The sequence below is a fragment of the Pelobates fuscus genome, chromosome 13 (genome assembly GCF_036172605.1).
Source record: "Pelobates fuscus isolate aPelFus1 chromosome 13, aPelFus1.pri, whole genome shotgun sequence".
Taxonomy (NCBI): Eukaryota; Metazoa; Chordata; class Amphibia; order Anura; family Pelobatidae; genus Pelobates; species Pelobates fuscus.
In genome coordinates, this window is record NC_086329.1 from 101,453,901 (window position 1) to 101,575,796 (window position 121,896).

At 42.9% G+C, this 121,896-nt stretch overlaps 2 protein-coding genes across 4 annotated transcripts; one reads left to right on the forward strand and one right to left on the reverse strand.

Moving 5' to 3' along the window:
* Window positions 1-40,545: 40,545 nt before the first annotated feature.
* CA14 (carbonic anhydrase 14) lies at window positions 40,546-90,845 on the forward strand. 2 transcript variants are annotated; one of them, XM_063439507.1, is made up of 10 exons: window positions 40,546-40,807; window positions 59,821-59,841; window positions 62,780-62,959; window positions 75,205-75,347; window positions 81,420-81,515; window positions 83,310-83,385; window positions 83,953-84,110; window positions 85,346-85,484; window positions 87,447-87,534; window positions 90,083-90,845. In XM_063439507.1, the coding sequence occupies exons 1-10, from the start codon at window positions 40,561-40,563 to the stop codon at window positions 90,183-90,185; spliced, it is 1,251 nt and encodes a 416-aa protein (XP_063295577.1). In that variant the 5' UTR covers window positions 40,546-40,560; the 3' UTR covers window positions 90,186-90,845. The 2 variants fall into 2 exon arrangements, with proteins under 2 accessions (XP_063295577.1, XP_063295576.1); XM_063439506.1 differs by lacking the exons at window positions 87,447-87,534; window positions 90,083-90,845 and adding an exon at window positions 86,840-87,083 and having other exon boundaries at window positions 85,346-85,469.
* Window positions 90,846-94,994: 4,149 nt separating this feature from the next.
* On the reverse strand, window positions 94,995-121,513 carry APH1A (aph-1 homolog A, gamma-secretase subunit). Of its 2 annotated transcripts, none has more exons than XM_063439473.1 (7): window positions 121,347-121,513; window positions 114,269-114,439; window positions 109,022-109,095; window positions 101,002-101,124; window positions 100,158-100,285; window positions 99,006-99,129; window positions 94,995-96,816 (listed from the first exon to the last, which is right to left on the reverse strand). In XM_063439473.1, the coding sequence occupies exons 1-7, from the start codon at window positions 121,457-121,459 to the stop codon at window positions 96,752-96,754; spliced, it is 798 nt and encodes a 265-aa protein (XP_063295543.1). In that variant the 5' UTR covers window positions 121,460-121,513; the 3' UTR covers window positions 94,995-96,751. The 2 variants fall into 2 exon arrangements, with proteins under 2 accessions (XP_063295543.1, XP_063295544.1); XM_063439474.1 differs by having other exon boundaries at window positions 94,995-96,769; window positions 121,347-121,511.
* Window positions 121,514-121,896: the final 383 nt, after the last annotated feature.

Sequence of the window (121,896 nt, forward strand, 5' to 3'; positions counted from 1 at the left end):
CCCTAATCCCATTCCATAATCCAAAACCCTAATTCCACTTTAGAGGGATTCCCTCTGCTGGCATCAGTACGGACATCAGCAGAGCTCGCACTTTGTACTGTGTAATTGCAGCATGAAAGAGAGATCTCCCTTTTATACTGCAGCCCCTAAATCTGTCATAGGTGCTGGACAGTTAGCAAATCAATCACTAAGGAGAGGTAAATGCAGGGAGACTGTAGCGCAGAGGCAGTATAATCCACGTATATCCACCTGGAAACCTATTAACAAGTGGTGGATACATTGTTGCCAGAATGATGGGAGACACACGACCCTATTTGTGTGGTCTCCCATTCGGTACTTTGTTCATTTCACAAACAGTGTTGAAATACACTGTTCGTGAAACTGCCATATGAATGCTGGCGGTTTTCGTGCCGTCAGCATACGAATGCTATCTAGTACATACAAACCAGGATATAACATACGGTTACACACATATCGCTTGGAGACAACCCTTACATAAAATAAACTGTAGGCAACCCTTATATATAACATAGTCTTAAGTGGCCAGGTTTGCCACAGAGACCTCACCAGGTTTTTTTCAGACACTAGTGTCTTCCTTGTCATAAGGGCACACTCAAAATCACCACGGCTAAACTTGTTATTTAAAAGGTTTTAAAGGGCCATGTGCATTGCTCACTTACAGTGCTGCACATAGCTCATATGTCAGGTTGGGTACTGGGTTAGACTGTGTCTAACCCGGGGCCTAGGCAGCTGCATAAGGTCACCGTAAGATAAAACCTGCTCTGGGCAAAGCCTGCTCAAAAATATATGACAAAGGATTTGTTTTATGAAACCATATGAAGGCAATTATGACATTTCAACTTCACATTTCATCATAGCAGCACAGTTTGAGTCCTGGGTCTGAACATATTCTAAAAACTGCTGGTGTAATAAGTATGACATTTTTTTCTTTTTTATTCCCTAGAGACCTTCAGTGATTAACACATAAGCATGTTACATAATGACACAGGTTATAGTTGTATAAGTTATAGTGAATGCATACATTGTTTCATAAGAGATATTTTGTTTTGAGATAAAACAAAAGAGCTCAGTTGCTAAATAGTTTTTTGTTTTTATAAATATTGCAGCTATATCTAATAACAAAAAAATAAATTAAATAAAAAAAAACAGAGCCTTTGTTATTTTTATTGTGCTTTATTAAATAGGGATGACAGTATTATACATTATGTAAAAAAAAAAGGAGGTAACACTATAAAAGGTAACACGGGGCGGGGCCTGACTGCCAAGATGGCCGGACGCGCTTTCTGAAAGCTCCGGCACCAGCGGGCCCAAAAACACTAATCTTGGTCAAGCAAACAATGTCAGCAACACAAGGTGCCCGGAAAACGAGGCAGGACACTCCACGGAACATGCAGATACCTGTCTTGCACCAAATCAGGTCCCAAGCGCTGGAACCGGCCACGAGGCCTAAATTGGAGCGGGGCCCAAAGCCTGGGGGAGGCGACCAATAGCCCGGCACGGGAACCGCTCACAAGCAAGCTCCAACCACTGACCTGCTACCCCCCCCCCCCTCTGGACCGGCGGGGGATATCCCGGTCCACACTGGGGGCGACCACCCCAGCAAAGCAACGAGAACAAGCGACAGAGGTGAGACGAAGTAGCCAGAGTACAAGCAAGATGGCGATGCAAAGCATCCACACCAAGCCACCCAAACATACCTTGGTCTTCTTCGACCAGCTCTGCGCAAGCATCTGGAAGAAGCTCCAGGACAGGGGCCCTGCCTTCAGGCTAGCGAGGAGAATGGCAGCGGCATGGATACGCCCGGTAATCCGGCGGCACCTGTGTGGATTCCCGCCAAGAACCACCAGAGCGGCCTCCTGACGGAGACGGCACCAACTACCAAGGGGGCGAGAAAAGGTGACAGGCCCCACGAGCAACAGCACTCACCCCCATACACACCAGAGCGTGACCAAACAATACGCCCGATCGGTCTACCACACAAAGACCACGGGGACCTCAGACCACCCTGCCAACCACACCAACCCTCAAGCGCCAGCCCATGACAGCGAGACTCACTGGAGTGGTGAACAACACACAGGGGCCTCGAAAAGGAACCAGCGAAATGCACAGCCGCAGGCCTCAACCTACGAAGCGTTGCTAAGCAGGGGAGACAGACACCGGACACCACGGCGGACCAGCGCCTCTCCAATACCCGGCTTCAGACCTGCAACCACGGCCTCCAGAAGGGGCATCGGCTGAGGGTGGGGGTCTCCCTGCACCATCCGTTTTCCAACCATAGCCCTTGCTCACACCAAGAGAACTTTGAGTCTGCCCAGACGCTCAGATAACCTAGCCTGCTCTGTATATCACATAGAATAACGCGTTGGATTATATAGCACAGCAATTAACTTTTCGTTTAATCTGTTTAATCTGTATATCATTTAGTGAGTTAAGTTTCAGTGTGCTATAGTACACCATGCCTGGCCAACCTGCTCGGCTAAAATGTAAAACACTTGTATGTTGTACAGACATGTGGGTTCAGCCTGTGTTTAATAGTTCGCCTCTTATGTTTGCTGCTATCTTAAACTCAGTCGTACGACGAGTGTTCTAGATTGTCTTCTACAAAAAACCCAAGCTTTAGGGAAGATATCCGTTACACAACGAATTGTAGCCTATACACTCACGGTGTGACCCCTCCTTGCATTACACACTACCTAGCTACTGATATAGCGCTAGACATGATAACACGATATGATTATACCAATGTAGCCAATCTAACTATTTTACTACTACTCATGTTTTATCATTACTTCACTTCACTTTAAATATAAAAACGTGCACATATCTCTGTAGACCCCACTGTAACAAATGTCATTGTTAGAAGCGAGTGGAATGCCTTTGGGGTACCACAAGCAAGTCTGTTAAGCCTATATGCACAAAAAAAATAATAATAAAGAATGTAAAAAAGGAGGTAACACAATAAAGCCTCACTTCATTGTTAGATTAAGCACTGACTATAGGTTTGTATGTGTAATCATGCAGCTTTATACACTAATACTTGATCTAATCACAAACATGGCATATGGATTTCAGGAGATTAGCGTAACAGAACATGCAGGTGACATCGTACAAAGCGACCAGGGCTGCAGAAATCATTCACATGTTTGTGTAATGAAATATGGGCAGGCGGCAGCGTTAACACAGGTGATAGTGATGAATGAGAAGGCAGGTCTGCTCAGTGTGCAGAGTCAGCCAATCACAAGCCATGCGTCTCTCATGTCTCTATGCCTTTGTGCTGATGTGCAACCCAGGGGAGGGGTTTGGGCATGTAATTCACTGATGCTCGGAGCTAGTTATGTAATAATGCATGTGTGGAACAGTCCCATGCTCTTACACATACACGCACATACGCACGCATACACTGGTTAAACAAAGGCTCACAAAAACCCTTGTCTGCTTAGAGGTACTTATGGGATTGTAGATAGCCAGTGATGCTAAGAGTTATGTTATGTAAACTACACTGATTTTCAATTATGTTACAACACTAACATTCTACGCTTTGTTACAACAAGCTAAAAGCATACATGGGTGTGTGTTTGTTATGGGCAATGCCAGTAATTAGACACCATTGATCATATCTACAAGGACTTTAAAGGGTTACGTTCGGATCCTTGTGGATCTTACCCACAAGGATCCCAACTTAACCACTTAATGACCAAAGAGATACAAAATAAACATTCCATGATGTGATGGGATCTGTCTAACTCTTTGTCATGAAGAAATCAAATAATTTATTGGCTAATAATATGTAAAAATGTATGCATGCACATTTGCAGCAAAATACTGATAAGTCATTACTTGACAGTCTTATACATAATTTGTTATTTAATATATGCAGGCTGGCATGTGAGTGGTTAATCATTCCCTGCAGGCAGTAACACAAGAGACCAATAAGTCTAATTTTGAGGGGAAAGAGTAAAAACTTAGCACCGGGTGCCTTGCTTTCAAGCAATAGAATACATTATTTTTGTTGACAATTACACAATAAGGTGCAATCCAGCTCAAGTGTAGTCGGCTTGATTGTGCATGCGCGAATATTGTGGTTGGCTCGGGAACTATGGATTGATGCCAATAAGCAAGATGGCGCGGGAGTCTCCCCATTATGCTGGCTAGTTTACCTATTGTAACGAAAATATACCCCAACACGCAGGATTCAACTAAACAGAAGACAACACAGAGGGGAGATACGTCTACCGGACCTTAGAGTGGCCGGACTCGACGTATATAGGAGAAGTACAGAGTCAGGAGCGATCCGAGGTCAAGGGCACAAAGAGACAGCGTAAACTAGGACTAGCCGGGGTCTGGTACACAGTAAACAGCAAGCCGGCAAACAGAACAGATAAGGATAAAGAGATAACGTAGTCAGAAAACAAAGCCAAGGTCAAGTACGAAGGAACACAACTGAATACAACAAGCGCTAAAGGAACTGAAACAGAAACCACGATAGGGCAAGGAACTAATGGAAAAAGGTGAGTATATATATCTTAACATCTATTTTGATTGGTCCCTGTCACATCCACGCCCCCAAAAGGTAAGTGTATGGGGAGTGTGGCATGACAGGGACCAATGGGAGGCCTATGCCAATTTAGGCTCCCACTGTCCCTTTAAGAGCGCGCCCGAGACCCGTGGCGCGCTCTTCGAGTCAGGCGGGACACGTGACCGCTTCTCGCGGTCACTGCCCGCCTTCCTGTTGCAGCCGTCCGATGAGCCGCGCGCGGCTTGAACAGAGGACCCCGGCCAGCCCCTGGAAAGGGTAAGTACCCTTACACCTATGTGGCAGGCGACCTGCTTTCCCCCATACTGATTAGCTCCAGAGTGAATATAGCCCATGCTTACATTAGCCAAGGCTTAATGTAAGGGTGAAACAAGTGTGTTTTATGGGTATGAATGTTGCATTTTTATACCTGGGTCCCCAAAAGAGGGTCATCAGGAGAACAATCACATTGTGCAATACCTAGCGCCTAGGTGTCTGCACCTGATGAGATCATTTTATTAACGGCCAGACACCTCGGCACCGTATTTCACTCTGAAAACTTGGGTTCCCTTGACCACATCCCCAATCTATTGACACCCACGGTTAGTTTTCTCCAAAACAGGTGTTCAGTCCAAAATGCACTCGAATGGAATGGGTCTAGCCCAAATAGTCTGGATGACGAGGTTTGACCGTGCCTTGATCATCCTTTGATCCAGCACAAAGTTCCATAGAGATCAGTGGAAAGCCCTGGTCATTTTAGATGACTGCACTCTCTGTTGGTATATGGAGCTCCCTCAAGTCCTTGGTGTCATATGATACCTTACCACCTCCTCTATCACCCCTCCAAAAAGCTCCGGTAACTGATCTGAAGTTTCAGGAGGTGTGTGGGTTGCCACCGAAGGTGCGCTGTGCCTCTGTGAGTTCCCTGCTAGTCTCCTATGTCTTGGCGGACATAAGAGAGGGGGGGAGCTGGAAGGCACAGTCTGTAGGGGGAATAAGCGTGTGATAATAGTCCTTTTGGGAGAAGGTGGTGACTAGGAGCCAAGTATAAGTACTTAGTAACCGGACGATCTGTCACAACCACGTATCATGTTCCAAAGGGGAGCAATCAGCAGACAACTGGCAATCCTGCACTGGCATTGCCAGCAAATATTAATTGCCATGCATTATTACATAACTAGCAAATATTCATCCTTGAGGCAAGTTTGTTAATTAGCTCAAGAGTTCTATACCACCTGGTCGAGTTAGTAGTTCATCTCTAGGATCTTTGACTCCAGAGAGGAACGGTGGGCAAGCAAAAATATCCTCTTCCACTGCCTTACCAAGGTCCCCGTCCCAAACGGTAGTAAACGGAAGGGGGATTTCTGGCCAGAATCGAGTAAGGTTCTACATAGGATAGAGTTGTCTCTATCTAAATGTTCCCCCAGGAGGCACAACTGTTCAAAACCTGTAGGCACATTGTGTAGGTTAAGTGGCAGAAACAGTGAGTTATAGTAATGTGTAAGCTGGCAATACCTGAATTGTTTGAGCAAGGGGATTCCCTGACCTAAATCCCTATGTACATTTAAACAAAATGGAGGCTCTTTAGTTTTATTCCAATGGCCATAAGAGCCTCCATTTTATTTAAATGTAGATAAAGATTTAGGCAGGAGCGAAGGTAACGTTCTCTTTTTTTTTTACTATGTATTTTGAGCTGTTGGATACTAAGCTACTGCTGCTGTAAGCACTGTGCTTTATCTTTGTGTTTGTGTAAGGTGGATTCCCTGTCAGCAAAGAGGCCCGAGATACCAAACAATTTGTTCTCTGAGCAAATATCCCCCAAACGAGGGGTAGAGGTCATTTTTACTGTCATCCAGACTTAGTTATCTGGTGTCCTGCTTTTGGGAACACCAGGGAACTGTTCCCAACAAGCAAAGCGCAAGCACTTCATTAGACACTCTTGCGCTATGTTCAGGTCACTAGAACCCTGCAGGGAGCACTTAAACATTCACATCAGGCTGACCTACCAGTCAAGGGGACAGGCCCCCGCAATCGGATCGCTAGCCCACCTCCTTTACTTCCCAGCCACCAGCATCCCAAATGGTTGCATTAAAGGTGGGTTGGTGTTCGGAGTATGCCCGACGTGTCATTTAAACAATGAGTCCCCTATGAAACAAGATCAATCAATCGAGTACCCACAGCTATCCCCTAACAAGCACGCAGCACCTAGCAAATCCTCAACCTAACAGCTGCATGAGGGCTTCCTTAGCCTGTGCTGGTAACAACTTTCAGCCGATCCTAATAGTTTCTATTTGGACCATGGACTTAATAACAGCAAGGTGACTTTTCTATTCATCTCATCAAAGCCCCCCTTGAAATGTAGAGATCAATGTCACGTATGGCTGGCTGAGCGAGCACCTTGGGAAAGGTAGTCTGCAACAGCTGGAGCTCAAAAGGCTAGCCAAATATTAACAGTATAACAGAAACATGTGAGCAGCAGCATAATCACCTGTTAAGCGTTGTAAGTGGGGTTTCCTTATGCAAGTTTGCAATGATTGTTACACAATCTTTTTTTTTTTTTTTTTATTCTTTTTTTTTGACGTGCAGTTTATAACAAACGAGCCCATGTTGCCACAACAACAGTCACAGGCGTAATATCCTCTTACATTTTCAAACATGGCAAGAATTAGGTCTGCACAATTTTATAATGTTACTACTCGAGAGTCAGTCTGTTAAGGTATGCGTGTCGGAATGGTGTATGTAGTAGTCAAAGAGTAGGTATAACTATACTTACTTATTATAAAAATAAGTACATCGAAAGATCTTAAGGCTGTGTACATTTAAATATAAGATACACGCTTATTTATCAGTTACATCGCTAATCTCAAGCTCGGTGATAGAGGCACTATGAACAACAAAACTTGTCTAGCTATCAGGCATATGGTGAAAAGTATACAACAAAACTTGTCTAGGTATTGGGCGTATGACGAGAGGTATATGTATGATCTTATCTAAAGACTCCATACAGCAATAAAGATTGCACTTGTAAAGGGGTGGGGGTTAAAATTTCAGTGGCGCAGGCTCTGTAGTAAGTTTCAGAGACCTCCGCCGCCATCTTGGTTTCTGCGGTAAGGTTGGAAGCGGATGAGTTATCAGGGGCCTCGGTGTGCCTGGATGTAGTGCCTGCATGCTTGTGCTATGATAACCCTCACCGGCTGAAGGTGGGGAACGGGGGTCCCGATGGTGTCAGCGCTATCTTGTATTACTACTCACAGGGAGATCGGCCGCCTCTCCCGCGTTTGCAGCAGCTGGTAGGCCGCGATTTGTAGCTTGGTTTAGGATGTTTTCCGAGCGTGGAATGCCACCCAGATGAGTCTTGGGATATCACCGATGCTCTGTTATCCCAGGTTATCAATTTTTAGTTCAAGTTATCTTGATTATGTCGCTTGTTTGCTAAACTCTGCTCGGAGCTCTCTCCATGTGCGATCAGCTTGGTCGACGGTTAGGCCCCGCCACCTTGTTACACAATCTTTCTGCGTAGTGCACTGATAATTGTAAATGCAGGAAATACACAGATCAGAGCGGCCAAGGGCTCGTACCAGACTCACAGCACTTGAGAATATAGTGGTGAAGTCATGTGGAGATTCAAAATCCGTATGTGTGGAGAACACCTGAGAAATATAATCTAACCAGTTACATGATGCAGAGATACAATCGTTTCAATCGGATCAGCCCTGTGAAAAGCAAATATTATCCAATCGTATTATACGGAGATAAACATTTAATCTGCAAGCTCATTATCAAACATTTAGGCTTTAGTCTGTATAATATGATCTTTTTTTTTTTTTTTAGTACACCAGTGGTTTTCCTTTTTATCTTGCCGTGTGCTTGTTGCTTCTTACTTGGCGTGAAAGGCAAACAAACGTGTTTTTATTTCAGAGCAATTATTCACTCTAGGTATTCGAACTTACATAACATGTTTTCTAAGCTGTTATTACAAAGCTATTATCCTAAAAATATGGCAATTAATTCCAGTGTTTCCCATAATTAAATGGCTTCCTTCGACAGAGTGCGATTTCTAGTGTATAGAAAGATAGCCATGGTTGCTTTTTATTCAAAACGTAACGAGTTGCTGGCAGAGTCATTTGCTGGACGCATTCACCTGGTTAGATATTAGTATTTTACTTGGGTTTTTTTCTGTTTTCATTGCAAGGAATCTGCTACTTGACGGTTCCCTTAATCATGGGGAAGAAAAAATGCAAAGAGTGGACATGGACCCAGACAGCCTGGATAAAGGCCCTTAGTGAACCAGGACACAGAAGTCAAGGGCTTTTCTGCTTGTATTAGATGATCTTTCTGTACCTTCTGGGGACACACACCTTGGGTGGTATCTGTCAGAATAATCTAATACCCAACACGCAGAACTTAAAGGGACACTATAGTCACCAGAACAACTACAACTTAATGTAGTTTTTTTTCTGGTGAGTATAGTCAGTACCTGCAAGTTTGCAGTAAACACATTTTTTTTCAAAGAAAATGCAGTGTTTACATTACAGCCTAGAGACACCTCCACTGGCCACTCCTCAGATGGCTGCTAGATGTGCTTCCTGGGGCAGTGCTGCACAGTTTGCAGCAGTGACATTCAATGTCTCCACCCTCTGCATGGAGACACTGAACTTTCCTCATAGAGACGCATCTATTCAATACATTTCTATGAGGAGATACTGATTGGCCAGGGTGGCATTTGGTACCGTCCTTTCCCCCCTCCTCCCCATTGTGATTGACTGAGATCATCACTTCTAATGATGTCAGCCAAAAAGGCAGATCCGAGGTAAAGCCAGCACCAGCAGACTGGAATAAAAGTCAGATTTTACTATATTTAGGAGCACAAAGAGGGAACAGGGGCTAGATTGTGTTGTTAACACTATAGGGTCAGGAATACATGTTTATAGTGCTATATGAATGAGTCTTTGAAATACCTGACAGGGTGAAAGCCCTAGAGGAAGATGCTAGCAACAGGCAACTGAACACCAACCCTGCTATTACAAAAATCTCAACGTCTCTTAGGATAGGGCATTGTCTGGAGGACAAGTATGAAGCATATATGCTTATGAGGCCTACCTGAAGATACCATTAAGTAGAAAGTTCTGACTCACAATGCCCACATGGGCACCTGCATCTATCACTCACAACTTAAATAAAATAAATACAATTCAACATGGATCTCACATCTGCTGCTGCTTTCCATAAAGGGATTAGTAGCAATACATTTGATGGCAAGATGCTCTACTTTTTCCTGGATTTGTCTAGAAACACAGCTACCTTGCAGAAGTCACCAGACTCAGACCAGTGTTACTGTCTCACAAAATCCAATGCAGATGGGGCATGCCACACTTCTTATTTGTAGAGTACAATGGATCAATCGTTCATTTGCTGGACATTACGGATGGCGATTTTTTTCTTCCATGTTTGTGACTCTCTTAACCCCTTAAGGACACATGACATGTGTGACATGTCATGATTCCCTTTTATTCCAGAAGTTTGGTCCTTAAGGGGTTAAAGAGCTGACCTGAAACACACAGCCCAGAGCAATTCAACAATGTACAAGATGGACTTAAAGACAAACGTTTATCCCAGGAAAGCAAACTGATACTTGATTGCTGGGACCTTGAAGGCTTTATTATGGTTTATTTTCTGCTTTTAATATTTTATGGTTTCTTTCTTTTCCTAGCGTATTGAGTTTTTGTGTTTACACTGGTCCTGAGATCTGAACGTCTCCATTCTTACCCAAAGTGCCTCACTACGGGAGGTGTATCATAACCTCTACGGCCCATATTGTGTCTTGATAACATTTCCTTTACTTGACTTATTATATTATGTGGAGATCTTTTGTCTATAAAGCTTATTCTTTTCCATGTTTTCTCTTTTTTATTTTTATAATGTTATTTATACAACCGAGCTTTGACAGCTCTTTTGTGACATCTGCTGGAGTTTTGTTTTCTCATTGGAGTTTTTTTGCCGTAGGCTCCAGCTCCCAGTCATATACATATAAAAATCCTCACTACACTTTTAAGTATTATTTTTTTTATTTTTTTATTTTTTATTTTTTGCAGTGCAGAAAATGATAACAACAGACGTGTGGTACCCCAAAGGTAATCCTCACGTTGATTTTCAGCTAGTAAAACATTGGGGTAACCGAGGTTACTTGCACATTTTTATATTAAGTTAGGATAACGTCAGTATATAGCATTCGATTAGGAAGACATATAGGAGTAAAGGTACATTTAGATGCATCAAACTTATTACATGTTACATGTTAGCAGATTAGCTTAACGTAGTGTTATTTACCACTTGAACTGCACTTGTTTAGTAGGATATATAGTTGAGGCTGTAACTTGTAACCACCTGGCTTATGACAGATAGGGTGTAATGCTTACTCTTTTAAGCAGAATAGGTGGTAGGGTTTGGCTAAGGTCTAAGGAGGGGTACAAGTATTTGCACGGGGGGCTGCTGTGGAGCCTGTCTTAGTGGGGAAGTCCCTAGTATTTTCATATTTAGAAATTGCGTGATGTGCTAGATATCAGGATATTAGTACATAAATTGAAACTAGGAGAGTGGGGGGAAAGGTACAAACTAAAGTACAAAGATAAACTGAAATACCAAGACAACCAGAGTACATGTGGTAGAGAAATTAAAGGCAGACTGAGTGTTCATAACGTATTGCCAGGGCCTTCTTCGGTGCTAGGGCGAAATATCGTGGCTATGGTCCACTGTGTAACCCGGGTTCAACCGACTCCAGCTCGCAGATGGTCCGGTAGCGGGCTTCTCGTGGGCTGCCCTCTCGCTCTATGTCCTGTTCTCGGCTTGCTGCTCCGGTTGCAGGGGTGGTTACGAAGGCGGCTGGTCGCCGGGTGCGAGGTATATCCACCCTCCAGCCCCGGGCCGGGATGAAGGCCGGCATCTTGAAACCACGGACCCGGGCACTTCCATGGGCCGGGTCCTTCCCGTGTGGGGAATAGCGGAGAGGTCTGATGGTCTGCCGCCTTCTGTGGCGGCCATCCCTCCGACCATGTGGGTGATGCCCTTGGTGGCCCTCGGCCCAGGTGGGCCAGCAATAGGAGGTGCAAGCATGTCACGGTAGGTTAGTCCCGAGGGGGTCCTCCACTCACTCCGTCGCCTGCCGCCTTGTCCGATAATTCGAGGCTGGATCGGTATAGAGAGCATGTGGGTCTCCAATTTGATCCATAGTTGGTAAAAATGCTCATTCATCCGCTGTAGCATGCGGTCCACAGAGCAGAGGGCTGGTTCGCTTTGTGTATACTCCGTCTCTGCCCGCCATGTGTTAGTCGCCATTTTAAGTAGGGCCTCCACAGGCACCTGGACCCCGTGCAAGGTTTGCCTCTCGGGTCGAGTGGGTAAGGCAGTCGAGTGGGGACCGGGATGACCCCCACCGGTCCAAAAGAGGTGTTCTCGCTTGTGACCGGGAAGCAGGGAGATCGGCCGCCTCTCCCCAGCTCCGGTTTAGTAGGCCGCAGCGGTGCTCCTCTGGTCTCCCATGACTTGGCAGTTTGGGAATGTCTTGGGGTGTATCGCTGTGTCCCCTCTGGGATCTGTATTGCCCTTCAGTGGGGTTAATCTTTGTTTTTCCCTGGGGTAAAATCCGCTTTATTTGCGTTCATAGCAGGAGCTCAGGGCACACACGTCTGCTTCCCTTGCTAGTCAGGCTCCGCCCCCTTTTAAGTATTATTTATGCTCACTGCTGAATTGGCATTTGTCTCTTTAGCTACCCTGTTATTACTTTAGGTGTGTGACCTACGTTACTCTGGTGAGAGGATAAAAAAAACTATAATATATTTTTTTTTTTATCACAAAAAGTGTCAATAAGGAGATAAAAACGTTTAAAATAAATTACTTCTAATAGAAAATAAAACCGCTTTTTTCATGCAGGCTGTGTCAGTCAAGGCGAGGGGAGGTGTGACTAGGGCTGCATAAACAAAGTGATTTAACTCCTAAATGACTCAGAACTGAGCAGTGAAACTTTAATGAAGCAGTTTTTTTGTATAGATCATGCCTCTAAAGGGACACTATGGTCACCCTGACCACTTCAGCTCAATGAAGTGGTCTGGGTGCCAGGTCCCCCAGGTTTTAACCCTTCAGATGTAAACATACCAGTTTCAGAGAAACTTGACATTGCAGGGTTAATCCGGCCTCATGTGGGTGTATGTCCCCTTTTCTCCGCAGTTTTGCCAGCAGAGGTCGGTGGGCATCTTGCTCATGTGGTATAGTTGGACCGGGGTGGTATACCACCGGAACATTGTTTTATTAAAGTTGTTTTTTAGTGATTAGAGTGTCATATTCAACAATGAATAGGGACTTGGCACACCCAGCACAGTTCTTCGTGTGCACCTAGAATTCCTATTTAAATATGACTTAAAATGCCCAACATCTATTCAAGGGGTCTAATTAAGCTCCACTGTCGGCTCCCAAAGCTACTATATTTTCCTGGACATATACTATGGGCAGTATATAAAATGTTCTCCCCATGCAACAAAGAGAATGCAAATGCAACAGGCAGTGGCGTACTAAGGGGGGCAACGGGAGGTGCGGTCCGCCCCTGGTGCCACTCACTAGGGGGGTGCCATGACCAGGGCAGCCTTAGGATGTGTGAGCTGTGCGAATTGCACAGGGCAGCTGCACAGCGCACACGCAGGGGCTGCAAAACTTCAAAACCGACCGCATCTAAGAAAAATGGAGTCAGGGCAAATTGGCAGTGGGGCGGCCAAACCAGCAGCAGAGGTGGAGCTAAACACTGCCTCCACTCGCTGCTGCACATCGAGGGGAAGCAGAATGGAGTCCCTGCTTCCCCAACTAACAGACTCCAGGGACTTCAGTTAATCCACTCCTCCTCCAGCTCAAACTGACTGTAAGTAAGAAAGAGAGATAGTGTGTTACTGTGTGGCTGCCTACTTGCCTGTAACTATATACATGTGTGTGTTATACAAACTTTCACTGTGTTATACAAACATCACTTTCATGTAGTGCTAGGGGTAAACAGAAGAATAACCTCTGTCTGCAAACTTGCACAATAATGAATCACAATAGATATACATCTCATTAAAAGGCACTGGATGTTTGGCAAGAATGTGTTCTGCTTTAATTTTAAGAAGAAACCTTCCTGACCTTGCAACTTTCTTTATTACACATCAATGATTATTGCGGGTTCCGTTCTTTGCTTCATCTAACTCTAGATTATTTTAGCATCTAGAATGCACCCATTATGTATTGGCAAAAAAAGGAATGTTCTGTTAAAGTGTGACTGCCTCTAACTGTGTACCTCTAACTGTGTGTGAGACTGTTTGCCTCTAACTGTGTGCAGTGGTGTATCCTGGTTTTGTGCTGCCCTAGGCAGGACAAAACTCAGGCGCCCCCCCTCCCCCCGCGCCACCCCCACCCAACCTTTCCCCCCGCCCCGCATTCTAAATACACACACACACATTCACTGACAGATACGCATACACTAGCTAACAGAAACACACACTCGCTAACAGAAACACACACACACTAACAGACACACTCAGTAACAGACAAACACACTCACTAACAGACACACACTAACAGACACACACTCACTCACTAGCAGACACAAACTAGCAGACACACACACTCACTAATATACACACACACTCACAGGCAAACACACTAACAGACACACACACTAACAGACACACACACTAACAGACACACACACACTAACAGACACACACTAACAGACACAGACACACACTAACAGACACAAACACTGACACACACACTAACACACACACACACTAACAGACACAAACACTAACAGACACACACTGACACACACACACACACACACTGACACACACACACACTAACAGACACACACACTAACAGACACAGACACACACACTAACAGACACACACACACACACACACACACACACACTAACAGACACAAACACTAACTGACACCCACACACTGACACACACACATTAACAGACACACACTCACCCACCCACATTAACACATTTTTTTAAAATTAATTTTTAACACATTTTTTTTAAAATTTATTTTTAACGCATTTTTTTTAAAATTTATTTTTAACACATTTTTTTTTTCATTTAACACCCCCCCCCCCCCAGCCTCCTTACCTTTGGGAATGCTGGGGAGGGGGGGTGTCTCTTCCTCCCTGGTGGTCCAGTAGCTGCTGGGCGATTGGGCGGCACTGCCTGGCGGGCGGGCGGGCGGGCGGCCGGCGAGGGAGCACTTCCCCTGAGCTGTCTGCTCAGCTCCCTCGCACGCCTCAGAGTGAGGCTGGGAGCCGGAATATGACGTCATATTCCGGCTCCGCCTCCCAGCCTCACTCTGCGGCCGGCGAGGGAGCTGAGCAGACAGCTCAGGGGAACTGCTCCCTCGCCGGCCGGCCGGCCGCCCGCCAGGCAGTGCCGCCCGATCGCCGAGCAGCCCGCCGGCATGTCTGTTAGCCGCAAGGCTAACAAGACGTTTGCCTTGGGCATTTGGGGGCGGCTGTTTTGCCGCCCCCTGGAAAATGCCGCCCAAGGCAAATGCCTTGTTTGCCTCGCGGCTAATACGCCCCTGACTGTGTGTGTTTCTGTGTTCGAGTGACTATGTGCCTGGGACTGGACTCTGAAGCCTGTTGCTAATATTGTTGTGTAAAAAAAATGAATTCTATCATAAGGGGCACCTTTTAAAGTGGGGGGATTGAGGGAAGGGGGCCAAACACAGGATCCGCCCCGGGTGCCAAATGCTCTAGGTACGCCCCTGGCTACAGGATGAAAATATATTTGTTGATCAAGGATTAATTAACTTATATCAGTCTTGGACATGAATTCTACATACTGCTTTTATCATGTGCTTTTGGAGACTATAAACAGGTGATGCATGTCCAAGAAACCCTTGTCCCAGCAGTCATTCCAAATAATTAATTCCAAACATACACCTCTTGCTCTGCACAGCTGTCTCATTTATTGCAATTAATTGCCACAGCTGGGACTAAACAGCTCCAGTCAAGGTGTGAGAAACAGTGTGGCTCTCCGTACATAACATTGTCTGGTAAGTGACTTTGTTATTGATAACAAAGGATAATTCTGGGACAAGGTTCTAAAAGTCAAGTAATGACCATGGAAACCAATATCATGTTCATGCTGTGTTAGCTCTTCTTTTAGGCAATGGACTAAAATTTAAACCATTGCCTCAGAATTGCTCTTTATACAGAAATGAAGGAAGTTATAGGTATATTTATGTAATTGCAAATTTAGGCTAAAGTAGTCCAAATGTAACAATAGAATTAACATATTTCCTAATTGGCTGTTTGGGGGGGTCTGCTCCTCCTCCTCCATATTTTTGGTGTGTCCGAGTGTATCACAGAGCTCCACAGCTATAATACTCCCAGTAATGTGTTTTAGTGTATAACAGAGCTCCACAACAATAATACTCCCAGTAATGTGTCTGAGCGTATAACAGAGCCCCACAGCTATAATACTCCCAGTAATGTGTCTGTGTATAACAGAGCTCCACAGCAATAATACTCCCAGTAATGTGTCTGTGTATAACAGAGCTCCACAGCAATAATACTCCCAGTAATGTGTCTGAGCGTATAACAGAGCCCCACAGCAATAATACTCCCAGTAATGTGTCTGTGTATAACAGAGCTCCACAGCAATAATACTCCCAGTAATGTGTCTGAGCGTATAACAGAGCCCCACAGCTATAATACTCCCAGTAATGTGTCTGTGTATAACAGAGCTCCACAGCAATAATACTCCCAGTAATGTCTTTAAACTACAATAAATATGTTTAGAAATCAGCCTGTGTAAATAAGATACATTGCAGTTGTCTTAATTACATTTTATTTAAGGGACATTGCAGACCCTTAGCCCAGACTTTAGCTTGCTGAAAAGCTCTGTGTGAAGTGGGTTTATTTTATTTTTTTTAAAAAATGAATTAATTTATTTTTTGCTGTTTTGAAAAAAGTGCAGATTCCAATGGAAATTTTTCTTTTTTTAAATTAAAGGGAAACTCCAGTGCCAGAAAAACGATCCGTTTTTCTGGCACTGGAGGGTCCCTCTCCCTCCCACCCACCAATCCCCGGTTACTGAAGGGGTGAAAACCCCTTCAGTCACTTACCTGGGACAGCGGCGATGTCCCTCGCCGCTGTCTCCGCCTCCGCGACGCTCCTCCTAGTGATTACGTCGGCCGGTGGGCGAGACTAATCTCGCTCACCGGCCGAGGAGACCTAATGCGCATGCGCGGAAATTCCGCGCATGCGCATTACGTCTCCCCATAGGAAAGCATTGAAAAATCATTTCAATGCTTTCCTATGGGGTTTTGAGCGACGCTGGAGGTCCTCACACAGCGTGAGGACGTCCAGCGACGCTCTAGCACAGGAAACCTGTGCTAGAACCCAGGAAGTGACCTCTAGTGGCTGTCTAATAGACAGCCACTAGAGGTGGAGTTAACCCTGCAATGTAAATATTGCAGTTTATGAAAAACTGCAATAATTACACTTGCAGGGTTAAGGGTAGTGGGAGTTGGCACCCAGACCACTCCAATGAGCAGAAGTGGTCTGGGTGCCTGGAGTGTCCCTTTAAACTGGTTACACTCCCTGGCTTTCAAGCAGAGAGCAGGTAACATTACTTCCTGGTTGGGTTAGCTCAGTGGACCTAAACTCAAGAAGCAGCAAATGCCCAGAGCACCTGATTTGCACAGACTTCTCATTGAGCTGCATTGGAAAGTCTGTGATTGGACAGCTACAGAAAGCCTGGACAGGGTTAAAAGGGGAGGGCTTACAAAGGCTGCAGACACAACAACTGCAGGATTTGCAAGTTGTTTTTTAAACATACCCACAATGAAAAAAAAATACATAATTCAATGCATACAAGTTTTTATTTGTGGTATATCTCCTAAACAGTGATTTTAATTTATTTTGTATTTGGACAAAATGTTAGCTGTCTCCTAAAATTTCTTAGAACAGCCCCGTCCTACCTTCTCATATCCCTCTTTGACAATTTGTTTAAATGCTGTGTATGTATGTAAAAAAGTAGATCTTTGTTTGACATCATTTTGAGCTTATAATTTTTTTTGTGGTGTGTGTGTGTGTGTGTGTGTGTGTGTGTATATATATATATATATATATATATATATATATATATATATATATATGTATATGTGTGTGTAAATATATTACAATTTAAGTAGACTCCTTTTGGTACCAATTGGTTCTGTATTGCGCTGGTGAGGGCAGTGTCACTACAGCAGACATCTTATTGTGAACATGTCTCTGTTCAAGCGATACAGAGCTGCAAAGTTGGGGAGTCTTTAGATTGGCAAATCATTGTGAAAATGTTAGTTCTTAAACAACTGGGCACAACCTCTTGAAGATGCCCCAATGTTAATACAGGGCCTTCCAGAATATAAATGTCACCATTTGCAATCTGCTATGACTAGGTTACTATCTTTCCAGAGATGCCCTTGCCACGTGCCATGTCTCAACTCTCTACACCAGTTTCCTGGAAAATAGGCAAATACTATAAAAAGAATTGTTTGCTGGCAGTGTGGCAGCACTCCAGAGACACCAAGCTTGCTCTATTTGACAACAAAATTCCCGGTTCGGAGCCTGGCTAGGAAAAAAGCACTATATAAATTGTTAGTTTTAAAATAATTATTATTATGTGTTTTTTTTTTTTGGTTTTTTTTTAGTTTGCTTGTATTCTTGGTACTTATCCCCTAGATGGCAGCATAATACAGTGAGATAATGGGAAATTACATTTTTGTTCATCACACAAGAAGCATCAAACTAAATAAGTTTAAAGGGATACTATAGTCCCCAAAATAAAAAACGTGCTTAATGAAATGGTTTTGGTGTATAGATAATGCCCTTGCAGTCTCACTGCTCAATTCTTTGCCTTTTGGGAGGTAAACCGCTTTTATTTTTGCAGCCCTAGTCACACCTCCCTGCATATGACTTACATAGATTTCCTAAAAACTTCCTGTAAAGAGAGATTTAATGTTTAAACTTTTATTGTACAGTCTGTTCAATTTACAATTTCTTATTTACTGCCAGGGCCGGCCTTAGGCATTTAGGCGCCCTGTGCGAAACATCTTCGCAGCACCCCCCCCTCCACTGTCATTCATGTATAGTGTGTGTGTATAGAAGTGTAGTGATTTGTATAGGGGATTTATTAAATTAATAATGATTTAAAAATATTCATTACACACACATACACACACACACACACGCAGTTAGTCACGTACATACAACCACACATAGAGTGTCACACATACACCGTTACATGCAGACAGCCACACACACAGTCACACATAGAGGCAGACAGTCACACAGTCACACACACACACAAGCAGACAGTCACACATATACACACACACACACACACACACACACACACACACACACACGGAGGAAGACAGTCACACATAGTTACCTCTATTCATTATGGAGTAGTGCAGCTCCTGGATTCTGGATGTTGGGGAAGCAGCAATTACTGGCACTTCTAGCCGCATGCTAAGCCCCGCCCCCGCCGCACACTAAGCCCTGCTCCGCTGCAATGTTTTTTTTAATTTTTTTATTCCGGGTAGAGAATAATGAAATCCTCCAATTGGGTAGCCGGCAATGTGTGAGCACCCCCTGCTCCATGGCGCCCTGTGTGGCCGCACATCTCGCACACCCCTAAGGCCGGCACTGTTTACTGCTATGCTAAAAGGTCTTATAGACTTTGCAGGAATCTCCGACCTGTGATTAAAGTTCAATTTACAGAGCAGGAGATAAAAACGTCTAAAGCAGGTTGACATCTGTGGGTCAGTCACAGCCAGGGGAGGTGTGGCTAGGTTTGCATTGACAGAAACAAGTGATTGAACCCAATAACATCATTAGGGCATGTTATGCTGTCCTGCAGGAGGTGGGCTTATATACCGTTAGGGCTGATAGTGCACCCTAAGGTTTTAGCCTGCGAGCCAACTCTCTTACCATGCTGCTGATCGCCATCTGGGGGTCTGCCTAGCAATTGAGGCAGTTCCCCTGCAGTCAATGACGGTGATCTGCAGCACATGACTGCAATGATAGCCTGTCACCGCGATCACGGTTACAATGTCTCAGCCATATGTGTGTGTTTGTGCGTTAAGGCAAGCCCTGTAATTGTGGAAGTGTTTAACCAGTTTATTTATCCCTGGGCACCCCTCTCGTCTGGGACGACATCGTTTGGTCACTTCTAGTTTCACCTGGAAAAATCGCTACCTGACATGTCCAAAATCTAATTTCTACTCAACTGCAGTCGCTGTTTTAATTAAACATACTTGTTGGCCACATTTGGTCTCTCCCTTGCTGCTGCTTACCCGGTCTGCGTTGGCCGCACACACAGTCACATAAACCGTTCAGTCACTCGGAATTGGATCCAAAGTGTTTCATTTTATATATTAACTTGTGAAACAATATTCACAGATTGACACCTCCCATTGTTAATAAGGTATATAGGTAGTGAATAGAATTCTTGACAAAGATAGCAATAATTTACCCCTCATTCTGGGCTTTAGGGTTGGATCTCATCTGGTTCTCCTGGTATTCAGCCTCTTACTGCAATATCAATTGCTAACAGCATGAACACGCTGCCCTCTTTTGGCAGACTCTGTTGATTACATTCAATATTTCAAGCAAAACCTACTTGTTATAGATGTTTGGTCTCTTCAGACCAAAAAAAAAACGTTGGGTTAAATGGTCCCGGACACTTCTAGCCCACTATTGGCCACACTCAACTCATGTTTGCCTGTATACCTGTTTGCTTTCTATCAAGTTAAGTTATATTGCACATTTTTTACCTTCTTGTTGATATGCATCAATTTTATGGTTATGATTACACTATGTATGGCACATTTCCCTGACTTCTGTCTCCTGGATATCTATTTGATCCTTATACCCGTTACGGTCTATATACTTATGATTCCTTTTATGCCTAATCCATGCTTGCTATATTCACATGTTTTCAGGATTCAGGACATTGGCCTACAACTCAGTTTCATTGTCACTCCCAGCTATCTACCTTTAAAAAGGGCTGTTCCTTTTTGAGTACACAGTATGTTTATATTACATTTAGGTCTCCTAGTTCGGTTTTGGCATATATAACTGTATTCGGTGTTGACTCAATTGTCATTCTTATGTTAAATCTCAGTTCTACTCTTCAGATTGTGTATTATGGCTGTAACAGAGCTTCCTGTACGCCGGTTGGGGGCCTCCGCCGACAGATGCTCCTAGTGCTCACCGAGGGCTCCAAGCACCAGACACCATAAGCACTGCAGACCCCACAACTGCCGCACCTTGGTTGGGGTCTCGCTGTCTCTTACCCACCCTGGACCTACGACAAGGCTCCAGGTTCCAGTGGGTGAACCTCTCTTCCTCCAGAGAGTCAAGCAGGAATAGCTCTTACAAGAGCTAAGAGAATCCAAGGGAGTATAGCAATCCCTTGTAGTGATCTAGCAGTTTCCCCCAATAAGAGACAAGACTCTAGATTGAGGGTGAAGTAAGTCTGTTTAACCCCTTAAGGACACATGACATGTGTGACATGACATGATTCCCTTTTATTCCAGAAGTTTGGTCCTTAAGGGGTTAATGGAAGCCACAGCTGGCCTTTAATGCAGGTTTCTCAACAAGGGTGACGCCCAGGTGGACCTTGGGTACAAGGACACAAAGTGTACAAACCAATGAAAACTGTGACAATGAATGACACTCCCTCATACAGAACACAATCCCTCCCCTCTGCCTCTGATACAATTAAGGCAGATAATGCATTAACTTAATTATACCCAGGCAGAAAAAACACACATATTTACTAAGTCCAATAAGTACCCCAAAATACAACACATCCCACTGATCTGGGTGCACAACATATCCAAAAATCACCCAGATCGGTTCAGGAATATCCTGGAGGCCATAGTTTGACCCGCCGTGCGCATGATCCCATGCCCAAAACAGTTACAGAGAATTATGGCTAACGGTTGGTCTCTCTGTCTGGAGTACAAAAATATATATAGTCCTGAGGCAAGAGGCTGGGCAGCAGGCCCCTCCAAAAGCCAGTGACGAGGTTACTTTCGTCACAATGGCATAAGGGATTTGGGAGCTAACAATTACATCAACGTAATTAAAATGTATGTTTTGAGAATTAATTAAGCGCAGTTATAATATTGCCAATTTTTTTCTTTAATTTAATAATGATAATATGTAATATTAAACTCTTCACTACCATAGCTGTGAGAATTATACCCTCGGACTGCAAACTCAGAATCTTTCATTACGCATCAATTCAATACACTTATACATAGCCACTATATTACAGACATTCTCAAAATTATTAAAGCCTCCAATACGAAGATCCCTTACTATTTCTAAAAGAACTACGAAAATAATTTACCTCACAAATACGATTGAATTTCAGTCCGACCATACTACAATCAGTCTGCAATACTTTATCAGGAAATGGTGCTGTCAGTCGACATCTCTACTACAAATACAAGCATTACATCACGATCACATAGGCATATATCCAAGACTCAACTGGCCTTGCGCATTTCGTTATCTACATAGAACTACGTCCATCCCAGCAAAGGTTATCGCGCAATCAATTTTGGTAAATTGGCACCAAGCCTTCAATCAGGCTTCCATTACAACAGACAACACTATTTTCCTCTCCAGTCGGTCCTCTCACACCTCACCCCTCAGTCAGTCCTTACATTGGCTTCCTGTATCCTATAGGAGACAATTCACAGGACTAATCCATACCTATAAATCATTGACCAATTATAGCCCAATCCCAGTGTCCCCCCTGTACTAAATCCCAGTGTCCCCCCTGTACTAAATCCCAGTGTCCCCCCCTGTACTAAATCCCAGTGTCCCCCCCTGTACTAAATCCCAGTGTCCCCCCCTGTACTAAATCCCAGTGTCCCCCCCTGTACTAAATCCCAGTGTCCCCCCCTGTACTAAATCCCAGTGTCCCCCCCTGTACTAAATCCCAGTGTCCCCCCCTGTACTAAATCCCAGTGTCCCCCCCTGTACTAAATCCCAGTGTCCCCCCCTGTACTAAATCCCAGTGTCCCCCCCTGTACTAAATCCCAGTGTCCCCCCCTGTACTAAATCCCAGTGTCCCCCCTGTACTAAATCCAAGTGTCCCCCCTGTACTAAATCCCAGTGTCCCCCCTGTAGTAAATCCCAGTGTCCCCCCTGTACTAAATCCCAGTGTCCCCCCTGTACTAAATCCCAGTGTCCCCCCTGTACTAAATCCCAGTGTCCCCCCTGTACTAAATCCCAGTGTCCCCCCCTGTACTAAATCCCAGTGTCCCCCCCCTGTACTAAATCCCAGTGTCCCCCCCCTGTACTAAATCCCAGTGTCCCCCCCTGTACTAAATCCCAGTGTCCCCCCCTGTACTAAATCCCAGTGTCCCCCCCCCTGTACTAAATCCCAGTGTCCCCCCCCTGTACTAAATCCCAGTGTCCCCCCCTGTACTAAATCCCAGTGTCCCCCCTGTACTAAATCCCAGTGTCCCCCCCTGTACTAAATCCCAGTGTCCCCCCCTGTACTAAATCCCAGTGTCCCCCCTGTACTAAATCCCAGTGTCCCCCCCTGTACTAAATCCCAGTGTCCCCCCTGTACTAAATCCCAGTGTCCCCCCTGTACTAAATCCCAGTGTCCCCCCTGTACTAAATCCCAGTGTCCCCCCTGTACTAAATCCCAGTGTCCCCCCCTGTACTAAATCCCAGTGTCCCCCCCTGTACTAAATCCCAGTGTCCCCCCCTGTACTAAATCCCAGTGTCCCCCCCTGTACTAAATCCCAGTGTCCCCCCCTGTACTAAATCCCAGTGTCCCCCCCTGTACTAAATCCCAGTGTCCCCCCCTGTACTAAATCCCAGTGTCCCCCCTGTACTAAATCCCAGTGTCCCCCCTGTACTAAATCCCAGTGTCCCCCCTGTACTAAATCCCAGTGTCCCCCCCTGTACTAAATCCCAGTGTCTCCCAGTGTCCCCCCCTGTACTAAATCCCAGTGTCCCCCCCTGTACTAAATCCCAGTGTCCCCCCTGTACTAAATCCCAGTGTCCCCCCCTGTACTAAATCCCAGTGTCCCCCCCTGTACTAAATCCCAGTGTCCCCCCCTGTACTAAATCCCAGTGTCCCCTGTACTAAATCTGTGTCCCCCCCTGTACTAAATCTCAGTGTCCCCCCCTGTACTAAATCTCAGTGTCCCCCCCTGTACTAAATCTCAGTGTCCCCCCCGTACTAAATCTCAGTGTCCCCCCCTGTACTAAATCCCAGTGTCCCCCCCTGTACTAAATCCCAGTGTCCCCCCCTGTACTAAATCCCAGTGTCCCCCCTGTACTAAATCTCAGTGTCCCCCCCCTGTACTAAATCCCAGTGTCCCCCCTGTACTAAATCCCAGTGTCCCCCCCTGTACTAAATCCCAGTGTCCCCCCCTGTACTAAATCCCAGTGTCCCCCCCTGTACTAAATCCCAGTGTCCCCCCCTGTACTAAATCCCAGTGTCCCCCCTGTACTAAATCCCAGTGTCCCCCCCCTGTACTAAATCCCAGTGCCCCCCCCCTGTACTAAATCCCAGTGTCCCCCCATGTACTAAATCCCAGTGTCCCCCCTGTACTAAATCCCAGTGTCCCCCCCTGTACTAAATCCCAGTGTCCCCCCCTCTGTACTAAATCCCAGTGTCCCCCCCCCTCTGTACTAAATCCCAGTGTCCCCCCCCTCTGTACTAAATCCCAGTGTCCCCCCCCTCTGTACTAAATCCCAGTGTCCCCCCCCTCTGTACTAAATCCCAGTGTCCCCCCCCCTCTGTACTAAATCCCAGTGTCCCCCCCCCTCTGTACTAAATCCCAGTGTCCCCCCCTCTGTACTAAATCCCAGTTCCTCCCCCCCCCTCTGTACTAAATCCCAGTTCCTCCCCCCCTCTGTACTAAATCCCAGTTCCTCCCCCCCCCCCTCTGTACTAAATCCCAGTTCCTCCCCCCCTCTGTACTAAATCCCAGTTCTCAGACCAATATTGGCCAACAAACAGACTCCACTCACATGGCTGCTGCCAGTATGCAACTCCGGAGTTCAGCATCTGGTATACCCCCAATGGCGCTGTCCGCATCCTGTGCCAAACGGATAATCCTGCTACTCCTTGAAAACCTGTGAAGGTGGAGCATTTTGACATCACGTCAGAATGTGACCTGGCGTTGCGTGCCTCCGTGCACCTCCACTGTCCAGCCGCGGCCATCGCAACACTGACACACTGGCACACACTCTCTGACAGACAGACGTGCACACACTCTCTGACAGACAGACGCGCGCGCGCGCACACTGTCTGACAGACAGGCGCGCGCGCGCACACTGTCTGACAGACAGGCGCGCGCGCACACTGTCTGACAGACAGGCGCGCGCGCACACTGTCTGACAGACAGGCGCGCGCACACTGTCTGACAGACAGGCGCGCGCGCGCACACTGTCTGACAGACAGGCGCGCGCGCGCACACTGTCTGACAGACAGGCGCGCACACTGTCTGACAGACAGGCGCGCACACTGTCTGACAGACAGGCGCGCACACTGTCTGACAGACAGGCGCGCACACTGTCTGACAGACAGGCGCGCACAATGTCTGACAGACAGGCGCGCACACTGTCTGACAGACAGGCGCGCACACTGTCTGACAGACAGGCGCGCACACTGTCTGACAGACAGGCGCGCACACTGTCTGACAGACAGGCGCGCACACTGTCTGACAGACAGGCGCGCACACTGTCTGACAGACAGGCGCGCACACTGTCTGACAGACAGGCGCGCACACTGTCTGACAGACAGGCGCGCACACTGTCTGACAGACAGGCGCGCGCGCGCACACTGTCTGACACTGTCTGACACACAGGCGCGCGCGCGCACACTGTCTGACAGACAGACAGGCGCGCGCGCACACTGTCTGACAGACAGACGCGCGCGCGCGCACACTGTCTGACAGACAGACGCGCGTGCGCGCACACGGTCTGACAGACAGACAGACGCGCGCGCGCGCACACTGTCTGACAGACAGACGCGCGCGCGCGCGCACACTGTCTGACAGACAGACGCGCGCGCGCGCACACTGTCTGACAGACAGACGCGCGCGCGCGCACACTGTCTGACAGACAGACAGACGCGCGCGCGCGCACACTGTCTGACAGACAGACAGACGCGCGCGCGCGCACACTGTCTGACAGACAGACAGACGCGCGCGCGCGCACACTGTCTGACAGACAGACAGACGCGCGCGCGCGCACACTGTCTGACAGACAGACAGACGCGCGCGCGCGCACACTGTCTGACAGACAGACAGACGCGCGCGCGCGCACACTGTCTGACAGACAGACAGACGCGCGCGCGCGCACACTGTCTGACAGACAGACAGACGCGCGCGCGCGCACACTGTCTGACAGACAGACAGACGCGCGCGCGCGCACACTGTCTGACAGACAGACAGACGCGCGCGCGCGCACACTGTCTGACAGACAGACAGACGCGCGCGCGCGCACACTGTCTGACAGACAGACAGACGCGCGCGCGCGCACACTGTCTGACAGACAGACAGACGCGCGCGCGCGCACACTGTCTGACAGACAGACAGACGCGCGCGCGCGCACACTGTCTGACAGACAGACAGACGCGCGCGCGCGCACACTGTCTGACAGACAGACAGACGCGCGCGCGCGCACACTGTCTGACAGACAGACAGACGCGCGCGCGCGCACACTGTCTGACAGACAGACAGACAGACGCGCGCGCGCGCACACTGTCTGACAGACAGACAGACAGACGCGCGCGCGCGCACACTGTCTGACAGACAGACAGACGCGCGCGCGCGCACACTGTCTGACAGACAGACAGACGCGCGCGCGCGCACACTGTCTGACAGACAGACAGACGCGCGCGCGCGCACACTGTCTGACAGACAGACAGACAGACGCGCGCGCGCGCACACTGTCTGACAGACAGACAGACAGACGCGCGCGCGCGCACACTGTCTGACAGACAGACAGACAGGCGCGCGCGCGCGCACACTGTCTGACTGACAGACGCGCGCGCACACTGTCTGACTGACAGACGCGCGCGCACACTGTCTGACAGACAGACGCGCGCGCACACTGTCTGACAGACAGATGCACATCATTTTACATTCGAGTCTTGATGAAGGGTACAGTAACTGATTTTTAGTCAAAGGTATACTTGTTTATACACAGTCCCCGAGCATGGGGTCTCTATTCAAAAACTAAGCCTCTCCAGGCATCTCTGTATGTGGGAAGTAATTGAGTTGAGCCTCGGTAAACTAATTATCTCCCGGATACAGAGAGCCCAATACCCACCAAAACATACATAAAACAACAAGGTGTCCCCACATGTCATATATTATTAAAAAGGTCTGATCTGAGCGCCCATTCTGGGAAACAGCACTCCTGTCAAATTGTCCAAACGCCATCGACTCAAAGTTTCAGGCGACTGTTGTGGAAAGGATGACTGAAACAAGTTCCATGTGGCCAGATCCTTTCCCGTGTGAATTAACGAGGCTAATATCCTGGCATGGAGAGTGAGCAGTTGTTGGGCTTGAGTGGTAGATGCTTCCTTCCAAAAAGCACTGTCCTGGGTAGTTGTGAAGCTGGTACAAAATGACCGGGACAAAGGATTGAGTGTGGCCGAGTGATAGTGTCTGATACTCCAGCTCCCTGATAACGTCTCCTGGGTAGTAAATAAGGGGCAGTGTGGTGAGAAAAGTATAGGGGGTTGATTAGTATTCTAGTCGTTAAATTAGTTCTTTACACTTATTTCACGATTACTTAGTCTGTTGCCAGGTTTACCCAACAATAACAGCACAATTACACTGGACTCACATGCTAGGGCAGATTTGACCATGTGGTGTAATTTTCTGTCAAACTTGAATGGGAAAACAATGTTCATCCCCCCCCCCCCCCCCCCCACCCCCCCCCAGACGATTCCCCATTTTATATAGACGGATTTGCAGCCATAGCCTGAGTCAAATGGTTTAGGGACATATGGCCCAAAGAGACGTTAAAGTTATCATCATTTTAACAAAGCACAGCTCTTTTTCGAAATCTAACCCATTGTGGCAGCAGTGCAAGTTTGGGGGCTTTTTTGGCAGGGCAAATCAGTAAAGTGTTATACAGATAATATAGCTGCCTGTGAGATTATCAATAATGGAAGGTCCTCATCTTTAACCATCATGAGCCTTGTCAGGAAACTCGCTTAGTTAGAAGCCACGTATAATTCTTACCCAGGCAACCATAATACAACATCTGACACTCTGACTCCATCTAACCTAAAGGTTTTCTTTCAACCTCACCACACAGCAGTGAAGCTTACAAAGAACCCTCTATTATTCCAGGACCTCATCCTGGATTAGCCTGGTTCATGGCCATGGAAGAACTGTAGCTCAAGCCGCCCTGTCGGACAATGCAAGATGCTCATATAAACGAGGACTCCCTATCTTCAATAGATTAGTTACAGAACTCCAGATTAGCAATCCAGTTACAATAGATACTATGGTGGCATTCACCTCCTTTTGCCACCTTAAACTCACACACAATACAATAAAACTTTATCTAACAGGAGTACAATCATGTACTAAGCTTATGTCCCAGTGTAACTAAACACCCATTAGTTTTGCCTACGTTAGAGGATTAAAAAAAACAAAACGAATAAAATCTGAGCTTTGAAGTTGCTGTTAAGTGGATGAGTGAGTGCGCTGGATCTTGTGTATTGTGTGTGTGTGTGTGTATATATATATATATATATTAGTGTGTAATTTAATTATAATTAAATTTTCATATTAATATATGTATCTATAATATATTTTAAAAATTCCAGCAGTAGGGGGACTGCCTGACAGCCCAGGTGGCTCTATGGTCCGCTATTGCGGCCATGTGATCACTCTGTGAGAGTGATCACGTGGCCCGCAGGGGCCTGATTCAGCGGGAGGGGACTGCAAGTACCATCTGGCTCCCGGTGATAAATTCAATGCATCTCTATAGGAAGCATTTAGTGCCTCCATGCAGAGCATGCAGACACTGGTCTAGGAAATGACTATCACTAGAGGTTTTACTGTGCAGCAATCTAGACACTGCATTGTCTGCGTGGACATGCTGTAGTGGTTCTGGTTACTGTAGTACTTCTGGGTGAAAGAGCCTGTCCCTCAAGGCTGAGCATTGTAAATGCTACATTTTCTGAGAAAAGGCAGTTTTTTCACTGCTGCCTTACTTTATCTTTACGTAAAATGTGGGTTTACTGTTTTGTTATCTTCTGTATTGAGGTAATGTATCCAAGCAGATTAATGATATACAAATATAAACCTCCCTGTCAAACAATTGGCAAGGAATGAATAAATGAATGAATATAATCAGGAAGCAAATTCTAACATTCCATCTCTTGTCAAAATGTAACCGCTCTTTGATACAAGTAATTTGTATTCTGCTATAGTTTAATGGGAATATTGGCAGTGCTCAAATTCACGTCCTACGCTAGCAGACAGACCTAACTGTTACTCACTGCTGCCAGCCTGGAGAGCCAATGCACATGTACCAAGGCCATAGAGCGGCCTGTCAGGCAGTCCCCCCTACTGCTGGATTTTTTTATATATATTATATATACATATATTAATATAAAAATACACTTATAATGAAATTACAAACTAATATATATATATATATATATATATATATTTATATATACACACACACACACACACACACACACACACACACAAGATCCAGCGCACTCACTCATCCACTAAACAGCAACTTCAAAGCTCTCAGATTTTATTTGTCTTTTTTGGGTTTTTTTTTATCCCCTAATGTAGGCAAAACTAATGGGTGTTTAGTTACACTGGGATATAAGCTTAGCACATGATTGTACTCCTGTTAGATAAAGTAGTATCTATTGTAACTGGATTGCTAATCTGGAGTTCTGTAACTAATCTATTGAAGATAGTGAGTCCTCGTTTATATGACCATCTTGTATTGTCCGACAGGGCGGCTTGAGCTGAATTGTCACTCACCACTGGCTAGTTGGAATGGTAGGGGGGTGCTGAGATTTCCATAGGGAGGCAATCAATATCATTTCAGCAATGAGAATATGTACCAACACAAACTGTTAAAGGGATTCTCTAGTGCAAGGAAAACAAACCCGTTTCCCTGGCACTAGAGAATTCTGGAGTGCCCCCCATCTCACGATGGTATCTGCTGTCATGATGCTTTGCGGTGCAACAACTATCATTATCCTACTCTGAAAGAAAGCTAAATCCCAAAAGGGATCCATAAAATTAATTATGCAAACACAAAAAAATACTAAGTTATTCCCAAATAAAAGAATCACCAAAGGATTGCATAAGAAAAACCCAAATGGCATTCTCATAATGTTTGCTTTAGTTTTTAAAGATTTTTAATTTTAAATACAATTTTGCTTACAGCCCATACAAGGAGTCTGACATTCGGCCTCTGCTTGATTGAACAGGTAAATTGTACGCTATAAATGAAGCTGCAGTCATTGCACACACTTAAACTACAGAAATATTACATATTAGACAGGTAAACAGTCTCCTGGAAAAGCTCACGATGAAAAATAATAGGGAATAAAATGGCTGCCCGCATACGTCCACACTGAATGTTTGAAGGGTAATACATTTACTTGATATACATCACCCCAAGAGCTTCCTTGTATTCAATAATACAGTGATCACAAACTACATGAGTGTATACAATCTCTATAAAAAAAATGTTTTAAAAATGGACCAAAATACAGATAACAGCAAGTATATAACACATTACTAATGGCTGCAGTCAGCGCACCAATGTCCACACTGTTTTCTCCAGAACATTTCACAGGTTAAAAGCAGCTTGAATGGCTTGTTGAAATGGAAAACCTAAAAACAATGAAAGCACGCCCAAATATTCTTTATTGCTTTTTGTTGATACTCCAATGAAGTTACAGGTAACTGGTTATATGCATGCTGCTATATGTTTAAAGTTACATGCACTACATTTGTTTTGGCTTTTATGTATAATAAGCATCCTCTACATTGTAAGTTTGCTTGGACTTGGTCCTCCTCAACCTATTGTTTATGTCAAAATGTCGAATAGTCTGTGTCAATTTCCCTTTATAATATTGTGAAGCACTACGGAATCTGAGGTTATGTAAATAATCCAGCACTTAATTTTGTTTTATTGGAGGAATACCAGCAAGTTTCGCCTGAGAGTTAAGATCTTATGACCGTATTGACTATTCAATTCAGTTTACATTTAGGCTCTCCCTATATTGTTTGTGTGAGTTGATTATTTAACTCTCTTTTGTTTGGTGATATCTCAAGGTGTTATTTATGTTCTTTATAGCACTGGTTGTATCCCTAGTGAGGATTCATAGTCCATTTCAGAAAATTAGTTAACTTTGAAAATGTTTGCAGTTCAGCTATTTTGACTTTAAATTTGAAATTCACTTAAAATGTTGTGAATAACCCAATAAGTGTTTTTGGGCCATTGGTTTCTGTTGAGTGAGACGTTCCTTCTTCGTTTTGTTTCAGGTGCTTGGCTGAGCAGAACTTTTACCAAAGGATTTACCTTTCCACGGTCTGTTTACCCTTTCTCCCTCCCCATGGAATCATGTAAATGCTGTAAACTAACTTCTACAGCAGACTTGCCCATATGCTAAGCGCTCATTTAGCACTTGGTTACGGACTTTAAAGGAGTTTAACCCTAAGTGCACTGTTGTTACACTGATGCACTGTGTGACTTTACAGGTCTCCTATAGAACCGATTGCCTTTCATCGCCAGAGTGGTAATTTGAATTGTTTGACGAAGTATCACTGGCCCTCTATGTAAATAGAATTATCATTGCTCAAGGCTGACATGGTGATGGTACATGCCAGGTACTACCTGAGGAGGATTCACAAGTGATGGCTCCAGACATTTGACAGTGGGCAGGAGCTGGACAGGCACTAGTACTTTCCAGGTTAAAAGGGCTGAGTGTTTATGAACACAGTCAAAGTGTGTATTTTTTGTATAGCTTCAATGCATGTGTGTATTACACAAACATCACTTTCATGTAGTGCTAGAGAAAACAGAAGAATAACCTCTGTCTGCAAACTTGCACAATAATGAACCAAAATAGATATACATCTCTTGGATGCGCTGGATGTCTGGCAAGAATGTGTTCTGCTTTCATTTTAAGAAGAAACCTTCCTGACCTTGCAACTTTCTTTATTACACATCAATGATTATTGCAGGCTCTGTTCTTTGCTTCATCAAACTCTAGATTATTTTAGCATTTAGAATGCACCCATTTTGTATTGGGAAAAAAAGGAATGTTCTGTTAAAGTGTGACTGCCTCTAACTGTGTGTGAGACTGTGCGCCTCTAACGGTGTGTGTGTGTGAGACTGTGCGCCTCTAACGGTGTGTGTGTGTGAGACTGTGCGCCTCTAACGGTGTGTGTGTGTGAGACTATGTGCCTCTAACGGTGTGTGTGTGTGTGAGACTGTGTGCCTCTAACTGTGTGTGTGTGTGTGTGTGTGAGACTGTGTGCCTCTAACTGTGTGTGTGTGTGTGTGTGAGAGAGACTGTGTGCCTCTAACAGTGTGTGTGTGTGTGTGAGAGACTGTGTGCCTCTAACAGTGTGTGTGTGTGAGAGAGACTGTGTGCCTCTAACAGTGTGTGTGTGTGTGGGAGAGAGACTGTGTGCCTCTAACAGTGTGTGTGTGTGAGAGAGACTGTGTGCCTCTAACAGTGTGTGTGTGGGAGAGAGACTGTGTGCCTCTAACAGTGTGTGTGTGAGAGACTGTGTGCCTCTAACAGTGTGTGTGTGAGAGACTGTGTGCCTCTAACAGTGTGTGTGTGTGTGAGAGACTGTGTGCCTCTAACAGTGTGTGTGTGTGTGAGAGACTGTGTGCCTCTAACAGTGTGTGTGTGTGTGTGAGAGACTGTGTGCCTCTAACAGTGTGTGTGTGTGTGAGAGAGACTGTGTGCCTCTAACAGTGTGTGTGTGTGTGAGAGACTGTGTGCCTCTAACAGTGTGTGTGTGTGAGAGACTTTGTGCCTCTAACAGTGTGTGTGTGTGAGAGACTGTGTGCCTCTAACAGTGTGTGTGTGTGTGTGTGTGAGAGAATGTGTGCCTCTAACGGTGTGTGTGAGAGACTGTGTGCCTCTAACGGTGTGTGAGAGAGAGACTGTGTGCCTCTAACGGTGTATGAGAGAGAGACTGTGTGCCTCTAACGGTGTGTGTGTGTGAGACTGTGTGCCTCTAACGGTGTGTGTGTGTGAGACTGTGTGCCTCTAACGGGGTGGGTGGGTGTGTGTGTGTGTGAGACTGTGTGCCTCTAACAGGGGGTGTGTGTGTGTGCGAGACTGTGTGCCTCTAACGGTGTGTGTGTGTGTGTGTGTGTGTGTGAGACTGTGTGCCTCTAACGGTGTGTGTGTGTGTGTGTGTGTGTGTGAGACTGTGTGCCTCTAACGGTGTGTGTGTGTGTGAGACTGTGTGCCTCTAACGGTGTGTGTGTGTGTGTGAGACTGTGTGCCTCTAACGGTGTGTGTGTGTGTGTGAGACTGTGTGCCTCTAACGGTGTGTGTGTGTGTGAGACTGTGTGCCTCTAACGGTGTGTGTGTGTGTGAGACTGTGTGCCTCTAACGGTGTGTGTGTGTGTGTGTGAGACTGTGTGCCTCTAACGGTGTGTGTGTGTGTGAGACTGTGTGCCTCTAACGGTGTGTGTGTGTGTGAGACTGTGTGCCTCTAACGGTGTGTGTGTGTGTGAGACTGTGTGCCTCTAACGGTGTGTGTGTGTGTGAGACTGTGTGCCTCTAACGGTGTGTGAGAGAGAGACTATGTGCCTCTAACGGTGTGTGTGTGTGTGTGTGAGACTATGTGCCTCTAACGGTGTGTGTGTGTGTGAGACTGTGTGCCTCTAACGGTGTGTGTGTGTGTGAGACTGTGTGCCTCTAACGGGGTGTGTGTGTGTGTGTGTGTGTGTGTGTGTGTGCGTGCGCGAGACTGCCTCTAACGGTGTGTGTGTGTGTGTGCGTGTGCGAGACTGTGTGCCTCTAACGGTGTGTGTGTGTGTGTGTGCGCGAGACTGTGTGCCTCTAACGGTGTGTGTGTGTGTGCGAGACTGTGTGCCTATAACGGTGTGTGCGTGTCTGTGTCTGTCTGCATTTAACTGTGTGTGTGCCTTTCTGCATGTATCTGTGTGCGACTGCAAAGATGCCAGAAATGTCTATATGTCCAGGTGATGGATAACATTTGCAGACACAAGCACAATGTCTAAATTTAGTGCTTTGACCTACAAAGACTCCAGTTCACACAGCTCCAGCAGGACAGATAAAGGCTAACTGTGTGAAGACCTTTCCCCCTGGCAATCACTTGTATAGACAGCTGGTCATGCATTTGGTTACACAAACAAATAAGGAATAGATGTATATTATTTTCCCACTAACATTACTTTGACACAAATCTGTTTTAACATGTTTGCTTCTCGAGCATTGCTTGTGTTTTAAGTGATCTTTATCAGTTAACTTCCTCTGTGCTATGGAGCAAACTATTTAAATAAAATAAGGAATCATTTGCACGCTTGTATAAATGTATCTTTCCATGTACAACATTGCCTATGGTGTTACAGGTGATAATCTGAGAAACACATCATTCCTCTACACCAGATCTCTGAAATGCACTCACTATTAACAGCCACTTGCTGGCTGCACGACCACCTTGTTCTTCTCAAACCTAAATTGAAGATTATGCTAGCTTTAGTGTACTAATAATCTTAATTTTAATAAGGACAGGAGGCGAGTATTTTGCATTAACTTTCTTTACTAAACTCCACAGCAGTAAAGAAAAACGTAAAGAGTAATATTAAATCACTGAGCAGCATAGTATATATAAGCAGTGGCGTTCTAAGGGGGGGGGGGGGGGGGGCGGTCCGCCCCGGGTGCCATCAGGCAGGAGGTGCCACCAGGGCTGGCCAGGCTTGGGGGTCAGTGAGCTGTGTGGCTGCACCGGTTGCCATAGCAGCAGGGGCGCCGAGCAGCCGACACAGCTCACACGCAGGGGCTGGGAGCAGGAGCTGGAGATCTGCCTCCACTGCGAGTTGGGGGCGGAGCTAGAACGGCCGTGGGGGCAGAGCCAAGCCGGATGCGGGGGCAGAGCTAAATGCAGCCTCTTACTGCTGCACACAGAGGGGAAGCAGGAAGGAGTCCCTGCTTCCCAAACGACAGCACAGCAGGGACTGGATCCACTCCTCCTCCAGCCCAAGCTTACTGTAAGTGAGAGAGAGTGTGCTGTGTGTAACTGTGATTGTGACTGTCTTTGTGTGTGTGTGATTGCCTGTGTGTGTGTGAATGTCTGCCTGTGATTGCCTGTGTGATTGTGTGACTGTGTGTGTGACTGTCTTTGACTGTGTGTGTGCTGTATGCGACTGTCTGTGACTGTGTGAGTGACTGTCTGCCTGTGATTGTCTGAGTGACTCTGCATGTGTGTGTGTGTGACTGTCTGTGACTGTGTGTATGTGTGACTGTCTGCCTATGATTGTGTTTGTGTATATCTGTGATTATGTGTGATTGTGTGTATCTCTGTGTATGTGTTTAGTAGATAGCTCCCTTATTTGGTGACTGTCTGTGCCTGTGTGTGTGTGTGTGTGAGAGACTGTCTGCCTGTGATGGTGTGTGTGTGACTGTGTGTGTGTGTGTCTGCCTGTGACTGTGTGTGTGTGACTGTCTGTGACTGTGTGTGTGTGTCTGCCTGTGATGGTGTGTGTGTGACTGTCTGTGACTGTGTGTGTATGTGTGATTGTCTGCCTGTGTGTGTGTGTGTGTGTGTGTGTGTAAGACCGTCTGCCTGTGAGTGTGTGTGACTGTCTGTGACTGTGAGTGTGTGTGACTGTCTGTGACTGTGTGTGTGTGTGACTGTCTGTGACTGTGTATGTGTGACGGTCTGTGACTGTGTGTGTATGTGTGACTCTGTGACTGTATGTGTGAGTATGTGTGATTGTGTGACTGTGTGTGTATGTGTGATTGTCTACCTGTGATGGTGTGTGTGTGACTGTCTGCCTGGGATTGTGTGTGTGTGTGTGACTGTGTGTGTATGTGTGACTATCTGCCTGGGATTGCGTGCGCGTGTGTGACTGTCTGCCTGTGACTGTGTGTTTGACTGTCTGACTGTGTGTGAGACGGCAGCCGGGATATGGTGTCATCGCGGCCTCAGCGTCATTACAGGGTGTGCTAGGGGCCTGTGCAGGAAGAGCACAGAGATCCCAACAGCAACCACTGACGAGCAGGGACTGAGGATCCACTCCAGCCCTTCTAGAGCAAGGTAGGGAGGCTGGGTGGACCTCTTATTTATTAAATGTGTGTATGTATGTAATGATTGTGTGTCTGTGATTGTATGTGTGGGGGTCTGGATTGTGTTTGTGTATATCTGTGATTGTGTGTGTGATTGTGTGTATCTCTGTGTATGTGTTTAGTAGATAGCTCCCTTATTTGGTGTCCTTAAATATTGCAATCTAATATAAGGATAACAAATAAGGGATATATCTACTAAACAACTGAAAATAAGAAAAGGGCGTTTTTAATTTTGATCCTTTAGCTGTTTAGTAGATAATTCCCTGAATTGGTGCCCGTATGCGAGATTTCAATATTTAAAGATACCAAATGAGGGTTCTGTTTAGCAGATAGTTCCCTTATTTGGTGTCCTTTAAATATGGCAAGCTCACATAAGGATAGCAAATAGGGAAGTTATCTGCTAAACAATGATCAAAGTTAAGAGGTGTCAGCCAGCCCACAACAAGAAATCTGGGTGGCTAAGTGAATTATATGCGAATGTGTCAGATGCCAGCATGCAGAGCACAGTGTTTCTGCGTGTGTGTATATGTATCTGCATGTGTGTATGTCCGTGTATGTGTATATGTGCAGACATCTCAAAATCTCGCCAACACTACACACAAATACACTCAATACATTTCAACGTCAACACTACATACAAACCATACCATTATATATAACCACATCACTGCATTCAAATAACACACAACACACAAATGCATGCTTGCATTCAAACACCAACACTACATACAAACACACACACCCCTACATTCACTCACTCATACTCCATACAAAAACATGCATACATTCACACACAAACACTGCTCAGTGCTAAATACATTAAAAAATGTTTGGTTGTTTTTTACATTTAAAGTTGGGGGGGGGGGGACCCGCCCCGGGTGCCAAATGCTCTAGGTACGCCCCTGTATATAAGGGTCATGCTGCCTGTACACTTCCTCTTTCTTGAAGGGACATCCAAGTCCAGACTGAGCTCAAAACGACCAGAAAAAAACAACAAAACTGTCAACAACGGTCTCTGGCGAGCAAAACTTGAGGAGACTCCTGGTAAACGAGATCGGGAGAAGATGAAACAAAGCCTTTATCCCAGCAAGCGGAGTCGTGAGGGTAACCGAACCAACGACCAGTGGAGGTCCTGAAGAGGATTACACTGAAAGGAGAGTATAAAATAGGTTAGGTACTGAACCATAACTGGTCACGCATGAGAGCCATATCAGAGTGTGTCAACATAAGTGAGTAGATACACGGTTAGTGTGTGTGATGTAGGATGAAATACATGTTATGTGTAAGTTAGTGATGCAATGCAACCTGGCTGCCCAAGACCTAGTTCTGGAATGAGATATGGGATAGAAACAGCATATACCCCAAAGAAAGGAGAAACCACTAACAAGCAGAACGAAACATCCGTCACCTTAAGATCCACTCCCCCGAGGAGTCAGGGTAGGGAACCAAAGGGAGGGAAAATACTCGCCTCCTGTCCTTATTAAAATTAAGATTATTAGTACACTAAAGCTAGCATAATCTTCAATTTTATAACATGACAGGAGGCTTCCTATTTTGCAATTTTAACGCTGAAGGAGAGATGTCCCAGCAGAAGGGGGAGTGCGAAAATAAAAGGTACGGAAAGTGGATTCCCGAGACCAATCCGCCGCTCGGAGGATGTCTGACAGGGACGCACCCGCAAGGAAGGCTGAGGAAGCAGTCGCCCCGCGAACAGAGTGGGCGCCGAAAGCAGGGTCTATACCTGCGAGCGAGAGGATCCAGCGAATCAATCGGGCCAGTGTGGTGACCGAGACCGGCGCGTGGGGGCGAACAAAGGAGACTAGGAGTTGGCCCAACGCCGAGTTCCGGAGTGAGGAGGTAACCGAAACGTATCTGCGAAGGGTGGACACGACGCAGAGCTGCGGGTCATCGGGGAAAAAGGGGTAGAATACCGACGGGAAACGTGGAATGTGACCCCCTCTGGGGCAATCTCGAAGGCGTCGATGTCGTCCGATACCTCGAAGTCCGATGCCCGTCGAAAGGACACGAGACAAAGCAGAAAAGCGCACTTAGCTGATAATTGGCGCAGGGAGAGACGGTCGTTAGGGAGCCAAACCCTGAAAAATGAACAAGCCCAACATCCCATAGGTGAGAGTACCTGGGGGCCGGAGGGCGGCAGAGCCGCATACCACGGAGCAGGCTGCAGACGAGAGGGTCTTTGCCGACCGGGAGGTCCCCGACGGGGGTGTGGGCCACTGAAATCGCGGAGCGAACAACATTAACTGAACGGTAGGAGTGACCCGACGAAAACAAGGAGGAAAGGAAATTGAGAATCATGGGAATAGGTGCTGTAAATGGATCGGAGTCCTGTTCCACGCACCAAGTAGACCAGGAGGCCCAAGCTGAAAGGTAGCAGCGTGCTTTATAGCCTCCCAATGCTTTTCTACGGGAAAGCAATGGATTTTCTGAGATCATCATATTTGATCTCAGCCATAGAGGAGGAGCCAGCTGTGGGGAGACTGGCGTGGCATGGGAAAAAAGATGAATAAACCCACCTTTTCAGCACATTAGGATTTGGGTCCTAAATAGCCATACCAGGGCTATTGTGTCAGGAATACATGGTTCTATTCCTGACACTATAGTGTTCCCTTAACAAAGACTGATAGTTTAGTTATAATGTAGTGCAGGCTTAGTGTGTTCTGAGGTTTTATAGCGATTGTGGTGGTTTATTGACTAGTCTTACCATATTCTGCATTGGGCAGCTTTCTTTGTTAAATTCTGAGACTGTTGTAGACTCGGGTTGATCAAGGTTGCTGACACATTCTATAAACCACACCACAAATAAAGATCCCCAAATTAGATCTGCTTTATATGCATTTAATGATCATTTGAAACCCTTAGAGGGCCTGAAGTATGGTCCCCACATAAGGTAAAACTACAAAGTACTCCTTTTTGGTAGATGCCCATTTGAAGCCATGTCCAGTCACACTTGATATTCATGCATCCAATACATTTGCTTCCTCCAATTACTGTTTTGTGAGAAAGGAAGTCTGATGCCATTTGTCATCTTCTAATGGTCTAGCGCAGGAGTAGGCAACCCTCGTCACTCAAGATGTTATGGACTACATCTCCCCTGACTCTTTGCTATCATAATGGCTGTAAGAGTGCCTACCCCGGTCTAGCATTAAGGACCACTAATATCTATGTCCCTCTGCTTGCTTAGATTGCTCTGCAGGGCATTGGGTGAAGTTGCTTCATGTGATGTTTTTATGACTGTGTGACGTGTTAGACAGCAGAATAGCTACCTGACACACCATAGCTCTGTGTTCCAAGCATTACTGCGTCATTATAATTCCAATTATTACTGAATTTGGCCAGGCCTCAGCTGCTTTTATTTTTTTGATTTTTTTACTCAATGGAGTTTAAAATATGGGCCATAAAAGGCAAGTTGGAAGAATTGATCAATTCAGGAATTTTTCTAAACTGACCACGTTCCCTTAAAATGTTCAATTTCCAACTGTTTTTAGATAAGTGTTGCTCACTGCCTCTGTGACAATTCTGGTTAATACAAAAATAAACTTGGGTCTGAGGCAGGCAAATTGGCAAATGTGATCATCATTTAAGAAAGCTTCTGTGTGGTATTTGATTGCACTGTTTATGTGTGTATCATGCATGTCTTATTCCTGTTCTACGATGGAATGTACGCTTACTTCACAAACGTTAAAGAATAATAATAGTTTTTCAAATTTCTAAATTAATATGTCTGGATTAAGTATTTACATTTTTTTGGTCTATTTTTTTAAATTCATATATCAAACTAATCAAATTATTCAAAATGTAAAATTATTTGAAAGCCTTCTCTAAAAATATTATGTGGAGTCCCATATTGGCAAGACACGGAACCTTTCCTAACTGTGAGATTTGATATGGGTATAATGTGTCAAATTTAACTGTGTTCATTGATCTGAAGCATATTTGAGCTGTTGGGTGTTGAGGTAGGCAGACCTATATCATTAGGTGTTGTACCCAAGGACACCAAATTAGTTACAATTAGTGTAGGACCCACCAATATTAGGGTACTACAGGGAAATGGTCTTAAAGGGACACTATAGGCACCTGTCCCCTTAACCCTGCACCTGTGCCCCACTCCCCTTAACCCTGCAATGTAAACTGTGATGTTTACCAGGTAGAGTTAAGACAACTCTAGTGACTGTCCTCCATAGTAATTAAATTAAAGCTCATCCTTTGCACTTTATCCTCTTTGTCCTTGTTTAATCTAAAATCAAACGTACTAGAATACAGAGGAAGGAAATGGCTTAATGCATGCTGGTGTCCAAATATTTATGGACTAAGCTTCATTAACAATGGCTGTGGGGATGGGGTGCCCAAATGCCATTCAAGGGCCCCGACAAGCTAATGAAGCCGAATTGAATAGCAGAGGCACCTATTTGCCTTCCTACAGTGTTTGTGAAATTTCCCAGGATTTGGCAGAATTCACACAATTGTAACACTGGATCTCGCATTTGAAATGATAAGAGCATAGCATGCTGTGTCTAGAACTCCTAAGCCTATTTGCTGTCAGAAGGCCCGGCCCCCTCTTTTAGGACCACCTTGAAAAGTGCTGAGTGATGCTGAAAGCTCATTACAAGACTTTTGGAGGTGGAGGGGGGAAGCTGGACCATAACTTCCCACTAGCACAGAGCCAGATCAGTGTGTCAGCACTGCAGAGACTGAGCAGGAAAATACTACAGGAAAGTTATCCTTCATTTGACACTGGGACTGCAGAGGATATGTCTTTCCACAGCACCTGCTGGGTCCATAGAATTCTGCAATGTTCTATTCTCATCCTAACTGCCTGCCAGACCATGGTTGAAAGTAAGTATATGAGAAGGGAGGTGTACCTACTGATTTTACATGTATTTTTCAGTTCGTAGTATCTCTGTCCTTCTAAGCTTGCTTACTTTTGATGCAAAAAACACCTAGAAAAATATGAGATTTGTGCATATTAACCCTTTTTTTCTCCACGAAGAGCTTCCAGCGTGCTAGGCAAAAAAGAGGTTAGTATGTAACTTTATTACTAAGTTAATTTGCCATTAATGTATAAACATACCACGAATATTCCCTGCACTATTTATTTGTGACTTTGTAACCCCCCACTCATCAAGGTCAAGTCCCAACAGTATCATCTGTTTCCCATAGGAACTAGATAAAGGGTTACTTTTACAAACCCTGAACTTTAATACATGCTTATCATTCATTGTATTTCTTTTTTTTTACCCCTTCTTCTCGTTCTCTCTTTCTCAATACATTTTTGTAATATCGCCTACATTCGCATGACTAGTAACTTTGTCTTGCTGTCAACTTTTGTTTATATTTTTCCATGATGCCCAAGCATCAATGTCAATTTAAAGCAATTTACTTTGTAGTAAGTCATTTAGTAAATATGCTAACTAAACGTCTCTAGATAACTTCCTTTACTCTCTTATGATCACAACTAGTAAACTAGAATTATTAGAGCACTTGAAGTTCCACAAATCCTAAACATTTTCTCAGCCAACACAGTGAGTTAGCCGATTCAAGGGAAGAAAAAGACTGTATTCTCACAGGCAAGTGAATCATATCTAGGCATTAAATTCAAGCGGAGATGTTGCGTAGATCCCAGAATTTCGTTTTGACTTGGTTAATTTTTAAGAATCCTGGTTATGTTCTTTATATGTTATGTATTACCACTTAAAGTCCCAATTCACCCAAGCTTTGAAATCTACACAGAGCTAGCATCCATTTTACAAAATAATTGATAGGTTCACTAATAACATCTGTCTGTGTAGGAGAGCTTGATGTATGCCAGGCAGCTCACAGATACAAATGCCGCAAAATATAATTTCTGAATTTTGTTCTAACATTCTAGTGACTCTAGGTAAATTTTTACTTTCTAGTGGTGAGTGGAAATTTTTGTTTTATATATAAATTATAAATCAATATTTGGTGACCTTATTATTATTATTTTTTTCAATTATATCTCAAATTTTAAAACTGTAGGTTAATAAAACATTTTATTTGGGTTCCCAAGGGAACACACAGTATTAAAAATAAATAAAGTATTTTTTTTATACGTTTATTTTCAAAAGTAACCTCCCAAATGGCCAACTAATCCCCTTCATTATCCATTAAAATGGTGAGTCCCGGGGCTGCTCAATAATGGGTCTCTGAGATCTATTAAAAAAAAAAAAAAAAAAAACAACCCAAAAAACTATTTATTGGCATTTCTATAACTTATGAACCTCTTAGTGCTCAGATCATATGCATTGCTCCAAAAGAAAGCAGTCTTCCATTGTATTATATAGAAAAATCACTTACTGTGTCCAATGCAGAGCAAACGTTTTAACTATTCATTTTTGTAGAGGTTGTGTGAGTAGTGAACGAAATAAGTGAAAGTAAACCTTAAAAAATGTGTTTACATATATTTTTTTTGTGGTAGTAAAAACCAAAAAAAAATCTCCATATTCCATTCCAAAGTCCATAATTAAATCTGGTGATAGTCCTCTTTAAAAGACTTTATAAAAAAAAGATCATTACCGTTTCCATGGAAAAATTGTAAGCTCTGCATTTCTATCTGTCCGGGGATCTTACTCATAATAATTATCCCGGTTTGTGTATTAAGGCCTCTGTTGGCCTTTGTACAGTAATTAGGACAACTTAACAGAGAGCAGTTCACTTCTAAACAAATTGTGCATCCAGGGGCCAAGGGGAGGGTATAGTTTGTGTTCAGTAATTGTAGAAAATAAAGAGGAAAAAAAAAGTATTTTTAATGCATTTACTTTTTAATCTTCTTAGTTGAGCTAAGAATTTCAAATCTCTCTGTAGTTGGATTCAAGACTCTAATTTTACCTAAAATGTCAAGGGGTGACAGGAGAAATTTTAGATGCTGGTAGGAGTCAAAAATAGCTTGGCAGCATAGCATATGTGAGATAGTGCTCTCTCTTTTTAATGGGTTTGGTAGTGATATAGTGGAGGCTTACATGCTGTGTTTCCTTCCCCTATTGAAAAAACTGGTTATATAGCAATGGTTGATACCCTCATGTAGGTACTAGGTCTCTTATTGCCTCAATCTCACATTAGACTGGGTCCATGGAGATCACCTGTATTTCTGCCCATCTGGTGAACTTTTTAAAAAACACATTCTCATATCATTCTTCAAGCTGTTGAACAATTTTATAAGGTGCACTACTTGTCATGTTTAGATACTTTTATTTACTTGCCAAGAAGAAAAATATCTTTGGGATATTAGTGGAGTTTTTTTAGAATTGCCTTTTGACTAATAAATCTACCATTTTACAATGACTACTTCCTTCTCTAAAGACAGAGGAACTTAACATTCTCCTCATCCTCTGGTTTAACAAAATTCTTTCAACCCGAATATTAGTGGATTATCCCCTTTAAAAGGCCCCAAGAGGGTGAAACGCGTTGTGGTTTTATTCTATATCTTAGTACGGTATTTTTGGCTACACTATTTTGCTCTGCCATATACTTTTTAGTTTTTCTATTTTTTTTTTGTCTATTTATTTTTATTTTTTACCTGGTACCCTACACTGATTTTCAGACACTCCTACTGAAGACCGCACAAAGAATCCTAGGTGGGGATTATACCGCCCACGCCTAATACAGAGAGCGATTAGTCTGCTCCATCTAATAATATCCTGCAAGTGGGGATATAATAACACTGCATGCTGTTTTATCCAGAGCTGGTCATAGCTCTTCCGAATGTGAGTTGGCACTTTAGACCTTAGTGTAGTGTGTTACCCAGTATAGTATAATTTGCACTATTGGTCTCCCCCTGTTTGTGTTCTTTCCCATGCTGCTACTGACCGAAGTTGTCCCACAAGCACTTTACAAAGATGGAATATTACTTTTAGACTGTGTCTTGCTACCTGGTATTGTTTAGTCTTTTTTATCAGTTGATTATATCAAGGAATATTTTTATAGCATTTTCATTGTGTCTTTGGAGATCTTCTTAACCTCTTATCTCATTTGTTCTCTTTGGCACTACCTGTATTTGGCTTCACTTACATTCTGAAAGGAGGATTGATGATGATTTTTCACAGAGAAATGTCTTTAAGAGTTTCCCCTCTGATTAGCTTCACTCAGAGTCAAAAGTCTGCTTGAAAAGGTAGTTTAATTTATTTTTGAGAAAAATTGCTAAGGAGCCGATGCACTGTGCTTCCTTCCAGCGTGACGTCAGGCCCCGCCCCCCACATAGCCATTTTTAATTTTTACAAATCATAAAAGATCTGCTGGATTCCAATTTACAGTTCTAATGTTTTTCTACGGTTAGTAAGTGTAAGTTGCTGTGGTCTTCTGTCTTCTATTTTTTTTTTCATTTGGAGGAACTCTCCTCGTAAACTAAAATGTAAAAACATTTGCAGTTTACATTTATTTCTCTGCATGCTGCTGAAAATTGCTGTAATCTTCCGTTTTCTATTTTTATTTTGTCTCTCCTTTATCTCTCTGCAGTCTCCTGACTCCTGCATGCACTCACCCGGTTACATTTTTGAGCCATAGGGGAGATGAGCTTGCAATGCATATTTGCTGTAGCAGCAGAGGCCTTTTAGTTATCTGTGATGTATGTTGTGTCAGGACTCCCATAACTTGTCAGGTCTTTAACATGCCACAAGCCTGAAAGAAGTGCATCATCGGCCTATCTCAAGTCAGACTTTGAGAAGTTCTCTTTGGGCACAGAAACTAGAGAAATCAAACTGTCCCAGAGTTCCCAGCTTGACATAATAATGTCCCCCATCCCCTCTTATTTTACTAATTTCATTATTATTTGTTTGTGATTTAAAATCTTTGATAAACCCCTAATATCTTGGTCCTGGAAATAGTACACTTTTATTAATGTACAATTCAGTCATCCATGCGTTTTCATTTCCAGCCCAAGCTGAAATTCCTAGGGTTTTATTCACTAACGTTGAGATTAAAATCAAACCGCTAAATATTCACCAAAATAGAAACGTTGGAAAAATTTACAACTTTGGTTTTTATTTTTCTCTTTCAGAATACATTTTCCAGTTTGGTTTAAAACCTCTTTAGTTATGTGCCAAACAAAGTGGATGGTATTGCCAGCTGCTGCTTGCCTTAGATTTGGTAAATGGCAGTGAGTTTTATCATGGAGCGAGGCCAGTTTATGTTTTCAGTGTGATGCTTTCTTCAGAGCTAATGAATATATAACTTCTACCTCTTGGCCAGTAGTATACTACTGAAAGGTTCGACACATTCAATGGTTTATGGACACATCAACCTCTTCCACAGTGAACAACGAAAAGTAATCTTCAGGCTAACAGATCATTTTTAGCAGATTTTATTTAGGAATACGGAGCATAGAAAACCAGGTAGCATCAGGTAAAAATACCTTGTTTCCCCGAAAATAAGCCCGGGTCTTATATTAATTCTTCCCCCGAAAAACCCACAAGGGCTTATTTTCGGGGAAGGTCTTATTTCAGTGAAAACGTGTGCTAGAATGCAGGTCTATGTTCGAGCGAATTTCCCCGAACATAGACCAATTCACTAGGGTACGGAATCCTGCAAATCTATGTTCGGGGAAAATTCCCGGGAAATGGATTAGCTTACTCGCTAATAGAATACTGCGAATCTATGTTCGGGGAAACTTCCGTGAACATAGATTAGTTCACTCGCGAATGGAACCTTTTGTTTCTATGTTCGGGGAAACTTCCCTGAACATAAGCTTACTCACGAATGGAATTCTGTGAATCTATGTTCGGGGAAAATTCACCGGAACATAGATTAGCGAATGGCTAGAATTTATTTTCAGGGAAGGGCTTATATTAGAAGCACCCCCAGAAAATAAGCTGGGGCTTTTTTTTCGGGGGATGTCTTACTTTCGGGGAAACACGGTACTACATAAATTGTAAAAAAATAAATAAAAATCAAAGTTAGAATCCATTTAATGGGTAAAAATAGATAATTGTTTTCAGTGAAAGTATTTTTCCACTTATAAATATGCTTCTTACATGCGTCCAAAAACACATTTTAGGGATTGCCCCCTTATTAGCCTTTTTTTGGCATGTTTTGGAATCTAAAATCTAACCTTGTTTTATGTGCAGACTAGTGATGTCCCGAACTGTTCGCCGAACTGTTCGCGAACTGTCCGCCGGCGAACAATAGCGTGTTCGCGTTGGGCGAACATATGCGATTTCCGGTCCACCCCCTATTCGTCATCATTGAGTAAACTTTGGCCCGGAACCTCACAGTCAGCAGACACATTCTGGGAGGGAGGGTCTGCTGCTGATTGACTGGAATGTGTCTGCTGACTGTGAGGTTCCGGGCCAAAGTTTACTCAATGATGACGAATAGGGGGCGGACCGGAAATCGCATATGTTCGCCCAACGCGAACACGCTATTGTTCGCCGGCGGACAGTTCGCGAACAGTTCGGCAAACAGTTCAGGACATCACTAGTGCAGACCAAGAAAGCTGGTAACAAAAAAAAAAAACTAAAACAAACATTACATCAGGATTTGTTTTCTGGATATACAGTACGTCTGGCCTTGTAATGGTCAAACCATGTGCGACTCTGTTTAAATTAATAAACCAAACAAATAATCAGATACCTAAGGGAACACCACTTAGGATCTATGCACCAGTAAAGACACTCCAGCTGTGTCTGCAAGGCTTAACCCTATAATATATGAATACAAGGAAACAAAAAAAGTTGAAGTCACTCAAACCACCACAAAGTGGGTGAGTAAAAGCTGGATCGTAGGTAAGTATCTTATTTAAATAACTGTTACGTTTAGCTAAATGTACATATATGCACACATGTGTCTAGCCTTATAAGGCTTCTCCACTAACTCATAATGTAAGAGGTACGGGCACCTATTACATATGCACTTGGGATGTCTATTTAATATAGACATGCAGCGTTTTCACTGATTGAATTATTCTCTCGCTCTTTTTTTTATTCTGTCTCTGCTAACTATCTAGCTAGCTTACCAGGTAGAGAGGCTTTTTATTTTGCTGTCCTACAAACCTTCCAATTAACCTTTGTTAGGACTCTATATTACTCCTTAGATATTGTGTCTATTGGCCTCGGACACCCCACCAATAAGGTATTTACTCTCACTCTGGTATATTTACGTTAATCTAGATTGGGGTCAGGACAAATCCTGGGCTAAAACAAGCAGTCTTAAAAAGCTACCATTAGTTTAAGCAATTTACTGGATGACCCTATGCTCCCATTATGAGTTAGTGGAGAAGCCTTATAAGGCAAGTCAGTTTCTTACTTTGTTTCTAGCTTTGAGATGTGTGTGTGTGTGTGTGTGTATGTATATGTACATTTAGTGCTGGTCCAACTAAACTTAACAGTTATTTAAACAAGATACTTACCTACTATCCAGCTTTTACTCACCCACTTTGTTGTGGTTTGAGTGACTTCATTTTTTTTGTTTCCTTCTGTTTAAATTAATAAAAAAGATACTCTACTCAAAAAATAGAATATACTTACTATAAAAGAATATACGCATAGTAGTAAGCTGACCAACAGAATTCCTACGATTTGTTTGGATATGGGAGCGGTTTTCCAACATGCAGATGTGAGCACCCAAAAAAAAATAAAGTTCAAAGTAATCCGAGACTTGGCACAGCTACTCTTTTATATATTATCCTATATTATGGACCAGTGCTCTTTGGTCCCATACTAGCACCAGTCCCAGTGTACACGTATAAGTCCCTGAGATATTTTAAGCTTTAATAAACAGCTCTCAATTTTGACACATTAATAAATACACTGACACATTCATTTATAGCATTCCATTCAGCTTAAAAGATCACTATAGGTTCAGGAACACAAACATGTATTCCTGACCCTATAGTGCTAAACCCACCATTTAGGTTGCTTGCCCCCCTATCAAAGTTTAAAACTCACTTTATTTTGCTCCGTCCCCCTTGTGACATAATCGAAATAGCCGCTTTTTAGCCAATCCAATGCTTTCCCACAGGGAAAGCATTGGATTGGCTAAAATCGGCACGGGAGTTTGACCAAATGCCGTTTTGGCCAATCAGGACCTCCTCATAGAGCTGCATTGAATCAATGCATCTCTATGAGGAAAATTCAGCGTCTCCATGCAGAGCGTGGGGACGCTGAACAGCAGGGCTGCTTACTGTGCAGCCCTGAGCCAGGAAGCCCCTCCAGTGGTCATCTAAGGAGTGGCCACTTGGAGGTGTCCCTAGGGGCAATGTAAACACTGCCTTTTCTCAGAAAAGGCAGTGTTTACATGAAAATGCTTGAAGGGAGCTATTCTACTCTCCAGAACAACTACATTAAGCTGTAGTTGTTCTGGTGTTTATAGTGTCCCTTTAAAGGGACACTACAGGCACCCAAATCACTTCAGCTCACTGAAGTGGTCTGGATGCAGTGTCCCTATTGCCCTTAGTGCTGCAATGTAAAACTGCTCTAAGTCTGCGCCAAGTAGCTGTCCAAAAAAAAGCCAGTAGAGGGCTTCCTGGATTGACATGGACATTTCATCCGTTATCGAACGCCTGGACGTCCTCACACTCTGCATGAGGTCATCCAGCGTCAGATTTTTCTAGGTCTAAGGCGTGTGTGCCATTTGCAGCGCATTAGAGCTTGCTCGTTGCGGGACGCTGTAGGTGGCGGAACATTGGCCCCACACCATAGGGACATGGGGATTAGGTAAGTAAATAAAGGGTTTTAACCCTTTATTTACCTGAGGGAGAGGGGAGTGATAGTCCCAGGAATACAACTTTGTATCCTATAGTATCTCTTTAAGAAGATTGCATTCAAGCTACAGTCCTGAAAGCTGTACAATTTCCAAGATAAAATAATTAGAAAGATGTTCTCACTGGAAGAATTGGCTACCAGCCCAAAAAAATATAGCTTATTTCTTGTTTTCTGTTTCAACATTTATCTGACCATGAAAACAAATTCTTTTTCTCAAATAATAAAATTCCAAAACTGGATAATTTATTATACTGAAAGGAAAACACAATACAAAAAAACTTAGAGGACTATTTCACAAATGAAGATATGCTGCATCATATTAACCTTGCTCTTAAACTCCCATAACTCTTGTGCAGCCACATCAAGTTCTGTATTCAGCCCCAATGTATAAAGAACTTACTGGTGCTGTCTAAACATTGGTTTTGTACCAGTGGCGTACACATGACCCATGGGACCCCGGTGCGAAAATTGATCCGTAGGCCCACCCTGGGCTTACTCTGCGCGGGCCGGGGCGCAACACATGGCGGTGGGCACCTGGTCGCAGGGGTTGCAGGGCTGCGACCCCTGCGACCGCGGTATGTACACCAGTGCATGCAGATGCACACACACTTAAAGGACCACTACAGACACCCAGATCACATCAGCTCAATGAAACTGCTATGTTTCACTGAGGGTTAATCCAGCCTCTAGTGGCTGTCTCACTGACAGCCGCTAGAGGAGCTTCCGCGATTCTAAGACACTGAACGTCCATAGGAAAGCATTGAGTAATGCTTTCCTATGAGCGGTTTGAGTGCGCGCACGGCACTTGCCGTGCATGCGCATTCGGAGCTGAGAGGCGGAGGGATCCCCAGCGCCAAGGGAGTCCGGCGCTGGAGCAAGGTAAGTGCTGAAGACACACACACACTCTAACGAACAGACGCATACACACTAGCTATCAGACACACACATTTACTGACAGAGACACACTCAGCGACAGACATACATACACACTCACAAAACATACACTCTCACTGACAGACAAACACACACTCACTAACAGACATCAAACACTCACACTAACACTCACACTAACACACACACTAACACACACACTAACACTCACACTAACACTCACACTAACACTCACACTAACACTCACACTAACACTCACACTAACACTCACACTAACACTCACACTAACACACACACTAACACACACACTCACACTAACACACACACTAACACTCACAGTAACACTCACACATTTTTGTTTTTAAATTTAATCCCCCCAGCCTCCTTATCTTTTGGAGTGCTGAGGGGATTCCCTGGGGTCCAGTGGTGCTGCTGGGCTCCTGGGCGGCCGGTCACTGGGCGGGCAGATAGGCTGGCCGGCGCGCGAGGGAGCACTCTCCCCTGAGTGCTTCTGATACCGGAGAAACTGACGGAAGCCAAGCACAGAGAGATGGACACAGGTTTCTTCAGGAAGGAAGAGATTCTTTATTGGATCACCGATCGGGACTCAGAGGGACTAGCGTCACCAAAATACAGCAAAATCTGAGCCCCGGACAATAGTGCAGGCTCCTTATATAGGCATATAACTCCTCCCATATTAAGCTCCACCCGCACATTCTCTTAACCAATCAACACAAATAAGAATTAACTTCCTGTTTGACCGCATGGCTTGTCCAGCACAATGGAGGAGGGGGAATACTATATCCTGTATTCTTGCACATGCTCCGTACACTACTGATCGTATCTTGCCACGTGCAACCAACTGATCGATACGTCAGCATATGCACGTACACATGCCACGTGGTAATCTCGGCCTACTAAATTTATTTTTACCGAGATTCCACCACATTCCCCCCTTTGATGCCTCTTGATATTTTACAATTACTTGAGGCATCACTTAACCTTGGTTTGCTTACACCGCAAGTTACCTTGAACCAGACCAGACTTATCTTATGATGTGAATCTTTTAACACTCATCTTCCTGCATTGGTTCTCCTTGATCTAGAGCCTTATACTTATATATCGCCATTATCTGTGCAGCAGCCTTCCTCTCTGCTATACTTCCTATCAGGCTTTGCACAGACCTAACTACTAAGGGTATAAGACACGGTAGGAGTAGACACAACAGTAAAATCAGTAGGACTCCACCTACCACTGCCTTAAGCCCTCCAAACCATTCATACCAGCTACCAAACCAACTACTTGGATTGTACCCTTTCCATACCTGAGTAGGCACATGCGCTAGTTTAACCATATGGCTAGTAAGCTCAGCTATTGCTTGCCCTTCGTCGTCTATTTGAAGACAGCAATTGCTTAGGTTAAACTTCCCACATACACCTCCCTCTACTGCCAAAAGGTAATCCAAGGCTAATCTATTTTGGTAGACTGCTGTCCTCATCCTGGTGTTATGCTTCGCTAGAAGATTGAGCGCCTGTGATGTTTCATTTGTGATAATCTCAACCACCGCCTGTAATCTTATAATACGGTTGAGCATATAAATAGGGGTTCTGTAACCAAAGGTACCATCCTCAGCCCACGTGGCTGGCCCATAATAATCTATGATACGCTGGGGAGGCCATTCATTATCTTCCCAGGTACCTATCTCTATGGGTCCCCTTTTCTTCCTATGATTCACATCATACACTTTAACACCTAAAGTCTCACCTGTTTCAATCGGTAACAAGAAGAAGGATGGTTTGAGCATACCCAACACACATGCCCCTTCCCAGTCCTGTGGCAGCTCCGAATAGGCTTTCTTACCACAGATCCAGTACAAATTTGCTGGGGCTCTCCAGGTTGATGTGATGGATAGATCAAACCACACATCCTTTAAATTGGCATATCTAGCAAACGGGTTAGATGGTTCTGAGACATTTGAAGCCGACCACCAAGTTGTATTCTTTGTATCATCATCATAAGCTTTTTGCCCTAGACAAGTTAATTCTCCTACAGAAGTATTATACATTATTCCTTTCCTTGCTATGCAAACATAACCTATGATGGAGGTCTTTAATCTCCACTCAGATTTACCTCTAACACTCATATGATAATCGGCTTGTGTAGATATTAATTGGTCAACTGCCTCAGAACCGGACATTACCTCCTTTGCTTCCCAAGGCCATTGGTCTCCCATGTTAGTACCTCCACACACATAGCAGTTGGTAACATTAAGACTACCGGCAATACTTTCAGCTAGATCAATGAACAGGTTTTTAGCGTTATGGGGGATCTTATTATCTATACTCATCTCTTCGTAAAAGGAATGATATACTTGATGAGTCTGGGAGGATACCGTATCAGTCTCTATTCCTATAAACAATAATGTCCCAGGATCTAAACCCGTCCCGTATATTTGAAACCCAAATAAATTGCCATACTTATCTAGGAACTTGTCGGGGTTATTAATAAGTATATGGACTGGGTTGCATTCCATAGACTTACAATAAGGGCTAGTCGGCAACTTAGTCACTATCATGTCTTTGTCTACTGTCTGTCCCCAAGTCGCCCACCCCACACAAGACCAATATGGACAAAAGTTATAGTCTTTATTTGGGCATCTAGGACTCACATATTTATTTTTACTACTGGGACAAATATATTTATCATTAGACCCATACGTCCTCTCCCATCTAAGATCCCCACATACATTCCACGGCTTTCTACCACTCGATATCGCTTTACACGCATCAAATAGCAGAACACCCGAAGAATGTACGGATTCTAACACTGTCTTATTAATTAGGGTCCCATGAGGATCTCCATTCCTGAGAGTCAACCAAATTGTACGAGGCTGATACTCCGGACTGAAGCACTTAGGTTCTCCTACTCCTAAATGGCACACACTATAATCTATATTTAAGTATCTACATCTCGATACATCTCCTTTACATTCGTATTGTGAATGCCAAATTAGGGTTTGGGAAATATGGTTACCTGTTCTCGTAGTCTTAATGCATACCTCACAGCTAGGAGTGTCGGTACCTCTACCTTCCTGAATATAAAAACACATGTAAATAAACACAATCAAAAGCACATCTTTCGCCGTCATCCTCAGTCTTCGTCCGTGCGATGGAACCTCAGCTTCCAGGGTTCCAAGGTTTTGCTAGTATCGCATAGCTGGGAATCCATATCCTACAGAAGCCTGCTGCCCCCAAGAATTCTCGCACTTGTCTTCTATTCTTGGGTATTGGTATTTGGCAGACAGCTTCTTTTCTCTCTGGCCCCATAATTCTTTGACCTTCAGAGATATGGAATCCCAGATACTTGACAGTTGGCAAACACAACTGAGCCTTCTTTCTGGACACCTTGTATCCTGCCTTCCAGAGAATATGTAGTAGATCGTGCGTTGCTTGCTGACAGATTTCTTTTGTAACTGCTGCTATCAACAAGTCATCTACATACTGTAACAATACACACTCTCCTGGGATGGACTCGAAATCCAGTAGATCTTGACTTAGGGCTGAACCAAATAGGGTAGGTGAATTTTTAAACCCTTGGGGCAGTCTTGTCCAAGTCATTTGGCGTTTTGAGCCTGTTACAGCGTTCTCCCATTGGAAAGCGAAAATACATTGACTTTCTGCGGCAATTCGGAGGCAAAAGAAGGCATCTTTGAGGTCTAAGACTGTGAAGTAAGTAGCCCCGCCCGGAATTAAAGCAAGCAGGTTATATGGATTGGGTACAACTGGATGTATACTAACAACCGCATCATTGACTGCTCTTAAGTCCTGTACAGGTCGATACTCATCTGTACCGGGCTTTTGAACAGGCAGCAATGGGGTGTTCCAGGGGGAAGTACAGAATTTTAGGATACCATACCGTATGAACTTATCCAGATAGGATTGGATGTTCTTCTTAGCCTTCTGTGGGATATGGTATTGTCTTAGGCTTACTGGATAAACCCCAAGTTTCAGTTCAATTTTTATTGGTGGAATATTGCGGGCCAGTCCTGGTGGGTTGTTCTCTGCCCAAACTCCAGGTATGTTAAACAATGTCTCATCACTCCTAGGGTTTTGGCTAGTCAACACTGTATAAAGTCGCCACTCTTCTTCCTTTGGTACGGATAAAGTCATAATACCAGAAGGTCCATTAAACTTTAAGGATGTTGTTCCATTTGGTAGGAACGTAATCTGCGCTTGCAATTTTGATAGCATATCACGTCCCAGCAATTGGACTGGACATTCAGGCATATAAAGGAATTGGTGTTTTACTACGTGGCCTCCCAATGTACAGAGTCGACTTTTAAGAACCGGTCTTTCAGCACTTCTTCCAGTTGCTCCTATCACAGTAATAGTCCTTCCAGATGGAGGAGCAACTAGATTAGTCACCACTGAATGTTCAGCACCAGTGTCGATCATGAACGCACTCCTTTTTCCCCCTATTGATACATCGACCATAGGCTCCGCTCGACCAAGGGGGATGGAGCCCGGTCGGTATCAATAGTCCTCCATGACCGTGTCAGCCAATCCTACGAAGTCCCTACCTTCTCTATCGCGGGACCTTTGCGCTGCTGGAATATATCTATCTTCCCTAACACTTCCTCTGTTCCCATTACTCCCTCTATACCCATTACTCCCTCCGGGGCCTCCTCTACCTCTCGCTCTGCCTCTAAAGTTTCCGTAACCTGACCTAGGTCTGTCTCTCTCAGACTGTTCCCTTCGCGGGCACTCATTTCTCCAATGCCCTTCTTCCCTACAGTAAGCGCACTGATTTCTACTTAGAGGTTCCTCATTCCACTTACTATCGCCTCTATCTGGGCCCCGTCTATCTACGCCTGCGATCGCTACCGCTAGCATATCAGCCTTTTTACGCATCTTGCGCTCTTCCTCTTTCTTACTTTCTGTATCCCTGTTCATGTAAACCTTATTTGCTACCTCCATTAGTTGGGTGATGGACATACCTGCAAACCCTTCTAACTTTTGTAGCTTGCGCTTAATATCTCCGTATGCTTGGCTGACAAAGGCGGAGTTAACCATTCGGGAATTGTCTGCGTCTTCCGGATTAAAGGGGGTGTACAAGCGGTACGCCTCCAATAATCGGTCATAAAAGACACTGGGCGCTTCATCGCTTTTCTGAATCACCTCAACTGTCTTCGACATGTTAATAGCTTTCTTTCCTCCTGCTTTCATGCCAGCAATTATAGCGTCTCTATAGGCTCTGAGTTGAACCATATCAGCACCATTTACGTTCCAATCGGGATCAGTGTTAGGATAGTGTGTTGCGGCCCATGCTGCTGGATTAGCTTGGTTCAAAGCACGGGCTCTATCTTCTAATGCTTTAATGGCTGCTTGATTTATTCTTGTCCTTTCCTCATTGTTAAATAAAGTCATTAGTAACTGCTGGCAATCAGCCCATGTCGGATTATGCGTCTGTACTATTGAGGTGAACAGATCAGTCATGGCTTGTGGTTTCTCAGTATACGAGGAATTATGGGTCTTCCAGTTTAAAAGGTCGGTAGTGGTAAATGGGACATATACGAAGACAGGGTCAGCGTGTGCCATTTGACCTGCGGCATCGATATAAGCTGACCCGGGATTTAGGCGAAGAGGCATCTGATAGTGCTTTAATTGTTGGGCACCAGTCAACTGTCGGGTTTGGATGGGGCTACGTAGAGAGGCGTCAGTCATGGGTTCCGGTCGGGGAGAGATAGGGTATGGGGATGTGGGAGGTTGGTTTTGGGAAAAGGTGGTAAATAGAACACTTCGGGCCGAGCTAGATGAAGCTTGACCGGAAGTCTGAAGTGGCGCCAAGTCAGGATATTCGTTTCTAATGGGGGTGGGTTCTGGTTCCGGAAGGGGAGATTTAGTACGAGGGGGGGTGGATCCTGTACTGGAGGAGGAAGCGGAAGTGGATGAGGGTAATGAGGGGAGGGGTGCAGGGCTTCCTGCGTTTGCGTCACTTCTTCTTAACGGAAAGTAAGGGGGCGGCAAAGGGATCTCGGACTCAGGGGGCGTGTCCAAAATGGGCCTAACACCAGTCCTAGTGGACGAACAAGTCCTAGCTACCATGAGGCGACACTGCTCCTCGTGGCATGTCTGGAGCCATTTTGGCGAGTCATTTACGGCCTGTCTCCAACAGTCAATATAAGGAAACTGGCCGTAAAGTTCAGGCCTACCTGATACAGCCACGTGTAAGCGCTGTACCAGAGTTGGATCCAAACTGCCACGTGGCGGCCATGCCGCAACCAAAGTAGGCCACTCCCTAGTACACAAAGTGACCAAACGTACAGGAGACATCTTTACCCCAAAATCACAAACTTTGAATCCCTTTTTAAAATTCTTAACCATACATCCTAAGGGATCCGGAATCGTTGACTGCGACGCACCCATATTAAACAATGGAACGTCGTCGACAACGAATACTATACACGCGTACTATTCAACAGTCACACCCGTTTCCTCTGGCAACAGCACCACGTGGTACGGTTACCAAGTGAAACGTACACAATAACACAATAAACACTCAGGGAATTCCCGTACACACACAGCTGTTACACCAGTCACTATATAATCAATATTATGCCCTTTGGCGTAACTGTACAGTCACCCACGCTATAATTCTCTATATATGAATTACCCGTCTATAACACACCCCAGTAACATCGTCTTTTACAAATAGCGGTTACAGTACGGTTAGCATAGGTCAAAGCACAAGTTAAGGTCACAATACAATTATTAGTGGTTATGGTGTTAAACATGCAATGGACGACAATGATTAGTACTTATTATACAATGTCAGTAAATATACAGGGTTATGGTACCGTGCACTATAATACAGCAACACACTATTAACACTCTCGCTAGACGGCTGAGCTCGCGCTATCTAACAAGATATACACTTTACTAAACAATCGCTAACACATTTACAATTCCCAACTAAACTATTGGCCAGTACCTTGAATGGACTACCTAAAAACAATCTACATACGTTTTGGTTAGCCACACTGCCCAATCACCACATATTATAGCGAGCTAGAGAACCGAATTTACACAGACGCCTCTTAGTCGCACTATACAACGAGCTAGAGGACCGAATTTACACAGACGCCTCTTAGTCGTACTATCAAAAGTCTAGTGGGTTCCAAATTTACACGCCTTCCCACTTAGCCCAGATAGGATGAGAACTAGCGAACCGGATTTACACAGACGCCGCTTAGTCTCCCGGTCCCTCCGACCTAGCGAACAAAATATACACCCTAGAACGCTAGTCTAGACAAGACACCGGTGTCCGGCTAGGGCTATTTTACACCAGAGCGCCCCGCCTGACTAACCAAATCAAACGGTCTGACTAAAGAGCGTTCGATCGAGCGGTGCGCCTTCGCTCCTTCCCTCCGACAGAGGGGGCAGATACAGATTCAAAAACCCCTTTGGGCCTACCGCACAATCGGTATACCCCTAGCGGGTCCTGCCGTCTAAAACAGCAGTTGTCTTACCTCCTCGTTCCTGAACCTGAGTTCACACTCATCGACGGGGACACCCCAGCACTTCTCACGTAGAGGCCGATGATCTCCTGGACAACAGACCAGTGGCGCCGAGACGAAGGGAGGTCCACGCAGAAGTTCAGGGGTGCAGCCGTAGAGAACGTGGGCAAAGATAGACCGTCTCACGCCTCTGCCTCTCAGCTACCGTTGAACGATGAGCTTCCCGGCCAATGCACCAAATGATACCGGAGAAACTGACGGAAGCCAAGCACAGAGAGATGGACACAGGTTTCTTCAGGAAGGAAGAGATTCTTTATTGGATCACCGATCGGGACTCAGAGGGACTAGCGTCACCAAAATACAGCAAAATCTGAGCCCCGGACAATAGTGCAGGCTCCTTATATAGGCATATAACTCCTCCCATATTAAGCTCCACCCGCACATTCTCTTAACCAATCAACACAAATAAGAATTAACTTCCTGTTTGACCGCATGGCTTGTCCAGCACAATGGAGGAGGGGGAATACTATATCCTGTATTCTTGCACATGCTCCGTACACTACTGATCGTATCTTGCCACGTGCAACCAACTGATCGATACGTCAGCATATGCACGTACACATGCCACGTGGTAATCTCGGCCTACTAAATTTATTTTTACCGAGATTCCACCACACTTCCTCTTCAGCTCCCTCGCGCGCCGCATAGGGAATGCCTGAGCCGGAAGATGACATCATCTTCTGGCTCCGGTATCAATGCGGTGCGCGAGGGAGCTGAAGAGGAAGCACTCAGGGGAGAGTGCTCCCTCGCGCACCCACAGGACCGGCCGTGGGGTGACACGAGGGCCAGCCTCGGGGGGCCCTGAGGTGGCCGGCTCCTGGGCCTCCCAAGAGAAGAGGCTGGCCCAGTGGGTACATACCTGGTATGTACGCCACTGTTTTGTACTTAAAGGAACACTATAGGGTCAGGAACACACACACATATTCCTGACCATGTAGATTTAAAGCCACCATCTAGCACCCACCCATGCCCCTCTAAATATAGTAAAATCTCACTTTCGTATTCAAGTCTGCAGCTGCTGCCTCTGCCCCTGATCTGCCTGCTTGGCTGATATCCTCAGAAGTGAATATCTGAGCCAATCACAATGCTTTCCCATAGGATTGGCTGAGACTGTCAAGGAGGCAGATCGGAGACAGAGCCAGCACAAGTCAAACACAGCCCTGGCCAATCAGCATGTACTCCTAGTCATAGAGATGTATTGAATAAATGCATCACTATGAGGAAAGTTCAGAGTCTCCATGAAGAGGGTGGAGACACTCAATGGCAGTGCTGCTCACTGTACAGCACTGCCCCAGGAAGCATCTCTAGCAGCCATCTGAGGAGTGGCCAGTGGAGTTATCACTAGGTTGTACTGTAAACACTGAATTTTCTCTGAAAAGACTGTGTTCGCTGCAAACAGCCTGAAGGGCTACAGCAATAAGTTGTCGTTCTTCTGGGGACTATAGCGTCCCTTTAAGCTACGCAATTATGATGGCACTTTGAGAGCAGGGATAATGTATATATTTGGTTTTATTTGCTCTTGTCCATGTTATAGTGCAGCAGCCTACCACATACCTCCCACTTTGCCCTAGCTGGAAATGGCATGGGAACCTCCCAAGGGGGCATCACCAATAACAGAAGTTGAGTCACTGGTGATGCCCCTAAATCAGCAGGCCAACACGGAAAGTAGGTTGGACCACCCACAGAAGTTGCGTGTGAGCTTGGCGTCAAACACTGCTAAAGCACTCTCTGAACTGTCCTAGTGCCCACTGCAGAGTGCAAGCCCATTTAATGATGTACCCATGCTGTGCTTCCCAGTGGAAAGTTCCCTGATGTAAAGTGGGGCAGAACCCTAAATTCAGGACCGTAAGGCTGAAAGCAGGATAGTTAAGAGGCATGCTACCATTACGTGCTGCTTCTAAAACTATTTAGGGATGATTTTTCTAAGAATCGTCTTTTTCGTATGTGTGTGTGTTTTGATGTTGGCAAGTGAGCTTATACTTTATGGGTATGCAGACATACTGAAATCAAGTTGATATAAAATAATCCTCCAAGCATCACAACAATTAATGCAATGTGCGAAAGAACACTTAATCTATACGTTCACTCTGTACTCGATTGTACCTCGCACTATGCTTCACTCAGCCTAAGCATGCTCTGTCTGGAGAGGATGCACAGCAGGGGTTTGGTAGTTCTGTAGTCTGCTTTTTGCAGTAGAAAGGTAACATTTGAATTCCCAGGTACAACTCCCACAAACCCCATGCTCTGTGCAGGTAAAACAGGGTTGAGCCACTATCTGGTATTTGGTGGTAAAGCACATGCACCACCGTTACTGCCATGTGGGACACCAATGTCGGGATGGGGGAGGATACATTTATAAAAATGCATGGCCTACAAATGGGAACAACCATGTACAGATTATTTTCAATGTATTATCTGTGTAATAATAAAAATAAGATCTCCATTGTGGATGGGGTCAGGGAGAGTCCCTTTTAGTGTGCACTGTGCATTGGCATACTATGCTGTATTTAAAAATGTTTCTGTAGTGGGTGCAGTGTTCACAATGACAATCTGGTCGCTCGATTCATTCTTTAAAGTATTAAGACGCACATTGCTGCTATTCAGTATCTTGTGATGAGTTTTCTTGATAATGCAGTTCCTCATACTTTATTTTTCTTTCTTTCTTCCAGGTTCCTCTTGGACTTACACAGGTAAGATAATCCTTTGCAGGAATTTTCTTGCTTGAACTCTGTTAAATATAAGCATACTTACAAAGGAATATTGCTCGCTGTGCATTTAAAGGAACACTAAGTACCATAACCAAGACAGCGGAGTGCCCTCCCAGGGTAAGTAGTCAGAATTGGGTCTGCCAGGTGCCATTATCTCCTTCTGTGCCCCGGGAGCGCCTGCTTTGAGTTAATACCTGCAGTGCAGGCTGAGCATGCTCAGGGCTTAGCTCAAGCTCAGTGTAGCTTACAGAAACTCCTAGCAGGTGCCTGCAGGACCCCAGGTAAGCTGTCAAACACTGGGAGGGTGCCTGGAAACTCCTGGCGCTATACTGCAGTGGGCTATAGAGATTGTGGTGTTGAAGTGTCCCTTTAATCCTTCTGTTTACTGTTATTGAGAAAGACTCAAGGTAATCGTTAATAGATTGCACATTCTTGTTACCTGCCGCAGAAGTCACAAACATTGTCACTCAATGACAATAACAGGAGAAATTATTTGTAGACAATGTTGTGTATTTGTTGTTAATTTAATTCAATCAAACTGAATACGGTTAGAATCAAAGTCTATTTAGTGAGCTGAATGCACAGAGCCCAGGTAAGAAAATGGCTGCCGCCTGTTATAAAATCCAGCCTTCCAGGAACAAAAAGAAAAAGTAAAAGTAGTTAATTTTTATGGCTATATTGAGAGCCTGTGATGAATGTTATCTGTGGTCATTTAATCTAAACCATTGTTTTGAATGGTGCAGGCAGTTACCATACAGGCAGCATCTTTCCTGTATAACTCATTAGAGTCTCTGCACAAACTGGTCCAATTAACTTTATTTACCTCTGGGGACCTACAAACACCCATCCTCAATTACTATCAATCCAGGGGGTCATACATCTAAATATCCTGAAGAGCAGACAGCAGAGTCCTCTTTTGCTTGTAATATATTGCAAGCTCCAGTGTACTAGAGTTACTTGTGATCAAATGACCACCAAAATATTTCGTGTATGTTTTCTGAGGAGTAACGTACAGCTTGGCTTTCTTCTCTGTGTGCGTACAAAACATTGAATGGCAAATCAACATCTTTGACACTTGTTTAATGGAATATTGGGAAAAATTAGTTATTGAATAATGGAGTTAATTTCTTTTATTTGTAAATTATTAAATTGCTGTAAGCCTGTAGTATGGTTGTGTGTATACCTTCCTGCACATAATACTGGATCTGAAAGAGATGATGTATTTATAGTACTTATTGTACATGTACTGAGCAGGTGGCAGACCACCAGTTAAGGCGTTTTAAAGGGCCACAACCCTGATTAATCGTCTGTCCTGCAATGTGGATTCATATACCCAACCCACACACAAACTGAGCTTGAACTTATCCCATTAGCCTCCTTCTCATAGACCCCTCCAAAGCTCGTCCTGATACATTCAATGTTCCCACCATGCAATGCCTAGAATCTCATATCTCAATGTATGGCATTGACTCCTCTCCCTACTCCCCTCTCATAGCCAAATCAACCTTCTACTAATTACTGTTATGATTCATGATATTTACTCTCATTGATGCTTACCAGACCTCTCTGACAGTCCCGAGGAATGGAACATTTAAAGCAACCTGCTTAATAGCAATTCACGGTGTCCTCTTCTTCCTTTCTAACTAAATTCAATGAACACACACTTCGTTACTTAACCTCGTTACCACTGATGGTATAATTCTGCCATCTAGTCTTTCACAATAAATGTTACATTCTACTCATTAAGTGAGAGTAGGTCAGCATACCTGGAGATATATAAAGATGGAGGGTGTCTGAATTAGTGTGCATTGTTGCGCTGACATTTTATTTATCTATAAGATGTTAAACAACCTACACAGACGATATGTATAGGGTTATTAGCCAACTTCGAAAAATACATGGTTTGTATTTTTTTTTTTGCCAATTGTGTGTTTTGGCCTTAAGTTTCAAACACTCAGCAATTTCTGACAATTCCTAGATTAGTGAATATTTAACGATATTACTTGATCAAACCACTTTACTAGTCCGGAATATCTACCTGCTGATAATAGTAAATAGTGATACGTCCTCATGTATTTTTATTTTAATGCACAGTGCTACAGTATATGTTGGTGCTTTATACATATATAATAATCTTAGTGTAGTAGAGCGGGCCTTTTTCTTTTGGGTTAATCTTTATTTAGCTATCATTTTGAAGGGGAACTGCTGAAATAGTTTGCTGCATGCTTTGGCAGTCAACTGTATAAATAGACTGGGGGTCCCTCAGCCAATTATCCCCTTTGTATAGTGTTTTTTTTTTTTTTCTTCCTATTTTGAAGGTCAGGAGCGGGGTAAATCTATTGAAGGGCATGGGGCCAGTTTCACACACTGCTGTAAAACACTAGTTCTTGTTTCCTGATGAGAAATAAGAGCGAAAACAAAAGCAGGCTTTAGTTTAAATGCAAATAGTGATCTGCGGAATAACTCCCACTTGCTCTATTCTATACCCCCCACAGAATGAATGCCCTTTGAGGACTGGAATGCATGCCAAAGCGGGACATTTACCAGTATGCCATAAACTAAAAGAAAATTCACCTGCTGATTCCATTGTTTCCATAGTGATTGTGTCACTTTTACAACTCGGCAGTCGGCACCACGTTTAGATCACACAATGAGTAAAACTCATCCATTGTTGTTGAGTCTCCTAGCCTTTGAAAGGGGTTAAATAAGACCACATTTGTAATTTTTAGGGTATTAAACATCCTACAGGAGTAATTTCTGAATAGTTTGTATGTTGTGGTTGTGATTTAAAATATATGTCCTATGTGCATTTGTCTGATTTTATCCTGTGACAAAAACCTGTTAAAGTGTGACATGTGCTAAAATGCTGTGCAAGATTTAAATTGTCCAGAACATTTGATTTTGATATGTTCTACGACAGGTCATGAAGGACAAGAACACTGGAAAGAAGCCTACCCAGACTGTGGGGGGACAGCCCAGTCTCCAGTCAACATCCAGACAGCCAATGTGTCCTACGACGATTCCTTACAGCCTATAGAGCCCATTGGATATAGTACTCCTGGGACTGGATCTTTCAACCTTAGAAACAATGGTCATACAGGTAACATCACCCACAATATATTGTTCATCGCTGTATGAAAACATGTAACTATAGCTAAGATCGTGTACAATGTTGATTCTCTTTTGTAAGTCTCATTTTCTTTCTTTGTGGTGAATGCAGTTTATTTGTAATTTTATTTTTTTTAATTGAAGGAACACACACAAACAATCCCTGCATGCATATTACACTCTATCCATCCATCTATAACCAGAGGGCACCTGTTCCCTCTTTATCCCGCTGCGGACCCATGAGAACTTGTTCATAGCCCGACTGAGCCAATTGAGGGTTGTGAAGCCAATTTGAACAACCCCAAAGCTCAGCTCCATGACAAATTCATCCAAGTTAATCACCCCCTGTGTTCAATGTATGCATAACACTTCACATATATCCATCAATTTAGTGTACATAAAGGAAAGACTGATTTTAACCCAAGGTTTTATTTTGTTTATATGTGCTGTTATTTCAGTTGAAACCATGTTCGGCAGCTGTAATCAAGATAAATAACACATCTCGAAGATATGGTCTTAATTTCCCCTAATACATATATTACAGCTAAGATAACCTAAATTAATTCCCCTTATATACGCATATGGCCATGTGTATTAAAGTTATCCGTTACATTGTAGGTTAGGATAGCGGTGAAAGTAAGGGGTGTATCCTGCATATAGTAAATGTTTGAGGTTTGCTAGACTCCATATTGGGGACAATCTTGCTATTAGGCTTGTCTAACTTAGCGGGCGGTAGTGGTTATGGTGCTTTAACCCCTTAAGGACCAAACTTCTGGAATAAAAGGGATTCATGAGATGTCACACATGTCATGTGTCCTTAAGGGGTTAAGCATCTTACAGGCATTTGGTAAATCCTTAACTTTTAAAGGAAAACTCTAGCGTTAGGAATATAAAAATGTATTCCTAACACTAAATGGTCTCTGTGCCCTCCCCCTCCCTTACATCTCTCAGTGGCAAGCAAAGGGTTAAATAACTTTATTTTATTTATTTTTCCCCCACTTACCTGAATACAGCTCCGAAGTCCTTCAGTGCTGGGTCAACTTCTCCTCCAGCAACATCAGCTGACTGGGGAACATAATGCCCATTGCTCGGCAAGTGCCACATTACGCCTTGCCCACAGAAATGCATTGACTCAATGCTTTTCTGTTGGGGCTTAAGAAGACACTGGATGTCCTCATGTAAAGCATGAGGGCATTCAGCGTTGCTCCACACAGTCACAGTCCGTGAAAGGCCAGGAAGAGCCTCTAGTGGCTGTCTGGTAAACAGCCACTAGAGGCAGTCTTAACCATGCAGTGTAAACATTGCAGTTTCTCTAAAACTGCAATGTTTGCAGCTGGAGGGCTAAGGTGACAGTGACCGTGCACCCAGACCACTTCAATGAGATGAAATAGTATGGGCACCTATAGTGTGCCTTTAATCCACTCTATACAGGTAATGACCCTTCATTTATCATAATTCAGGGAGTCCTTAAATTGCCTGCTTGACTTGCAGCAAAGGACGCATCTGTTCTTAAAACTACATCCATATCAGATGTACAGCTTTGGACTCCTTTAGCTGAGCGTAGTTTTTATTTATTTATTTTTCTTTCTTATTTTTTTATTTAAAGATTGTTAACTACAGTATAACAATAAAATAAATTAAGATCGACAGGGATGATCAGTTTTTTTAACATTTATTTTCTTCAGAGGAACCATCATACTATTTCTTAATTAATTGTCATCCACACCTTGGGCATTGGAAAGTCCGAATGGAGTGGGCCTGCATGGCTTCCACTCATTGTGGCACACATGCATAAGTTGATGCACCTTTACATAAAGATCGGTCACCTGACGCTCCACCCGTGTTTGATAAGTTGATACTTCCCAAAACTGGAAGGTATGAAATCCTCAGAGGTTTTTTTTTTTTTTTTTTTTTTTTATAGATGCATAGAAAATAATGTAAAAAAAAATAGACTGTGCTTGTATTTCCCAAATTATGAAAGTAGGCTCCTGTGCTTTGAATTTCCCTCATCTTTTTATGTTACCAGCTCGGCCCTGTTTGCGGATTTATCCTTCCTGAGAATGTGTCGTTCATTAACATATGTAAATAGCTCATTTAAACTGCACTATTGGCCCTTCTGTTGTGGACAGTTTGATTTCCTTCCCCATGAATAACTTCCTGTGCATTGTCCATTGGAGTAAACAAACAACCCCCGTTAATTTTTTATTTTTGAAGAAACCACCATTGAAACCGTGCTTATCCTCTGTAAATAACAGAACAGCATGCAAACACACACGCTTTGACTGTAAATGTTGAAGTTCCACTGAAGTCAGAGTGAATACAAATCAATCCCACATTAAAATCTCCCATAAACTGTTTGTTTTAGGATTACAGCAGTAGAGACGATGTGTTGCTTGGTTAGTGCATAGCAGAGGCTAGTTTGCTAGACTGATTTGTTGATGTGCTGAAATGTATCAAGGACTCTGCGTATTGTCCTTTATACAAAGAAGCACTGTCAGTGTATTTATGGAGGCGTTACTAAAACCCAGGGAAGCAGAAAGAGCATTTAACAGGGAGTTTCACACCAAAAACAATATCAAAACATTTAACCCCTTGGCTTGGGTGACCAAAATTGCTTATTTGAATCCATGCTTGCAAAATATACCAGAAATATGAATTGCCAGTAAAAAAAATCGCTATCATCTTCACTTTGTCAACACCCTGCTACATTCTTCTTCCTACTATCAACTTGGTGCGAAAATTGTATCTGCAACGGCAAACCTGATGCTTCAGAAATCAGGACTGCTTATTATAATCTCTTCTCTTCGTTCTCCCGTAATCCAACAGATTTGAAAAAAAGTTAGTTCCCAGGTGGGAAAGAAATATTCCCTGTGGGGGAGTATGAAGTATATATGTATATATATTAGCCCTGTATGTTGTCAGGCCCCACTATGGGCTATGCTTCCCTCTTCTCTGGTTGTTGCACCCCGTGTGATTAATGACTAAAGCAAGGCCTGAATTTTAATGTGAGGTTTCCATAGCAACAGATTCCGCCACACTGATGTAAATGATATTTGTATTATCACTCTCTGTTTTACAAGCCCATTCCACATCATATGCACAGGATACTAGGCCTGCGTTTATGTGAAAAGAGGCACTCCTCTTTCCGTTGACTCATCAGAATGAGATGAGCTGTACAATTTGCTTCATCAGCGAGGTTTGAATGAGATCATTGCTGTAACCAGACGTTGCGATACTAAAACGCTAACACTCCCTGCAAAGTAATAAATTGCAGACTAATGAAAAAAATAAATTGTAATTGAGAATATAGCATTAAAAGTTATTGGTTTAACCCCTTAAGGACCAAACTTCTTGAATAAAAGGGAATCATGACATGTCACACATGTCATGTGTCCCTAAGGGGTTAAGAGGGCATTAGTGGGGCACTGCCATGTTCATTAGTTTACCATTAAAGAAAACCGTCATTATTTGTATTACTAGTAAAAATAAAAGATCACATGTATTATAGCCTCTGTATATTATTCTGCAATGCATACTTATAAGTTAAAGTACCACTATGGGCACCCAGCTCAATGAAGTGGTCTGGGTGCCAGGTCCCTCTAGTTTTAACCCTGCAGCTGAAAACAGCAGTTTCAGAGAAACTGCCATGTTTACACTGAGGGTTAATCCAGCCTCTAGTGTCTGTCTCACTGACAGCCGCTAGAGGCAATTCTCACTGCGAGAATTATAGTGAGAACAGTGGCGTACACACAACCCATGGGGCCCCGGTGCGAAAACTGATCCGGGCCCCCCCCGCGCGAGCGCTTACTCTGCGCAGGCTGGGGCCACAACACATGGCGGCGGGCACCTGGTCGCAGGAGTTGCAGGGCTGCGACCCGTGCGACCTCGGTATGTATGCCAGTGCATGCATAAACACATACACTTAAAGGACCACTACAGACACCCAGATCACATCAGCTCAATGAAGTGGTCTGGGTGCCAGGTCTCTCTAGTTTTAACCCTGCAGCTGAAAACATAGCAGTTTCATAGAAACTGCTATGTTTCACTGAGGGTTAATCCAGCCTCTAGTGGCTGTCTCATTGACAGCCGCTAGAGGATTTTCTGCGATTCACACTGTGAAAATCACAGTGAGAAGACGCTGAACGTCCATAGGAAAGCATTGAGTAATGCTTTCCTATGGGCGGTTTGAATGCGCTCGGCTCTTGCCACGCATGTGCATTCGGAGCTGAGAGGCGGATGGGGACGGAGAGATCCCCAGCGTTAAGGGAGTCCGGCGCTGGAGAAAGGTAAGTGCTTAAGACACACACACACACACTCTCATGAACAGACGCACACATTTACTGACAGACACACACTCAGTGACAGACGCACACAAACATACTCAGTAACAGACATACACACTAACACACACACACACACTCTAACACTAACTAACACACTCACTAACACACTCACTAACACTAACACACTCACTAACACTAACACACTCACTAACACTAACACACTCACTAACACACACACTAACACACACACTAACACACACACTAACACGCACACACTCACTAACACACACACTCACTAACACTAACACACACACTCACTAACACTAACACACACACTCACTAACACACTCACTAACACACTCACTAACACACTCACTAACACACTCACTAACACACTCACTAACACTAACACACACACTCACTAACACTAACACACACACACTCACTAACACTAACACACACACTCACTAACACTAACACACACACTCACTAACACACACACTCACACTCACTAACACACACACTCACACTCACTAACACTAACACACACACACTCACTAACACACACACTCACTAACACACACACTCACTAACACACACACTCACACTCACTAACACACACTCACTAACACACACACTCACTAACACTAACACACACACACACTCACTAACACTAACACACACACACACTCACTAACACTAACACACACACACACTCACTAACACTAACACACACACTCACTAACACTAACACACACACTCACTAACACTAACACACTCAAACGTTTTTTTTTTTTTTTAATCCCCCCAGCCTCCTTACCTGTGGGAGAGCTGGGGGGATTCCCTGGGGTCCAGTGGTGTTGCTGGCCAGGCTGTCACCCGGCTGGCTGGCGGGCGCGCGAGGGAGCACTGTCCCCTGGGTGCTCCCTCTTCAGCTCCCTCGCGCGCCGCGTACTGATGCCGGAGCCAGAAGATGACGTCATCTTCCGGCTCCGGCATCAGTACGCGGTGCGCGAGGGAGCTGAAGAGGGAGCACCCAGGGGACAGTGCTCCCTCGCGCGCCCGCCAGCCAGCCAGCCGGGTGACAGCAGGGCCAGCCTCGGGGGGCCCGGAGGTGGCCGGCTCCTGGGCCCCCCAGCAGAAGAGGCTGGCCCTGTGGGTACATACCTGGGTCGCAGCCGCGACCCCTGCGACCCTGGTATGTACGCCACTGAGTGAGAAGACGCTGCTGTCCATAGGAAAGTATTGAATAATGCTTTCATATGGGCTGTTTGAATGCATGCACGGCTCTTGTCGCGCATTCGGATCTGACATCGGCAGGGGGTGGAGAGTTTCCCAGCACAGAGGGAGCCCGGTGCTGATGAAAGGCAAGTGGCTGAAGGGGTTTTAACCCATTCAGCCCAGCGGGAGGGGGGCCCTGAGGGTGGGGGGGACCTAATGACCCTACAGTGCCAGGAAATGAGTTTGTTTTCCTGGCACTATAGTGCTCCTTTAATTCATCTTTGCAGTACATCTCATCAATTGCAATTGGGGGCAGCCATCTTTAAGTCCTCTTTGGTCAGAAGTGCAGGTAACCAAAACCCAAATCTCCCAACATTTAAAACAAACTAAGAGGGGCACTTTTAAAATGTGTTTGTGACTTACTAATAACCATTTATAAAACTAAAATGTAATTATGTAATTTAGAACTGTAACAATGTATCTTATTTACAAAGACTGATTTCTAAACACATTTATTGCAGTTTAAAGACACATTACTGGGAGTGTTATTGCTGTGGAGCTCTGTTATACACACAGACACATTACTGGGAGTATTATTGCTGTGGAGCTCTGTGATACACTCAGACACATTACTGGGAGTATTATTGCTGTGGAGCTCTGTTATACACTCAGACACATTACTGGGAGTGTTATTGCTGTGGAGCTCTGTTATACACTCAGTATGGAGCTCCTAGAAAAGAGGGACAGAGGGATTTGCCTAAAACTGAGACTGTACCTCTTAATTAGAGGTACAGTCTAAGTATATAAACCTGGTGTGTGCAAGTGCTGAGCATCCGAAAACAACAAACAGTCAGTCCCAGATCTCCACATTGTGCATGTTCTTAGGAGATAAGTGGTACTTCTGACCAAAGAGGGTTATATTTGACTGACCCCACTGAGCAAGTCAGAAAATTAAAAGTTACCTTTTATGTATTTATTGCAAAACCATACTCAGTAAGGCTATATGACATGTAATCTTTTCATGAAATAATAAAAAGTGATCACCAATTTACTTTAATGTGATATATAAATATATCTATATAAGTTTTAGGGCTTAAGTGGTCATGGTACCTGGAGTCTGTATGTAAAGCGTTTCACTATGAAACTCTGTACATTCTGAACGGAGTGTAACTCCCAATTCCAGCTGTGTCAGTGGGGCTTCATTAGCCAGCCCGGAACAAAGGTTCCAGACTAGCTGATAACCATACTGTGCATATTTATGTGCACAGGGCATCATTCAATGACTGTTGGGATTGGGATCAGCATCCGGCTTCTACAGCTTTGCAGAAGCTGGATGTCATCACCAACTGCAGGAAGAGACCCTTGGCACCTCGTGGGACACCAAGTAAGAAGACAAACCATTGCAAAATGGTTTTCCCATTACAAAGGTATGAGCCAGGATACTCTTAACATCACAACCAAACCATCATTATGATGGTTGGAGTAACCCTTTAAAGTGTCCCTTTAACCCCAGGCTTTCAGGTGGAAAGAGAGGACTTTATTATAACGGACTGTCTGCCTACCAACCATCCTGGAGCAAATGGTCCAGTCATGGCTTAATGTTTCTATACTGCTGTTCCAGCTTTGTTTCCTGGCATCTCATATCTGCTCATGTTCATTCCTAATTGGGACTGACCATTGAGTCAGTCAGTAAGCACATTCACACCAGGCTCACAAGACCCTTTTTCCTGCAGTCCTTCCCTTATTCCATCAGTCTGGCCACCCCCTTAGACAATTTTTGCATCTATGAAATATAGAAACATAGAATGTGACGGCAGATAAGAACCATTCGGCCCATCTAGTCTGCCCAATTTTCTAAATACTTTCATTAGTCCCTGTCCTTATCTTATATCTAGGAAAGCCTTATGCCTATCCCACGCATGCTTAAACTCCTTTACTGTGTTAACCTCTACCACTTCAGCTGGAAGGCTATTCCATGCATCCACTACCCTCTCAGTAAAGTAATACTTCCTGATATTATTTTTAAACCTTTGCCCCTCTAATTGAAGACTATGTCCTCTTGTTGTGGTAGTTTTTCTTCTTTTAAATATGTTCTCCTCCTTTACTGTGTTGATTCCCTTTATGTATTTAAATGTTTCTATCATATCCCCCTGTCTCGTCTTTCCTGAAAACTATACATGTTAAGATCCTTTTATTCTTTCCTATTGAGGGACACATGAGGGTTATACTCGTGTTTAGTGAATAAACCATTTGGTATGTAATTGTATCAAGATCAGGCCCGCAGCTTCATCTTATCCTGAAGTGGTGTCTTGCATGTAAAAGTAAGATCCAGGGTTTATCCAGGCTGAGCTAAAACCAGTTGGAATTCATTCATCCCAGGAGATGGATCAGACAGTTGTTTACCATTTTAATATGGGACTGTTTTTCTTTGGTTTAAGCAATCGGTACATCTGGGTTCATCATCATAGAAGTGGTAGTCTAAACCAGTATGTGTTGCATTTTCACTCTCTGGAAGCATGCATCCAGCGAACAACATGGGATAGACTTAATTTCTTCTTCTTCAGTTCTACGTGTTAAAGGGACACTATATTCACCAAAACAACTTTAGCTTATTTAAGCAGTTTTGGTGTATAGAAGGCTCACTGTTTAATTCTCTGCCATTTAGGAGTTAAATCACTTTTGTTTCTGTTTATGCAGCCATAGCTACACCTCCCCTGGCTGTGACTGACACAGCCTGCATGAAAAAAAAAAGGTTTTATTTTCAATCAGATGTAATTTACTTTGAAAGTTTATATCTCCTACTCTGTAAATTGAACTTTAATCACACAAAGGGGCTCCTACACGGTCTAGCAAGCTATTAACCGAGCAGGAGATAGGAAATTCAAAATGTAAACAAAATCTGCAATAAAGGAAGTGTTAACATTAGATGACACTTAACAGGAAGTGTTTAGGAAGGCTGTGTAAGTCACATGCAGGGAGGTGTAACTAGGGCTGTATACAAACAAAGCGATTTAACTCCTAAATGGCAGAGAATTGAGCAGTGAGATTGCAAGGGCATGGATCTTTACATCAAAACTGCTTCATTAAGCTAACGTTGTTTTGATGACTATAGTGTCCTTTTAAATTGGACTTTAATAACCTCGTACACTAGCATGTATTTTAAAACTAGAGAAAACATGAAGTACCCTTCTGTGTATTTGTGCTTTTATTACTTTTACTTTTAATACATGGAGCCTGTAGGTGTCCATATAAAGTTATAAAAACCAAAGAAAAACAAGTTACCTGAGCTCTCTCCTTAATCCCTATGTATTTTTAAACAAATGGAGTTTTTTTTAGTTACCTCCAATGGCCATGAGAGGATGAGCCCACCTGCCAACGTCAAGGCAGACCCCCCTAGGTGGGTCCTAACTCTAACCATTCGCCTTGCTTCCTTGAGCCTCTGGCAAAAATCTCTACTGAGACAGAAAGGGGTATTTTTTTATATACACCCCTATACATTATTAACCCTTAATAGAGAACACATGGGATGTCTCAGTAGAGATTTTTGCCAGAGGCTCAAGGAAGCAAGGTGAATGGTTAGAGTTAGGACCCACCTAGGGGGGTCTGCCTTGACGTTGGCAGGTGGGCTCATCCTCTCATGGCCATTGGAGGTAACTAAAAAAAACTCCATTTGTTTAAAAATACATAGGGATTAAGGAGAGAGCGCAGGTAACTTGTTTTTCTTTGGTTTTTATTATATATTGGGGCTGATGTGTACTGTAGTCATTTGCAGCCGGCCAGTGATGGGAGTGAGCGCAGGACTTATCTTTCTGCATTTGTATCCATTTTTTGTATCACTCAGCCTTGTTACAATGCAGCCGCCCATCCCATGTGTTTCCCTATTAAGGGTTAATAATGTATAGGGGTGTATATAAAAAAATACCCCTTTTCTGTCTCAGTAGAGATTTTTGCCAGAGGCTCAAGGAAGCAAGGTAAATGGTTAAGAGTTAGGACCCACCTAGGGGGGGTCTGCCTTGACGTTGGCAGGTGGGCTCATCATCTCATGGCCATTGGAGGTAACTAAAAAAACTCCATTTGTTTAAAAATACATAAGGATTAAGGAGAGAGTGCAGGTAACTTGTTTTTCTTTGGTTTTTATTATATATTGGGGCTGATGTGTACTGTAGTCATTTGCAGCCGCCCAGTGATGGGAGTGAGCGCAGGACTTATCTTTCTGCATTTGTATCCATATAAAGGTATAGATGTTAAATATATATTGTTCGTAGTATTAAATGAATAGTCAAAAATAATACTTTTTAAATATAGACCGTTTTTCTAGTATCAGGTACATGTTAATTTTCTTATTTTACTTAAAGAAATGGAGTCTGTTTACAAAGTGTATGTCACATGGGGGACAGTGAGATTTAAAATCGTCTACTGCGCATTTAGTTTGGAGGAGAAGTGTTACTCCTGGGTCTAGTAATTTCAGAATTATAGCATAGCTCTTTGTTTTCAGGGATTTTATAATGTAAGCGTGGAGAGGGTCAAGTTAGCTGTGCACAGATGTTAATGGAATAGACTTGTTAAATAATGTTTGCTGGTTGGTTTTGGCTGAGGAGGATAGAGCGAGGCACTGTCAGGAGATGCTGCCATGGGAACAACAAATGAAAATGAGCTGTGTATGTGAAGCACAGAAAAGGATAGGTACAATGAGAGAGAAAAGTATTTGATCCCCTGCTGATTTTGCACATTTGCCCACTGACAAAGAAATGCTCAATCTATAATTTTAATGGTAGGTGTATTTTAACAGTGAGAGACAGAATAATAATAAAAAAAAAAAACAGAAAAAAGCATGTAAAAGTTATGAATTGATTTGCATGTCAATGAGTGAAATAAGTATTTGACTCATTTCGTGTTTCGACTTAGTACTTGGTGGCAAAACCCTTGTTGGCAATCACAGAGGTCAGACGATTCTTGTAGTTGGCCACATCTCACAAGGGATTTTGTCCCACTCCTACTTTGTAGATCCTCTCCAAGTCATTAAGGTTTTGAGACTGACGTTTGGCAACTCGAACCTTCAGCTCCCTCCACAGATTTTCTATGGTATTAAGGTCCACTCCAGAACCTTAATGTGCTTCTTCTTGAGCCACTCCTTCGTTACCTTGGCTATATGTTTTGGGTCATTTTCATGCTGGAATACCCATCCACGGCCCATTTTCAATGCCCTGGCTGAGGGAAGTAGGTTCTCACCCAAGATTTGATGGTACATGGCCCCGTCCATTGTCCCTTTGATGCGGTTGATGTTCTGCCCCTTAGCAAAAAAACACCTTCATGTTTGATGGTGGGAATGGTGTTCTTGGGGTCATAGGCAGCATTTCTCCTCCTCCAAACATGTTGAGTTGAGGCCAAAGGAAAGAGAAACAAGTAGCAAGAGAGGTGAGAACAGACAACTCAATTATCCTGGTTTTAGCTCATCTAGTGCCATTACAGAGAGAACATATGTGAAGCATATCAGACTGGTCCCACCTGTACAGGAAGTCCAGATCTGAAAGGCCAGCAAGTTCCCTCTGCATGCCAAAGAGCTAAATTTTGGTCTCCTCTTACCACAACACTTTCACCCAGTTCTCCTCTGAATCATTCAGATGTTCATTGGCAAATTACAGATGGGCCTGTGCATATGCGGGCGCTGCAGTATTTCAGTCCTTCACTTCGTAGTGTGTTACCAATCGTTTTCTTGGTGACTATGGTCTCAGCTGCCTTGATGTCATTAACAAGATCCTCTCATGTAGTTTTGGGCTGATTCCTCACTGTTCTCATGATCATTGAAACTCCACGAGGTGAGATCTTGCATGGAGCACCAGACCGAGGGAGACTGGCAGTTATATTGTGTTTCTTCCATTTGCGAATAATCACACCAACTGTTGTCACCTTCTCACCAAGCTGTTTGGCGATGATCTTGTAGCCCATTCCAGCCTTGTGTAGGTCTACAGTCTTGTCCCTGACATCCTTGGACAGCTCTTTGGTGGAGAGTTTGGAATCTGATTGCTTCTGTGGACAGGTGTCTTTTATGCAAGTAACGAGTTGTGATTAGGAGCACTCCCTTTAAGAGAGTGCTCCTAATCTCAACTCGTTGCCTGTATAAAAGACACCTGGGAGCCAGAAAACTTGCTGATTGATAGGGGATCAAATACTTATTTCACAGATTGACATGCAAATCAATTTATAACTTTTTTGATTTTTTTTTTAGTTTGTTATTCGGTCTCTCACTGTTAAAATACCTAACATTAAAAGTATAGACTGATCATTTCAAAATCAACATAGGGTCAAATACTTCCCCCCCCCTCACTGTATTCAGGTACGATGGGGGATGATTAGTGGCGGGGTTGTGACTAATGAGGTGGAAGAATGGAGAGAGATGGTACAAGAAGAAGCTAGGGATGAAATAGGAGTGTAAGAAAAAGTATATTGGATACAGAGGAGCGATGTTAATTTGAGGAAAGTGAAATAAAGTGGAGGAATAGGTGGGTGTGTTAAAGTATCATTTCATTATAGTATATCAATGTGACTATATATTTGAAGTCGACATGTTATCTAAAGTTGTTTACAATTGTGTTACACATCTCAATTAATGTATAGGAAACACAATGTAGTTTTTAATGTTGATCACCCAACTGTAACCGTTTAGTAACCAGTCCAGCTCAATCTTTCAAGGCTACATTATGTACTAATATCCTTGCCCTGTGTTCTCTTCCAGTGGTGCTCATGCTGTCTCCGTCTATGCACCTCAGAGGTCTTCCTCACAATTTCACAGCTGTCCAGCTCCACTTGCACTGGGGTAGCAGCTCCCATCCATTTGGATCCGAGCACCAGATTAACAGTAAAGCCTTTCCTGCAGAGGTAAGTGCAGGCCTTCCAGATAACATGGAATTGTAACAGCTCATCTCCTATTATTCAAATTACTGGTCACAAAGCAAGCAACAGAAAAAAAATTTCTTTGGGTAACAATAGGGGTGCCTAGGAAATTGGTGTCTGGAAATGCCTGAGATGTAAAACCAGCCCTGATCTTTATATACGAGTCGTTAGCTGCCTCCTGATGTTTTTTGGGTTTAATCCCTAAACCAAGAATTTATGCCATTATAGCTAAAATTCTAAGATATAGTTCCCTCCTGGAATTCTGCATTAATACACACAACTAGATGATAGGGCACACAGTGGTTTTAGTTACCAAGTGTAGTTATGAAGATTATGGAAAAATTATGCTATAGCAAAAATATAGAAAGACACATCGTAGTGTAGTCTGAAAAGCAATCAACGGTGTGTCTTTTTATATCTATGTTCCAGGATAATATTTTTTTGTCCGTAACCTTCAGAACTACACTTGGTAACTATATACGCATGTAATTAGATGATGGCAAACACAGTGGTTATTTTATTTTTAGTGTAAGAGGTGACATTACAATTGATGTTTTGAAAGAACACAATAGTGTTAGGAATACAGTTTTTGTATTTTGAACACTGTAGTATGCCTATGCGTTAAAAATGCTTTAAACACTTACCTAATTCCATCTCTAACTCCTCTTATGTCAGCACGAGGGGTAACCTAATGCACATGTGCAGTGAACGGCGCACACGCACTAGGCCTTCTCCATAGTAAGGCATTGAGTCAATGCTTTCCTATGGGGTTTTGCAAGTTGCTGGACATCATCATGCAAAGTGTGAGGATGTCCAGAGTCGTTTCCTAGAGTTAAACAGCCAGTAAGGCAGTCTTAACCCTGCATGGTAAACATTGCATTTCTCTAAAACGGCATGATTTCAGCTGTAAGGTTAATGGGACAGGGACATTGCACCCAGACCACTTCAATAAGGTCAAGTGGTTTTATACAAACTAGTGCCACACATCCCTCTTATTATATTTAGTTTTATATCCTGCAATTGCCTTATAAATTCTACACAATACCCAAACTAACATCCCTGTGTCTCTCTGCTCTTTTAGCATAGCTTGTGTCATTCTGCTTGCTTGCCTTAAAAACACTATATGGGGGTAGAGAGTGATCATATAGGAACTGCAGAAATGACCTTGCAAGGGCCAGGCTGTGGAATTGTCCTGTAAGCCATGCCCATTGTTTTATCACCCATACATAAGGGAGATGTATTCCTGTTTTTTTAATGTATTTTATGAAAACGTGAACACTCAAAAAACAAACAAGTATAGGCACAAAGCGGTGTATAGGCACAGAGCGGTATATAGACGCAGTGCGATATGTAGAAGCAGATTAGATATAGTTTAGTTTTTGTTACAGAGACGCTTTAAAGCCTCACATGCTTTCTCCTCTGGTTCTGCGTAATAAACCCAGTGAGATATTCGTACCCTGCCAGACTCTTAGGCTGATAATCTGTCATGTGCTTTCTATTATTAATTAGATCTTTGCTGTAGAATATTAAAGAGGCTAACTGAATGATGTCTAGACACAGTATGTAAGTAACACTGCAATTCTCACTTTCCTCAGCAAGCAAAGGATTTTTGAATGGAGAGATGGGATCTGATAAACAACAGTTCTAGAATTAAATGGGATCTGGTCAGGCAATAGTTATACAGTTAAAAAAACAACCGATTTAAAGCAATTTTCGTGTATATGTCTAATGTAAATATATTATGTAAATCACTGAGGGACTTTGTTATGTAACAAACAGTCCCTTATTTTCCATATGTTGTACAAGCCCATGGATAGTCCATATATATAGGTGAGGGGAGTTCTAGAATCTGATCTGTGTCAATCGGCTCTTGGTTATATTTGTCTAATCCATGCAATGTTCCTTAAATGTGTGTGTGGAAGTTTGCAGTAAATACAAAAGGGGAGTCCAAGCACCCCAATAACAGAGGTACAGCAAACAGTGGTAAACATCTGATTAGCGCAATATTAAGGTCAAATATTGGGGATTTAAATAGGACGCTCATTTGCTGCATGATAGAAAGTTACCTAAAAAGTTTTTTATAATAAATATTTGTCTGCTTCCACTGCTCAGAACTTCACCTTGACCTCATTTGCCTCACTTTAAAATGGCATCTACCTTTAAAGCATGGGGTATAGACTTTACAAAAAGGGGGTACAGCATTCACTCCTTAACTATTGTGGACACAGAGGAGGTTTTAAATTCTATCTTATCTGGCTCTGAGCGTCTGTTCCATCTCCCCACATTGTGATTGCAATCCTAACCCTAGTAAGAACAATAAATAATGCCGTAGTGATCCTATCAGGGCCGGTGCAAGGATTTTTGGGTACATAGGCGAAGATGCATTTTTCCGCCCCCCCTCTAAAATGAACATCTTCACCTATGTGCCTCCAAACCAGCCCCTCCCTCTTCCCCGTCCCTTAGTGTTCCTCTCCCCTCTCCCCTCTTTTCCCTGTCCCTTGGTTTTTCTCTCCCCTGCCCTCTCTGTCCCTTGGTGCACCCCCCACCCTCTTAGCGGTCACACTCCCCTTCCTGGTGTGCCTCCTACCTGTCTTGTAGCGTTGCGGAGCAGACCCTCTACAGGAGCTTCAGTTTTCTGTACCTGGCTGGACTGACGGGAAGTGCTCTCTCAGTGAGCACCTCCTCTCAGTCTGGCCAGGTACAGGAAACAGAAGCTCCTGTACTCCGCTCCGCCACGCTACACTCAGTGGTGTATACACACTAACAGCCACACACACTCAATGACAAACACACAGACGTCACTGACAGAGACAGACTCACTGATCTGACACACACTCATTCATTGACAGACACACACTCAATCACAAACATACTCTCACTGATTTGACAGACACTCACAAACACACACTCATACACTGACAGACACACACATTCATACAATCATTCACAGACACACACAGACACATACACACACTCACAGACACACACTCACAGACAAACACAGACAGACAGACAAACACATACACACACACACTGACAAACACACACACACACTGACAAACGCACACACACACTGACAAACACACACACACACTGACAAACACATACACACACACACTGACAAACACATACACACACACACTGACAGACACATACACACACACACTCACAAACAAACACAGACACACACACTCACAGACAAACACACACTCACAAATACACTTTCAGACACACACTCACAGACACATACACACAGACACATACACACACTCACACATACACAGACACACACACTCACAGACAAACACATACAGACACACACTCACAGACAAACACATACACACACACACACTGACAAACACACACACACACTGACAAACACACACACACACTGACAAACGCACACACACACTGACAAACACACACACACACACACTGACAAACACATACACACACACACTGACAAACACATACACACACACACTGACAGACACATACACACACACACTCACAAACAAACACAGACACACACACTCACAGACAAACACACACTCACAAATACACTTTCAGACACACACTCACAAACACATACACACAGACACATACACACACTCACACATACACAGACACACACACTCACAGACAAACACATACAGACACACACTCACAGACAAACACATACACACACACACTGACAAACACACACACACACTGACAAACACACACACACACTGACAAACACACACACACACTGACAAACGCACACACACACTGACAAACACACACACACACTGACAAACACATACACACACACTGACAAACACATACACACACACACTGACAGACACATACACACACACACTCACAAACAAACACAGACACACACACTCACAGACAAACACACACTCACAAATACACTTTCAGACACACACTCACAAACACATACACAGACACTCAGACAAACACACACTCACACATACACTTTCAGACACACACACACTCACAGACACTCACACATACACTTTCAGACACACACATTAATAATAATATCCACCCAGCCTCCCTACCTGGAGAGCTGGTGTGGATGTGTCCCTGGGGTCCAGTGGGGCTTCAGTGCGGCGGGCGGCAGCGTTCTAATGAGAGGCTGCGAGGGAGCTCTAACCTGTCTGCTCTGCTCCCTCGCGGGCTGTCTGCTGATGCCGCAATATGACGTCATATTCCGGCTCCCGCAGAATCCGCACACGGCGCGCGAGGGAGCAGAGCAGACAGGTTAGAGCTCCCTCGCCACCTCTCATTAGAACGCTGCCGCCCGCCGGGGGTGCTTCCCTCCTGCCGGTCACCGAAATCTTGCGCCCCCAGAGCCGGTGCGCCCTAAGGCGGCCGCCTGTGCCGCCTTATGGACGCGCCGGCCCTGGATCCTATGCTCTTATGAAAGCAGTACTAGTGTCGCTAAAAGCACCTGTGACATTCTATATGTGCCATTTGAGGGCTGACCCCATCTAACTGTATATTCTCACTGCAGATCTATCTTTATTCAGCAATGTAGATAGAGAAGCCTGGAACAGCTTACAGCAGGGCGATGTGGATAAAACAGTCTATTAGATAGTATTTTGTAAGAAAATTAGGATCCTTGAAGTCACAGTCTAATAAATTCTATAATTGTGGTTGTTTAGGCTTATGAGTAAAACTTGCCCTAATGCAATCAGTTTTCTGTGGACCCTAGGACATGTGGTTGCCTCCTTTATCTCCCACAGTAACTGGCGATGACTCTTTAATTATCCCACACAATAAGAAACTGACCACTCTGTGCAGCTTGAAGAGGTTAGGCCCTGCGCATCTCCTGCCCCTCAGAGAAGGGCAGGGCAGTTACAAAGACCTTACAAAAGAGTGGTTATTGCAGTAGGTAGGTTGTGGTTAGCTGTGTGTCCCATGAAAAGGCCCAAGGAGCCCCACCGACTAGACAGAATCTGGCCAGCAATGTGGACCTTTATCTGGTCATGATTCTCATGAGACCATTTTGTGCCTTGTTACTTGACCTTCGTTTGCCATCTGGTCCTTACAGAGTTAAAACCCAGTGGGTCTCTCTCTGTCTCATTATTTGATTTTCTTACCCCAGAGGTTTTAGTCTCGGGATTAGAGGGGCAGCCAGATCCTGCAGGAGCTCTCACGCTTCAAACTCTGCTGTCAGAGGCCACATACTGCTCAGAGCGATGAAATAAAAGCACATTAATCGCCCAGCCAGCAGTGTCAGCAAAATCTGATTCACAGGCCCATACCCTCAGTACAATAACATGCCACATGCAGACTCCAATACCGATAGATCCCAAGGGACAGCCTGTGTTCATGTAAAGTCGTATCACAACCCTTGGGCAGTGTTTATTTACCCCAATTAGATTGCAAGCTCCTTGAAGAACGAAGAGCTGCTAGACTAGTCTGTTAGCGACAGTCTCTTCTAATTTACCAAATGATTCACAATTCTAAAGGAAAGATTATTGAATACACTATATCCCTAGATGGTAAGCCCCTTTTTTACGTGGCTCGTTTGCCTTTAATACATTATTACTTTAATGCTAGATTGTTACTTAAGACACACCTTATACCAATGTATTATTTCCATTCATTGAAACATGTGGTACCTCTGAAGCCATAGATTGCAGGCAGCTGCATAATACCAGCTACGCTATGTGATTGGCTTTCCCTTTGTATTTTTAGATATTGTATTTTACCTGTATATGTGCATTTGTTATACCACTAAATTGTAAGCAGGCTGCCTTACTATAACATTAGATTGTAAGCTCATTAGACGACCAGATCACAGCATCTAATTGACTACCATCATGTTTCTGAGTCTACGATACAACCTAGTTCTGGTTACCTTGTGTGAAATCGGAATTGGAGTTCATTAAAACTTCTTCGATTAATTCCACCTATTAAATCATATTGTTTCTTTGTCCTTCTATATTAGAAAGGGTGGTGTGCTGTCTGATGGAAAATAAATTAAGAGGTACATTTGAAGTTTAACTAAAAACTGTTCTTTAACACACATTTCTTTATCAGATGCACATTGTCCATTACAATTCTGACAAATATGCAGATATCAACGAGGCCAAAAATAAACCAGATGGACTGGCAGTCTTGGGGATCTTCATGGAGGTGAGATACAGTTTATATTTTAGAAATTAAGATGAGTAATTGTCAGCTGTTCCTGGGACTCTGTGACCCACAAACAGGTAGGTATGCAGATGTCATCTTTACATTGTGCTGGCAGAATGATAGCTGAGGATATTGGCAAATGTACAACTAGAGTTACTGTAGCTAAAACACCAGGAGACAGCTATTCGTGTAGCCCACGGGAAAGATTACAGTAGAGCCGTGTAAGAGGAGACTCTTATTTAGCCTGACAAAGTTATTTTAATTTTCACAGGGTGGAGTATCCTAGAAAAATATTGGGCTTGTAATTAGGAATGTCCTATTATATTCCCAGAGAGGACAAGAAATACTCAGACTCTGGCCTGTAACTTTGCTCTCCTGATAATAAGGCCAAACCGTATGAAAAACAGTGTTGCAAAAAAAGAAACCCCAAGGGGAGAATTTATCTATATAGAAAAATGTTGCTGATGTAAGGAGTTTAGCTATTTTACCACACGTTTTTAATGGTTTAATGCTAAAAAGCGGTCCCCAGCAGTCCACCCCCTTTGTGCTTATAATAAGGCATTAAACAGAGCAGCAGGGATGAGGGGACTGGGTATCAGCTGGCTGCTTTTAGCCTATCACAGTGTACATTGTTGGTATGAATTGGTATGGCTAGAATTGTATAATCTCTGACTTAGCCACACCTCCAGTGACCCTGAAAATGGTTTCAATACTGAATGGAAGGACAGCACCAGGGGACTCCAGACACTATTTTTTTCTCATTGGTTATAGTGCCTGGAGTGTCGGCTATTGTCTGCTGTTTTTTCTTTTTCAATATGGCATCTTGTCACACTAACACCATGCCAGTCATTGTATGGTGGATTAAAGGAGGGAGGAATATTTTCTGTCCACCAGCAAGTATACAACAAGGACTCCTGCTTGTGTATGGCCAGCCAGGTACTTTCCATATTAGTAAGCACACCTTATAAGGGATGAGTAAAGTAGAAAATGAATAGTCTTTCATCAAACATGACAGTGAGAGCCCACTGTCCATTAGGGGTAGTTTCCTAACATGCCTATACTTGACATAAAATGGGCAAATTATAAAAGAATGGAGAAACCTACCTGTTCTTCTTAACTTTTTTTTTTTTTTAGCATTTAAAAATTTGGCTTGTGTTAGACTCCTGCAGATGAAGTATTGCTAAGCCTTTTGAAGTCTACATCAATCCTAAAATAGCTGACATTCTACACGGTGGCCAAGATTACAATTTGTATGGGAGATTTAGAAACTTGCTGTATTGACAGGATATATCAACGAGATGCCTAACATGCCTTGCTGTGAGGACAGAACATTGCGTTCCATGGACCTATTACTAAAGAACCTTCAGTTGGGTTGGTTTCCAAAGACACCTCCTACGAGGTCAGGTAGATCAATCACAATCTACCATTTTGGCAGGGCTTTCTGTGCTACCGAAAGAACATCAGTTCTCCAATTGGGGACCTAGACAAATGTTCACTACTGTGCAGATTTCTGATAAAATACCTTATTTTGCACCTTGGAACCACCCTGTAACCACTTCGCTATTACTTGACCACCTAACCACCATGTAGGTCATTGATGGAATGTAAGTGAGAGTACAGTTAACGATTTACCTGCAGAAAATGTAATTGTCAATGTTTAATAAACTGTTAAATCTTTTGTTTTGCTTTATACCTGGAATTTGATAACCAACCAGACTGTATAACTATCCCTGCTGGATTGGAGTTGTGGAGGAGGATATGGTCATTTAATCTCCCCTGTTCCTTCCCCCCCAGGTGATGCAGAGCGGGGCTACAGATAATCTTGCCTATGGTAACATTTTCAACTATCTGGAGAATGTAAGCTATGCAGGTATGAAAATACCCCAGAGGTGTTTTACCCTTTGTTTTATGGCATATGTGGACTGATTTTATTTAAAATATCTTTAACAATGTTCTAATGCAAGACACCTCCTTTTTATGGAAGTAAACCGGATGTACAGGCAAAGGGAAAAAATTACTTGTAAGAAATTAAGGTTGTATCCTTATTGGCTCCCTTGCAGCTAATCGTAATGCAGGATGAATGCCCAGATCAGAATGGCAGAATGGCAGGTCCCTGTAGACATATTTAGGCATATTTAGGCATTTACATCTAAAAACATGTCCTTGTCTTCTATTGTAATTACAGAAGCTTTAAGATGGAACTGCGGTTTCTCTAGTCTTAACAGATAATTTTGTGTTCTCCTCGGATGTGTTTCAACAAAGGGTTAAAAAGACAACATGGTTGCCTAGCAGTGGATGTATTTTAGACTGTAAATGACATATCAGTGGGGAACAAACTGACTAAACATGGGATTGTGTTTCCTGTAGATTTCTAATAAACCATGCCCTATTTTTCTCTTATATTGAATCATTACCATCCCCTTCCTGCGATGTACAGACCAGAGTGTGACTGTTCCATCTTTCAACGTTCACAACCTGCTTCCTAACAATTTAGATCACTACTTCCGATACAGGGGGTCACTGACAACTCCCCCCTGCCACCAAAGTGTTCTCTGGACAGTCTTCCACGAGAGAGTGCAGATTTCAAGGTCACAGGTGAGCCGGTCAATAATATCTTACATTGATCGAAGATGTATATTGGGATTTTTGCACAAATGTGATAACCTTCAAATTTTGGCTTGCTGGTGTCACTTTACTGCTGCTGTCATTCCTGTTTAGAACAAAGAACCAGGATTTATACATAGGACCAGTCATGGTCTAGGAAACTCCAACATTGAAACTATATTGTGTAAAATATCTGAACACATATTCACACATTGCAGTGGAGGCCATTGTTTTTCCATCCTTGAAATCAGCCCAATGCAATTAATTTACCAATATCTATTTCTTCAGTAAACTGGACTGAATCAGTCTGAATGGCTTCTAAATCATTACGCTTTACGGGAAAAAAAATTTAAGACAGAAACACTGACTACCAAAAGACTGAATCTCACACATCCTGAAACAATGCTTTTGTTAAACTGAACCGGTCATCCTAGGTATAGATTTATTGATATAATCAAGGTCACTTCCTACGATGGCTGACAATGGATGTGCAAAGGTGTGGAATGCAGTCCTGGTCAGGCTGTGCAGACAGCTGTTCTTGGTTTCTTTTCTTGATTTTAACTTTGTTAAAATTCAACAAATACAAAATAATTTTTCTGCATATTTGCACAGTACACAGTATAGATGCAGTGTTATTTATTAACACTGATATCTGGTCCACGCTCTGCTGTTTGACACTTATCTTGCTGGCCACAAACCTTTTAAAAACTCTGCAGAGATTGTAGAAATCCATGACAGCTGTCCGTCTTTACTCCTTGTGCAGTGTGTATTTCAGATGCTGCAAATAAAGTGCACGGCAGATTTAAGGGAGGGGGAGATCTCAAGTAGGTTCCTCTCTCATACATTTAGATGTGGGTGAAAATTTAATTAGATAAGTGTTTAATTCCAGTAAGGTTAAAAATGTCCCCTACTTTGCACTGCATGATTACAATTTTATCTCTGCATTGTACTACCTTAGAGAAGATAAAATGCTAGTGCCATTTTATTTGGTGTTAGTTTATTTTCCTTTGTTGCCAAAACCAGGTATATGGAGTACAGTCTGCTTGCTGTGCCTGGTGCGTCATTCCATGTGCTAGGACGTGTTAGATGCAGCACAAACTTTTTGTAGGCAGTGTTTGCATATGCTGATAAAATATAAAAAGCAAAACAACAGAAGTGTTTCACTTATGATTATCCAATGTTTAAAGACATTCTGAGTCTCATACGCGACCCTCTTATATTTGCAGTTGGACAAGCTCCAAACAGTGGTCTTTTCCACCAAAGTTACCACGCCGCGTTCTCCTCTCCAAAATAACGTCCGTGACCCCCAACCGCTGAATCAGAGGATTGTGAATTCATCCTTCCTTGTCCGTAAGTACATGGCGATTTTTATTTGTTTTAAATTTATTTTTATAAAGGAAACTACATGGTAATAAATTTGCTGTAACAGATCCCGATATCACAGATATGCCTGCTGCAGTGTTACGGCAGCCACGATCACTTGCAAATACGTAATGGGCCATCTTAGGATAATTCCCAAACCATAATGACTCTTTCTTTGCCAATGTAGAATGAGCAATCTATAGGAATTGGTTTATGTTTATTAGTAGAGGGTCTTTAATACCATACAGTGAGCAATAAAAGACAGACACAAATAGCTGGAGCAAGAAGGAAACACAGACTCTGTAACACACTGCGGTGTACTGCACTGTATCCTTATCCAATATTACTGCATTAACTTTCATTTACCCAAGCAGCTTAAAGAGACCGTGAACCAAACAAAATGTATTATTTCCTTTCTGAATAGAGTGACTTACTGATTAAAGTTGGAATATTGAGTTGAAAGGTTTATAGGCTGCTCACACTTTGGTAGGAAATAGCTCTTTTAGGATAGCAGGTCCGACTGCCAAAATGTCCAAATTCCCCATATAACATAAGATCTCCGACGTTGACCATAAACTGACATTAGTATTTTGCTTCATATATTAATTATTGCAAGATATGACAATATAAAAAATGCTTTTGCAGACAGGGATATTTATTTTTTAATATTTGCTCTTTTTTATTGTTTAGATTGCAGCTCCCTGTAAAAAAAACTAAAACGAACTCCCCCCCCCCCCATGTTTAATAAAGCCCCAATATTTATTCACTATGCATAGGGTGAGGTAGAGGTAAACAATATGCCTACACAATCACAGTCTGACACAAAAAAAGGCTAAACCTGTGCTGCAGAAGCTCCACACTGTAATTTGGCAAACAATGAAGGAAACAGAGTCCTGCACATCCAGTACAAGTGTGCACACCCAGGTGCTACCACAGTTTATTGGAGGACAAAGTACAAATGGCAAACGTTTCGGGCGAGAGCCCTTTCTCAATGTCAATGTCCTACAGTGTACACAAGATACAGACAATACAAACACAAAGTGCTCACATGACCCAGAATGCCACCCCTGAGTAATCGGATACACAAAAAGGATCAGATTTGTGGTAACTTTCCATAACCATAAGCACTTTGTTTGTGTATATGTTGTCTGCATCTTGTGTACACTGTAGGACATTGGCATTGAGAAAGGGCTCTCGCCCGAAACGTTTGCTGTTTGTGCACACTTATACTGGAGGCGCAGGAGTCTTTTTCCTTCATTGTTTGTCAAGATTTATTCACACACAAGGTTATTTACACACTTCTGCTTATTTCACAATTTGTTCATATTGTAACGTCACTTCTCTCTTTTTTTTGGCAGCTCCCCCAGGACCTTACACTACAGGTATGATGACTCTTACCAGCTCCCTGGTTTGTATAGTGAGCGGGCTCTAGACACGTGAGATGTTTTCTTTGGAAGCAGCATCACATTCTTTCACAGAATTTACTGGAATACAGTGTAATGATGGGAATCTAGGATTGTGTAATAGAACAGCATGAAGGCAATTTACTCTGTATAATACTCAGAATGTTACAGCAGATACTGAGTGTGTGCCACCATACTGGAGTCACGTATACACAATATAGTAATAAAGACATATAGGACACTTGTCTCTTCCTCTTCTAAGTGACTGAGGGTTGCCATGGTAACCATAGCAACGCTGTACTGTGCGAGAGATGGAAGTCAGGCAGGGCCCAGTGAGCATATTGGGGTTGCTCACATGCCATAGGGCAGGCAACCTTCGGCACTGCAGATGTTGTGGACTACAGCCCCCATAATGCTCGCAAAGCATCATGGGAGGTGTAGTCCAAAACATCTGGAGTACCAAAAGTTACCTGTGGCTGACCTGTATCTCTGCATTGTGATCATCATAATGGCCAGAATCGCTGAGCTCATTTTATACAAATCCTAACATCTGTTTCCCTTCCAGGTCAAATTCTTGGCATCTTTTTCGGGACGTTTTTGGCACTTCTGGGCACTTTCTGCATTGTATACTTTGTGTATAAGAAATATAGGTAAGGAAGCTACGGTTCCATAATATTTTTATGAAATTGTAAAATGTCTGCCACATGTTGTGAGCTATGCACTAAACTCCCATCATCCTCCGGCCCAATTATAGGTGAAGGCAAGGACTGAAAAGCATACATACTTTCAAGCATCCCCAAACAACGTCTACACAAAATTTTCGTTTTATACTAAGTTTGTGTCTCTCTGTATTTGTAAACACGATGTTTAGATAAAAAGAACTTGATAGTGAGGGGGTGAATACACTTGGCTTGCACATCCATATCATTAGAGGGCAGGTGACTGTGTGCAGGGTAGTCGTGGAAGCCATTTGTGTAGTTCACATAGTTGAAACATGCCGTGTGGCCCTCCCCACGTTACTTCTGTGAATAACTTTTATTGTTCTAAAAAGTTTCAGTAAACTCCCAAATTCTAGCACATTTAAAACTCAAATGGCAAAACTGTGACTAGAGGTGGAGAATGCCCTGTATGTATTAACTTGGCGTTTAATGGATGGCATGAGCAGGTTATTTACTTCAGGGAGAATTCAAATGTAAAGCCAAACAGAGCAATGTTTCCGTGTCTGCAGTCTTGACCTTAAAGGACCACTATAGGCACCCAGACCACTTCGGCTTAATGAAGTGGTCTGGATGCCAGGTCCATCTAGGTTTAACCCTGCTTGCTGTAAACATAGCAGTTTCAGAGAAACTGCTATGTTTACAAATGGGTTAATCCAGCCTATAGTGGCTGTCTCATTGACAGCCGCTAGAGGCGCTTCCGCGCTTCTCACTGATTTTCTGCCAGCGTCCATAGGAAAGCATTGAAAATGCTTTCCTATGAGACTGGCTGAATACGCGCGCGGCTCTTGCCGCGCATGCAGCCGATGACGGCAGAAGAAGATAGCCCGGCGCTGGAAAAAGGTAAGAATTGAACCCCTTCTTCACCCTAGAGCCTGGCGGGATGGGGACCCAGGAACCCTATAGAGCCAGGAAAACGAGTGTTTTCCTGGCACTATAGTGGTCCTTTAAATCTGAAATCCATGTAGAATTCTAACATATCTCTGACAGCAAAGAATTTCAAAGAACCTTAATTGGAAGTTGTTATAGTGTCTGTTTACCTGAAAGGGGTTAACTACTGGTTTTAACCCAAAGTCTTCAATGTGAAACCTCCTTTCCCTCCCATCTGAGTCTTCAACCAGAAAAGTGTCTTTCAAACCGCTCACTAACACTTGTTTAACTCCTTCAAGTAAACTGGTTCTCAGGACCTTCTAGCACCATAACTCCATTCCAGTGAAGTTATGGTGGCTTGAGGTTTTTTTTTTTTTCTTTCTTTCAAATTATGTACATGCAGTGTTTTACAGCAAAGACAAACTCCAAGCACCATGACCACTTCAACATACTGAAATGGCCGTGGTGGTTAAAGTAACTTATTAAAGGAACATTCCCATGTCCCCAAACCACAGCCACCTAGAGTGCCCTGGCATTGTTTCATTGTAAGATGTTAAACCATTTTTAGAATGTTTTGACACTTAGCTGGTTCCCACCGGCAGTCTGCACTGCTACCAGTTGTGGAAGCCAGTTGTTTCTATAAAGCACAGCGGATGCACTGTTGTGCTCAGCTTAAGCTCTCGGTCAAAGAGTGTGGTCCTGCTTTGTTCTATAGAACAATCCGGTTACTCCTGATGGAGAACACCAAATACAGCAAAAGCCATACAGACACATGGCAGAATATAGATAAGCTGTCAAACCATGCTGACCGCTAACGTCACTCAGACCACTTCATTATGAGAGCTGGAAGCTCTGCACCTCTTTATCCTGCAACTGGGCAACTTCACTCTGTCCATCATTGTTCCTTTAAACAGGGGAAAAAATATGACCTCCTCAGACATGACTTTGATACAGCTTTTTTTTTTTTTTTTTTACCTTCTAAACACCGTTACAGGGAGTTGAAATCAAAAATGCTAAATTTTGATAGTTGATCTGGAACTATTTTAGCAAAATTTTAAAATCTGGGTTTGCAATTTATTAGTGAATAAGTTTGATATGCTTACAGTTTGAAATGCACATTGACTGCAAAAAAATTAAATACAAATAAACATTCACAGAGACTAAATGTACCCAAGCACTGCTTTATTCAGATATTGAAATTCCAATGACAGTCAGTAACCGTGCACCTATATTTTTTGCTAGGGTAGAGGAAGAATTAGGATCACTACAATCACTAGATAGAGGATAGAGTTTTTTCTGAAGGTTTCAATGTTCCAACTGTGGCAGAAATTTATAGACGGGATCGTACACTGTTTCTTTAACCATGCGTCTCCACTCTCTCCAAGCCAAATATGCAGTTTGTGATACTAAGTGCCCGCTCAAAGAAACCATAGTTTTCAAAGACATTAATTTCTCTCACTTGAATCAGCACTGATTTACAGTAATTTTACATGTTAACACGGATTATTCTGCACAAATTCTTACTTACCTGATGTGCATTTGCTCAACATCCGCAGCGAGCCATGTATCTCTTCATTGTGCTGTTGTGTTATATCTATGTTTGTCTCTTCAGTAGGAAAAACAGGATGGAAGTGGGAGGAAAGGCCAGCAATGTTGCTCACAACTCCCCATCTACGACTGCTGAACATGTAGAGGTGAAATCTTTCCAGTTTTAAACTCTGGAGAGAGAGGTTGCCATTCTCCTTCAAACTGTGATAACCTGGGAATATGCTGCTTTATGAACAGATCTCCGGGATTCTCAAGCAAACATGGGTTAATCCAACACTGCCACAGTCCATGTGTGATAAAGGGTCAACACCGGATCATGAGTGGCTTTAAATACCTTGGATGGGACCAGGACAAATTGCTCTATGCCTGGCGGTCTTAAGCCAAGTTTCTTTAACCCTATACTGTGCTTTCATCTATTTAATCTTCAGGGTTACACTGTAGCAATGAGACAGGCTTCTGGTTTTGAAAAACATTTGGAGATGCTTACAAATCATTTTATAGAAACTGTGAAAAAACAAATCTAACTGGCTGGTTAGTAAAGGGGCACTATAACTACTGCAACTCATTGTACTTATGGTACACTGCTTCTATATTGTGTAGAAGAAAACCACAGTGGTCTCTTGCTTGCAGCTAAAGCATTGTTCAGAACAGCCACTTAGATCATGCTGTAACTGCATTGAACCATTACCAAACCAAACCAGCAAACCTGGATAGCAATGATAGGCTAATCTACACTCAGTGGATCATTGTTGTCCAGGTCCAGACTGAATTACACTTGATAATGTAGAAGTATTCTTTTATTCCTTCCTTCAGCCTTCATCTCTGTGCCAAAGTAAAGAACTATATGTGTCTATATATAACGGTAAATGTCACAGCTGACTGTAAAAATCATGCGAGCCTTGAAAGTTACCTGAAAGTAAGCTTGTCATCAACACATGTATGACAGGATCACTTTAGTGAGACAAATCTCCAGGAGGTGACAGCCATTTAAAGGAAAAACGACCATAGTCCTGTTGGCTTCTATTTTTGTAGAGTAAATATAATCAAATAGAGTACATGTATATTAAAATGAAATTCAGGGTATTACCATTTTTAGCAAACACTACTGCACTTGCTTGCTTCAAAAGATTTTAAGCAAAATAACATAGTAAAATGCCAACTAGGGCAGCAGGTTAAATAATGCACGGAAGCTGCTTAACCCCTTAAGGACACATGACATGTGTGACATGTCATGATTCCCTTTTATTCCAGAAGTTTGGTCCTTAAGGGGTTAAAGGGGCACTGTAGGCTTTTTTTGTATGCATTATATAAAGAGGGCATTAAAAAAACAAATTAACCCCTTAAGGACCAAACTTCTGGAATAAAAGGGAATCATGACGTGTCACACATGTCATGTGTCCTTAAGGGGTTAAATACATTTGATTTTCTACAGATTGCCCGGCTGTGCAGCGAGCTTTGTTTAAAAGGAAATCTTTACAATAAGAATCCGAGAATCGCGTAACTGCTCACAACGCATACAAGGTTATCCACCAAATTTTTAAACTTTGGGAATTTAAAATGAATTTGAAATTTTAGACAACAGCTGAACTGGAAAACTTTTCCTAGTCTGGTAGGTTTCAGTTCAGCTACTTTGGCCAAATAATTTGAAATTCACACTATAGAGAATAGTGTCTAGACAGGTGGAAAAAGTTGCGGCTCTTAAAACATGTGCCATATTTTTCTCACCCAGGACTAGATGGGCAATTTGAAACCTTTTGCTAACATTTGCTCCAATAATTAAAGTACAACTGGGTTATTTAGTAAATTGTTGGGAATTTAAAGTAAATGAAACCTTAATTTCAAGTTAAAGAACAAAATAGCTAAATTGGAAAAATTCTCCAAATTGCGTTTTCTTTCCAGTTTGATTAAATTGGTCTAGATTGTGGAAGCCTCTATGAATAACCCTGTTCGCGTCTAACATTCTAGCATGGAATGACCTACTTTTGCATTTGAAGTGCTCCTCATTCCTGCATTTGGTACATTTTGAAGACTGATTTTTTATAACTTATTTTTAACTTGTTTGTCCGTGAAGGGTAAAAAAAAAACAAAAAACGGTAAGAATGATTTCTAAATATTACGAGCAGTTTTTCTTTTTGATACAATATGTAAACTAGGGTGACATGCTTTGCTGCCTATATTGCCACATGCAAGAGCCCCTGTAGTGGTTCAAATAGTACAGTATGTCTGGATACATCAAGTTAAAGGAACACTATAGTGTCAGGAATACAAACATGTATTCCTGACACTATAGGTCTATATAGCTGTTTAGCCCCCTTTTACCTCCTGTTAACATGGGGATTTATTCAGCGTTTTTCAGCACCACGGCTGGACTTGACCACGCTCCACTCTCTTGGCTGAGATCATCAAATTTGCAGAGGGTGAAGACGCTGAACATCAGTGCTGCACACCCAGAAAGCACCTCTAGTGGAGGTGGCCGTAGGCTGTAATGTAAACACCGCCTTTTCTCTGAAAAGGCAGTATTTACATTAAAATGCCTGCAGGGATATGCTAGAGACACCAGAGCAACTACATTAAGCTGTAGTCCTGGTGAGTAGTGTGTCCCTTTAACAATTTGAGCTCTTTAATCAGGTAACTTTTACTGTATGCAAGTGTTCCAGGCAAATTGAATGTACTATGTAGAGAATACATTAAATAATGTGCATGATATTCTATAGAAGTATTTTTAACATATTGCTTTTGTATTTACTGCTTCTGCAGTGAGTATTACTCAAATCACAAAGTGCCTCAGTACGTTAGGATGCTCACGTAGCTTCTTAGCTATAATAGAGCTCAACAATATTACAATAATAATTTATTTGGGGTGGATAGATATATTTAAATTGAGTGTTCCTTGTTCCTTTAAAGGAACACTATAGCATGCTGTAGTTGCTATGGTGCCAGGTCCCATGGCGACATCCAGTGATTAACTGTCAAACCATCAATGACTACTTTGATACTTGGCTCTCTGTACAAAGCGCCTGTGGTCCTGAGTTGATCTCATATAGAAATTCCTACTTCCCATTATCATACTAAATTAGAATGTTTGGACAGTAGCCACAGGACGCAAGTATCATCTGACTTCAGCCAATGGCTAACATCCAGACGTAGCATGATTTAGTTTGATAATGTGTACTATTAAATTCTACTTTATTAGACCAACTCAGACAGTATCGTGTCAAAGTACTCCTAAATGGGAGTGCAGCCTAAACAACAAAATGTGTTGATTTGGCAACAAGATTTGTAGTTTGTAAGCTTACTGATAACCTATGCCCCCCCCCCCCCCCCCTCCCCAGCCCTGACTCTCACTATCTGGACTACATTTAAAAAGCCATGTTACAAGGTAAAATAGGCTTTCACTGATATAAAAGATATGCTTAGATTCTGTTCTATTTTGTAAACTGTGAAATTGTTTCAAACCTTTGTAGTATTTGGTACTGGTTTGTTCACATTAAAATGTGTGGGGGTTTTTCTGTGAAAACAGAGTGTGTGTGTGATACTTTTATCTTCCTCTTCAAAAAGGAGTATATTTACTATGCAGGAAGTTATGGTCAACTAACAGCAGGAGGGCAAAGTGTCGACCAAAACAGAGTTGGGGGGAAAAGTCAACGGCAATAAATTTTAGAATTTTTTTCCAACAAAATTGACAACTGACCAAAATGAAGGTTTGTGAGGAAAACCCGAAATATTGTATCCACTATCCTCACAATATCCCTTTTTATGCAGACGAGGTTGTTTGTAAAGCTGGGAAATGAGTTGCATATTTTGGCCACAGTAGAATCTCTGCTTATGACACTCAACCCGTCCATTATGGAAAAGAGAAATTTGCACTTTTTGTTTTTACATAAAAATATTCTGTGCATGGAATTCTGGCTGAGATGCATGAGCGCTGTAATCCAGAAGTTAGCCATGAGTGCTGTACTCAAAGCCAACTATGAGAACTGATGTTGGAGAGCAACAGCTATGTTAAAGGTGAAATTTCAAGCACTAAAACTAAATTATTAGGATTCATTTATTCAGATTTTACTGGCAGGGAATGAAAAGAGGGTTTGGGTTAGTTACCTTCACTGGAGCAGACAGATTCCCTCCAGGAGAAAGGCTCTGAAAGGTGAAATTGGTGAACAATCTTTCTTTTTTCATGTTAGTGCCAACCTGGGCCCGACGGGAGGCAAGAAGAAACATTTGCATTACGTAGTGCCATGGTTAGGCTTATTTCAGTTATGTTAAAGCAACACTATAGTCACCTAAATTACTTTAGCTAAATAAAGCAGTTTTAGTGTATAGATCATTCCCCTGCAATTTCACTGCTCAATTCACTGTCATTTAGGAGTTAAATCACTTTGTTTCTGTTTATGCAGCCCTAGCCACACCTCCCCTGGCTATGATTGACAGAGCCTGCATGAAAAAAAAAACTGGTTTCACTTTCAAACAGATGTAATTTACCTTAAATAACTGTATCTCAATCTCTAAATTGAACTTTAATCATGTACAGGAGGCTCTTGCAGGAACTAGCAAGCTATTAACAAAGAAGGGGATAAGAAAATCTTAATTAAACAGAACTTGCAATAAAGAAAGCCTAAATAGGGCTCTCTTTACAGGAAGTGTTAATGAAAAGCTGTGCAAGTCACATGCAGGGAGGTGTGACTAGGGTTCATAAACAAAGGGATTTAACTCCTAAATGGCAGAGGATTGAGCAGTGAGGCTGCAGGGACATGTTCTATACACCAGAACTGCTTCATTAAGCTAAAGTTATTCAGGTGACTATAGTGTCCCTTTAAATCATACAAACCAGCTTTCCCATTCAGACCACAGATCTGCTTTTCCTCAACACCACGAATGTAAGGAAAGCCGGCTGCAATGCCCAATCAACAGTAATTTTACATCAGAAACCAAAGGCGTGGAAACGCCATCCCCAACAAAAAACACAGCCTACAACTATAAAATGTAAACCCATACTTGTTTTATTGGAGAAATGTATTGCAGGGCAGTAAAAACATTGGTAGTTCATTGTTACATTTTTATTTATTAGGATACAACTGCTGTTAATCATCAAATTGCACACTGCCATGTAAGTTGGTTTTAACCCTCTCCCTGCAATGCATAGTAAGAATGAATGGCTGAGGACATATCCGGTCTCTTTGTGCGTTCTCGGGAATTCATTGCTAACCCCATTAATGCTGGCAGGCTGTGATCTATTCCAATCCCTTATCCTACACTGTCCATGCAGCAGCAGGGGTTAATTTCCAGTTATCCCAGAGCATCCCAAACCTATCTGCAGAGAGGAGCGAATTTACAAATGAGGCTGACCATGCGTTACCCAAACCAAATGCAAACATTTAGTTATTCAGGAGTTTTAACTATAAATGTAATAGCCAAGAAATGTCTAGTAGGATCACATAGGGGCTTGTACCCTAGCATCAACCTATGCAGGAATAACTCCAACGCATTCTTCTGAAATCAAAATATGCAAACTCTTTTAGATACTTGCTAAGAATGCCGTCTTATCAGTCATCCAGCTGTGTCTATTGCCCAAGTTTGTATCAAGTTACATTCTAACTAAACATAAGGCCTTCAAAACAGGAAGGGGGCGGAACCCCCTCCCTTAACTCCCAACAGGATCGCTGGCTTGTTAAGAGCTACAGTGTTGCAGTCTCTGCAAATATAGATACTGTGAACTACATCTCCCATGATGCCACACCAAGCTTTTGGCTGGTGGAGCGTCACAGGAGATGGAGCCAACAACGTCTGGAATGGTAGAAGTTGTCTAATGCTGCTATAAGGCACTGCTGCTCAGTATCCTCTGTCCTCGTGGTGGGCTTACTAAGATAATGTCATACATTAAGGACAGAGGTTGCATATTGTATTACCCTCACAGCCCCAAAGAGTTTTGTTTTGGTCACTTCCAACAGCGCCGCTCACTGATTGGGCAGTGATATCCTTCAAGAAGTGGATTTAGGTTAGCGAGGTACGCAACAAAGCTGCAGTATTTTAGATACACATTTCACATTTGCAAGAGGATGCTTAATACAGAAACTGTACCAGAAATCCAATAACCAGATTGTAGTGTTGCCCTCTCTGCCACATTCGCTACACAAAGAGGCAAGAAAAAACAAAAATGAAACACACACAAGGGAATGGCAGACAAGGAAGCTTCAAATTGCAGTGATTCTATGTGTTTATATTCACTCCCAGTCCCTGAGGAGCAGAGGGCATCTGACAGTTCTGAGTGAGGAGAAGAAAATAAAAATTCAGACTGACTCACGTTTACGGGGACAGGTCCACCAAATATACAAGGCTCCATCACCCTTTAACCATTTAGGATAAACCATGCCTCCAAGGTGGGAAGGGAAACGGATCTTAGCCAAACGCTAGACTTGGCTAGAAAGGACAACCAAAATGAGAAAGCTGCAGACTTGTTCGAGATCCCGTGATGGGGACGGCACGTGTGTTTGAAAAGAAGAAAATAAAGTTATGCTGTTGTTCTGGATTATCGCAGGAGCAATTCCAGATTGCCCCCGGCAGCCTGAGTAGGCCCAGTGCCGGCATGTGGGACGGGTGGAACCAGAGACAAAAACTGGAAAGTCCTTTTCGTCTGAGAAGGTGTAGAAAAAGGAGCCAGCTTCTGGGATTGAGGAGCACTTTGATGGCGTCTCGGTTGTAATGTCCATTCGTAGCTGCATGGCAGCATGTTTTGGCCTCATTCATCATTGGGCACCTGAAGAGCAGAATATACCATAACCTGGTTACTTTCTTGACGTCTGCCTGCAGAAACAAAACGGTTTCTGTTTTAACTAACGCCTTAATGGGGGAGCGGAGGGGGGGAATTTTGGTGAGTAAAAATGCAGAGCACCAGGGGTTCATTAACACAGCCCTGCCCGACAGGTGGAATAGATAATCTCACCAACAACTACATGTAATTTGGCCATGTAAATTGAATTCTGAACACAGAGAAAGGCCGTTTATGTAACCAATACATTTTGAATATAGACCGTAGATATTCCCTGCTACATAGGGCAGTGCAAGTATTAAATACCCTGCGCTTTATGCACTATAAGTAAACTATTATTTGAATTGAGACTTAATACACTGAAGATTCTCATTCTAACCAACTTTTCTGGAGGAATATATTTATTATTAAATAAATAAAAGAATAATGCTTCCTCCCAGTATAGGGCTTATTCACAGTAACTTGTATCAGAATGACAGAACATAGGCCTTTATCACAGTTTTTCCAATTACAATTTATGAAGAAGTAATTCTATAAAGATATCAAATGCTGCAAATTCTAAGTGGACCAACATGTTTATATGATTTACTGCAGATGATGTTTGTAACAGCATTCCATACCTTGTCAAAAATGAAAATACTTAAAAAAAATAAATAAAAAAAAAATATTATCCTAGGCTTGGACAGATTCGGTACAAACCCTTTAGAAGATTGCAGGCTGCAGTGACCTTCCCTTACAGAACAAGGCAGGATCCTGATGGGTAACAAAACAATGCTACCCAGTAACTACTACTAAGAGGATAAGAAGAGCTGCTTTTACCGACCAAGAAGCAGTTTAAACAGACTTTGCCATGGAAACTATTGCCTGTTTATTAACCGATAGAAATCCCTTTCCATCTACGTAAGGTAGTCTGGTTAATATCCAAAGACGAACCTTTCACTAAACACCAAACTAACTGAATCCAAGCTGAAATCTGAACTGCAAAAAAGTCAGACTACTACAGTTGATTGAGAAAAATTCTGCTCTAATCAAAGATCAGCTATTTTAGCCTAAGTTTGCCAATTTCCAAGTCAATAAAAGAAGATATTTAATACAAATAATACCAATTTCCTAATGTCGTGCTACCCACTACACAACACGGATAAGTACATTTACTAAAACTATCTACTGCTGGCGTGCTTTGGGTTTTATTGGAATTAGTCTGAATAATTAGCGAGCTCCATTCCTTCTACTTCCAAGGCTGACATAAATGAATGGCCTCTATTAAAAAGAAATCACAGACAGAATACTTAGCATAGCTGCTCCTACTGCACAACCAAGCAATTTCTATTAAAGGAATGTTCCTAGCACCATACCTACTATGGCTTGCTGTGGCGGTTATGGTGCCAGGAGTACCCTGACAGCACCCCCTTTGTAAGGTGTCAAGCCGTTTTAGAACAGTTTGACTTCTTAGCCGAGGTCCGGCCCCCCTCATTCACTAAGCTAAATCTGACAGTGCAGGGCATATTTCATTGGCTGAGAGCAATCAGTGGACTCTTTCATCCAATGCGATAGCTCTGTACTGCAAGGCTGATCTTAGGAGGAGCTTTCGGCTCTCACTTTAGTGGATGTGGGGAGCACACTGCAGTAGTTATGGTTCTTGAAGTATTCCTTTAAAAGGGACACTAGAGTCACCAAAACAATTACAGCTTAATGTAGTTCTGGTGTCTACAGCCTGTCCAGGATTTGTAATGCCAATACTGTCTTTTCAGAGAAAATGCAGTGTTTACATTACAGCCTAGGGATACCTCCGCTGGCCACTCCTCAAATTGCTACCAGAGGTGCTTCCTGGAGAAGTGTTGCACAGTGTGACATTCATTCAGTGTCTCTATGTGGATTTTATTATATATTTAGGAAGAGGAGGCTAGATAATGTCATGATCCTGACTCTATAGTGTTCCATTAAGTGTACAATTGTTATATTAAGCTACAAACATCATGGTCAGAATTCATAAGCCTGACTGTAGCAAACCGACAAAGTCAACCTTGGTTATTGAATGTATTACATTTGTGACTCTTCCTTTAAATAACAGGGAAAAAAAACCAAATAGAACAAAAATACACAAATCAGCTAGAGTTCGTACAATTTATTAGTCAGGCATTAGATTTTTCGAGAACTGAATTGACAGTATTCTAGCAATGTTGGAATAATGTTTGCGTTACGCGAGGTGGGGATTTCTACTTACATGATAAGCATTTGCGGATGTTGTGATGGGTGCCCCCGGCAGCCACGAATGCCCACACCCCCATTAATAAGGTGAGGATATAGATTGGGATCAGACTGGCCTCATACCAAGGGTTCAGGAAAGTCTGGAGGATGAAAGGATGAAACAGGTACTGCAGTTAGTGCCAGTGTGACATGAACCTCAATCTATCAAATTATTGGCAAATATTGCCTAAATAGATCAGAAGATTAAACAGAATGCATAGTCAATATATGAAGGATAGTGTGTATTCCCCCTGTGCAATGTACAGAATGCTACGAAACACAACCTGTAATCAAGGTAGGTATGTAACTTGGTATGATCCACCGATGGATAACACCAAGTTCCATCCATGGAGAGCTGTAGATTCCACAGAATTCACTACACAGGGGTTAAGAAGGATTACACAATGTATAAACAAGGTTTGCTATTTACTGCTTTGATATATGAAGAGATAAACAGCCCGCAGGAGGTCTACACATACATCTCTGAAGATGGGATACAGCCAGTGGCTATTACAGCAGAGTTTGCATTGTTCTAAAACCCAACAATACCACCTAGTGGATACTCGGTTAATTGAGCAATTTTGAGTAACAAAGTAGACTTCAAATCAACCACAAAATCGATTTAAAAATTAATCTAGGCATCTAGTGATGGAGGATATTCTGAAGAGCTGATAAGTTAAGGGATATCGATAAATAAAGTAAGATCTGAGCAGTCTACAATTGATAGCATTCTTCGCTTGCATCTCTTCAGCAGGCTGCCGCACCGACGGCTAGGCATTGTCACTCCAGCTGCTGTGGACTACTGCCTAGCATCATGGGAAATCCAATTGGCACCTGTCAGAATGCCAGGGGTCAGTGATCGCTGCCTTAAAAAGGTACAAATGGATTGGGTGCTGGGGAGTATGATCTCACACTCCAAACGCACAGTAAAGAGGATTTGGAAAAGGCAGTCTCTACCACGTGCAGTAATGGCACTGTCAGCTGTGGGCATCTAGGCAGGTCACATGGTAGAGCATTAACTAAAACCATGCAAAGTAAACCAAGATAGAGACAAACCCTTGTAAAGTGGTGGTTATGGTGCTATTAAGACATTACAGTTGTGGTGAAGACACAAATTCAGGATACTCACCAACCCAGAGGTGACCAAGTGGCAGAGGACCACTCCAGCAATGTGCCACAGCTGCTTCTTCTCACAAGCTGCAAAGAACACTATCCCCCAGAAGGTGTGCAGGAACACGATGGCCATTGTGAGGAATGCTGGGTAAGAGACAAGATGACAATCAGATAAATAACACACTGGGACAAAGCATCACCCCCCCTCCAGACATGGAGGAAGTACAGAAGTACATTATTATTATTATTTATATAGCATTAGCTCCATAAAGCACTAATAGCCCAAACCACAGCAAACAGTGGGCAGGATCAGACGTAAGACCATGTTCAATAAGGACACAGAACAGGACATTAATCTACTTAATCCAATGTTGATCATTTGCTGAGGGATTTATTCACTAAACGGTAAACTGAAAACCAAATTTTAAAAACGTACAATAAACCGACTAACGTTTTTCCAAACCATCTGCACTTATCTATTTCGGCCTAAATAGGGCAAAGCCATACTTCTATTTATCATTTACTGAGTAGATAAACAAACAGGCAGAACGTTTCATGATATAACAAGGACCACAAGAGTATTTAACCTTCAAGGTTGAGTACCAAACAGAAGTATCTAGGATAACTTCGTTCACATACTTGTACTGTGGCACCCTGCCCTAACGTGTACCGTGGCACTCTGCCCTAACGTGTACCGTGGCACTCTGCCCTAACGTGTACCGTGGCACTCTGCCCTAACGTGTACCGTGGCACTCTGCCCTAACGTGTACCGTGGCACTCTGCCCTAACGTGTACCATGTGTGCATTAGAATCATTACTATTATTACAAAGCGATCGACTAGAACACACAGAGATATTACCTGATGTAAGAAAGTAATACTGAGAGTCTCCATGCACCCCCACTATCCCGGGTCCCACCGCATCTGCCAGGATATTGATGACGGAAAATACTCCGCTAATTATTCCAAAAGAGAATCCAGACACTGTTTGGGAAAAGAAGACAAATAAACAATCAGCTCTTTTATTACGATATATCTTTTCTTTTTTTTACAATTTTTTCTTTGCAGCAGCTAAGAGCCCCATCCACACAGGGAATAGACCACCAATCAGAAGCCTCATATTCCTGTCTATCTGGTCTGATTGCAGACCACAGACCACTCTCCAGCCAACAGCAAGCTGTACCATTCATTACATAGCATGAGTGTGAAGCCTTACCACAACCGTTACCACACTACACACATCCACATTCATAATTGTGAATGAGGCCGAGCGCAGGATTCTCTCGACCCACCATCGCCACAGTGCCACACGGATGTCTACGGAAGATCCTATGAGACGGCGGCAGCTCCACACTCAATGCCTTTTGCCTCATGCCGGTTGCATTCGTTTTTTTAAAAGTAGGTCTCTAACTTGGGATGATCCACCAATGAATAACACCAAGTTCATCCATGGAGAGCTGTAGATTCCACAGAATTCACTACTTACAGCGAGCAGTGGGGGGGGCGGGGGGAGGGGGTGTTGGCAGAGAGCCATCATACAGCTCACTGTATGCGAGAAGCTGCCAAAGTGCTAATGATCTAAGTCAGTAGCAACAGCCCAGTGCTTAGAAAATAAACTCCTCCGAAGCTGCATTAACCCGTTGGACCTTGAAGACTGAGTAAAGGGTGTAATTTAATAATTCAATAAATGTTTGTCTAATATGGAGGCAAATGATTACAAAAAGAAAAAAGAAAAGGAAAAAACACAATACACTATTGCCTTGTTTCCACTGAGCGGATCGGTTCGGTACAGTTTGGAAGGTTTAGAATGGTCCAGCCCATTCTGGTGAGCGTTTCCACTGATTGTATAGTAGATCTGCCCTAACCGAACCGTTCCATTTCCTATGGCCCTACATCTGAAGCAGGACCCTGAATGGATCGGTACGGTTCGCTTATATGGACCACTTTCATAATGGAAACACCCAAAATAGCGAACCGTACCGAACCGCTCAGTGGAAACGAGGCAAAAGAAAATGCTAAGTAACAAAATAGAATAATAGTCCTTCCTAACCTTTCTAAGTTTAAAGGGATAAAATTGGCAACAAAACTACTTAAGCATAATGAGGCAATTTTGATTAACAAATCATGCCATTGCAATCTCACAGCTCAATTCTCTGCCATTTATGAAATAAAGCACTTTGTTTACACAGCACTAGTCACACCTTCCTGCATGTAATTTACACAGCCTTCCTAAACACTTCCTGTAAAGAGAGATCTAATGTTTACACTTCCTTTATCGCACAGTCTATTTAGTTTAGAATTTTTTTTTATCTCCTGCTCGGTTAGCACCAGTACATGTACTCCAGAACTATAGTGTAGAATATTTGTTTCTATTCCTAACAACGGACTAAAAATGAAAAAAAATAAATTTCATGCAGACTGTCAGTCACAGCCAGGGGAGGTGTGGCTATGGCTGCATAAACAGAAACAAAAGCGATTTAATTTCTAAATTGCAGAGAATTGAGCAGTAAGACTACAGGGGCATGATCTATACACCAAAACTGCTTTATTAACCCCTTAAAACCGGAGGGCGTACTATTACGCCCTATTCTAAGCGGCTCTAAACGCCGCAGGGCGTAATAGTACGCCCTCTGTTTTTTTTTTGTTTTTTTTACCCGGAGTCCCCCGCGGCAGATCCTTCCTCCTGCAGCCCCTCCCCGGCCATGTGAGAGTGATGTCCTTACGAGGACCTCACAATCACATGGCCGGGTTAGCTGGCTGCTGCATTGCCAGCAGGGGGACTGCCTGTAATGACAGTTAGTCCCCCTGCTGGCTGGAAATCAAATAAAAAAAAGTTCAAATAAGTGTAAAAAAAAAAAATATATACATACATATGTATTAAGGCCGTTTGGCCTGTATTTGTGGGAGGGGCTTAAATTAATTCACTCCCCTATATAAGGGACACCCCTTACCTGACTCATATCGCTTGAGGTCAGCATCAGAATGTTTTCCACTTCCGGGTCATCCAGACGCCATTTTACCTGATTACTCCATGAGGTTTTATGCCATATTTCCTAATGCCATACAGTTTATCCATTCAGGTTACAGTTACTACTAAAAAACCTATAGGGATTGTCAGGTTCAATACCATACTACCAAGTACATACACCTGCTCACGTAGTTATTCATCTCTTACCTTCCCTGGAATAGTAATAGTATACTGGCAATTAGGGTTCTAGGGCCCAATAGGTATTACCCCCTTTTTTCTCTCTGCATTATGCTTCGGTTAGTGGTCCCGCGAGGCCAACACCCCGCCTCACACTCGGAGGCATACACCCCTCGGGCCACTCGTGAGCTAGCCGCCTTGCATTGTATCATAGAGAGGGCCTCACCTGTCACTCCCCTTCCTATTTTCTGGTTACTGTCACCGAGAGGCCAACCTCCTGCCACAACGTTCGGTGGCCACTCAAACTCCCCTCGCGCCAAGCATAGATAGAGCCTCTCAAGCCACTTGGCAACTAGCAGGGCCTCACCAGTCACCAAAAAACACCAAGCCTAATCGTTTCGCCTTACGGCTTAGCTAGCAAGCCAGTACAAGAACCCTGGGTACAAATAATAATTGCAGTCTTTATTGTTATTTAAGTATTTCTCAAAAAGATGGTGAAGAATCACCTCTTCCTAGCACCCCGGCTAGAATTGATACACCTTCAAACAGAGGAGATGTTGCTAGTCCAGCAGCAATCAGATCCTGGACGATCCCACACATTACCACCGACCTAAGGAGGTGACAAATCCCCTACCCTGCTACAGCAAGGAAAGCAGAGTTGTTCAAACTCCTCCATACATCAACGGACAACACGGAGGCAGGGGAAGGCCCAGCTACATCAACTCAGGTGACACCCAGGCTATACTAGCCTCACTCATAAACTCATGAGCCAAAAAAATTATGACAGACTGGCAATCTCGAGTTGGTGACCACAGCCCTCACAAGGCTGGGCCTCACGCTACTGTACAACCAGCACCAACCAAAACTCGGTTACCTGGTACAATCAATTCTTATGACACACAAGACGTTAACCCTGCACGTATGATGTCAGCACATTGGGGAAGCAAGGCATATATATGTATGATGATGTATCTGTGGTGGTCAGATCCAGGGATTCCAGGTAAATCGGGAACTGACCATCCCTTGGTTGGGTTGGCAATTGGAATATGTAGAGATGTTTATTTTTGCAGGTACCCATACAGAAGGGATTTTGTCCCAAACAAATGGACGAGCGCTCTCAGGCTCCAGGTACCAGCACCTCTGAACTACCAGAGACCATTGATATGAGTAGTTGCATTGCATATAGACTGTTGCATATATGTTCAAATGGTTCAGGGCACATGACAAACCATGTGTCCCAATACAACTTACAAATAACGTACTCACCATTTGTACACACCAATGCATTTTCAACACTACTGACTCATCACCCTTCCAGACTTGTAGTAGATTTACTAAAGCTCTGGAGCTTCAAAGGGCTCCCATACAGGTATCATAAACACACCTTCAAGGAATATAGCATGCCCTCACTTACAGTCAGCACAACAAAACCATTGGCTGTAAACACACTCATAGCCAAGATTTGCAGAGGGGTCTTCCAATCTCCACCATTTACAGCAGGGCACCAAACACAAACACATTTGTATTGTCACAAGGAATCTTCCCTTAAACAAAGACTAACCATAGACTTATTGGCACCACACACCTCCGCTACCCCAGTCTCAACTCCCTCATACCCTCCGAGGAGTTTTCTTACTATACAACACCATTGATCTACCTTTACAGCTATCACTCACGCATGGGTTGAAGCTTGGTTAAGTAAGACCAATATCATCAACGCAGTAAACGGCTACCATCTACCCTACACACTGGCACTTACATGGCATAAATTGGGCAATCCTTTCCCCGCTCAACTTTCGAGCTACAGATTAGCCTACTATCGATATTCGCAGATACTCTGTGCTGGTTATGATAACATATCCAGAGGTCTTACAGTCATACACTATCTAGAAGACTTCTTGTTGATCAAAGATAACATATTTTTCACTAGAAGCCTCACGGCAGCTTAGTCTGGTTGACCACTTGGGCGTCCCAGTACCCCCATAAGAAACAGAAGGCCCAGACACTATCATCACATTACTGGGCATATGACTTGAGTCGGCATCCATACACGCAAGTTACCACAAGACAAATAGGGAACATTCTCATCTACATCAATCACTACCTCCTGCTTAGTACTTACAACTGCAAGGAACTACAATCCCTACCAGGTTCCTTAATTTTGCCATGCCAATCATACCACAAGACCACGCTTTCACATCCAGAGTACTTTCCCCTTTTTTCCACACTTCCAACATGATGATCAGAGGATGTCCCTAGACACCTCAGCAACAGCAGACCTGCACATGGGGGGGAATTTCTTAACCACTTGGCATGGTAAAAGCATGTTCCTTCCAGGATTGTCTGACACTTCTCTAACCAGATGGTCAGACGCGGCGTCTACCACGGGTTTGGCAGCGATCTACCGGGAACGATTGCTTTGGAGCTGTTGGCCATGGCATCCAGGTTTGGAAATTTTTCCACCACCTCAGCCCCTTTGGGAGATCTACCCCATTGTAGCAGCTGCTGTGGCATGGGGTAAATCATGGTCAGGGTCATCAATCCGTTATTACTCTGACAACTAGGCACATGTCATATCATCAACAATCGCCACTACTCATCCATAAGGTCATGATATTTCTGGGGAACTCACTTGGTTGGCCACTTATCACATTTCACTTTCATGTACCAGACGGGGGTATACATCCCTGCCGATAATTGTCTCATTTATATTCCAGGCATGTTCATCATACGCTTCCTACAGCCGCCCATACAGTCACGGCCACGCTTTAGTTCCAGAGGCAAAATCATGGATTAGACATACTCATGCAGCATAGCATGCACTATCCCACCTAGCACTTTCGTCCCATACTTGTAGAACACATAACACAGCTTTTCACCTGGCTTAAAGAATCTCATTGGAACACGACAGCTCAACCTGTGTCATAACATTTCTCCTAGGTTTTGCTTCTTTTTGCCACCTTAAACTATCTCACACACCATTAATTATATAGTTTACAGGCATTCAACAACACAGGATAACCTATGGCCAAAACTACCATAACTTCATGCTATCATACCAGACAAGAATATACTCAGAGGTTTTCAGGAATCCATTCTCCCACGTTCCTCTCAGAGATTACCAATAGCCATCCAACTTTTCATCCTTATCGGACCTATTAGATCTACAACCATTCAATTATACTACCAAGTCGGCCATTACCAGCCATGCACATTGCCTTTTATGCCTTTCTCAGGCCAGAGAATTCACTACCATCACCACCACTTAGACAGATCATTGTCTTCAATGATCCCACTTATGTAAACACATATATCATTACCTATTGGCTCTACCACATTCCGAAACGAGTCAACACGGACCAACAGTAGAGATAACATAATATCCTACCCACAACAAATGGTGTTCACTTTCGGTCCTAGATTCCTACCTTCAAAATTCTTCCAGGAATTAAATACTGTAATGCATTTAAGGAAATGTCTGGTTAATTTGTATATATTTGTTGACTGTATTAAATCTTTGATTATTCATTTTTGCCCTCTTTATTTACAGGCCTACCGTATCGTCGGTCTCGGCACACCACAACCGACTTGCTCCCTTTATACTATCCTACGCTTATGCTGGATCCTTACTCCATATACGGCTATTTGCCCCTTACACAAATATATATATATACATACACACATACATATACACACACTGTCTAGGTGTATCTTAATATATATATATATATATATATATATCTATATATATATATATATATATATATATATCTATATATCAAATTACACGTAGACTGATACTGATTAAATATATATATATAATTATTGTTTATATATAATATAAAAAAAATATATATGTAAATACGTAAAAAAATAACAAAAATAATTAAAAAATATATAGAGGTGTGTTATTTCGTTCTAACTGTATTGTGATAGAGATAGAGATATATATATATATATATATATATATATATATATATCTCTATCTCAAAATACACGTAGAACAAAATAATATATATCTATATACATATATACACCTATATATAAACAAAAATATTAATTTTTTTATATCTATCTATATCTATATATATATATATATATATATATCTATATATATATATATATATATATATATATATATACACACACACACGTATATATACACATATATTAATTCTACACATATATTTATGTAATATTTTTACATAATTAGGTATCTTAATTAATTACAATTAGCCGGACCTGCCTGACAACCCATGCCGAAAGTATAGGGAATTTAATTTGCTAGCACTATATTTAACCCTATAACTTTCCAAGACACCATAAAACCTGTACATGGGGGGTACTGTTTTACTCGGGACACTTCACTGAACACAAATATTAGTGTTTCAAAACAGTAAAATGTATTACAACGATGATATCGCCAGTAAAAGTGAAGTTTTTTGCATTTTTAATGCACAAACAGCACTTACATGGACGATATTATTGCTGTGATACTTTTTACTGTTTTGAAACACAAATATTTGTTTTCAGCGAAGTCTCCCGAGTACAACAGTACCCACCATGTACAGGTTTTATGGAGTTTTCAAAAGTTACAGCGTCAAATATAAGGCTTGTGTTTCATTTTTTTCACATTAAAATTCGCCAGATTGGTTACGTTGCCTTTGAGACCCTATGGTAGCCCAAGAATGAAAATTACCCCTGTGATGGCATACCATTTGCAATAGTAGACAACCCAAGGTATTGCAAACGGGGTATGTCCAGTCTTTTTTAGTAGCCACACTGGCCAAAATTGGCGTTTTTTTGCATTTTTCACACACAAATACGAACCCTAACTTTGGCCAGTGTTTGTGACCAAATGGCTACTAAAAAAGTCTGGACATACCCCATTTGCAATACCTTGGGTTGTCTACTATTGCAAATGGTATGCCATTATGGGTGTAAATTTAATTTCTGGGCTACTATACAGTCTCATAGGCAACGTAACCAATCTGGCGATTTCAATTTCATTGTAACACGCTATATTTGACCCTGTAACTTCACAAAACACCATAAAACCTGTACATAGGGGGTACTGTTTTACACGTGAGACTTTGCTGAATACAAAAATGTGTATTTTATTGCAGTAAAAGCAAACAGTATTATGACATTGACAGTTAAAATGACAGTTAAACTGTAGAACTAAAAAAATAAAATGTCTTATTTTCTCCCTTTTTTTTCATATTAAATTATGTTTCATAGCTAAATATTTGATATTAAATGAAAGCCCTGTTTCCCCTGAATAAAATGATATATAATAAGGGGGGGTGCATTTAATATGAAAGAGGTGAATTACGGTTGGACAGACATATAGCGCAAATGCCAGGTTTTGTTTTGTTCACAACTTGTACATTTGGCTCAGTCCTTAAGGGGTTAAGCTAAGGTTGTTTTGGTGCCTATAGTGTCCCTTTAATTAGGTTCATTAAAGGACCACTCTAGTGCCAGGAAAACATACTCGTTTTCCTGGCACTATACTCTGAATATGCTATGTTTATAAAAAAAATGGGTTAACCCTAGCTGGACCTGGCACCCAGACCACTTCATTAAGCTGAAGTGGTCTGGGTGCCTAGAGTGGTCCTTTAATCACCATATACAACAACCAATCCTTGTAATGTGCAATAGAAGGAATGTAAAATAAACAGAACCAGAGACTCTCTGGAGGTCATTACAGGCTGAAAAGAAATAAAATATACTCACCGTACGCCATCTGCTGGATGGAGATTGGAGACCTGCCATCTTCACTGATAGTAGCCAGACCTTCATCGGCTTTCCTGAAGACCGAGAGAAGGAGAAATGACAATGGTTTATGGAGACACGCAGTACATGTGAGCAGAAAGGAATAGATCAAATTACTGAACCGTAAAACCATACGGAACATTACACACTTTACACGCCTTCCCTGCTGCTGTCACATTTCACGTATGAAGTATCACATTATGCAGTGCTGTACGTTTCGATGACAATATGTATTTATTTATTTTATGGGCATCTCTACCTGTTTGAAGCACTGCATAACCCGTCTATAAAAGAGACAAGCCAACAGAAATGTTATAAACCGCCAATGCTATATCGCTACACAATAATAAACGGCCAATGCTATATGGCTACACAATAATAAACCACCAATGCTATATGGCTACACAATAATAAACGGCCAATGCTATATCGCTACACAATAATAAACGGCCAATGCTATATGGCTACACAATAATAAACGGCCAATGCTATATGGCTACACAATAATAAACCGCCAATGCTATATGGCTACACAATAATAAACCGCCAATGCTATATGGCTACACAATAATAAACGGCCAATGCTATATGGCTACACAATAATAAACCGCCAATGCTATATGGCTACACAATAATAAACGGCCAATGCTATATGGCTACACAATAATAAACGGCCAATGCTATATGGCTACACAATAATAAACGGCCAATGCTATATGGCTACACAATAATAAACGGCCAATGCTATATGGCTACACAATAATAAACGGCCAATGCTATATGGCTACACAATAATAAACGGCCAATGCTATATGGCTACACAATAATAAACGGCCAATGCTATATGGCTACACAATAATAAACGGCCAATGCTATATGGCTACACAATAATAAACCGCCAATGCTATATGGCTACACAATAATAAACGGCCAATGCTATATGGCTACACAATAATAAACGGCCAACGCTATATGGCTACACAATAATAAACGGCCAATGCTATATGGCTACACAATAATAAACGGCCAATGCTATATGGCTACACAATAATAAACCGCCAATGCTATATGGCTACACAATAATAAACCACCAATGCTATATGGCTACACAATAATAAACGGCCAATGCTATATGGCTACACAATAATAAACGGCCAATGCTATATGGCTACACAATAATAAACGGCCAATGCTATATGGCTACACAATAATAAACCGCCAATGCTATATGGCTACACAATAATAAACCGCCAATGCTATATGGCTACACAATAATAAACCGCCAATGCTATATGGCTACACAATAATAAACGGCCAATGCTATATGGCTACACAATAATAAACGGCCAATGCTATATGGCTACACAATAATAAACCACCAATGCTATATGGCTACACAATAATAAACGGCCAATGCTATATGGCTACACAATAATAAACGGCCAATGCTATATGGCTACACAATAATAAACCACCAATGCTATATGGCTACACAATAATAAACCACCAATGCTATATGGCTACACAATAATAAACGGCCAATGCTATATGGCTACACAATAATAAACGGCCAATGCTATATGGCTACACAATAATAAACGGCCAATGCTATATGGCTACACAATAATAAACGGCCAATGCTATATGGCTACACAATTATAAACGGTCAATGCTATATGGCTACACAATAATAAACGGCCAATGCTATATGGCTACACAATAATAAACCACCAATGCTATATGGCTACACAATAATAAACGGCCAATGCTATATGGCTACACAATAATAAACCACCAATGCTATATGGCTACACAATAATAAACCACCAATGCTATATGGCTACACAATAATAAACGGCCAATGCTATATGGCTACACAATAATAAACGGCCAATGCTATATGGCTACACAATAATAAACCGGGGGAGATCGGTCTGTTAAAACGTGACCGTTATTTTTATTGGATTTATTAAAGAGTTCTTACAGTGAGGGCTTTCTTCATAGTAAATTCTGTGAGCTTTTGCAGAGATTTCAAATTCAGAAATCAGACAAATTTAGTCTGGCTGAAAAAAGAGACGTGATACCAGATCGTTTTATGTTGGGAACAATAACAGAAAGAGTGAGAAATCGATTGCGTTACAGAAAAAATGGCGGACATTCAAAATAATGTTTAGGGCTCAAAAGAGAAAAACAAAACTATCCAAGAGATATAATAAACTGTGACAATAATGGCACACACACATATCGGTGACACTGTGATACTGCCCCCACCCCCATCCATTGCCCTATTCGTCTGTTATGATAGAATGCACTGATTTATCGCTTAATTGTAACAGCTTCATATTAAGGATATTTTTAGTCTGCACGATTTTTTATTATTTATTGTAAATGAGGTTTCATGTATTGACTCTATAAAGCAGCGTCAGGCTATAGTGGCCGACATCCCCAGCATGAATCATTCTTCATGTGACCAGCTAACAGTCAGGTGACCAGCTTCCAGTCATAGTGTGTAATGTTAACGCTTCACAGTCAGGGGGATATTGATACATGTCTAAACGTAATAAACCAAGCCCAAGTCAGCCTGACTGCTCTCTATAACCCACCGCTGGATCTAAATCATCCCGACTGCTCTCTATAACCCACCGCTGGATCTAAATCATCCTGACTGCTCTCTATAACCCACCGCTGGATCTAAATCATCCCGACAGCTCTTTATAACCCACCGCTGGATCTAAAATCAGCCTGACTGCTCTCTATAACCGATCGCTGGATCTAAATCACCCTGACTGCTCTCTATAACCCACCGCTGGATCTAAACCATCCTGACTGCTCTTTATAACCCACCGCTGGATCTAAAATCACCCTGACTGCTCTCTATAACCCACCGCTGGATCTAAATCATCCCGACAGCTCTTTATAACCCACCGCTGGATCTAAAATCATCCCGACAGCTCTTTATAACCCACCGCTGGATCTAAATCATCCTGACAGCTCTTTATAACCCACCGCTGGATCTAAATCATCCTGACAGCTCTTTATAACCCACCGCTGGATCTAAATCATCCTGACAGCTCTTTATAACCCACCGCTGGATCTAAATCATCCTGACTGCTCTTTATAACCCACCGCTGGATCTAAAATCACCCTGACTGCTCTCTATAACCCACCGCTGGATCTAAATCATCCTGACTGCTCTTTATAACCCACCGCTGGATCTAAAATCACCCTGACTGCTCTCTATAACCCACCGCTGGATCTAAATCATCCTGACTGCTCTTTATAACCCACCGCTGGATCTAAATCATCCCGACAGCTCTTTATAACCCACCGCTGGATCTAAAATCACCCTGACTGCTCTCTATAACCCACCGCTGGATCTAAATCATCCTGACTGCTCTTTATAACCCACCGCTGGATCTAAAATCACCCTGACTGCTCTCTATAACCCACCGCTGGATCTAAATCATCCTGACTGCTCTTTATAACCCACCGCTGGATCTAAAATCACCCTGACTGCTCTCTATAACCCACCGCTGGATCTAAAATCATCCTGACAGCTCTTTATAACCCACCGCTGGATCTAAATCATCCCGACAGCTCTTTATAACCCACCGCTGGATCTAAATCATCCTGACAGCTCTTTATAACCCACCGCTGGATCTAAATCATCCTGACAGCTCTTTATAACCCACCGCTGGATCTAAATCATCCTGACAGCTCTTTATAACCCACCGCTGGATCTAAATCACCCTGACAGCGCTTTATTACACACCGCTGGATCTAAATCATCCTGACTGCTCTTTATTACACACCGCTGGATCTAAATCATCCTGACAGCGCTTTATTACACACCGCTGGATCTAAATCACCCTGACAGCTCTTTATAACCCACCGCTGGATCTAAATCATCCTGACAGCTCTCTATAACCCACCGCTGGATCTAGATCATCCCGACAGCTCTTTATAACCCACCGCTGGATCTAAATCATCCTGACAGCTCTTTATAACCCACCGCTGGATCTAAATCAGCCTGACAGCGCTTTATTACACACCGCTGGATCTAAATCATCCTGACAGCTCTTTATAACCCACCGCTGGATCTAAATCATCCTGACAGCGCTTTATTACACACCGCTGGATCTAAATCATCCTGACAGCTCTTTATAACCCACCGCTGGATCTAAATCATCCTGACAGCGCTTTATTACACACCGCTGGATCTAAATCATCCTGACAGCTCTTTATAACCCACCGCTGGATCTAAATCATCCTGACAGCGCTTTATTACACACCGCTGGATCTAAATCATCCTGACAGCTCTTTATAACCCACCGCTGGATCTAAATCATCCTGACAGCGCTTTATTACACACCGCTGGATCTAAATCATCCTGACAGCTCTTTATAACCCACCGCTGGATCTAAATCATTCTGACAGCGCTTTATAACCCACCGCTGGATCTAAATCATCCTGACAGCTCTCTATAACCCACCGCTGGATCTAGATCATCCCGACAGCTCTTTATAACCCACCGCTGGATCTAAATCATCCTGACAGCTCTTTATAACCCACCGCTGGATCTAAATCATCCTGACAGCGCTTTATTACACACCGCTGGATCTAAATCATCCTGACAGCTCTTTATAACCCACCGCTGGATCTAAATCATCCTGACAGCTCTTTATAACCCACCGCTGGATCTAAATCACCCTGACAGCGCTTTATTACACACCGCTGGATCTAAATCATCCTGACTGCTCTTTATTACACACCGCTGGATCTAAATCATCCTGACAGCGCTTTATTACACACCGCTGGATCTAAATCATTCTGACAGCTCTTTATAACCCACAGCTGGATCTAAATCATTCCGACAGCTCTTTATAACCCACCGCTGGATCTAAATCATCCTGACAGCTCTTTAAAATATACTAGAAAATCAATATCAGCCTGACGGATCCTTACAGCCAACTGTGGATCAAAATCAGCCTGACAGCTGGAAAAATCTGCTTTAGGTAGAAATGCTATTTGCCATTTTCCTCTACATCTGACAGCAAAATTAACAAACATCCTGAGACTATTTGCCATGGAAAAAATTAACTCCCCTAAAAAAAAAAAAATCAACTTGGAGCCCGAATTACCCAATTAATCCCTGACTTTTAAAAAGCTCAATAAAAAGTCCATATTACAGAAAATACAAGTACTTACTTAAGTAACCGGTAATAGGCGTATCTGAAGGTCTCCTGTAGCAGAACGGATATAGCTGCTCCAAATATTAACAAGCCATACTGAAGATTGGAATCATTCTTGTTACTGACCTGGACAGAAATGAACCAGATCAAGGAGGATAATAGGACCGACACCAGCCAGAAAAAGGACCTAGGCAAAATAAAAAAACACGAAAAGAGGGAATATATTCAGAAGATCAGAAACATGCAACTTAACAGGAATATCATTAGTGTAACATTGTATAATACTGAAAAGACAGATTGTGGAAGTATTTAGGAATATAATCATGCATGGTACATGGAAGAATAAGAATATTCAATAATATTCAAATAGCAGAAACTTTAGTTGGGCACTCTAAACACCATGACCACTTCAGTTCAGTAGTAATAGTGGAGAGATGGCCCAGACACTTTTTTTTTCTGTTAAACAGAGTGGTTTTACTAAATTTTGGGCGCTCACAGGGACCAACAGACCGCCCCTTCTCCAACTGTATTGACAAGGCAGAATTTAAACCTCTGCATTACTAGTATCGATTTCATCCAACCTGGACACAGATGATTGGCTGAAAGTACGCACAGGGGTGGGTTCTCTCTCGACCTTTCACTGCCATCCAGGTCGAACAGAACCAACATGAATTTCAAAAGATCAATGGGGATGAAGAATGGGCAGAATATAGGGCTTGGGGACCCATTTTTTTTTTTTTAATTAAAGCTCCACCAAAAGGTTTGACAAAACACATGACCCTTAGTCGCTACTTCCTTTAGTCGGAGAGGTCAGGGTCTGGTCACAGCTTGCACAGCAATGACAGGTCACATTGTTGCCCTGTAAATGTCCAGCAGCATGGCACGAGAGAGACGATACCGACACACACATTCATAAAAACCTATTGCACTCTTAGGACTTTATGCAAAACCTCAAACCTTGAATATTTCATCACACGGTAAACGTGTCGGCCCCTCCTTGGGCCTTTCTCAAGAGCAAATGTAATCCACATAGTAGTCACAAACTGAAACATTGACTAAACAGCACTTTGTTTACTTTACCAAGTCCCTAGAGTGCAGTTTTCTGTAGGGTATATTATATACACCAGGGCTTGACAAATTGGCTTGGAATCCAGGAGCCAGTTTTTTTTTTTTTTTTTTAAGTAAACAAAGTTTAATTTTAAGCTACAAACTTACACAGTGTGCAGCACCTACATTCAGTCTCCACCCTCTGGATGGAGACGCTGAAGCACCTCGTAGAGAAGCATTGATTCGCTGCATCTCTACGAGGAGATACTGATTACTGTACCGTGGCGTTTTGCTGCGCACTTGCAATAACCTCCCAATGCTTTCCTATGTCACTGAGATCATCAAGATTGATTTCCGTTATGGAGGCGGGGTCAGCCACGGCATGGGAGAAAAGGTGAACAAAAAACTCATGTGATCGAAGGGGGTCGGTCTCCTAATCAGACACACATTTTTTTTTACATTTATATCCACACAGCCTCCCTACCTTTGGAAGAGCTGGAGTGGATCCTTTCCCTGGGGTCCAGGGGGCCGTGTGTAATCTTCAAGCTATTCTTGCTCTACTCCCTGATGTGCTGTTTAGTGATTCGGGGGGCCGGAGTAATGTCATATTCCATCTCCCGGCATCACAGCAGGGCACGAGGGAGCAGAACAAGAAGAGCAGGAAGATCACAGCTCCCTCCGTGGCCACCCGCCTCCACGCTTCCTGTGGCTAACAAACGCCCAGGCGCAGGACAAAATCCCTACTCACCATGGCGACCTAGATGTTTGTATTCCCACAATAATAATGTATATAGCAAGATGTGCCAATCTCCAGCCCTCTACCACTGTATAGAACATCTAAATAAGTTAAACATAGCATAAAAAAGTACATAAACATACTCTGATACACAGCCCAGTAGACATCCATTACTATGATATTTACCAGTGTGCAAGTTCAGAACAAATAAGAGATAATGCGTTAAGGTAAAAGTAATCTTTTCTGATCCCCATTATCACAAACTCACCACAGAGACCAGGTGTCAGTGATTGTATGGAAAAATGGAGGAAAATACTAGTGATATGGGCACCATTATTTCACAAATTAACCCCTTAACACCGCAGCCAAATGTACAAGTTGTGAACGAAACAAAACGTAAACAAAACCTGGCATTTGCGCTATATGTCTGTCCAACCGTAATTCACCTCTTTCATATTAAATGCACCCCCCCTTATTATATATCATTTTATTCAGGGGAAACAGGGCTTTCATTTAATATCAAATATTTAGCTATGAAACATAATTTAATATGAAAAAAATGGGAGAAAATAAGATTTTTTTCGTTCTACATGACATTTTAACTGTTAATGTCATAATACTGTTTGCTTTTACTGCAATAAAATACACATATTTGTATTCAGCAAAGTCTCACGTGTAAAACAGTACCCCCTATGTACAGGTTTTATGGTGTTTTGGGAAGTTACAGGGTCAAATATAGCGTGTTACATTTGAAATTGAAATTCGCCAGATTGGTTACGTTGCCTTTGAGACTGTATAGTAGCCCAGGAAATAAATTTACACCCATAATGGCATACCATTTGCAATAGTAGACGACCCAAGGTATTGCAAATAAGCGATGTCCAGTCTTTTTTAGTAGCCATTTGGTCACAAACACTGGCCAAAGTTAGCGTTCGTATTTGTTTGTGTGTGAAAAATGCAAAAAACGCCAATTTTGGCCAGTGTTTGTGACTAAGTGGCTACTAAAAAAGACTGGACATACCCCATTTGCAATACCTTGGGTTGTCTACTATTGCAAATAGTATGCCATCATAGGGGTAATTTTCATTCTTGGGCTACCATAGGGTCATAAAGGCAACGTAAGCAATCTGGCGAATTTTAATGTGAAAAAAATTAAACACAAGCATTATATTTGACGCTGTAATTTTTGAAAACACCATAAAACCTGTACATGAGGGGTACTGTTGTACTCAGGAGACTTCGCTGAACACAAATATTTGTGTTTCAAAACAGTAAAAAGTATTGCAGCAATAATATCGTCCCTGTAAGTGCTGTTTGTGCGTGAAAAATGCAAAAAACTTCACTTTTACTGGCGATATCATGGTTGTAATACATTTTACTGTTTTGAAACACTAATATTTGTGTTCAGCGAAGTCTCCCGAGTAAAACAGTACCCCCCATGTACAGGTTTTATGGTGTCTTGGAAAGTTATAGGGTTAAATATAGTGCTAGCAAATTAAATTCCCTATACTTTCGGCATGGGTGGTCAGGCAGGTCCCGCTAATTGTAATTAATTAGGATACCTAATTATGTAAAATTATTACATAAATATATGTGTAGAATTAATATATGTATATATATACATATGTGTATATATACGTATATATATATATATATTTTTTTTAATATTTTTATTTATATATAGGTATATATATATAGTGATATATACGTATATATTTATGTATATAGATATATATATTATTTCGTTCTACGTGTATTTTGATATAAATATATATATATTAATATCACAATACAGTTAGAACGAAATAAAACACATCTATATATTTTTTAATATTTTATTTTTAATTATTTATTTTATTTTTTTACGTATTTACATATTTATTTTTTTATATTATTTATAAATATATATATAACAATAATTATATATATATTTAATCAGTATCAGTCTACGTGTAATTTGATATTAATATATATATATATATATTAATATTTAAATACACGTCGTGTATGTGTAAATGTGTGTGTATGTGTATATATATATACTTAGATCATATATATATAATATATATATGATCTAAGTATATTTTATTTGTAACTGTCATTTTTTTTATTTCTTTTTTTAACTAATATTTTATTTTTATTACAGGACAGGGGGCAGAGACAGTGTCAGCCAGTGATTTCACATCACTGGCTGACACACAGGATCAGTGATCACAGTGACTGCCTGTCACTGTGATCACCTCCTGCAGATTGGGTAATTGACCACAGGGGGGAGTGCCTGGGTGGTACAAGCACTCCCCCCTTCCAATCTGCAGGGGGATCACTGTGCCAGTTACATGTGTCAGCCAATAGGCTGACACATGTAACACTGATCGCAGTGACAGGCTGTCACTGCGATCAGAGCGCTCTGAGATCAGACTTAGCAGATCGCGGTCACTGACCCCAGGGGGACTGCCTGGGGGGCCAGGTAAGTCCCCCGACCGCGATCTGCAGAAGGGGAAAGCCGCCGGCCGCATGTGTCAGCCGATTTGAAATCGGCTGACACATGCTGAATACTGGTCGCAGTGACAGCCTGTCACTGCGATCAGAGACTGCAGATCGCGGTCACCGGCCACAGGGGGGGTTGCCTGGGGGGGCAGGCATCCCCCCGACCGCGATCTGCAGCGGGCGATTAGCGCCGGCCACGTGGGCGGCCATTATGGCGAGGACGTACTATTACGCCCGCCGGCGTTTAGAGCCGGTTCCTGCAGGGCGTAATAGTACGTCCTCCGGATTTAAGGGGTTAAAGGAACACTATAGGTTCAGGAACATAAACATTTATTCCTGGCCCTATAGTGTTAGAACCTCCATCTAGCGGCTAGCCCAACCCCTGGCCCTCCCTAAATATAGTAAAATATTACTTTCATTCCAGTCTGCTGCTGCTGGCACTGCACCTAATCTGCCTGCTTGGCAAATATCATCAGAAGTGTTATTTAAGGCCACTCACAACGCTTTCACATAGGATTGGCTGAGACTGTCAAGGACGCAGATCAGGTGCAGAGCCAACACAAGTCAAACACAGCCCTGGCCAATCAGCATCTCTTCATAGAGGTGGAAAGTTCAGTGTCTCCATGCAGAGGGTGGAGACACTGAATGTCAGTCACCCTATGCAGCACTGCCCCAGGAAGCACCCCTAGCAGCCATCTAAGGAGTGGCCAGTGGAGGTATCACTAGGCTGTAATGTAAACATTGCATTTTCTCTGAAAAGACAGTGTTTACTGAAAAAAGCCTGAAGGGAATGATTATACTCACCAGAACAAATTCAATAAGCTGTAGTTGTTCTGGTGACTGTAGTGTCCCATAGGGTAGTTGTGACTTTGGCTGAGTTTGCAAATTTTTCCAGATCACTTTTGTTTTACAAAATGGATGCATTTAAGATTTCATTCACAAAAATTGAGTTTTGTAAATACCCCTGTTAGTGTCACTGTGCACTGAGCATGTAATACTGTAAAAGGAGATTAAATACTGGGTTTTTAACCAAAGCACTAAATGTTGGTGAGCCTAACAATTTAGCTCTCAGTAGCGGAACTGGAAAAATATCCCCAAATCAGGTTTTCACTTCAACTACTCTGGCTATAATTTCGAAATTCACACTTCCTAAAAATTCACATAGTGATTGAAGTGTACATGTCATGGTACAAACAAATTGCAGTGAACAGTAGATTAACCATTTGTACCTTATTCTAGCAGATTTGCTAGCAAGTGCTTAGATTGCTAAAAAAAAAAAAAAAAAAACTATTAAAAATAGGTTAATCCCAAATTAAAAATAGGTTCCTCACCTGTCATTCAGTTCTTTGGCACAGACCTTTAAAGCGAAAACGGAAAGACAGGGAGAGCAGGAGTACTCTTACAGGTGATCCTCCTGATTATCAGCATAGAAGGTGCTGGGACTGCTATGAATATAGAACACTCCAAGCACCATAACCACTACAGCTCACTGTAGAAGTTATGTTGTCAGGAGTGCCCCATCTCCCCCCTCTACAAACTAAGTAGTCAAACTGGGTTTGACTTCCTACCTGGGATTTACTGGGTGCCCTTCCCTACCCTTATTAACACAACCAGAGAGCTGGAGCAGGAACATCTATTAGATCTTCTTATGCGCTAAACTGCAATGCAAGGCTTAGCCTGCTGCCTGAGGGTATCGGCAGACTGCTCTCAGCGTGTGAACGCCCAGATCTCACTGTTCGAAGTAGCAGTGGGGACCTTTAACCCAGTCAACCCCAGGTAAGAAATCAAATCGTTTAAATTGCTTTGACAACTTACAATGGGCAGGCACCATAACCACTACAATGAACTTGAACGAGGAGTGTTTTTTTTATCCCTGGCCGGTGCTTGCAAATCTAAAGATGAGGGAGTATAGAAACAGAGCGAGTGACGAAGTGATCATGATGGCGGTATCTGCAATGCTTGTGGAAGTGTCCTCGGGCATTTATCTCTAATATAACGCCTACGAGGGAGATTTCAAATTAAAATGCCAGTTACAACAGGTGTCCTTTAACTCTGTCCATGTCAATACATACTGTAACAACTCCATAGCCGGTATAAAGGGAGCGCACTACACGGCACTGACAGTAGGGTTTATTCATTGAGCTTCCAACTGTGGTAACCTGGAATCTGAATGGGGACGTTTGTGGATTTGCAGCCACTCATGTTTACATACACAGCATGTTAGCAGGGGCTTATTCACTAAACACTCTATAAGGAGAGCGAGTGTACATCATTATACAGTGGTTATGGTAGATAGTATGGTCATACCGTGGTTATGGTGGTCATGCAGTGGTTATGGTGGATAGTATGGTCATGCAGTGGTTATGGTGGATAGTATGGTCATACAGTGGTTATGGTGGTCATGCAGTGGTTATGGTGGATAGTATGGTCATGCAGTGGTTATGGTGGATAGTATGGTCATGCAGTGGTTATGGTGGATAGTATGGTCATGCAGTGGTTATGGTGGATAGTATGGTCATGCAGTGGTTATGGTGGATAGTATGGTCATGCAGTGGTTATGGTGGATAGTATGGTCATGCAGTGGTTATGGTGGTCACGCAGTGGTTATGGTGGATAGTATGGTCATACAGTGGTTATGGTAGATAGTATGGTCATACAGTGGTTATGGTAGATAGTATGGTCATACAGTGGTTATGTTGGTCATACAGTGGTTATGGTGGATAGTATGGTCATACAGTGGTTATGGTGGTCACGCAGTGGTTATGGTGGATAGTATGGTCATGCAGTGGTTATGGTGGCAGGTACTCGGTATCACTATACTCACCCGGCTACCAGGATGATGACTCTGAGCGGGTCTCCGGCTATGGTGAGGATGAAGAGGGACAGGGCCGGCCCGAAGGCCACAAAGGTACATCCGAAAAACACGGCGGCCCCCATCTTCCCGGAGCCCCACTTCCGCCTTTGCCGTACGGCGGCCCGCACTGCCCTAACCTGCTCGGAACGCGAGAGCGCCGTGACGTCAGCGCGCAGCGTGCCTCCCGCCGAGCATGCCGGGAACTGTAGGAAAACTGTGGGAATGTGAGTGCTCCCAGCTTCTCTCAGTGAGATAGAATACTGAGTGGGGAGCAGCTAGCTGGCAGGGGGACAGCCAGGTGTCTGCCCCCCCCACCCTTATAATCTTACATTTACTGTGGGGGGGTTTCACCAAACTCCAACTTTTAATAAATTAAAAATATTAATTATAGAATCAAGGCTCAGGCAGGCAGTTATTTTACCCCACATTGTTCCCATCAGATTTCAGCTCTCTGAGATTTTTAGATTCTCTGAAGAAACCTCTTTTAATTGGTGAAAATTCACACGTTAGTGAATAGCAA

Coding starts and splice junctions, on each gene's coding strand:
- APH1A (XM_063439473.1), bottom strand. CDS start 121,459: ATGGGGGCCGCCGTGTTTTTCGGATGTACCTTTGTGGCCTTCGGGCCG. Junction 114,440..121,346: donor GTCATCATCCTGGTAGCCGG/GTGAGTATAGTG, acceptor TATTTTGCCTAG/GTCCTTTTTCTGGCTGGTGT. Junction 96,817..99,005: donor CATCCGCAAATGCTTATCAT/GTAAGTAGAAAT, acceptor TTGTTTCTGCAG/GCAGACGTCAAGAAAGTAAC.
- CA14 (XM_063439507.1), top strand. CDS start 40,561: ATGCTGAAAGCTCATTACAAGACTTTTGGAGGTGGAGGGGGGAAGCTG. Junction 75,348..81,419: donor GTAAAGCCTTTCCTGCAGAG/GTAAGTGCAGGC, acceptor TTTCTTTATCAG/ATGCACATTGTCCATTACAA. Junction 84,111..85,345: donor TGCAGATTTCAAGGTCACAG/GTGAGCCGGTCA, acceptor TTATATTTGCAG/TTGGACAAGCTCCAAACAGT.